This window comes from Adiantum capillus-veneris, chromosome 23 (assembly GCF_014529385.1).
Source record: "Adiantum capillus-veneris isolate H3 chromosome 23, ASM1452938v2, whole genome shotgun sequence".
NCBI lineage: Eukaryota > Viridiplantae > Streptophyta > Polypodiopsida > Polypodiales > Pteridaceae > Adiantum > Adiantum capillus-veneris.
The window spans coordinates 138,312,101-138,456,279 of record NC_140953.1 but is presented as its reverse complement, the minus strand read 5'-3'; the positions used below and the strand labels follow the sequence as shown (position 1 = coordinate 138,456,279).

At 41.5% G+C, this 144,179-nt stretch overlaps 3 protein-coding genes and 2 pseudogenes across 3 annotated transcripts; 1 reads left to right on the top strand and 4 right to left on the bottom strand.

Moving 5' to 3' along the window:
* Positions 1-23,444: 23,444 nt before the first annotated feature.
* On the bottom strand, positions 23,445-24,888 carry LOC147428687 (COP9 signalosome complex subunit 5 pseudogene; annotated as a pseudogene).
* A 4,540-nt stretch (positions 24,889-29,428) lies between these two features.
* Positions 29,429-30,107, bottom strand: LOC147428686 (COP9 signalosome complex subunit 5 pseudogene; annotated as a pseudogene).
* Positions 30,108-47,393: 17,286 nt separating this feature from the next.
* Positions 47,394-48,117, bottom strand: LOC147428685 (pentatricopeptide repeat-containing protein At1g50270-like). The gene has a single exon (XM_086496547.1). The coding sequence runs from the start codon at positions 48,115-48,117 to the stop codon at positions 47,395-47,397; it is 723 nt and encodes a 240-aa protein (XP_086352673.1). The 3' UTR covers position 47,394.
* Positions 48,118-49,181: 1,064 nt separating this feature from the next.
* LOC147428684 (pentatricopeptide repeat-containing protein At3g09040, mitochondrial-like) lies at positions 49,182-51,792 on the bottom strand. The gene has a single exon (XM_086496546.1). The coding sequence runs from the start codon at positions 51,599-51,601 to the stop codon at positions 49,184-49,186; it is 2,418 nt and encodes an 805-aa protein (XP_086352672.1). The 5' UTR covers positions 51,602-51,792; the 3' UTR covers positions 49,182-49,183.
* A 20,204-nt stretch (positions 51,793-71,996) lies between these two features.
* LOC147428683 (LYR motif protein) lies at positions 71,997-74,097 on the top strand. The gene is made up of 2 exons (XM_086497429.1): positions 71,997-73,524; positions 73,658-74,097. Exons 1-2 carry the CDS (start codon positions 72,246-72,248, stop codon positions 73,750-73,752), a joined length of 1,374 nt encoding a protein of 457 aa, XP_086353555.1. The 5' UTR covers positions 71,997-72,245; the 3' UTR covers positions 73,753-74,097.
* The last annotated feature ends 70,082 nt before the right edge of the window (positions 74,098-144,179 follow it).

Sequence of the window (144,179 nt, the reverse complement as noted above, 5' to 3'; positions counted from 1 at the left end):
CCAGATTAGATAGAACGAACACAGAAAACAGGCAGTGAAACATGCAAGCACCTGAACACAACAGGGTACCACCTAGAAGAGATGAGTATCCAACCAGTATAGATACTACTTACGCAACATGGATTTTTACAGAGAAATAAGATGAATCCCTACCCTTACGAAAAGGGGGTGGAATGCTGAAATTGATTGCTACTAAATGATCAAAAAATAGAATAATGGAATTTAGAATGAAATTCAGATCCTTAGGTAATAAAAATCAATAAACATCTTAAACAATAGATCAAAGAAAAAGCCAGGCAACTGTTTTAGATGTTTTTTCTTGGGAATATACGAATCTAAAAGATGTCAACTTAGAAGTCTATCAACCTCAAATATCACTAATATGAGATGCACGACTAGTACAACTTTTCATCATCGAAGTAGCAAGCAGTGAAAATTTATTCTCCATTCTCGTAGTTCCGCAGAAGTATGTATGTGTTGACTACATAAAAATGAATGGTCAGACAATAAAAGGCCCATTTCTTCTACCCTTTACAGACATGATGTTGGATGAGATAGCTTGCCATGAAATGCACGGTTTACTGGATAAGTACAGTGGGTATAATCAATTGAAGATAGCTCTAGAAGATCGAGCAAAAACATGTTCATTACTCAATAAGATCTATTTAGTAATTTTAGGAATTATTCAAGTCCCGTTTCTTATAACGCTATTGAAAAACTTAGTATTTTTGTGTAGTTTGAGCTATCATCTATTGAAGGTTACACTCTATGTCTCATATACCCCTTAACACATATCTATAGGGATATACATATTTAATACATATCTATATGCCGACTACAATGACATCAAAAGCATCAGGGAAACATGGCACTAAACTCAATTTGCATTATACAACATTCTTCATGAGGAAAAAGTTCTTTGAATCAGTAGCTCAAATTTGAGACATTAACGTTAAATAATTGGCTATATCAAAATTGATGAAAATAATCTACAATAATCAAAAACAAATTTTAGAATTGAAGGGACCTCAAGGCTCAATGACTATAAATACATCATTAAACATTTCATTTTCTCATGTATTGCTCCATTACGTACAAGGTTTCTCTATCACAAGTTGCTTCATTTACCAACGTATTGCAAGTATACTCTCTTTTGTCCCGTGCATAGATCCAACCAAGTAACCATGCAATGGTTGTTCTCTCAAAAAAACTTTCAAGCTCTTCTAGTGATTGATTCCACATTTTTGGAAAAATTAAGTAGGTTCCGAGCATAATCCACATTACATTGTAAAGGGCTTCGTAAAAAATTAAGGTATGATTTCCATCCAAATCATGAAAAATTCTCCATGCTACATCCAAGTTCTTGTGGTATACAAATCGATATCCAATTAGAAGATCTGCCTTTTGGCATGCTGCATGTCCTGCTATGACATTAAATTTTTGATGGTGTTTTGGAAAGCATAACTCAAGAATACGACGAGTTCTTTGCAATCTATTAGTGCTCCAAATCCACACCTCAAACCATTGCATGCAAAAATCAAGGAAAGTGAATGTGTCTTTGCAAATAAAATGCCAAACATTTGTATTCTCTTCAACGACATGCATATGTTTTTCCCAATCCGGACATACATCACCATGTTGCATTTCAATGGTCTTAAGTAAAGAACCATTGAGTTCAAGGATCAATACTCTTCAGCCTTGTAGCCTTGCATGTTGCGCGCAGATACTGTGTATGGAGGCTGGAGAACCTTGTAGCCTTGCATGATGCACGCAGATACCATACTTCCTTGCTAAGTTTCCTATTGTTAATATTGAGTTGACACGACCTCCTATTGTTAATATTGAGTTCATCTTCTGTATGCTCTACATGCTCAACACGTCCAGCCTGGCACTGCTCATTGCATGACATGTCTGCGCGTTGTTCCCAACCATGACAATGATTGACACTGAACCTTTGCTTGTCGTAGTTGACACAAACTCCTAATCATTGCATGCATCTAGGGGTTGAGACCAACCTGCTGCTCATTTATGACTCTTCATTCACCTGCCTCTAGCCATCTATGCCGACGTGGATGGCTTGAGGTAGTTTGCAAGCCAATCTCACGACTCGCCATTCACTTGCCTCTAGCCATCCACGCCGGCGTGGATGGCTTGACGTAGTACTCAGGCACTTTACAAGCGGCATGTTCCCACCACTTGCCTCTAGCCATCCACGCCGGCGTGGATGGCTTGACGTAGTACTCAGGCACTTTACAAGCGGCATGTTCCCACCACTTAAACAACTCTCACCATTAAAAAACGAGTTGTCTCTTGCGCAATCTTTTCAAAAATGTCATTGACAAAGGAATTCATGATTCCCATGGCCTTAGAGGATATACCTTTGTCCGGATGCACCTACTTGAGAACTTTGAAGATGTAAATCTTGTAGGTCTTGGTGCTCTTGGCCTTCTTCTTCTTCTTCTTGTCACTACCTTCCTTAGCTGTAGCAGGTTTCTTCCCAACCAGCTTCCTAACCGCCTCGACGCCCTTCTATGCCTTTTGCTCGGCTTCTGTAGTGGAAGTAGCACTTTCCTTTGATTTGGGCACCATTCAAACTCAGCAAAATTGAACACCAGAGACGACCCCCCCCCCCCCCCCTCTCTCTCTCTCTCTCTCAGAGTTTTTAGAGAGAGAGAGAGAGAGAGAGAAGGTTTACATGCTTCAAATTTCAATCAGCATTTAGGATTATGAGTTGAGAAAATCAATTTCATAAATATACAAAATCCCCTATACGATAGATCCAAATAGGAAATTTTTCAAAATAACCGCCATTATTTTCAATTTAACTCTATTCCTTCTTTCCCTCCAGTCAACCCAATGTTTTGATTTTTCAACCGGCTCAATTCTAAGCTGAGACACACTTTTCCCAAGCAGTGGCTTCAATGGTTGCCAATTTGTGAGTAACTTATAACCAGTTGTGCTACATTCTTGTGAGAAATACGAGCAATTGTGTAATTAATTAGATATAGGACTTAAATTTTGTGAGAGCCTGAAAAAGTACATCGCAAGTGTCACTTTTCTTGTCGTGGTCTACCATTCCCAATGCCTAGGAGCAGGAAGGGTGCAACTAGTTGCCAACTAGTTGCACCCTTTTTTTTTTCCATCACAAGTGTCACATTGATTATCGTGGTCTATCGTTTCCTACTTGCTCCACCCTTGCGCCTAGGAGCAGGGAGGGTGCAACTGGTTGCCAACTAGTTGAGCCCTTTTTTTTCAGTTTCTCATGACTTGGCCTAGAGAATTGTGAAAACTCAAAGAGCTCTCTCTAAAAAAAACTCATTGAATGAGTTCACACCGGCACCGATTCTTTCGGAGAGGCTTTTTTAGATATATATATATATATATAGATAGATATATATATATAGATAGATAGATATATATATATATATATATATATATATATATATATATATATATATATATATATATATATATATATATATATATAGAGAGAGAGAGAGAGAGAGAGAGAGAGAGAGATCTTGTGAAGTAGTTTGGTTGTTTTCATGCATTGGCGTGGTTTTCATGAGGTCTACGACTAAAGTGGGAGAATGTGCAAGTTGAACAGAAAGAGAAGAAAGAATAGGGAAGTAGACTTAGTCAGCTTTGGTCTCTTAGAGTGCAAAGAATTTCTCTTGGAGATTCTCTAGGCTCGACATTTTGTTGTAAAGACGTTTTGTATCTGCTAAAACGGATTCCTTATTGTCCCGGTGATAGTGATATTGTTTCTCTTTTTTCTTAATAGAGAGAGAGAGAGAGAGAGAGAGAGAGAGAGAGAGAGATCCTGCAAAGTAGTCTGGTTGTTTTCATATATTTACGTGGTTTTATGAGGGCTAAGACTTAAGTGGGAGAATGCACAAGCTGAGTTCACAGAAAGAGAAGAAAGAATAGGGAAAGATTGAAGTAGACCTAGTGCGCTTTGGTCTCTTAGATGGCAAAGACTTTTTTTTCGAAGATTCTCCAGGCTCAAATTTTGTTGTGAAGATGATTTGTGTTTATTAAAAACAAATTCCTTATTGTCCTGATGATAATGATATTGTCTCTCTTTTTTTAGAGAGAGAGAGATCTAAGCATCTTCTTAGCGTTCTTCCCAGTCGACAGACATGACAGCTCTTGGTTTGGCAAGTCCATATCGTCTGCAAAACAATGTGCTATCAATATGATGCAACCCTTTCCCTCATCTGGCTAGCAAGATTTCCATACCACCTTGTCTTGAGCAGATACAAGCTCAAAAGAGACTGAATTGTATCGCAAATAAATTATGGCCTTCCTGACATCTGCCTCTATATGAGTTTTGAGAAATCTCTCTCTCTCTCTCTCTCTCTCTCTCTCTCTCTCTCTCTCTCTCTCTCTCTCTCTCTCTCTCTCTCTCTCTCTCTAGAGAAGAAGTATACATATACTTGAGCAACTCACTTAATAATTTTGCTCGGTTTTGAGCTTGCTCGGATAAGTTCGCTCAATGTTTGGTAGAACTCGTTTGGTTGACACCATGTGGTGACTTAGAAGGACAACCATTTGCATGCCATTGTGCTTGTGCTTGCATAAGTTGGTCAAGAAATGGATCCTTTTTCACTGACTTTGCAACAAATAGATTCGCATCTTTAAAGATTTTGCAAGAGATCTTTGGTGGGCAATTGAGAATAATCTTTTATTGTCTATATTTAAATTGCTGACGCAATTGATGGGTAACCTTTGCAACTTTTGCACCTTGCAAATGTTTTGCAGCACTAATGGAGTGCCAGAGATGATCCAATAATCAACATTGTGAACATCCTCTTTGTCAAGTTTTTCAAGAAGATTTTTTTGGAAGGATCACAAGGCATCAAAATTGCCAATATCTCCTCTTGCATTGGTTCTTAAATGAAGTCTAAAGTCAAAATCCTGACCCAATCTAGATTCAGTCTTCTGTACAGATAGTTTGATGGAGCATAAAACACCTTGTCACGTCAATGCTAAAGACTTCATTAATCCCAAAAGGATAGAATCCCTTCTTGATTTCTAAGGAGGTCAATGCCTTGTTATCTTTGGATGGAGTTTCCATTTCCATCAACTCCTCTTCAAAAACATCTTTTTCTTCTGCACTCTTTTTCATCTTCCTCTTTGCTAGTTTTTGTCGATCTTCCTCAAGAGTAGAATCATCCTTTGCCTTTCTTTTTCTTGTGAGTCCTTGTGCATCTTCCTCTTGTGAACCTTCTTGCTTCTCTAAATTAATGGTGGCAGTGATCTTCTCTGCATGTGTTGAAGCGCTTGCACGGGCACCTCTTGATGTTGCAAGTTCACTCCTAACTATGGCTTTCCATGTCTTCTTCACAACTTTCTTAGATAGTGTCCCTATTGGTTTCTTTGTAGGTACAATCTTCTTTGGTAATCTCAAGACTCACTTTGCATGTTTCACAGTTATCACTAGGTATTCCACCAATCCACACCTGAGTCTTCTTGATTAGTGAAGCTGGAGATCTTCAATCCTAATTTTACAATAGAATTTTATTTTCCTAGTTTGCTACCATTCATGTTTGCTACATGAAAAGTGTCCAATGATAAGAAAAACTTGTTTGCCTTTGTGGTCTCTCCAGTAGGTAGCACATAACATGCAAATCATGGCATTGATGTTGCATCCACATCATCTTTGACACCCGCAATGATCCCCATGTCTCCATATTTCATATCACCTTGTGACAACTATAGATGGATGTCACCTTTGTAGTTTGCATCTGTATCGTTAGGTATCCGCAAACCACTTCACTCCTTCTTCTTTTTTTAATCCAAAGGTCTTTATTCTTGGAGCAGTAGTTTTGGCTTGAGTGGACATTCCAAGAACATCGAGTGTGAAGATTTGTGCACCCTGCTCTGGTATAGTTGGTACATTAAAAGCCTCCATTTGTGAAACAACAAAAAAGGACAATTTTAGAACCTAAACAAGGAGCACATGTTTAAGTTAAATAGTACATTTTAAAAAATACACTAGCATGTGTAGGCAAGGCTCAAACTTAATTTTGAGCCCAAAGATGTTGTTATGTGCCCTTGCTAGCCACAAGGATGTCATGAGAGTAGTCTTGCAAGTTAGTGCTACATTAAATTTGAGCCTAAAAGTGAAGCTCTATGATTTTTCTAGCTAGAAAGATGTCATGAGGCTAGGCGTGCACCCTAGTGCTACATTATCATATGGAGAGGAATCTCAAACTTAAGTTTGAGACTAAAATGTGATTTTTTATTCCCTTATGCACTTGACTCTAAAACTTAAGCTCAAGCCTAAAGGTGTCATTCTATGCCCTTGGTAGCCACAAGTATGTCATCAAGCTAGCCTTGCATGCTAGTGCTACACTTGAATATGCAAGTGAGGATCGAGCTTAGGTTTGAGCCTCTTGGCATTGGTAACCAGAAGGATGTCATGAGGCTAGCCTTAAGTTCAATCCTAAGTGTTTTTCTATTCTTACATGAATCCTAAAAGGACTTCATGAATCTAGACTTGCATGATAGTGCTATACTAACATATCTAGGTGAGCTCGAACTTAAGCTCAAGCCTCTTGCCTTTAGTAGCCACAAGGATGTCATGAGTCTAGCCTTACACCCTAGTGCTACAATAGCATATGCAAATAAGGGTAGCCACAAGGATGTCATGAGGCAAGCCGTGCATCCTAGTGCTAAAATATATGCAGTTGAGGCTTGAACTTAAGATCGAGCCTAAAGGTGTTCTTGTCTGCCCTTGGTAGCAACAAGCCCTGCATGTTGGTGCTACTCTAGTATATGCAAGTGAGTATCAAACTTAAGTTCGAGCCTCTTGGCATTGGTAGTTACACAAATTTCATGAGGCTAGCCTTACAAGATAGTGCTACAATAACATATGCAATTGAGGCTCAAACTTAAGTTCAAGCCATACTTGCTATATTAGCATATGGAGGCAAGGTTTGAACTTCTTTCCCTAAGTAGCCACAAGGTTGTCATTAATCTAGACTTGCTATAATAGCATATGTAGGAGAGGTTCAAACTTAAATCTGAACCTCTTTCCCTAAGTAGTCACAAGGATGTCATTAAGCTAGACTTGTTATACTAGCATATGTAGGCAAGGTTCGAACTTAAGTTCGAGCCCTTTCCTTGAGTAGCCACAAGGATGTCCCTTAGCTAGACTTGCACACTACTGCTACAATATCATATGCAATTGAGGTTTGAACTTAAGTTTGAACCTAAAGGTGTTGTTCTATTCCCTTGGTATCCACAAGTATGTCACGAAGCTAGACTTTCATGCTACTGCTATACTATCATATGTAGGCAAGGCTCAAACTTAAGGTTGAGCCTCTTGCCCTTAGTAGACACAAGGATGTCATGAGGCAAGCCTTGCATCCTAGTGCTACACTAACATATACGAATGAGGCTTGAACTTAGGCTCAAGACTAAGGGGCTATTCTATACCCATGGTAGCCACAAGGATGTCATCAGGCTAGCCTTGCATTCTAGTGCTACACTAGCCTATGCAAGTGAGGATCGAACTTAAGTTCGAGCCTCTTGGAATTAGTATCTCTAAAGGATGAGGTTAGTCTTACTCCCTAGTGATACAATAGCTTATACAGCTGAGACTTGAACTTAAGTTTGATGTTCTTCTTTTCCTTTGGTATCCACAAGGATGTCATGAAGCTAGACTTGCATGGTAGTGCTATACTGACATATGTAGGCAAGGTCTCTACTTAAGTTCAAGCCTCTTCCCATTGTTTACCACAAGGATGTTATTATAGGCCCTTGGTAACTACAAGGATGTCATGAGGCTAACCTTGCACCCTAGTGCTACAGTACCAAATACTCAAACTTCAGTTTGAGCCTAACAATATTTATCCATGTCCTTGATAGCCACAAGGATGTCATGAGGTTGTGCCCTTGCATAGTAGGGCTACACTAGCATATGCAAGCAAGGCTCTTTCCATTGGTAGCTACAAGGATATTAGGAGGATAGGCAAGTATAGTAGTGCTTTTCTATACTAGCATAGAAAGTTAAGGCTCAAGCTTAAGTTCGAGCCTAAATGTGTTATTCTATGCCCTTGGTAGTAGCCTCAACACTGTCATACGGGTAGAATTGCACAATATCACTACACTAGCTTAGACGTGAAAGGCTCAAACTTATGAACGGCTCAAACTTAAGTTTGAGCCTCTTGCCATTGGTAGCCAAGGATCTGATGAGGCTAGCTTTGAACCCTTGTTCTACACTGGCACATGTAGTTGAGGCTCAAACTTAAGTTCGATCCTAGAGCTATTATTTGCTGGCCTTGGTTAAGTCTCAAGCACTTGCATGAGGCAATGCTATCATGCTAAAATATCCACAATAAGCTCATGAGACCAGACTAGAGCGGCATATGCTAGTGCTTTGATAGCATTAGAAGGTGAGGTTTAAGCTACATCAGTTCATTGTTCTAGTTTCTCAACAAGGAAACAAGGCACCAAAAACGAGCTACATATCAAAAGCAAAGAATCTACGTCAAGTGGCAATGGCACACTCAATACCCAACCAAGTAAATGTTGTTATCTATCTTTTCCTTCAAGTGGGTATTGATTAAGTACTTAATTAGAGATATAAAAAAGGTTAATTAGAGTACTTATTGATTAAGTACTCTAATTAGAGAATAGTCACTTACCTCCAATTTATAGAGCGTGATTTTAGACGTAGTTGTAGTTTGATTAACTTAGTGAAAGAGTTTAGAAGGTGTGTCAAGGAGATGGTAGCAAATAATTATGAGTGTATGTAGTCATTAATGGAGAGGATTAAATAGAGACTAGAAACTAATAGAATGAGATTGAAGAGTGAATTTTGAGATGCAATTAGAATTCAAAAAGTACAATAAATTAGAGGAGAGGAAAAGGTTAGTATTTGAGAACAATATCCCAAAGATTATTCTAGAGGAGAGTAGAAGTTTAGGACTTGGGAATGTAATCTTAGAAGACAAGCTACAATGGTTAGTAGAATGAATTTTTTATTAGTGCAAGTTTAGGAGAGATTAAGAGGAAGGGAAGGAGTGATTAAGAGCAGGCAAGGGAGATTACACAGAGAGATTATAAGAGATTAGGGAGTGATTAAGAGGAGCTGAGGGTAATTACACAAAAAAATTAGAAGAAGATATCTCACACACACACGCAAGAGAGAGAGAGAGAGAGCGAGAGGTGCACCTGGATAAGCCTTTCAAATTTGAAATACAAAATTGAAATCTAGAAACCACTGCTATAATTGATCTTCACCTGCAATCAAAAAGAGAAAGACACAGACAGAGGGAGAGAGAGAGAGAGAGAGAGAGAGAGAGAGAGAGAGAGAGAGTTAATCTAGACGTTAAGAAAGAGATTTTTGGGACTACCAATAGATACATAGAGGAGAGGGAGATGCGGGAGTAAATAACCTTACCTATCACATCATCGTCGGTTTTGTCACAGTTTGCAGGAAAATCCAAACCCTATTTTCATGTAGAAGAGAGAGAGAGAGAGAGAGAGAGAGAGAGAATAAATCTAGATGTGTGAGAAAGAGCCTTGCGGGCCACGAGCAGATGCACAAAAGGTGGGGAGACACAAGAGTAAAGAACCTCACATGTCGCACTGTCATCGAATTCATCACCGTTTGTAGAAAAATCCAAACCTATTATAATATAGAAGGTTTCAAAAGCATTAAAAGGGCTTTAATAGATTTTCTCACCAACCCTATGAAGGTTAGATTAGCAATCTCACATGTGTGGACCAAAACTAATGGGTTTTCATAATGGTTTTAAAAAGTGGAAAAAAAACTTTTTACAAAAATCAACATAACTTTCACATACGGAGTCTGATTGCAAAACTTTTTTTATGATCCTGTAGCTTGAGAGTGGCTCTATGCTTTTGTTAACAAACCCTATTTAGAAAACTATAGTTGCACAAGAGATTTAATGAACAGTTTTCAAAAAAACGACGTTTAAGGGGTCAAAAAATTCGACAAAGTTAGGGGTGTCTAGAACTAGTTTTTTTAGAGTTTTTGGGAAAAAATACTCACAAGTTGGACATAGTTTTGACTTCCCTTGGCTAAAACCTCTTAGGATCAATGAGTGAGGGACCCACCTCCACCAACCCTCTTGCTTAACTGATTTATTGGCACCTTTATGCATGTAAAAATGTCTTGCTACAACACGTAAACGAGGACTATAATCACCAAGACTTGATTTACACATAAACAACTAAGACAAAAACCTCATTATATTTGAATGTCCATCGAGGCTCAATTTTCATAGCATACTCTCCACATCCACCTATACTCAAACTAATGTTCTATCCTCAAAAAAAACTATATGACTAACTAGGCTCGAACTTAAGTTTGAGCCACTCATGCAACTACTTTGATTAAGTTCGAGCCACTCATGCAACTACTTTGAAGCCTCACCTTCTTGTAAGCTCCGACTCTTTATATAGGTCATTCAAGAAAACTTAGGTTTGATGTAAAGCTCATCATTACTTTGGCCCCACCTTACAACTCTTTAGATGTGTAATGTAGCTCAAACTTCAATTTGAGTATCCTTCCAAATTCAAGGCTACTCCAGCATAGCTTGGGTTTTTTCTCACACCTCTTGCTGGTTGTAGATTTCTAACACTTGAATGTAAATCTATGCTCAAACTTGAGTTTGAGCCTTATACCAAATTCCATGGGTGCCTCCATGTAACTTGGGGTCCATCTTGCAGCCCTTGTGACAAGTATAGATTTCTAACTCTTGGATGTACATTTAGGCTCAAACTTGAGTTTGAGCCTCCTACCAAATTCCATGGTTGCCTCTATGTAACTTTGGCTTCATCATGAAACTCTTGTTAGCTAAGTATTTCTAGCACTTAGATGTACATCTAAGTGCTAGAAATTCTCTAAGCTCAAATTTGATTTTGAGCCTCCTACCATTCTCCAAGGGTTGATTCAATGTAACGTGGACTCCATCTTGCAACTCTTGCTAGCTATAGATTTCTAGCACATAGATGTGCATCTAAGCTCCAACATCAATTCAACCATTCCACCATAATCCATGGGTGAGTCGATGTAACTAGGGATCCATCTTGCAGCTCTTGTCATCTTCAAATTTCTGGCACTTAGATCTACATCTAGACTCAAATTTGAGTTAGAGCCTCCTACCATCCTCCATGGGTTGATTCAATGTAACTTGGGATCCATCTTGCAACTCTTGTCACCTTTATATTTCTAGCACTTAGATGTACATCTAGGTTCCAACATCAGTTAAACCTCTCCTACCAAACTACATGGGTGCCTCAATGTAATTTAGGCTCCATCTTGCAACTCTTGTCAGCTTTAGATTTCTAGCACTTATATGTATATATAAGCTCAAACTTGAGCTTGAGCCTCCTACCATCCTCCCTAGGTTAACTCAATATAACTTGAGATCCATCTTGTAACTATTTTAAGCTATAGATTTCTAGCACTTAGACCTACATCTAGGCTCCATCCTCCTACCAAACTCCATGGGTGCCTCTGCAATGTAATTTAGGCTCCATCTTGGACCTATTTTCAGTTTTAGATTTCTAGCACTTAGTTATACATCTAGGCTCAAACTTGAGCTTGATCCTCCTACCATCCCACATGGGTTGATTCAATATAACTTGAGATCCATCTTGCAAATCTTGTGAGCTATATATATCTACCTCTTAGATATACATCTAGGCTCCATCCTCCTACCAAACTCCATGGGTGTCTCTGCAATGTAACATAGTCCCTATCTTGCAAATCTTGTCAGCTTTAGATTTCTAGCACTTAGATGTACATAAAGGCTCAAACTTGAGCTCGAGCCTCCTACCATCCTCCATGGGTTGACTCAGTGTAGATTTTCTTAATTGAATGGGATGCAACTTGGGAATGTACTAAATTTTGAGTTCTATGTTCAAACATATAATTTTATTGACATCTGTTGATTTTCTCAAAAAATGCAAGGTCCAAAACAAGGTGATTCAATGTTTCTTGTTGATGGTTCCACAAGGAAGGCTCACGGGGTTATTCATTCCACTGATGCATCTCAACGTTGTAGTTTTGAATTGATTGGTACAACATGTGTGGCGATACATGTACTAGAAAGTATTCTTGACACCTTCTTAATTCCATTCATCACAATGGATGCAAGAACCATGTCTCAAGCAGTTGGAAGCATCATCAAATGGCCATTGCATAATATTGTTATGGACAGAGAAAAAACTAACATAAAAGATGAGGATTTTCTTCTTGGTCAAGAAGATGGCTTGATAGATAGAGCGAGTTGGAAAGAGAAAAGAGTCATCCTTTGGGCTGACAATAGAACACAAAACTTGGTAATGGAGTGGTATTGCTTGTCCACCCATATGAGGCTGTAAATTGTATTGAACTAGATGAGAGTAGCTTGGGTGTCATTGTGGAAGGGTCGATGCATCCACATCAAAGTGATATTTCAAGTTTGAATTTGGTAAGTTGGCCTATTAGGCATCTCACATTTGAGAATGGTAAGCCCTTGATAAAAGACACAGGATCTTTTTCTTCCATTGAGGGTATTCAAGATCCCCTCATGGAAGAAATGGGAGATTCCCTTGACATCTTATATGCTTCCACTGATGAGTATGAAGATGATGGCATAGATAAAAACACTCAAACTAGTTTTAAGGAAATGTCACCAATACAGAACTAGGTTTTCTTCTTCACAGTAGAATGATAGAGAGCAGGATTCCATGGCCGATGACTATGATATCAGAGATGGGACAAGTAAGAAAAGGAGTTATGTACATAGAGTTAGGCCTAGAAAAAAAGCAGGTGATGCTCATGCATTCAACAAACAATGTGATGCTGCAAACATTTACAAAGTTGCAACAATTGATTTTTGTGAGATGCAATGTTTTCATATTGGAAACACATCCAAAATCATGCAAGCGAGGGCAAACTTTTGGGGAAAAAGCTACACTAGCCAGTGCACATTTGTATTGGATTGTATGAGCATGGCTTATAGAAAAGATCAAGAAGAGGAATGCTTTGATTTTACTTTTGGTGGAAAGAAGGTATGTAATAAAGCATGGTATGTAATGCATGGAATAGGAAAGTCAACAATTTTACAAGCTGCACAAGGAATTCTTGGATGGAGCATGCAATGGCAATCATGGAAACACTAGAATAATAAGGAAGAGCCTCACACATGTTGAGATGGCAAAAGCACTCATACAAGGCTTCTTAGATAATAATGCAGATCAAATGCCACATAAGTCAAAGACAACCATGCATGGCACTCGCAAAACTCAACGTGTTCTACCAACGATGTACAAACAAGTGGACATTTTGCAGGAAGTAAATGAGACACTTGTCACAATGGAATACAAAACGTTGTCACGCAGCCAACATTTTCAAGGTTGCGGAACACGGTCTTCAAGACAGTCACTTTATCAAAATCAAGCACATTCTCTAAATGCGACATTTGCACATCAATAAAGGTCAAGCTAGAGTCTACCAAAAATCAGGTGGAGCGTGTTAGATACATGCAATAGAGGAGAGCACACATGTTGCAACAAATGAGTTGTAGAAATATGTACTATGTTTGGAGGAGCTCTTCAGAAATGAATCCAGCCAAGTTCTTGTGCATTATACATGACAAGATGGACCAGAGTAAGATTGCTATACCACATGACATGGACAAATAGCTTATGGTCACTTTGCATTGGGATTATTATGGGCGAGTTATCCCCACTTCACAAGTGCATCTCTCTCAAAATGTCTAAGAAACTTAGAAAGAAGAGATAAACACACGTTTGGTGACTTGAGCTTAGAAAACTCAAGTGTAGAATCACGAACAAATATTTTTAATTATGCTTTGTCTACCACTTCTCTCTATCACCATATGAAATTGCTTAAGGAGAAAAACCAGTACTGCAAGGAACAGAGTCCTTAGAATGAAGAGGCAGACTGATCTAATCACAAATGTGGACACTGAGAATTTTGCTTCTACTCAGGGAAATGATTGTCCAAGGATGTCAATCTTTGCTACTAATGCACATGTACAGGAGGATGGAAATGTATCTGGGTTCAAGAGATTGCCAAGAACATTGTTGTTGCAACTTGACAATTGTGGTTCAGAAAATAAGAATTGATATGTGTTTGCATACCTATCACTGTTTGTTGCACTAGGAGTATTTGACATAGTGCAGCTTGGATTTCTTATGGTTGGTCACACTCATGAAGACATTGATGTATTGTTTAGTCACTTTTTTGAGAAGCTTAGAAAACAAGCCATTTTTGCACTTTCACATTTGAACTTCAATGAGTGTGTTAACATGCATTCAACACCTTTTCTCCTACAAAAGGTGGCAGACTTTAAAGGATTTGTAAAGGGGTTCTTACATGATGGAGTTGATAGCTTAGTGGGTCATTAAAATCCATTGCAATTTAAGTTCTATATGAGTAATGGAATACCTTTGATGCAATACAAAGTACAGCCTAAAAATGTGGATTCGTTACCCAAAAATGGTATAGAGTTTTCTAAGAGAAATGACCAAGGAAGAGCCAAGCTTCCTGAGGTGTTGCAAAAGTACTACCACCCTTTGAGTATGTTAAAGATAGTGACAAAGTTATGGAAGGATTAAAGAAGTATGTTAGTTGGTGGAAAGAGCACTTACAAGAGAAAGGAGATGAAAGTGAGTATGCTAGGTGTATCAACCCAATTCTCATGTACTGGGAGAATCTCATGCAAGCTATACTAAACCCTGGAGAAAGTGAAAAAAAATTATTGATGACTTCTGGCCAAGGAGTATATGTGAACAAGATCATCCTCTTAAGTTCCATTGGAAGATAGTTTAGATGAATTACTTGATGTAATCGAGGGCCACTATTGTGGTCCAATGCGCAACAAACATGTTGAAGAGTCTTGGGATGAAAATTACCTAGTTTGGTTAGGAGTGACAACGACAGATATTGATCAGAACAATGAATCAGCAACCTACCTTCAAGTCAAGGTACAATACTTGGCACCAATTTCAAAGAAGAAGAATGCAAGTGATGTGGAGGTTTACAAGGATTTTTGGAACAAGTATTGGAGAGAGAATATCAATGATCTTTAATTCTGGGAAGACACTAGTTGCATCATTTGGGCATGGAAGCCCAAGGATGAACGAATTCCTGAAAAAAATAGGATTCCAAAGGCAATAATCCTCAAGGCCAAAGAGAGTCAGTTGAAACTTGAGGAACATGAGGCACCATCAAATGGCAACGCAAATGAGGAGGAATGATTGCATATCATTGGCCTTTCACCTGTGTAATCTTCTAGCAATGGTTCAAATTAGTCCACCCATAGCTAGAGTCATTATCAACATTGATATTGGCATCCCACCTTTGTAATCTTCAAGAAATCTCATTCCATATGAATCGTGTTTTTTTCAATTTAGTTACCAATTTTGGCTTGCAACTTACATTTTAAGTTTTTAATCAATGAATCATGTGTGGGAAGAAAAATTTCTTTTGGGTGTGTGTGTGTGTGTGTGTGTGTGTGTGTGTGTGTGTGTGTGTGTGTGTGTTTGTTTGTAAACTATCATGTGCAAACACTCTAGTGTATAGTATTGTTGTTGAAAATGCACCATATTGGATCTTGCACATTCATAAGCATCCAGTAAACATTGTATCACGGTTTTCATATGTGCAACAACCGAGCACAATACACCCTTACCTCAAGTCCATGAGACACAAAGAATCGTCCCAAATTTGTGAATTTTTCCCTATTTTCCTAAATATGTGCTCAATAGGGAGCTTTAATGTATCTAGTTACGTCATTTAGTCTATATAATGCTCAACAATCTTTCAACAATGTATGATGGATATTTTCAATAAGATCTTGCACAAGTTTCTAGAAATTTTTGTGGAAGACTTCACAATCTTCTTGTTTGAAGACATGCATCTCGAGATGGTATTTGAAAGATGCATGTCTTCTCGTCTGAAGACATGCAATGTCTAGAGATGGTATTTGACAAATGCAAAGAGAAGAGGAACTGTTTGAATCCCTTTAAATTAATATTCATGGTCTGGAAGGGACAGCTACCGGAATATGTGTCCAAAAATGGTGTTGAGATGGCTAAAGATAAGATCCAAAGTATCCAATAGGCCAGAGTACCAACCAATATGTCTAAAATTAGTTTGTTTTTGGGATACATCAATTTCTATCACAGATTTATTCATATGTATATAAAGGTACACCTCTTCATCTTTTTAAATTCCAACCTCCTACGCATAGTAAAATAGGGCATGGGATTCATGATAACCTCATCCCTGATGCTCTCCCTCCCAATACCAAGATCCGATCATGCTTTGGAGCGATCGAGTCTCCATAACTATTTTCTCTCTTGAACTCATGAAGGTGGGACTGGTCTTCTCACATTGATGGCCCCACTCACAGCCTTCCAATGTCCTCCACTCTCCTCGCACCCTCGATCCCCTTCCTGGCCATAGCAAGATGCGCATGTTGACTTCCTGCCTCCACACACAACTGGGTGAGAGATAAAACATGAACCCATATCAACACAAGAAATCGTACTGAGAGCCCACAGCATGCTCATATGAATAAAGTGGCCTCCCTTGCAAACAGAAAGTGTAGCCCTTGATCATTTGCTACCACTTCAATATTAAAGAGAGCGAACTGAGAACGTGATCGGGTTTGTTGAATGCAGCCTTTCCACTTGGTGCATTTAAAAACATTGGGTGCATGAGAAAGCGGTAGTTGGATGTGAGCAAAGATGACTTAGAGTAGGAGGGGCGGCTTTTGAAGTGCATGCCCTCCTGCAGTTCAAACTGCACCAGCATCTACTTGCCTTTCTTTACCTTCAAAATTTTGAGCCTTCAAGCACACAAGAGAGGATGAAGGGTCTCTTAAATAATAATGTTCCTTAAATAATAAGATGAAGGGTCTCTTAAATAATAGATGAAGGTTCTAAACCATGAATTTACATTATTGCCAGTAAGGCTCTGGAACCTACATAGCACTTTTAGTTGTGCTATTTCACCAGGATCAGTATGTTTGAGCTAGAGCTTAATACACTTCACTCAAAAACCCAACTCAAGGTCTCTCTTTCTCTCTCTCTCTCTCTCTCTCTCTCTCTCTCTCTCTCTCTCTCTCTCTCTCTCTCTCTCTCTCTCTCTCTCTCTCTCACACACACACACACACACACACACACACGTGTTATGGTTCTCAAATCAATGTAAATGTTTTTGTATGGTATATCACATATTGAAAGACTTCCATGGGTGATGAGCATTTCATGTGGGCGAGCTTGAATCATCTAGCACACAGACAAATGTAGGGGGCAAGGAGCTGCTTGCAAACAACGCATGCAACAATCACCATAGCTCTTTGTGCTCATCAATTTGCACCTTGATCCATCGGCTTTGTAGGTTGCTGAACAACAATCCATTTGGTGATTGGAATCTCTCTCTCTCTCTCTCTCTCTCTCTCTCTCTCTCTCTCTCTCTCTCTCTCTCACACACACACACACACACACACACAAATTGTTGTGAATCTTGGCTCGAAACTCCATGATGCCATGTTGACTCTCCTGTTCTCTCTCTTCTATTGACAGCACCTTGTCTAGGAATTTTGGTAAAAAGGGCAAGAAGAAGATCCATTTTCTAATTTGTGCTCTCTCTTTCTCTCACATTGACACTATCCAAGCACCATAACCAAAGAAGAAATTGGCAAAAACAAATTAATGTAGTTTATTGCGATAGCAATATTTGTAGCTACTTATATCGACATGAGGTCCCTGTTGAAAAGTTTCGATTGATTTCAGCAAGGCTACAGACCGTCTTCCAAGCAAGAAGTTGGCGGTAGGTGTCAAGCATCCATTGGTAGGGCTTTATGGTGTTGTTTCCAATAGTGCATAACAAGCATGGCAACAACATAGATAAGATGTGGTAGATGAAAGTAGGATATGTTCCTTTGTAAGATGAGGACTTATCAAAGTATGCAAGAAGAGTAATGATGCGAAGCTAATACCATGACTCTATAGCTAGAGCATGGAGTTTGAAACATTTTTTGATATCATTATATTCTTTGTATTTGCAAGCCTTTGTTTTCTCTTTCCAAGTATAGCCCAAGAAGACTACCACTAACCTATTTTGTTTTGATTGCATATGAGAAAAATGTTCCATAAGAAATTCAGTAAATCAACATATTATTATCAAGTTTTAACCTCATATCTACAAACTTTATGTCAAGAATGTCGTATCTTGGAGTGGATTGATTGCAAGGTATAGCCAAAAATGGGAGGAGGCATGAAACAATGGGCCTTTCTTGGAAAATACCAAGGGTTTCCCTCAAAATGCAATCACCTTTTCTTAATCACCTATTATGCAAGAAACTACAAATCTATGTGAGCGTTAGGTCCAAAATGCCATCTCTTAGAGTGCATAGATTGAAGGATATGCACAAGACGGGAGGCATAGAGAAGACGTGGTCAATTTTAATGAATGCAAAGCAAGAAATGTTTTTTGGAGGCAGTCACCTATACTGCAACTTTGAAGACAAACGGCATGATGTAAGAAGTTGATAGGGGCCTAAACAAATCATCAAAATCTCTTCATCATTGCATAGTGTGTTGATAGAGTATGAAAAAATTCAAAGAAGCACCAAAAAAAAACCTAGATCTTTTTGCCCTGATAACTTTAAAATGCAAGCATAGATGGTCGAAAGTGGAATAACCCTTGCTTCACACCTCATCCAATGTAAATAGTCCAAGGGTTATTGGTCTGTGTGGTCCCCTTGTGAGCATGTATTTCAATGCTCTTATCAGCGGGTAGCAGGATTATTTGCTCCTATCTGGAATAAAAACCATGTTGTTATCCACTCCCACCCCCCTTCTCTCTCTCTCTCTCTCTCTCTCTCTCTCTCTCTCTCTCTCTCTCTCTCTCTCTCTCTCTCTCTCTCTCTCTCTCTCTCATTCATTCATTCATTCATTTTGCGTCATTGATTCTAGCAACAATAAGATTTACTTGAACCTATCGGGTATCACACTTACAATGCATCCCAAGGATATCACAAGAGACCACTTTCCATAGAGGAATTTCAACAAAAACTCACTTTGCATCAAACCAAGACAACATCGAGCTTCCTTGCTCTCCTTGAATGTTCACAAAACCCTACAAAACTGCAATTCTAGAGAAAACATCCCAAAGAAATTATTATCTAGAGAAAAATTGTTATGTTGCATTTGCTTAAATAGCTTGTTGCTTGGTGGCCATACCCCAATTGGACATATCCTAGAACCAATTCATTGCAAGAAACCAGTTTCTACACATGAAGCACAAATTGCCTATGCAAATGTTGGAAGGCATGTCTTGAAAAATGTCACACATGCCTTAAAGGTGCAACAGTAGGTGATTGTATCAAAGAGAGGCCCTTTCTTTGTATCAAATGGAAACAATTTAGAGCTTCTTTGCCATGCACGTATTGGATGCATCTTGCTAAAAGAGAAGTCATTATGATAATACGGAAGGTCCAAAGCTTTGCATCATGTATCAAATGTGATATGAAGTGAGGGCTTATCTCCAAATGCGATGACTTATGCCTGAAGGATTATTTAAGAGTATCAGGGTACACAACAAAAGGAAAGATCAATTGCACACAACCTGGAAGAGTGGCCACAATGTCTATAGCCAAGAGGGTTCCTAAAGAGTTTGGGTGCGTGCTTGATAAAGATATTGGTTACGCAGATAGGTTTGGGAATTGTACGAGGCCTAAAGGTTGAGATAGTCATCATGTTACATTAGATGGAATGATTTTGAGAGAAGTGCTCATGGATAGCCAACTCTTAGTGTCTTTTGTTATCATGCTTGATGAAGCACATGAAAGAACAAAACATAGTGTAGTCCTCCTTGGGCTACTGAACAAGTAGGAAATGGTCACTAGAGAGTCATTCCTAGCCATCAAAAGTCGGGAAAAGGGGGTGCCAATCATGGAGTGCCACCAGGGTTGCTAACAGCTCTACATGAGTAGTTTTCACCAAGTTCGGTACGCCATCCAATTCCTCGCACTGATGTATGTGTTTCCATTGGAGCTTGGGTTGCCATGAATTCCGGTGAGGAAAGGCTAGCATATGGACAACACATGGAGACTGCCCCCCAACTCCTGACCTTGAAGATACGATCAATGCATGGCCATTCACAATGTCACAGTTGGGGAGCCAGCTATTGACTAGCATTGAGCGTTAAATCGATGCAGTGTACGAGTTTTCAGAGGCTTAGTTGGATGACATAGTGGATTCTTGATGAGAGATAATGGGATGTGCACCGGTTGGTTGTGTTGCAGAGAAATTCCATGAGATTATGTGATAGGAATACATCCATTGCATCGTGTACAATGCCACGCGAATGGGTGGTCGTAATTTTGTTGGGAGATCGAAAAAATGGATGCTAAAATTCTTCAAACTTCCCTCACACACACACACCCATGAAGCTTTCACCATCTCTCCCTTAGTCAAGTACAAATACAAATAGTCAAGGACACTATACACACATACATACAAGAAAATAAATATGATGGTGATAGCATGTAACAGAAGAAGTTGTTGAGACAATTACTAAACACATCTTAGCATAAGAGAAGAGATGATACTTATCACTTACTGCATGACCCTTCATAGAGTAGGTTCTCACTGAATTTGTACAACGGAGCCATATAAGCTTATTGAAAAATAACTAGAATACTATACAAAAATAAATGGCCGAGAAACATTATTGGTTTTACTGTCGGTGCCTTTTCTTTAGTTCTCAGAGTTTCAATCTATACAGCATCAACTCACTATTAGTTAAAAATAAAAACAACACAGTAATTAACCATTATACGCTAGCTATCCCAATTGTAATGCTAACCATATACAACAGGAGGATGTCCAATACCATAACATCCCTTCCACCATGGATAGCAATTGTCCTCAATTGCTCAAGAGAGAATCAAGTAGGACGTGAGTGATGAAAATGTAAAGAAGATCTAAAAAGTTTTGAAAAAAAAAATCAGGCATTCATTTAGCATCTTCTCTAGGATGGCCTTTAAAAGTAAAAAAAATAGCAGTTATAAACCATGCTAGTGCATGCGGTAGTGGTCTTATGTCAACTATTTGTGCAGGAATGAGTTGCTCTTTATCTACAAGAGAAGGTGTCTTCATAAATGCGATGTGTAGGTAGGGATCCTTGGAAGGGTTGTAAAAGACTAATATGGAAGACATTGTGAATGTGCCAGTGTTAAGGTAAATTTAAACAAAATGAAACATCATTAATAACAACAAAAATCTTGAAAGGACTATAAAAACGGAGAGCAAGCTTTACAAAAACATTGGTGTCAACACTTTTAATCCTTCACAATGTTGAAGGGGGGCCTTGTGCTTATTCTCCAGTATTGGAGGGACTTTCTTATTGAAAAAATACTACAGCTGTACAAGAAAGAACTCATTACCGATGTTTTATGAAGACATGTATTGTTCCAAGTTGCCATGCCGTGGTGTATTGTCTATCTATTCCTTTGTTGGGCTTCACAAAAATACTTCGACCCTTATCACCTTCATCTACAATCTTTTCCATAAAAATGATGTGAATTCATTACTTAAATGTGTACATGATAAAATTTAAGTACTTTTGAGATCACATAGAAAAATTAAAATACAGAAGAAGTGTATCTTTGGTATTGGTCATCTGCATCAAAGCACAATCTTGGATGGATCGGCTCCTAAACCTTTCTAATGTTGTTCTACCACTATCCTAATTATTAGCATGTATCATGTTGCCTTGGCACAAATCCTTGTACTTAGGAAAGTCTTTAAGTGAGCTCACAAAAGAAAGACTCATTCTCTTCCTGTCTATGTTTGCTTATGTAGCCAATATTGCCCTGCCTTGTGAAAACAAAACCAGTGCTGCATAGAAATAAAATGAATCAGATGTGTCTGTACGCACGCGCACACGTGCAAAAAAAAGAGGTTTTTACCTTCACCAAGGTAGTGGTACATGGTTCCATCGCCCCCCTCTTCTTGCTCCAAAGTATTCGAAGTCCTCACTTTCCCTCCGTGCACCCACCCCATTACCCTTTGATGGAGCCACATACATTGCGAGCATCTAAGCACCTACACTATCGTGCTATGCAACCCTTGTGTCTTCAATTATATGACACTATCCTACTATGCAACACTTGTGTCTTCAAATATATGACGGCTTCTATAGCATCCACCACCAAACCTACAACCAGCGGACCCGAATGAGTTTCCTAGGCAAGGCTACCACCACCAAGAGCACCATGACTCGAGCAGTATATATGCTCTCTCGACAAAGAGTGCTTTATCAAGTACACCACATTTGGCATACATGTCAACCAAGGGAATGCCAAGTACAACGTTTTTTTTCAACAGCCCCCAACTAACATTATCATCGTGAATTCTTTTGCCCATATCAACATCTTGCATAATGACACATGCCTTCAAGATACAAGCGTATGTGATTGTATTTGGAGAGCTTCCCTCTCTTTGCATCTGCTGAAAACAGCCCAGAGCTTGCTTCCTGGCCCTGCCTCTGTTGGGCATATCTCACAATCCAAGACAGGAAGTTCCTCAAGCACTTTTTGTGCTTTATGAAGTACACCACATTTGGCATACATGTCGACCAAGGCAATGCCAAGCACGGTGTTTTCTGTCAAAAGTCCCTGACTAACAATATCATTGTGAACTCCTTTGCCCATACCAATAGCTTGCATGAAGCCACATGTCTTCAAGTTGCACATGTAGGTGATTGCATTTGGAGAGATGAACTCTCTTTGCATCTATTGAAAACATGCCAGAGCTTCCTGGCCCTACCTTTGTTGGGCATATCCCACAATCAATGCACTCCAAGAGACAACATTCCACATAGGACGCTTGTCATCGCGCTCGAACAAGTGCACCACACTTGTCATACGTATTGACTAACGTGTTGGCTAAGTCTGTGTTATTTTCAAGTAATCCACAAGTAGCTCCATTGCATGCTAGTGTCGTGCCTAAGTCAGCTGCCACGTCTCTCTCTCTCTCTCTCTCTCTCTCTCTCAATATTCATATGACATGCCACCCAAAATCCATCAACGAAACGCTGCCTACCTACCTACATTAGCAAAATTACATGCTCAAAGAAAGAAACTGCATGTGCCCACTGCTGTGTGTTCATAAGAAGTGGCATCCAATGGATGCACCAAGTGCATTAACTTCCTACAAAAACATGCTCTAGCCAGTGAACCTTCGCATTGAAATTCGAAACCAAGTCGTGAGCTCGACCATCTTCTGGAATACTTCACACATGTTGTCAGTTCCTGACTCAAGGAAGTGAAAGCTTTGAATGTAACTGTACACCTATAATCATAAGAGAGCAGTTGGCTACATGCACAAGAAGATTTAGAAATTTTCTCATGTAGGAAAAGGGAGCTTTTTTCAGTGTTTTTCATACAATGCATAACATCATGAGCTTCTGTTCGGGAGGCACCGCATACCTAGCTAGGTATGCCGTGCCTCCCTCACAGAAGCTCATGATGTTGAGGTAAGTCATAATGTGGGAATTATTGTGAGAATCTGTCCAAAACTTCTTGTGATGCTTGGTCATTTTGCAGCACCTGCCGTATACCATGTACAAGCAAGAAAGAGGTGATTCACAGAGTTGCAAAGGCAGTAATTGTGTATTCAATAACTCCAGAACTCTTCAAGTTTGTTTCAACTTGGAAAATTCTTCCGCTTGGCGATGGCCCCATGGTTTACTCCACGAAAAGGCGCTGCTGTGGCAGATGTTCAAAAGACTAAGCCTCACCATAGGCTCTGGTCCAAGTCCATCAAGCATAGTTAATGTGGAAGCTGTGGAAAGAGAAACTGAATTAAACAGGGTGTCTTTGATAACCTGGGGCATAAGCCCATGAACTTGCTCTACTGTGATTTTGCTACTATCCTGTTAACCTCAGATAGCTGGGACTCCTCTTTCTTCTCGTGCGGAGGAAAAAATGTTCCAACGCGGCCCGAATGTGCTAGGAGAGGATGAAAGTGTGTTCACCCAGTACTTATTCCAAAGAATATCCAGAAGTGAATCTAAGGACGACGCGAAGTACGTGATGTCTAGCGGATAATACTGCTTGCAATGGACACCAAAATATTTGATCTTGTTGAGAGGGATGGTCTGATACTCAGAGGGTTGTTCATCTGGAGGTTTATAACCCTGGATAAGTGGGAAATGCTCCAATTTCAACTTTCCCAGCAGACACTGTTCGTGTAGGATCAATGACAACTGCCAAGAAAGGTTCCTGGTATTCCTGATTTTGCAGTTGTGTATTTTACATAAAGACAGCAGCTATAACCAGGGTGAGAATGGTACCAGCTCACAACGTTCTCAAGCCGCCCTACCTTCTTGTTAGTCTGAGAGTATTCCACCATATATTCATAAGTATCAGCCTGAGCCTCAACACGAGCTTCGGTACCTTCAACAGGAAGAACTAAGGCATCCACGACAATGATAGTGTCACCTTCAGTCTTGCCCTGCATGATACCCATCACCTCGATCGCACCACCTGCGCGTGCATGCATGACCATCTTGAGGAGGGCAAGGGCTGAAATTCTCACATTCTTGAAGTAGTGGGGCTCTTGCAACCATGGTTTCTGTTGAATCAGTGCTTGCCCTGCCTCATCATAAATATACATGGAGTCTGACTCTGCACCTCCTTCCAGAGACACTATGTTGTTCTCGATCTCCCAAGTCTGGTGTGCTACTGCCGCAGATGTGAAAGCGGCAGCCATCTCGAGCTTCTCTCACACACAGACGCGAGCTATGCTCCTCGTAAAATACTCTCTCTCTCTCTCTCTCTCTCTCTCTCTCTCTCTCTCCGGAGGGGGGCAGCGTCATTTAGATGCTTTGTACACAATTGCCCAAGGTTATGGTGTTAAACACCACACCACATTGGGTCATGAGGTCAGCACTCACATTTATGTATGCCTGGAGACGGTGGAGTATACAGATAGATGTATACAGACACACCTTTCTCGGGGTAGTCTTCAGTGACCGGTGTTTTCATTGAGGAGAGATGCAGAGACTAGATTGACGAGAGGTTATGCTGCCTTGGGAGGATTGGAGAAGATGTGTATGCAGGTTCAGTTTCAAGAAACTCAAACAAAGCTATGGTTTTTTGACACTCTAGTGGCTTCAACTATGCTTTACGGGGTTCAGATTTGGATAATACTGTTTGCAATGGACACCAAAATATTCAATCTTGTTGAGAGGGATGGTCTTGTAAAACTAACTTATTATTTTATTGAGTGTGGACTTCTTTCCACCTATCTCTATTCCCAAACTCCTTACACCTAATTCCCACATGGACCCCTTCCACCTATGTAAGTCTCAACATGTGTCTATTCCCACCAACCTATAATTCACATGTGATGGATAATCCTCACTCCCTCAACTTGTATATAAATCCCATTAGCTGCCCTCATTTGTAGCAGGGTGTTCTTTCTCCATTCAAGTGCAATCTATTGTCATTGCTTTATTTCTATCTTGCACTCTCTTATGTCTTGACATTAGCATATTAATTAACAGTGATATTAATCACATTTAAGTTAATCTCTACGTTCTCACATGGTATCAGAGCGATAGGACTTAAGATTAGTTTTTCTAATTAGCGCTAAGAGTATTCCATCTCTCTAGCCCACACTCGAAGCCTCACCCTCCATTCTTTTCAAGGAATCCGGAACCTCGAAAGATGGCCGAGTTAGCTTCTTCATCTTCCACATCCACCTACAAGCCCCGCTACATTATCGACAAGCTTAATGGCACTAGCTACCCAAGTGTGGAAGATTCAGATGGAACTCTACCTCAAGCAGCTGCAACTTTGGGACGTCACATCAGGAGTCGAAGAGCAACCTTACACCCGGAAGACCCCGAAGACAAAGATTCAACATACTTCATCGACACCTATAATACTTGGCATAGTAGAAACAATAGTGCCAAGATGGAGCTCATTCTCCATTGCCAAGATCGGCAGGTCCAAATGGTGAAAAAGCTAGCTACTGCTAGCGTCATTTGGAAGTTCTTCGAGAAGAATTATGAGCACACTGACCTAGTTTCCCTGATCAAGAAATTGGTAAACAGTACCATGCAAAAGGGTCAATCATCCTCCAAGTTTTTGGAGATATGGCAAATACTTATAGATGAAGTACTTATCTCAAGGCTTGCCATCCCTGAAGAGCTTCAAAGTATGCTCTTATTGGCTTCTTTACTTGCATCATGGAGAGCCTTTATCACTACACAAGCCACCATAGCTAACTTGCAACTATAAAATCTTGTAGCCAAGATCCATCAGGAGGAAACGCTTCACGAACACACTAGCAACTCGCAGAAGTCCACAGCACTTGTCATTATGACAAGAAACTCACGCCCTTACAACGGCAAGAAGCCTCAACATTCGGGCCCTCCTCGACAACACAATAATTCTGGAAGAAAGTCGCAATTTCAAAGCCACCACAATCACCAAAATTCAAAGCAATGCGCCAACTGTCATCACTTTGGACACCTCGCAAAGGACTGTCGGTAACCACGCACTCAAGGTAATCATCCTATCTCTCACCCTAATCTATATCCTTCTTACCCTCAAGGGGGGGAACGCCATGGCCAGCCATCTCCTTTTATTTATGGTCAAGCTCATTATGCTGACATATCTACTTACGATAGCCCATCTTATCCTTTGCAACTATATGCCACCAATATAGCTACTTCATATCCCAATATCTGGCTACTTGATACGGGCGCCACCCATCATATGACATATCACCTACACTGGCTATCCAACATCACTTATCTAGAACACCCTCTAGAAGTATGCCTCGATGATAACAGCATCCAGCTCGCCAAAGCCTATAGAGATGCTTTCATTAACCTACCTAATGGCCTACACACCACTATTTCTCACGTATATTATGTCCCTGGTCTCAAGAAAAATCTCATCTCTGTCAGTGAGCTAACCGACAACGGTGTCATCATCAAATTCATGCGAGAAGGCTGCCACATTTTGGCACTAAACAAAGATGGTCAGTATGTCACACTTTTGGTCCCCAAAACTGGGCGTCTTTATCCATTGGGTGACTCATCGCCTGCACATGCATTTGCATCATCCATAAAAAGACAAGAAAACACACTCAAATGGCATTATAGACTAGGACATATTTCTCAATATGTTTTACACCTACTCACTCATCGCCAACTTGCACTAGGTCTTCCCAAGCACCTCACTCACATCTACCTCATCCACTCTGATGTTTGTGGCCCATTGCCCGTCAACTCACTCACTGGCAATAAGTATATGCTTACTTTTATAGATGATTTCTCAAAATACACAACTACTTACTACATGGCCGAGAAATCCTCAACCTTCTCTAATTTTTTCACATTCAAGGCATTAGTTGAGACTAAACATGGCTGCCACATTAAAACTCTCCGCACATATCATGGTGGGGAATACACTTCTCATGCATTCAAAGATCTATGTCTTTCTGCTAGCATTCGACATGAATTCTCCATCATCGACCACCCACAACAAAACGGTCATGCCGAGCACAAGAATCGCACACTATTCGAAGTTGCTCGTACCATGCTTCTTCAAGCTAGCCTCCCAGACAACTATTGGGAAGAAGCTACCGCCACTACGTGCTACCTTCAAAATCGCATTCCATCCACCCGCAATCCTACACCCTACACCCTCTAGCACGGTCACCCACCTCATCTTGGCCACCTTCGCATCTTTGGAAGCATTGCATACCCACTTGTGACGCAACCTCTATCAAAACTATCACCACGTGCTCAACGCACGACTTTTGTCGGCTATGGTGATCGCTTTGGCATCAAGGCATACCGCCTCTATATCCCAGATCATCACAAGTTTATCTTTGCCCGCACCATCGTCTTTGATGAAGAATTCATCATCTCAGGTAAATCTTTTCCACCATTGCACCCTACATTCTCATCACCAGTCCACTCTTCTCATCAATCTTTGTTGACGGCCTCACCCACACACACACCCATGCAAATTTTCCACCCATCTGGGCACAATCTTGAGCCTCCCTTCACCATCCAAAGGCCTTTCCTCATCGCCCATCCACCTCCTCGTACCCCACATTCTCATGCATAGCCAATCAGCAACACTCCTGCACCACCTCTTGCACCCATCTCCTCGCAGTTGACACCATCACCAACACCGTAAGAGAAGTCAATTTTGATAGATGAGAGGTCTCCATCATCTTAAGGTTTTGGGGTCTAGATGGCTAGATCCCGGCTGTCGCTACTTCCATCACACTGCAGACACTCGGTGCTCCACCTCGTGAGCTCCCATCACCTTCGCTACCGGTCTCACCTTCACAATTGCCATCTTTTTTCCGCAACTCCTACGAAGCCTTGCCAGGTACTACCATCCCAGTAGATGTCGAGGAAGTCAAGCCCCATAGCTCTACTTCTGCCACCTTGCCATCCCAACATACTTCGGCTATACACTTGGACCAAGCCGCCTCTAGCTCGCATGGCCGCACCTACTCTCTTTGCGAGATCTATGAAGCCATCAATTTCTCTGTTGTCCTCAGTGATGAAATGATTCTTGAACATCCACCAGAGCCTCTTGAAGATGCCCTTCCCCTCTTTGTTCTTGATGCCCTCGCTTCTAGAGAGAGCAAGGAGTGGCATGCCGCTAACACTTGGGAGCTTGTGCCACCTCCTAAGACTCATAACATTGTCTCTTGCAAATGGCTATTAAAGAAGAAATACCACCCCAATGGATCAGTTGATCACTACAAGGCACGCCTTGTCGCTCGCAGCTTCACTCAACAACAAGACTACAATATCTACATGTGGCAAATATCTAAAGGCATGGCTATCTTAGGCACATCGGATGACATTCCTCTTCTTGGCACATCGGAGTACATGCTTCTGCAAGCAATTGACTGCATCTCTCACGCCTCATCTCGTAATTTGAGTTTGATCCCCATTGGATGAACTTCTCATTGAGGGGGGATAGCATGTATCTACGACATGGCTACTTCACAAAGCTTTTTGTTCATCAATATCAATGCGTTACAACGAGAAGTCCACCCTTAAGGGGGGATGTAAAAGTAACTTATTATTTTATTAAGTGTGGACTTCTTTCCACCTACCTCTATTCCCAAACTCCTTACACCTAATTCCCACATGGACCCCTTCCACCTATGTAAGTCTCAACATGTGTCTATTCCCACCAACCTATAATTCACATGTGATGGATAATCCTCACTCCCTCAACTTGTATATAAATCCCATTAACTGCTCTAATTTGTAATAGGGTGTTCTTTCTCCATTCAAGTGCAATCTATTGTCATTGCTCTATTTCTATCTTGCACTCTTTTATGTCTTGACATTAGCATATTAATTAACAGTGATATTAATCACATTTAAGTTAATCTCTAAGTTCTCACAGGTCTGATACTCAGAGGGTTGTTCATCTGGAGGTTTATAACCTCTGTAAAAGTGCGAAATGCTCCAATTTCAACTTTCCCAGCAGATATCATTCGTGTAGGATCAATGACAACTGCTAGGAAAGGTTCCTGGTATTTCTGATTTTGCAGTTGTGTATTTACTTAATGCCAGAAAGCCAGCAGCTATAACCATGGTGACAATGGTACGAGCTCACGACGTTCTCAAGCCGCCCTACCTTCTTGTTAGTCTGAGGGTATTCCACCATATATTCAAAAGTATCAGCCTGAGCATTAACACGAGTTTTGGTACCTTCAATAGGAAGAACTAAGGCATCCATGACGATGATAGTGTCACCTTCAGTCTTGCCCTGCATGATATCCATTGCCTCGATCGTACCACCTGCATGTGCATGCATGAACATCTTGAGGAGGGCAAGGGCTGAAATTCTCACATTCTTGAATTCGTGGGGCGCTTGCAACCATGGCTTCTGTTGTTGAATCAATGCTTGCCCTGCCTCATCATAAATATACACGGAGTCTGACTTTGCACCTCCTTCCAAAGACACTATGTTGTTCTCGATCTCCCAAGTCTGGCGTGCTACTGCCGCAGATGGGAAAGCGACAACCATCTCAAGCTTCTCTCACACGCACAAACACAAGCTATGTTCCTCGTATAATATTCTCTCTCTCTCTCTCTCTCTCTCTCTCTCTCTCTCTCTCTCTCTCTCCCACTCCCGGAGGGGAGGCAGCGTCATTTAGATGTTTTGTACACATTTGCCCAAGGTTATGGTGTTTAACACCACACGACAGTGGGTCGGGAGGTCATCACCCACATTTACTTATGGCCACGAGACGGTGGAGTATACAGATGGGTGTATATAGATACACCTATCTTGGGGTAGTCTTCAGTGGACCGGTGTTTTCATTGAGGAGAGAGGCAGAGACTAGATTGACAAGAGCTTATGCTACCTTGGGAGGATTGGAGAAGATATGTTCGCAGGTTCAGTTTCAAGAAACTCAAACAAAGCTATGGCTTTTTGACACTCTAGTGGCTTCAACTATGCTTTACGGGGTTCAGATTTGGAGACCCTCATTGGACCACCATGGTAAATTTGGTAGCACTGATGGATAGAGATGTATGGAGAGGCCTCTAGTCTCTATGATCTCTTGGATGATTTGGGCTAAGCCCTCAGTGCCACATGAGATTATTTGGGCCGAGCTAGTTGCCCCCCTCTCGTAGTCGAGGCCCTTACTAGATCATTATCTTTCATGCATAAGCCCTCAGTGCCACATGAGATTATTTGGGCCGAGCTAGTTGCCCCCCTCTCGTAGTCGAGGCCCTTACTAGATCATTATCTTTCATGCATAATTTATGGGACTTCCCCAGAGACAGATATGCTCGGCTAGCCATCAAGTCATCCTGAGAGCTAGCACTACAGGGGAACACAGCATGCTAATATGGGCAAATGAAATCATGGTTTCAGTCACATGGCTTTAGCATGGATAGACTACCTCCATTCCATTACTCCTTGGATGCACCCTCCCTGTCTCTCACGCGGACAGAGATCACTAAACTCATACATTAGGATTTGATTCAGCTAGATACGAGGAGCACATGGATACAGCCGATACATGAGTTGGGCACGAAGATGGCTTTCTATAGAGAGCATCTTCTCCAAATAACAGAGGATGGATATGTATCAAACCGCCTATATAGACATTCATTTATCCTATGGGATACGATGTGCTATTTTGGTCAGATGCACACATTGTCGCATCAGCTAGAGATTGAGACTGGCAGATTTAGGAGAGTACCAGCAAAGGCCAAGATATGCCACTTGTGTCATATAGAGCCAGAGACAGAGTTACATCACATTTGTCAATGTCCGGTATACTATGAGATACGAGGCCTATTCACAGAGGGCTTTAAGTCGTTGGTTAGAGTCATAACATATCAGGATTAGAGATGCCTTGGGTTGTTTTTACTAGAGTTGCACAGACACAGAGAGAGTTGCTTGAGGAGATCAAGCGGTGGGAGACATTCAAAGAGGGAGATCACTGACTTCTTTATAGCAGGGACTCAGCAACTAGATGAGCATGCTTCACAGAAGACTTTAGAGCCTACTTATACCAGAGGAATATTAGCTGACAGACCCATTGATCTTGGAAGAGCTAGACGTCCACGTCTACGAGGGCGACCACGACATCAACGGAGGCTGCATCAGAGGATCAGGACTATTCTAGCACGACATGGGAAACGCCCAGTATGACTATTTACAGAGACAAACATTGACGAAGCTCTTCAGCGACCGATGCAATACTTTATCGGACAATGGCCAATGCCACGCATCCTCGGCATTAATGATGCTGATGATGATGATGATTTTAGTCTTTCAACTTACTTCATTCTTATTTTTGTACCCAGACTTTGGATTAGATCCACCAAAATGCCAAATGTGATGCTCCTGTGCGGGGTGTCGTCTTTTGGAACGCACTGATTGCAGAATATGCCCGACAAGAGCCATGCTAGGAAGCTCTGGGCTGTTTTTAGCAAGTATGAAGCGAGGGCCTTTCTCCAGACGCCATCACCTATGCTTTCTACAGACGCTATCACCTACTCCTACATCTTGCTCTTGAAAAGAGATATCGTGCTTGGCACTACCTTGGTTGATATGAATGCCAGATGTGATGCACTTCAGAAAGCACAAAAAGTGCTTGAGGAGCTTACTATTTGGAACGGCGTTAACTGATTGCGGGAACAACAGGAGCAGGGACAAAAAGCTCTAGGCTGTTTTCAGCAGATGGAAAGTGAGGGCCTCTGTCCAGATGCAATTACCTATGCGTGCATCTTGAAGGCATGTGGCTCTACATAAGATGTTGATATGGGCCTAAAAAATTCACTCTAGTATTGTTATCCAAGGGCTGTTGCAAAAATTATCGTGCTTGGCAATGCCTTGGTCGATATGTATACTAAATGTGGTGCACTTCAGAAAGCACAAAACGTGCCTGAGGAGCTTCCTGTTCCGAATGCCGTCTCTTGGAGTGCATTGATTGCGGGATACGCGCAATAGTAGTAGTGCCAAAAATCTCTCAGCTGTTTTCAGCGGATGCAAAGCGAGGGCCTCTCTCCAGATGCAATCACATATGCGTGCATCTTGAAGGCATGTGGCTCTACGCAAGATGCTCTTGAAAAGAGATGCCGTTCTTGGCAATGCCTTGGTCGATATGTATGCCAAATGTGGTGCTCCTTTGCAGGATGTCGTCATTTGGAACGCATTGATTGCAAGATATGCCCAACAAGGGCCGGCCAAGAAGCTCTGGGCTTTTTTCAGCAGGTGTGAAGCGAGGGCCTTTCTCTAGACGCTATCACCTATGCGTGCATCTTGGAGGCATGTGGCTCTATGCAAGATGCTCTTGAAAAGAGATGTCGTGCGTGGCACTGCCTTGGTCGATATTATGTATGCCAAAGGTGGTGCACTTCACCAAGCACAAAAAGTGCTTGAGGAGCTTACCGTTCAGAACGACGTCGACTGATTGTCGGATACGCACAACAGCAGCAGGGACAAGCTGTTTTTAGTGGATGCAAAGTGAGGGCCTCTCTCCAGATGCAATCACCTACACGTGCATCTTGAAGGCATGTGACGCTACACAAGATGCTAATATGAGCTTAAAAATTCAGTCTGATATTGTTAGTCAAGGGATGTTGCAAAAAATTGTTGTGCTTGGCAATGCCTTGGTCGATATATATGTCAAATGTGGTGCACTTCAGAAAGCACAAAAAGTGCTTGATGAGCTTCCTGTCCCAAATGTCGTCTCGAGGAGTGCATTTGATTGCAGGATACACGCACCAGAAGAAGGGCCAGAAATCTCTCGGCTGTTTTCAGCGAATGCAAAGCGAGGGCCTCTCTCCAGATACAATCACATATGCATGCATCTTGAAGGCATGCGGCTCTACGCAAGATACTGATATGGGCATAACAATTCATGCTGATATTGTTAGTCAAGGGCTGTTGAAAAAAGATGTCGTGCTTGGCAATGCCTTGGTTGACATGTTTGCTAAATGTGGTGCACTTCATAGAGCACAAAAAGTGCTTGAGGAGCTTCTTGTTCGGAGCGTGGACTCCTGGAATGTAGTGATTGCAAGATTTGCCCCACAGGGGCAGGGTGTCACAAAGTGATGACGTGGCTACGGACAGCAAAAACCCTAATTTCTGCTAACCCTAAAATTCTTGCAAACCCTAATTTTTGCCAAAAACCCTAATTTCTGGAAATCGCGGAGGCTGGAAAAAAAAAATGGAAATTTTGAGCGACGCAAATCTCAGCTTTTTGCTATGATTTGGGAGAAAGAGAGAGAAAAAGAGAACTTTCTTTTTACTGACTCTCATTGAGAGAGAGAGAGAGAATCTGCTTTTGCTTTCAAGCTTTTGGGGCTCTGCTTTTGGGCATCCCTTGTAATCTTTAAATTAGTGGTGAGGGCCTCACTTCTCAGAGCATCTGGACGCAGAGTCTGAGAGTGAAACCCTAACCGCTCTCTTGTACTTTGATGATTGATTAATACAAAAAGAAATACCAAAAGGGGCGCCAGTCTTTGGGGCCAATATCTCTAGGCACGGAACTCCGCCGGGCCAATGCAAATCTATTGTGATCTGTGAATTGTTTGAAGTGGTTATTTGGTGCTGTCGTGATTGATTCTTGACTTGGAGTGTCCAAGTCTATTACAGTGGTATCAGAGCACGGCCGATTTCTCTTCTACGGGAATCCGATCCCCAATTTTTTTTCCGCGGCACCTATGGCTTCACGCAAGGGTCAGTCGACTCCCTCTGCATCTGGAGATGCGGGCTGGGATCTCAACAAAGATTCAGAAAAATAGTATGGCCCGCCTCAGCCTACTCAGGCGGAGCAAAGAGAGATGAAGCGTCATCAATTGATCGGCGATGCAACAAAGATGATGCTCAGTTTTGCGAAGGATCCGAAATTGGCAAAATATATGAGCGAGACTTCTTTTCAGGAAGTGCATGCACAGTGGTGGCAGAAAACCACTACACCACCCCCAAAATCTGCTTTCAAGAAACCTTTTGATCCCAAACAATATTCAAGGAAGGAACTAGAAGAGGTGGTTGATGCACGGATTGCTCAGCTTTTTGACGCATAGAAGAAAGCCAAAAAGCATGGCAAAAAGCAAAAGAAAATCACTGACTTTCCAGGTTATTTGGGTCGTCAGTCGACTTTTGACAAGGCAAAGAAACAGAAGAAGCGTGTTCAATTTGAAGGAGTACCAAGTTCTTCTTCTTCTTCTTCTTCTAACAGTTCTTCTAGCTCCTCGGATTCGAGCGAAGAAGACAGAAAAGGTAAAAAGCAAAGCAAGAAGCAACGCTTCAGAAAGGGCAAGAGAAAGGCAAAGAAGGCTAAATCTCGCCCAGAGACTGACAGTTCTACTGAGGACTCATCTACAAATAGCTCAGATTCCGATGACGGAAACTTTTATGCAAACAAGAAGAATTTTTACAAAGCCAACCAGTATGACTTTCTCGAAGATAAAAGCAAGAAAGTCAGAGAGTTTAAGGAAGGTGGCCACTCAATCAAGTTTGATACTGTCTCAGGATACTTTGATGCTTCGAAGGCTTTGTCTTTTATACAGCAGTTTGACATCGCTTTTGCGGGAGGACGCTATTCAGAGCACTCCAAGATTCGGAGAGCTACCTCTTACTTTAAGGGGAATGCTCGTACTTGGTGGTCCACTCTTCTTTTAAACAAGACTGCGCCAGTTAAATGGCTGAAATTTAAGAAGCTTTTTATTTCTTCTTGGTTGACGCAAGAATATGAACGAGATGTATGAGCTGCTTGGAACCATCTTCGGATGACCAAGAAAGATACAATCAATGCTTATTGTGAAAGATTCTAGAGCTCTTTTCTACCCGCCTCTTCATTCAAGAAGATCTCGTTCAAAGAACAGATTGAGCGGTTTACCTTGGGTCTACCTACAGAGATCTGAGATCACTGCTTGGAACAGAAGTAAGCTTCTATTAGGAGTTGATGAGTCATGCGAAGCAGGGCTTTGCCATTCACTCTGGCAGTCTGACCTACCCAACAGATGAGGCCATGACACAACGAGCCGAACAGACTTCTGGGAATGAAAGTAGAAGGAAAAAGAGCAACCCAGAGAAGAAGGATGCACGACCCAAGCTTCCTCAGGAGAAAGTTCGCTTCATTAGAGAGGGGAAGTGCTTTGGATGCGGGGAACATGGACATATCTCCGCGAAGTGCCCTAAAAAGGCACAAAAAGAACAGAATGATAAGAACGACGACAAGCCTAAGAGTTCGAGAGCAGCTGAGGAATATGGCAGAAAAGGTAGATAGAAAAGCAGAACTGGTACCACATGGCATGGGACTTGCACTGAATCAAATGAATGAAAGTACAAACTTTGCCGCTTTTTGGGGCAAAGTGAAGGATCAGGAAGCTCTTTTGAAGGAGCCAAGGCCAACTTCTTTTCACTTGGAATTGGCGGCTCGATTGGAATTACGCCCGACAGACTGACGCCACAGGCGGAGGTAGTTCGACTGGCACCCGGATGGGATGTTGCCATTACACCTAGCATTCAGGGCACGCGAGTGACGTTCTACTCGGAATCCCTTGGTACCACCAGAACTACGCCGTGGTTGACTATCGGGCCGAGAAAGCGCCTTTGACAAATGAAGGGCTCAGAGATTGTACTTGATGAACTTCCGTTTCTTTACTAATTCTTTTGGGAGAGAACTGAACGATGGATAAAGGTTGACTATGTTTTGACCTGAACAAAAGAACGCCAAGATTTTTCTCCACACTCATGCCGATTTCTTTTTTAGAGGGCCTGAAGATCAGACCATTGACCTGATACCTGGAAGCACGTCACCGAACTGGCCACCTTATCGTGTGAGCCGAGTACAGATCGAAAAGATTATGAACCAAGTGAAAGACCTCTTAGAAAAGGGTCTTGTCCAGCCTGGTACTTCACCGTACTGCTCTCCACTGTTGTTGGATTTGAAGAAAGACGGATCTTGGAGAATGTGCATTGATTATAGAGCTCTCAACAAAATCACCATCAAGAACAGATTTCCGATTCCTAGGATCGATGATATACTTGACAGGTTACAGGGATCCTCGTGCTTTAGCAGGATTGACTTGAAGAGTGGATATCATCAGATCCGAATTGCGTCGGAAGACGTCTACAAGACAGCTTTTCGGACGACTTTTGGGTTATTTGAGTTTTTTTGGTGATGCCTTTTGGTTTAACCAATGCTCCTGCGACATTTAACCGGATGTCGGACAGGATTTTTCAAGAGCACAGGCTATTTTTTGGCACTTTCTTTGATGATATCATTGTTTTCTCCAAGAATGAGGTAGAACACAGAGATCATTTGCTTCAGAGATACACTTTTTGGGACACTTTGTCTCAACAGCAGGAGTGCAAGTGGATTCGGCCAAGATTGAGACTATACGTGATTTGGGCCCGATTTGAAGAATGTCCATGAAGTTGAAAGCTTCTTGGGACTGTGTTCGTACTACAGACGGTTCATTCGAAAGTTTGCAGAGGTTGCTTCCCCTTTGCATATCTTGATACAGAAAGGAGTCCCTTTCTCGTGGGGATCCATAGAGGTGACTACCTTTCAGCCATTGAAAGAGAAATTGACTGCAGAACTTGCAAAAGTCATTTGAAGTATATTGTGATGCTTGTGGTCGTAGTCTGGGTGCGGTCTTGATGCAAGAAGGCCATGTCATTGCTTACGAGAGCCGATTGTTCTCTAGGCCGGAGATGACAGCATAGATTTATGAGAAAGAGCTTTTGGTGGTTATCCATGCTCTTACTCAGTGGCGGCATTACCTACTCGGAGCGGATTTTACTAACTTTACAGACCATCAGAGTTTGCGCTACTTCTTGCCACAGAAGCAGCTTTTGGAAAAGCAGATGCGGTGGACAAACGTCTTGTCACAGTTTCACTTCCAGATTGTCCATGTGCAAGGACAGAAGAATGTGGTGACAGATGCTTTGTCTCAGAAGCCGTTGGTTCTGGCTATTTCCGCGATACATCATAGGAGCTTCGAGGATATGGTCAATCAGTATGCCACAGATATAGATTTTGCAGATAATTTCACACGGATATGGGATGGAGAGACAGTAGCTGGATACTCCCTTCGAGAAGGCTACTTGATGAGAAAGACTATGTTGTGCGTTACACAGCCGTTGCGGGAAAAGGTTATGACTGAATGCCACTGTCCACCTTTTACAGGTCACCGCGGCATTGCTACCACCATGAAGGTGTAGAGAGATACTTCTTTGGGCCGAGACTCAAAAAGGATGTGAAAGAGTTTGTGCGCAGTTGCTCAGTATGCCAAAAGGTCAATTTTGACAGGCATAAGGCAAGGGATTGTTAAAGCCTTTACCCATACCCACCCGCCCCTGGAAAAGTATTGAAATGGATTTCATTTTTGATCTCCCGAGAACACAGAAAGATCACGATGATTTTCCGATTACATGGCACGTCTGGGACGATTGTCTCCAACAGAGACCCCAGATTTATGAGTTTGTTTTGGAAGGCAATTTGGGAGAACATTGGCACGCGGTTGCAATTCTCGTCATCGTTCCGCAGACTGATGGGCAATCTAAGATTGCCAATTCAGTGGTTTTAGATTTATTGAAGTCTTGTATCTCGGATCAGAAGACTCAATGGGAAAAGAACTTACCTTTGGTGAAATTTGCCTACAATAACAAGATACACTGATCGACGGGGAAGACGCCATTTGAGATTGTTGAAAGTGCTGCGAAGGTTCCATTCTTCCTGAGCACGAAAGATTAGATATTTGAAGCGGATGAATATTCGCGAGATTTGGATACGGCTTTTGCCAAGGTTCGCGAGACTTTGCAGGAGTCTCAAGAATGACAGAAAAAGGCAGCAGATCGCCATCGTCGCGACTTGAAATTGAAGGAGGATGATTGGGTGCTCTTACGTTTTGAGAAGGCACGCCTACGAAAGAAAAAGGGAAAGGAGAGGCTTTTTCCAAAGCTTAGTATGCGATACTACGGACCTTTCCAGATCACTGACAAGATAAATGATGTCTCCTTCCGATTGAAACTGCCAGATACTTGGAGGATTCACAATGCATTGCATGTGAGTCTCTTGAAACCTCTTAAGGGTGATGTGCCTGATGATGTGGAGCCTGATCAGCAACCCGAAGTGGAAGAAAACGAGGAGATCCTTGTTCCTGAACATATTTTGGCACATAACGATACGAAGAAAGGTAAAGTCCGAAGGCGGTTCTTGGTTTAGTTCAAGAACTTTCCTACATTTGATGCGAAGTGGATGGAGGAGGAGGACCTAGCAGATACTCCTCGGATTGTGGAACTTTACCTCGATGTTTTGGTTTAGCATAGTCTACTCCAAACGGAACCCAGAAATTCAACTTGGCCGAAGATCTGGTGCAGTGGGATGCACAAGAGGGGAGTTACTCCGCTCCTTTGTCAACAGATGTCTCGATTTTGATACTAAAGTCACTAATGTCTCTTTGAGCTTCAGGGATACTGATAGCTGACAGTAATCTGATGGATGACTTTATGAAATAGAATTCCTGATAATGATACTGATTTGTTCTTGACTTCTTTTGAGTGCAGGAACTGATAGACGAAATGACTGCAGCATTTTGGTCTAATTGATCTCGAATAGACATGGTTGCAATAGGGGTTAGTCAATCGGACATCGATGAGGTCCCAACTGGACCTAGATGTGATTGCTAGCTACCTTGCCGATAAATCATGGTCTAAGATCCGAATGAATGTTGAATGTCATGTGATGTCCTGTGATGTCTAGTGATGTCCTGTGATGTCGTGTGATGTGACTGTCGATTTTGTACATGCGCTAGAAGTGTGTTCCTAGTACGTAGGTACTAGCAGTCAGTGTCTGCTAAGACAATATATGGCTTTTGTCGGTTTTGCAGGCGTAATCGCGGTCGATTACAATGCTTTCAAGAGGGGGGTATGTCACAAAGTGATGACGTGGCTACGGACAGTAGAAACCCTAATTTTTGCCAAAACCCTAATTTTTGCCAAAAACCCTAATTTTTGAAAATCGCGGAGGCTGAAAAAAAAATTTAGAAATTTTGAGCAACGCAAATCTTAGCTTTTTGCTATGATTTGGGAGAAAGAGAGAGAAAAAGAGAACTTGCTTTTTACTGACTCTCATTGAGAGAGAGAGAGAGAGAGAATCTGCTTTTGCTTTCAAGTTTTTGGGGCTCTGCTTTTGGGCATCCCTTGTAATCTTTAAATTAGTGGTAAGGGCCTCACTTCTTAGAGCATCTGGACGCAGAGTCTGAGAGTGAAACCCTAACCGCTCTCTTGTACTTAGATGATTGATTAATACAAAAAGAAATACTGAAAGAGGCGCCAATCTTTGGGGCCAATATCTCTAGGCACGGAACTCCGCCGGGCTAGTGCAAATCTATTGTGATCTGTGAATTGTTTGAAGTGGTTATTTGGTGCTGCCGTGATTGATTCTTGACTTGGAGTGTCCAAGTCTGTTACACAGGGCCAGACAGTTTTTAGCAAATGCGAAGCAAGGGTGTCACGTGACACATCCAACCCTATGTGTCCGTGGACAAGCTACAGCGTGATCAGGGTTCAGTCAGTCTACTCAGTCCATATTAGAAGTGATCTGACACTTTTGTGAGTCTATTCGTAGACCATGCATACCCAATCACTTAGTGTAGATGCCTATCCTCTGGTTGCACACAGCATGATCATAAGCATTCCCATCAGAATCCTTCAGGGGAATTTTCCAGTGCATTTAGCCTATTTTACCTATTTTTGACATTTTTCACTTATTATTTTTAAGTGACTTTTGTTGGAAAGTAGGTAGGGCAAATTGTATATAAGCAAACATAAATCTAGCACTAAATGGCGGAAGAGGCAACAAGAGCCAAGCTCAATAGGCAACTTCTCAAGCAAGAACCTTGGTGGTTTTCCCTCCAAGCAAGATCCTATCCCTAGCGTTTTGCATCAGGTGGTCATCACCCTCGTCAGCTTCAGCCTAGCGTTTTCAGCAGGAGGTCATCACCATCCAGTCCTTGCCCTAGCCTTTTGCATCAGCAACCCATCGGCAACAACAGATTCCCAGGCCTAGCATTTTTGCTACAACAGCGTTTTCGGACAGATTTCAGCCTTGGCGATTTTCAGCAATGAAGACGAGCAGATTCAGCCCTAAAAGACCTGCAGTTTCAGCCCTAAAGAACATCAGTTTTCAGCCCTAAGACCTGCAGAATTTCAGCGACAAAGATCAACAGAATCAACCCCAAAACCAGCGTTTTTGGATTTGTAGCAAATTTCGGCCCATAGCGTTTTTGGACAGCAGATAAAAGATTGCAGATTTCAACCCTTAGGTCGGTCTCGCCATCATTGTCGTCATCACCGACATAGCCTAGACTTGCATCAGTCACATGCATTCAGTTTGTACGAGTTTGTGCAATCAATAGTAGACTACTCTCGCCGACGAGAGTGGGGCCTTCGGAGGAGGGTTTTACAACGTCTCTGGTGTCGTATTCTCTTCTCTCTCTATCTCTCAGTCTCATACACTTGCACGCACAATGTCCTTTCACTTTGTTTATGATCATTGCACTCACTCATTAAGAACAGAAGGCTCTCCCTTCCATAAGAACAAAAGGAACCTTGAGCACAGTTCGGAGCACTCATCTTGAGCAAAGTTCAAACATTCATTCTGTTGCACCTAACATTGGTATCAGAGCTTTGGCAATGTTCTGTATCACTCAAGGAAAGAACCACAAGGATCACAAGAATTTTTTTTGCTTGTTGCGGTCGCACGAACCCAAGTTCGCTTGGGCATGTCGATTCCTAATCGTGTTTTTGAAGAGTGACAGGAATCCAAGGAAAGAAGGGCTTGTTCAGCCTCCCCTTGTGTCTCTTTTCACTCATTGAGAGCGGACCGTGCACTTAGCGACCGGCCAAACGACGTGAGGTGGGAAAAAGAAACCTTGGTGTGAGCGCAAGGCCGCCAAGGGGTGCGCCCGCGGAAAAGAGTAGAACTCGGATGAAGAGAAGATCCTTCTCAAACACAGATTGCAAGCGAAAGAAAACCTCAAGAACCTCAAGACCCTCAAGAACCAAGAACCCAAGACCCTCAAGAGCCCAAGTTCTTCGTGGACTTAAGCACCAAAGGTCATAGTGCATGGTCATCACCCGAAGCGGAATGGATACTTCGCATACAGGTGATGAGTATGAGAGAGGCGACAAAGAATTTTCCCCATCAAGAGATTTTTCCGACCCTCCCCCTTCGCCATCTACGCCACGAGTTGTACCAACTTCCATGGAGGCGATGGTCAAGTCGATGTTGGACATGATGGCCCAACAACAAGAAGCGAATCACGTGCGCGAAGAAAGAAATGGAATTGCCATACAATAAGAAGCGAATCCCATTGCTTTGGAACGCGAGCGCGATGAACGAGAAGAAAGAAAAGGACAAAGACAACAGGAAGATGAAGCAAGACGAGCGGCCTTGGAGGCCGATCGGGAGGCTCAAAGAGAACTACGCACTCAAGAATTGGTTCGATAAGTACTTGCCTCGAAGTCCGAACCAGCCAAAGATCGTGGGAGTTCCTCAAGTGGCGCAAGCCACGAGGCGGATTCTAACAATCTAGTCACAGAGAAGTACTTTCAGTAAGTATGATGGTAAGATGGATGCTACGGTTATTCATTCTTGGTTGCATCAATTTAATGCCTATTTTGCGACAACTAAGAAGACAGGGAATAGCAAGGTTTTGACAGCAGCTATGTACCTTGCCGGTGATGCTATCAATTGGTACCACGCATAGCAAGAGGTACAGTTAGCCGCGCATCTAGAGGAAGCCGACGAATTCACGTCTCTTTCCTTCAATTGGGCTGATTTCCAAGACAAGCTCAAGGCGCGGTTTATGCCACCTCAGTACCTCGCACGATTGAAGGAAGATTGGCGCACTCTCAAGAAAAATGGTATGCCGGTTATGTCTTTTTCTAATCGTGTTTTGTAGCTAGGTACCCAATTACGCAAGTCGGATGATGAACGCAAAGAGGCATTCCTTTATGGATTGGACGAGTTTATCAAGTACGATGTCAAGGTGCTCGATCCAATCGATCTCAACAAGGCGGTAGCGATTGCTCTCGCACAGGAGATGAAGCACAACAAGGGAAAGCCTAAGGAGAACAAGACTTCCACAAGTACCTCTCAGACTTCTCAGAACGGTAAGAATGGTAAGACTGGTAAGAACGGTAACTCTTCTAACCAATCTTCCATCAGTCTCTCAGAAAAGAATTCTTCCAATGAACCTAAGGGTAAGGCTAACACAATTGCTAAACCTAAGCTTACTCCATATAAAAAGGTAGCACAAGGAATTGTAGAAGGATACATCACGTCGGAAGACCAAAGCACTTATTCTAAAGAAGGTCATTGTTTCATTGTCACATTAAGGGTCACATAAAAAGAACATGTCCTAAGCTTGAAACGAATGAATCTAAAGAATCCACAGAACCCACTTCCTCTGTCAATGCAATTACTAATAACACGAGTGTGCCCCAAGTTTTTCTTGACTCTCCCACTGATGATTCTCTAATTAAATGTTAAGGTCATATGTCGGGACAACGTTTTGTAATATTGTTTGACCCAGGTAGTATGCATGATGTGATTAGTCTCTCTCTTGTTGAGAGAGCCTGCGTAGAGGTTAGTCAGTATTCTCCGCTCAAGGTCTCTGGCTTTGTTCCCGGTATGGACTCTCTCATCACGCAAGAGTGTCTTGGTGTGTTGTTTTCAATTCAACAAGCTACTTTCCGTAGAAGATTTTTTGTCTTTCCTCTCTCAAGATACGATATGATTTTGGGCATTGGATGGTTTCGTGATCTTAACCCTCTCATTGATTGGGAGGCTAACACTTTCACTCTCAATGCCAAAAGTGAGACTCCCATTGTCATTCATGGAGAGGAAGTTGTTCATTCTCTCTCTCTCATTGCTAATGTGCAGGACAAGATTGAACGGATTCAGGAGAAGGAGACTCTCTCAGTCTCTTCTTCTCCAAAGCATGACACACAGGATTTGTATGATTATGAGAGGCATGATGAATTGAATGATAATGATAAGCATGATGATTTGGATGATAAGGATGACCATGATGATTTGTATGATCAAGATGTGATTTCTCACAAGCATAATGATTTGCATGAAGATGACGTGATTGTTCACAAGGATGATGAGTTAGTTGATGCTTTTTCTAGCGAAGTTAACCTCGTTGCAGATTAGATCAATCACAAAGAATCGATCTTGGCTCTCGAGCCTAGGTCCAAAGAACCCCCTCAGGAAGAACCAATCTTGGCTCTCGAGCCTAGGTTCAAAGAACCCCCCCAGGAAGTATTATGTGTTCGCATGATTGATACGTACGTATTGTTCGAGTGTTTCATTCGTGATCGTTTCCTATATTTTAGTCAGCGTCTTTATGTGATCCCTTTTCCTAGGCATGACATATTGTACGTTGAGCACGTTTCACTCATGAATAAGCACAAATGTATGCAGATTGTTCATGAAAAGCTGAAAAGTATGCATTCAAGGACGTCACATTCCATGTCTCTTCCTTGGCATGACACAGTGGTAGAAAGAGCACATGAAAGTATGAGCATCAAGCATAGGCAATTCCATTGTGTTTTGCCACAGTTGCTTGATCTAGATCAAAAGAAAAAGATTCGATCTCATTGTTTGTGTGTGTGTGTGGTAAACGGTTTGGCACTCCGTCTCTTTGTTCATCTACATTGCATGCACAGTCTATTCAGACAACAAGATTTTTTCCACTCACTTTACATGGAATGGGTATGTTCATGTTTTTGTGTTGGAAGTGGTTTCAGGAATTTTCAGCTATGGAGATTCTTGAAGAAGAAAGAAGCTTGACTCTCAACGAAGTTGAAGCATCGAAGGAGCCTCAGAAGACTTTGTCGCTTTCGACGCGGCCCAAAGAAGCAAGCGTTGCAGACCTTTATGAAGTTCAAGTACCACACGACCCACACATCAGAGTGGGCCGACGAAGAGTCCCTTCCAAGATTCCGGATGCTATTGGCGATCTCCCTCGACGCCATACAATTCGGTACCAGTACCTCACTTTGAAAAGGAGGGGATATCACGCGACGCATCCAACCCTATGTGCCCGTGGACAAGCTACAGCGTGATCAGGGTTCAATCAGTCCAGTAAGTCTAGATTAGAAGTGATCTGACACTTTTGTGAATCTATTCGTAGACCATTTATGCCCAATCACTTAGTGTAGATGCATATCCTCTAGTTGCACACAGCATGATCATAAACATTCCCATCAGAATCCATCAAAATCCTTCAGGGGAATTTTCCAGTGCATTTAGCCTATTTTACCTATTTTTGACATTTTTCGCTTATTATTTTAAGTGACTTTTGTTGGAAAGTAGGTAGGGCAAATTGAGTAAGTTTGTATATAAGCAAACCTAAACTAGCACTAAATGGCAGAAGAGGCAACAGGAACCAAGCTCAACAGGCAACTTCTCAAGCAAGAACCTTGGTGGTTTTCCCTCCAAGCAAGATCCCATCCCTAGCGTTTTGCGTCAGGTGGTCATCGCCCTCATCAGCTTCAGCCTAGCGTTTTCAGCAGGAGGTCATCGCCATCCAGTCCCTGCCCTAGCGTTTTGCATCAGCAACCCATCGGCAACAGCAGATTCCCGGGCCTAGCATTTTTGCTACAGCAGCGTTTTTGGACAGATTTCAGCCTTCGCGATTTTCAGCAATGAAGACCAGCAGATTCAGCCCTAAAAGACCTGCAGTTTCAGCCCTAAAGAACATCAATTTTCAGCCCTAAGACCTGCAGAATTTTAGCGACAAAGATCAGCAGAATCAGCCCCAAAACCAACGTTTTTGGATTTGTAGCAGTTTTCAATCCATAGCGTTTTTGGACAGCAGATGAAAGATTGCAGATTTCAGCCCTTACGTCGGTCTCGCCATCATCGTCATCATCACTGACATAGCCTAAACTTGCATCAATCACATGCATTCAGTTTGTACTAGTTTGTGCAATCAATAGTAGACCACTCTCGCCGACGAGAGTGGGACCTTCGGAGGAGGGTTTTACAACGTCTCTGGTGTCATATTCTCTTCTCTCAGTCTCATACACTTGCACGCACAATGTCCTTTCACTTTGTTTATGATCATTGCACTCACTCATTAAGAACGGAAGGCTCTCCCTTCCATAAGAACAAAAGGAACCTTGAGCACAGTTCGGAGCACTCATCTTGAGCAAAGTTCAAACATTCATTCCGCTGCACCTAACAAAGGGCCTCCCTCCAGATGCAATCACCTATGCATGCATCTTGAAGGCATGTGGCTCTACGCAAGATGCTGATATAGTCACAAAAATTCACAATTATATTATTAGTCAGAGGCTGTTGAAAAAAGATTGGCACTACCTTAGTCGATATGTAATGCACTTCAGAAAGCACAGAGCTGTGAGAGAGTGAGATCATCGCCGAGGAAAATACCTATCTTCTTGAGAGTAGACCTCTTTCTCAAGAATTCCTTCTTCTCTTCCAAGGAGGGGAAGCGTAGTATGAGAGCTCTCCCTTTTGAAGATTCTCACGGGCCATCACTCTTCTTGCCCTCTCCATGCCTTTGTGTGTGAAGGCTTGTCCATCCCCATCATAAATGTGAAGCTTGTGACCTCTTTTTCCACATTTTTTATGTCCTTGAGGCCGGTTACCCTCACATGTAGAGCCACATCCTCCTTGGTGATTGCATTTGGAGAGATGCCCTCTCTTTGCATCCGTTGCAAACAGCCCACAGCTTCCTGGCCCTGGCCCTGCTGTGCATATCCCAAAATCAATGCACTCCAAGAGACAACATTCCAGACATGAAGCTCGTCAAGGACTTGTTGCGCTCGGACAAGTACCCACACTTAACATACATACTGTTATTTTCAATTAACCCACTATCGCAAATATCAGCACGTATCCTGCTGCCTTGGTACAAACCTCTCTCTCAAACAGCCCAGAGCTTCCTGGCCCTGGCCCTACCTCTGTTGGGCATATGCCGCAATCAGTGCATTCCAAGAGACAACTTTCCTGACAAGAAGCACCTCAAGCGCTTTTTGTGCTTTATGAAGTACACCACATTTGGCATACATGTCAACCAAGGCAGTGCCAAGCAGGAGGTTTTCTGTCAACAGCCTCTGGCTAACAATATCATTGTGAATTCTTTTGCCCATATCAGCATCTTGCATAATGCCACACTCCTTCAAGATGCACATGTAGGTGATTGCAGTTGGAGAGATGCCCTCTCTTTGCATCTGCTGAAAACAGCCCAGAGCTTCCTGGCCCTGCCTTTGTTGGGCATATCCCACGATCTGTGCATTCCAAGAGAGGGCATACCGGACAGGAAGCTCCTCAAGCACTTTTTGTTCTTTATGAAGTACACCACATTTGGCATACATGTCAACCAAGCAGTGCCGAGCACGACGTTTTCTGTCAATAGTTCCTGGCTAACAATATCATCATGAACTCTTCTGCCCATACCAACATCTTGCATGATGCCAAAAGGCTTCAAGAAGCACGTGTAGGTGATTGCATTTGGAGAGATGCCCTCTCTTTGCATCTGTTGAAAACAGCCCAGAGCTTCCTGGCCCTGCCCCTGCTAGAGCATATCCCAAAATAAATACACTCCAAGAGACAACATTCTGGACACGAAGCTTGTCAAGGACTTGTTGCGCTCGGACAAGTACACCACACTAAACATACACACTGTTATTTTCAATTAACCCATTATCGTGAATATCAGCATGTATCCTGTTTGGTACAAATCTCTCTCTCAAACAGAGCTTCCTGGCCCTGCCCCTACTGCAGCATATCCCAAAATCAATGCACTCCAAGAGACAACATTCCACTCGTCAAGGACTTGTTGTGCTCAGATAAGTACACCACACTTGACATACATACTGTTAGTGCTTTATGAAGTACATCACATTTGGCATACATATCGACCAAGGTAGTGCCAAGCACGAGGTTTTCTGTCAACAGCCCCTGGCTAACAATATCATCGTGAATTCTTTTGCCCATATCAGCATCTTGCGTAATGCCACATGCCTTCAAGATGCACGTGTAGGTGAATACATTTGGAGAGATGCCCTCTCTTTGCATCTGCTGAAAACAGCCCAGAGCTTCCTGGCCCTGCCTCTGTTGGGCATATCCGGTGATCAGTACATTCCAAGAGACGACATTCCAGACAAGAAGCTCCTCAAGCACTTTTTGTGCTTTATGAAATACACCACATTTGCAATACATGACTACTAAGGCAGTGCCAAGCACGACGTTTTCTGTCAATAGTCCCTGGCTAACAATATCATCATGAACTCTTTTGCCCATATTAACATCTTGCATGATGCCAGATTGCACGTGTAGGTGATTGGATTTGGAGAGATGCCCTCTCTTTGCATCTGCTGAAAACAGCCCAGAGCTTCCTGACCTTCCCCTGCTGGAGCATATCCCAAAATCGATGCACTCCAAGAGACAACATCTGGACGTGAAGCTCGTCAAGGGGACTTGCTGCGCTTGGACAAGTGCACCACACTTGACATACATACTGTTATTTTCAATTAACCCACTATCGCAAATATCAGCATGTATCCTGCTGCGTTGGTACAAATCTCTCTCTCAAACAGCCAAGAGCTTCCTGGCCCTGCTTCTGTAGGGCATATCCCGCAATAAGTGCATTCCAAGAGACGACATTCGGGACAGGAAGCTCCTCAAAGAGATGCCCTCTCTTTGCATCTGCTGAAAACAGCCCAAAGCATCCTGGCCCTGCCCCTGTTGGGCATAACCCGCAATGATAGTAAGTACGTGTTATTTTCAAATAACCCACTACAGCAGGACCAGGAAGCTCTAGAGAGGTCATGTCAAAGTCATCCTAGAGAGGTCATGTCAAAGTCAATTACAGGGTGTTGTGCATAGCCCTTGAGCTACCAACAGAGCTTTGTACTTGTCAAGGGTACCATCCGCCTTGTACTTCATCTGGTAGATCTAGCAGTACCAATCACCTTCCTCTTCAATCTTTTTAGGTCTAGGAACCAACATCCAGCTGTCCTCAAAGCCAGCTACATCAAGATTCTCCTACCAATGGACCAAAACAATGAGCCCATCACTGAAAGAGAGGGGAGGCTCCATAGACGAAGAAGTGTGGTCTCCTGATGCAAACACAACGATGACTATACCACGCTCCAATAGGTAATCTCATCAATCTTCCCAAACAGCACTTTCCTCGCTCATGGAGAAAGAGATCTGGCACATATGTTGTGCAAGGTGCTTCTCTCTCCATTTTCATTTTCTGACAAGCTACCCATGCCTTCAAGATGCAAGCATAGCCTTCAAAATGTAAGCGTAGGTGATTCTATCTGGAGAGACGCCCTCACTTCGCATACGCTGAAAGCAGCCCAGAGCTTCCTGGTCCGGCCCCTGTTCGGTATATCCTGTAATCAGGGCATTCCAAGAGAAGACATTCCGGACAGGAAGCTCATCAAGCACGTTTTGTGCTTTTATTTCATCAATCTTCCCAAACAGCACTTTCCTCGCTCATGGAGAAAGAGATCTGGCACATGTGTTGTGCAAGGTGCTTCTCCATTTTCATTTTCTGCACAAGCTACCCATTTCTTCAAGATGCAAGCATAGCCTTCAAGATGTAAGCGTAGGTGATTCTATCTGGAGAGACACCCTCACTTCGCATACGCTGAAAGCAGCCCAGAGCTTCCTGGTCCTGCCCCTGTTCGGCATATCCTGTAATCAGGGCATTCCAAGAGACGACATTCCGGACAGGAAGCTCATCAAGCACGTTTTGTGCTTTCTGAAATAAACCACATTTGGCATACATGTCAACCAAAGCATTGCCAACCACCTCCTCTTTTTTCAAAAGCCCCTGACTAGCAATATCATCGTGAATTTTTTTGCCCATATCAGCGTCGTGTGTAATGCCACATGCCTTCAAGATGCAAGCATAGGTGACTGCATCTGGACAGATGCCCTCGTTTCGCATCTGCTGAAAACAGCCCAGAGCTTCCTGGGCCTGCCCCTGTTGGAAATACATGTCGACTAAAGCAGTGCCAAGCACGACGTCTTTTTTCAACAGCCCCTGACTTAGAATATCATTGTGAATTATTCTGCCCACATCAGCATCTTTCGTAATCCCACATGCCTTCAAGAGGCAAGCATACGTGATTTCATTTGGAGCGATGTGCTCGCTTCGCATCCGTTGAAAACAGCCCAGAGCTTCCTGGCCCTGCCCCTGCTCGACATATCCTACAATCAATGCACTCCAAGAGACGACATTCCGGACAGGAAGCTCATCAAGCACTTTTTGTGCTTTCTGAAGTACACCACATTTGGCATACATGTCAACCAAGGCAGTACCGAGCACGACATTTCTTTTCAACAGCCCCTGACTAACAATATCATTGTGTATTCTTTCGCCCATATCAGCATCTTCTGTGAGGCCACATGCCTTCAAGATGCAAATGTAAGTGATTGCATCTGAAGGGACGCCCTTGCTTCGCATCCTCTGAAAACAATTCAGAGCTTCCTGGCCCTGCCCGTTTCGGGCATATTCCGCAATGAGTGCGTTCCAAGAGACGACATCCCGGACAGGAAGCTCCTCAAGCACTTTTTGTGCTTTCTGAAGTACACCACATTTGGCATACATGTTGACCAAGGCAGTGCCAAGCATGATATCTTTTTTCAACCACCCCTGACTAATAATATCATCGTGAATTCTTTCGCCCATATCAGCGTCTTGCGTAGTGCCACATGCCTTCAAAGCACAAGTGTAGCTGATTGCATCTGGAGAGATGCGCTCACTTCGCATCCGCTGAAAACAGCTCAGAGCTTCCTGGCCCTGCCCATGTCGCGCATATCCCACAATCAGTGTGTTCCAAGAGACGACATCCCGGACAGGAAGCTCCTCAAGCATTTTTTGTGCTTTATAAAGCAGACCACATTTGGCATACATGTCAACCAAGGCAGTGCCGAGCACGACATTTTTCTTCAACAGCCCCTGGCTAACAATATTATCGTGAATGTTTTTGCCCATATCAGCGTCTTGAGTAATGCCACATGCCTTCAAGATGCAAGCATAGGTGATTGCATCTGGAGAGATGCCCTCACTTCGCATTCGCTGAAACCAGGCCAAAGCTTCTTGGCCCTCCCCCTGTTCGACAAACCCTGCAATTAATGCACTCCAAGAGAAGACATCCCGCACAGGAAGCTCCTCAAGCACTTGTTGCGATTTCTGAAGTACACCACATTTGGCATACATGTCGACCAAGGCATTGCCAAGCACCATATTTTCTTTCAACAGCCCCTGACTAACAATCTCATTGTGAATTCTTTTTCCCATATTGGCGTCTTGCGTAATGCCACATGCCTTCAAGATGCAAGCATACGTGATTGCATTTGGAGAGATGCCCTCACTTTGCATCCGCTGAAAACAACCCAAAGCTTCCTGGCCCTGCTCCTGTAGTACAAATCCCGCAATCAATGCACTCCAAGAGACAACATCCCGCACAGGAAGTTCCCCAAGAACTTTTTGTGCTTTCTGAAGTAAACCACATTTGGCATACATGTCAACCAAGGCAGTCCCAAGCACGATGTCTTTTTTCAACAACCCCTGACTAACAATATCATCGTGAATTCTTTTGCCCATATCAACATCTTGCATAGTGCCACATGCCTTCAAGATGCAAGCGTATGTGATTCCATTTGGAGAGATGCCCTCGCTTCTCATCCGCTCAAAACAGCTCATAGCTTCCTGGCCCTGCCCGTGTTGGGCATATCCCGCAATCAGTGCGTTCCAAGAGATGACATCCCGGACAGGAAGCTCGTCAACGACTTGTTGAGCTCTGAGAAGTGCACCGCACTTGACATACATACTGACTAACGTGTTTCCTAAGTATGTGTTATTTTCAAGTAACCCACTATCGCGAATATCAGCATGTATCCGAGTGCCTTGGTACAAATCCTTCTTCTTAGCACAGTCTTTAAGTGAGCTCACAAAACAAAGACAAATTCTCTTCCTCTCCATGTTTGTTTGTGTAGCTTATATTCCTGCTTAATTGGCGGTCCTCTGAGAACTCGAAAGGTGCTTGGAGACATAACGAATCGAGGTTATTAAACCGTGGCACTGGTGACTGATCGATTCGTACGTGACATGATGTCAATCGGGACTTCGACCAATAAGGCACTCAAAATTGTTAGAACAAAGTATTCTCTAATGTTTTGAGAAACATTGCCGATGAACACATCGTGAGTGAACATGTAGTATACCTCAAGCTAATGATCTTAAGGGCTACCTAATGTCTAGTAGTGTGTGACCCGCATGTTGCTACATTGAAAGAAGCATGGACTCAATTATTGTATCACGATCCTTCCCTCCGAGGTGAAAGCCTTGCCTTATTAAGATTTGATCGATTGTTGTTCTAATTTACTTGCTTACGTCTCCTTTCTTGTAAGCTCTCTTCTAAGCAAGATATAGTAGGAGTGTGTGCAAGGTACTCCTAATTGATAATTAAGATAGGTTGATAATGCTACCAAGATCATTAGTACAAATTGGGCTTGTTAGTGAGGTGTCTAAAGATGAGGGTCCATAAACATCATTGTACTCAGCAACATGTTTGAGGTGACGGCTTGGGTTGATAATGCTACTAAGCACAGTGGTACAAACCGAGCTATAATGCCAATCTATCATGCAACACATGAAAATTAAAATTCAGAATCTCGTGTATTGGTCTTGATTATGAAAGTGTGTTCTTCTTGAAGCGAGAAGACCGTACTCACCCATACATTCTCAAGCCCACCACCATCTACACCATAGGAGTGTTCCAACGTAGTTCCGACTTCCTTCCATGGGAGATGCGGCATTGGAGTAGTGCAAAGAATCCTTTTGTGTCATACACACTATGGCCCTCCCTCCCTCTCTCTCCCTCTCCCTCTATATATATAGAGAGGGAGAGGGAGAGAGAGGGAGGGAGTATATATATATATATATATATATATATATATATATATATATATATATATATATATATATATATATATATATATATATATATATGTATGAGCTCTTTAGGGAATGTTCCGTTAAAGATTCTCTTCTCTTCTTCTCAAGACTGGTCGCATTGATCTTTGAGGTCTCGTGGATTGTTCATATGATGTTAAAATATTCTCTTCTTCTTCTTCTCTCATCATTCCTTGTGTTCAAGATCCATCGAATGGTTTGAGAATTATCCTTCTTGGGTGCTTACATCTAAGCTTACTTCACTCACATTTTCAGCCCAAACCACTTATTGCATACCTTTCTCTCCCAACCACTTTGTGGACTCCTTATTGTCACCCTCATATGTAAAGACTTAAAGCATCAACAGCCCTTGATCAACTCAACATAGAGCAGGCAAGATGTTTCATTTGGTCCTATAACTTATCTTTGACCTTTGAAAATGATACTACTCTCTTTCTCTCTCTCTCTCTCTCTCTCTCTCTCTCTCTCTCTCTCTCTCTCTCTCTCTCACACACACACACACACACACACACACACACACACACACACACACATTAAGAATTGAGTTCTAGACTCGTATAATAGACCTTTAATGTGTCTTGGGATTAAGGTTGAATGTTTTTCTTATATGACTCTCTCTCTCTCTCTCTCTCTCTCTCTCTCTCTCTCTCTCTCTCTCTCTCTCTCTCTCTCTCTCTCTCTCTCTCTCTCTCTCTCCATGTCTCTTGGGAATGTTTCTATGACATTAAAAATTGTTTTCTTTGCTACTTAAGACTCATCCCATAGAATTTGGAGGTCTTGTGGGATTGTTCTTATGGCGTTCAAGCTCTTCTTCTTCTTCCTCTCTCTTTCTCTCTCTCTCTCTCTCTCTCTCTCTCTCTCTCTCTCATTCTCATCATGTCTTTCATTCAAGATTCATTGGATATATCCATTGGAATTTCTCATAGAACCTCACATTCTCTCTTTCTCTCTCTCTCTCTCTCTCTCTCTCTCTCTCTCTCTCTCTCTCTCTCTCTCTCTCTCTCTCTCTCTCTCTCTCTCTCTCCATAATCTATAGTGAGCTAGATCTATTGCTCCATAGTGGTCTCTTACATATGCTTTGTATGTTTCATGTTGGTACTCAAACCATTGTTATGGAACACTTTCATGATTGGATAGACAACAAATAAAAGAGAGAGAGAGAGAGAGAGAGAGAGAGAGAGAATTTCCAGCCATAAAACATATTCCAAAGTTTGAAGGTGCGCAAGCTACAAAAGCCTCATTTGCCTTTTACCAATCAATGCCCAAGCCTCTTGATAAGAAAAGCCCCTCTATATAATTAATCAGAGGATCCACAACAATAATGTATTTTGCATGAGTTCTTATGTCGAGATTTCATCCTCATTCAGCTTGTTTATTAGCTCTGATCTTGCTGGAAGAGAATCAGTCACTACAACTTTAGATAAACTAAGGTAGGGAGCAAAGGCTTTTGCATATGCGTGCGAGGCACAATCTCTCAATGATTCCTCATTCAAGTTCAAGATGCCTTGAAAGAATACTCTCATTCTCTCACCATGACCGATCCATGTTTCACTCTCAAAAGATTGTGCAAATGACTACCAAGACATTTTATAATCTCTTTCAAGATCAAATTCGAGTATTGATTGCAATTATCACTTGCCACTTTTGTTGATCGTCATAGTCTCTCTTTGCAAACTTGAATGCATTATGTAGGCAACCGAAATGAACAGAGACATGTGAAGATGCGCCAGCAAAGGAGGCAACCAATACATTGTCCTCTTGCTCATCCGGCTATTTCAAGTGTTGCTAGCTTTTAACATGAATGGCTCTCTCTCTCTCTCTCTCTCTCTCTCTCTCTCTCTCTCTCTCTCTCTCTCTCTCTCCCCCCCCCCCCCCCCCGCATGCACACCATACACACGAGTAGCAAAACATTGCTCTCTTAGCGGCTTGTATCCTCTTTGTTCGCGATGCATGTCCAGCTAGGCTTGAGGGTAGGGGAGTTCAACTCGCGGATAGAGTTAGCATGCATGAATTTTTTGCCAAAAGTTCCAAAGAAACTGTGGCCAATGGCTGCCAACGCCTCCTCCGTTACTGAGATAGCGATCCTCTCTCTCTCTCTCTCTCTCTCTCTCTCTCTCTCTCTCTCTCTCTCTCTCTCTCTCTCTCTCTCTCTCTCTCTGTGTGTGTGTGTGTGTGTGTGTGTGTGTGTGTGTGTGTGTGTGTGTGTGAAGGAACACTACAGATTGCGCATCTTGTTGGAACTTGGAAGGTGACTCCATGGAGGTGGTCGAGCATGGGAAGGTATGGTTTGAACCGAGATCGATCACCTTGTTGTTGTTGAGGGTGCTCTTTTAAATAATTTGTGAACGAACACTACAACTATTTGTGCATTTTATTACTGTAGGGTTTGGGGCTCTGGGCTGGACTCTGAAGGGAGGACTACATTTCTAGTTCTCTCTCTCTCTCTCTCTCTCTCTCTCTCTCTCTCTCTCTCTCTCTCTCTCTCTCTCTCTCTCTCTCTCTCTCTCTCTCTCTGTGTGTGTGTGTGTGTGTGTGGTGATGAGAAGGTGAACGCGTGCAGTGTCGAGAGCAGGTGTCGGGAAGCTTGTGGCACTAACGCCCATTGATTAAGGCTTTGCTCACGTTTGAAGGGGGCAATTGACGACACATGGCACACCTCTCCGCTCAAATTTTTCTCAAGCTCCATAAAGAAATAAAATAGATGGTAATAATTCCAACCCTTCCAAACCTCTTGTTGGGGAGGAAACAGAAAGCTAGACACAAGAACCCTTGCTGATGAAGATGCTATGGATGGTAAAGTCATCATTGATGACTCAAAGCTAGCATTGTGGCATAAACATCTTTAGGATAGGATCATAATTTGTCTATGTCATGGACCTAGGATTCCCATGGACACACTTAAGCAATGGGTGAATAAGCACTAGGGATGTTAAGAACATTTTTGCTTATCAATTTCAAAACCTACCTAACAATTTGTACTTATTCTTCTTTGAAGACTCCAACAATGTTTTTTAGGGGCTCAGCTAGGACCAATGGATCATCAAAATACCTATTGCCCTTTTCAAATGGGGACAACCCTCTAAAATGCAAATGTGGATTGCTCACTTCCTTAGTTATCCTTTGGAGTTCTATCTCTAGGGCAAGGCAATAGGAAGCCATCTTGGAACAAGAGTCGATTTCAGGGCATTAACTGAAAATGGGATACACAGTTTCTTGTTGAATTGGATATCAATTCTGATTTGAGGGAAGCATTGGCTTTAAAGACTCGCAGGGTTGTCCTTTCATTCATACACATTCAGGGGAGGCACTAGTTGTTAGGTACCTCTGGGTGTAGTCCTGGCTTATGGCTTCAACTCCATGATAGGCCGAGCGTGAGAATTCTCTCCCCTATGATTTAGCTTGTGATAATTATATATTTCTCGCATAGAGCCCTGGGGAGGGGATTTCTCAATGGCTCAAAAAATATGGTCTATTTGAATAAAAATTTCCATTTGAAGTCTTGAGTGTAGCTCAAAAAAATATGGTGTATTTGAATAAGACGCCATCGTGGCTCAAAATTGTATAAATAATTGGGTGCATTTGAACAAGGCTTCATCATGGTCAAAAGGGTACGAATAAATTAAAAGGAGGAATAGAAAGGGATCGAAAAAATATCTACTAATAATCCCACTAACCAAGACACGCAAGTGTCCCATGCACAGTATGAAGCTCGTCCTTTACAAGTGGTCACAAATATAATAGGGAAAATGATAAATTGAGCAATCTAAATAAGGCATTGGTGTCTTTTGCTAAACCCACCAAAACCATAAAGAAATGATTTTGTCTCACAAACTAACCATCTACTCTTTTATTTGCAAGGAGCCTACACATCCAATCATAGCCATGGCAATTCATAGGTGGAGCAAGGACTTGCAGCATATCACTCATGTCTTGTGCCTACCCTAGGGGGGTCACCAATAGATATGTTAATATAGTATGTGAGTTCAACATAAGGGGTTTTTTATTAGGCAAAATGAACAAAATTACATTTACATAAAGGGGCTTTTATTTCCTTTGGGGAAAAAAATCCGTAAGAGTTTTAAGAAAAAGGGGTTGATTAGCGCATGTAAGTATAGGGCTTCTTTTAATACCCTTTGAACCAATGTGATATAGGTGGTTTCTTGTAAGTGAACCCTAGAGGTTCCTACAAACATTCAAAATAACATTAGAACCTCTTAGGGTTATTTGAAAGGGATAAGCTCAAAGTACATCTGATATACCACAGATTATGGAGAAGGGCAAAGGTGGCATTGTTACCGGAGTGGTAACTTTACTGGCTAGCATGATTTCTACAATAAGCGGGAGCATGGAAGACCTCCAATAATCGCACAAAAATCGTGGAGAGAGAGAGAGAGAGAGAGAGAGAGATATAGTCATATGTGTGTGTGTGTGTGTGTGTGTGTGTGTGTGTGTGTGTGTGTGTGTGTGTGTGAATGTGTGTGAGATTTTTCATGCGCACCTCCTGGATTAGAGGGCTATGCATGATCACTCACGAGAGACCAAACCATTTTGTTGCATAGGTTGGCAAAAGCACGTTCATGTGCACCTCCTAGATTGCAGTGCCATGCATGATCACTCATACGAGAGACCTAGCCATGCATGTGCATAGATTGGCAAGAGCGCGATCATGTACACTTCCTAAGCTGGAGCGATACACATGGTCACATGTGGAGAGACAACGACACAAGCACTAGGACCAAGTGCTACGCCAGTGCCTCAATGCTCCCATGTGAGCCCTATTTATATTTCCCAAGCATTACAAATCTAGAGACGTCGTGATCTCATAAGAATAGGAGAACCCTATCCGTGTGCACTTCGTATCATCTGTTGATTATGCTGCACGCATGAGATCAATCCCTTCTTGTAGTACATAAATAACCATGAAATGTTAGTAAATACCTAAATATCATAACATATTTCCTCATTAACCAAGCAAACATCCTAAGTTGCTATTTAAAGACAGATAAAATTTGCAATCAAAAGATTTTAAGCACAAGTGTCAGTGTTACATAAAAGATATATTAGAATCTTTTTTTTGCATATAAACACATGAATTACACCCTTAACAGAAGATGAATTATGCACCCAATAAACCAGAGTAATTAAACCTTCAAAAACACATGAGTTATTGCTTGCAATCAACCACATACTACCTACTCTAGTGTCCCGTGCCACTAGAACAAGTATTATCTTCATGGAAGATATCATTCAATTAATTACATCATAACTCCATATCAAACACATGAAAAGAATCCATATAGTAGTACATAACATCATATTTTTGTATCCATAGTATCATCACTCCAGAGTTGTTAGGGTAAATGGGGGCATAATTAGAGTAGCATTTATGATGAATGGAGAGAGATAGAAATTACACAATGCACAAAGTGTAAAACCAATAGAAATAACTTGATTATGAAATAAACTAGCAACACTCTAGTAGAATGTGTGCAAGATGTGGCTACTTATATAGAAGTAGCATGGCTAGTGCAAGTAGTAATACAATGGGCTAGGTGCACCTCTCAAGAATGTGTGCAAGATGTGGCTACTTATATAGAAGTAGCATGGCTAGTGCAAGTAGTAATACAATGGGCTAGGTGCACCTCTCAAGGGCCAAAAGCAAGGGCAAAGGGAAACCTCTCGATGTAGCCTCCAAAGGGCACATCTTTGGCTCCTTCTAAGAAATCACCTAAGCCAAAGACTGGAGATGGTACACACCAATGTGTTGCGTCATGGGTCAAAGGCCACATATCCAACCAATGTGTTGTGCAACTCACGTAAGCCCACATGTTGTCACATGGTCATTTTTTTACTAGATGCTAACTAAATTGGAGATGGTACACACCAATGTGTTGTGGCATAGGCCAAAGGCCACATATCCAACAACCCTCCCCTTGGACTTGAGGATGCTGAGAATTGCATAGAGACTCATTGCCACATAGGCTCTAGCACACAGGCTGTCACACAAATTGGTAGTCGCACATATTAATGCCACACAAGCTATAATATGCGGTCTCATCAAGATATGTTCTCACACAAACTGATGTATCCACCCCTCAAACAAAGACACCCCTCAAAAAAAGAATCACATATAGACTCAATGAGTAGGGTAAAGACCATCCATATCCTCTATAGCATTTCATTGTAATCACTGTAAGGGTCACATGCAGTACAAACATGGAGACCACTCTCCTCTTCCTTGTCTTCATCTTTGTCATCATCCTCTGCGATGTTGAATTTACCTTTATCTTTGCTACGACTATGACACTTTGATGGTGGATGACCTTTGATGTCACAATTGCTACAATACTTGTTCTTGTAGCAGTTCTTGGAAAAGTGTTTAGGCTTGCCACACTCGTGACATTTCTTCTTATTATTTGACATGGATGTTGTTGATGATGCAAGATATGCTCCTCCATTTGATGTAGATTCTTTGTTTTCTTCTTTTCTTCTTCATGGATTGCACTTATACTTGTTGCACGATCCTTTTGCTCTAAAATTGTGACTATGTTGTCAGGAAGATCACTCAAAAGCATAGCTACTTTGTGACTATGTTGTCAAAGGTTTCGGGTAGAGCACTCAAAAGCACAACTACTTTGTCTTCTTGTGGGATCTGGCACTCAACGTTAATAAATCGTGTGATTATGCTCATTAACCTATTTAATAGGCTAGAAATGTCCTCCCTATAGATTTTTCTTTGAAATGATTTTACTTTGCTTTTGCTTAGCGTCAAATTGTCCGTGCTTGAAGTGTTGTGGTGCAATCATATGTGAAGTGCACATAATCATCATGCAAAGAAGTGATAATTATTCTTAGTGCTTGTTCATTTTTTGCATGTGCTTGTGGAGTTTGAGCTCTAGTGAGGGTGCCTTCAGAAGTGGATGGCTCATTTGCCCTAGGTTTGAAAACAACCCATAGCTGCTTCTTTAGGAGGTATCCCTATAGCTTTGTCTACCACATGTGGAATCCCTCCCTGTTGAATTTATTAACCCCTTTGTCCTTGATAGTGCAAATAGAGGGGTATTAACTATTGGAGGTGTGGCAATGGGAGTGCCTACCTCTTTAGAAGAGCACTAGAATATCATTGTCCCCATAAATGAGAATTATGACGTACATTACAAATGTTTTGATTTGGGATGCAAAAGTTTATCAGAGAGAGAGAGAGAGAGAGAGAGAGAGAGAGAGAGAGAGAGAGTAATTTCCCTTTGATTAAAGTTCTCAAGGAAGCCTTTGTAAATCAAAGTCTCAAAGCCTTTCCTTAGCTCCCTTTTGAAGCTAGAAGCCTTGCTCTTGGAAACAACGCTTAGCTTGGGGGAAAAGAGGGTTTAAGCCTTTTGAGGCTTTGCTATTGTGGGAATAGGGGCTTGGGTAGAGAGCTCCCCCCTTTCTTTTGCTATTGGAGGGAAATATCTCTTGGTTTTGTGGCCTTGGGGCTTGAGGGAAATGGTCCCAAAGGGCTTGGAAATACATAGAATTTGGGCTACCCTTAGGCAATCTGACCCCGTGACTTCATTGAGAGTGAGTGCCCCAAACGTGGTGGCCTAGCCAAGTGGCCCTCTTCTTCCGTTTGATCTATTGTGACCTTTTTCTTTTCTAGAATGAAGTGGGTATGTTTATTGAACTGATCAACAATAGGATGAATATCCTCATTCCTTGCAATACTTTGAGGAAGCTCCAAAAGAAAATATATGGATATACTCTCCAAATGTCTTGTTGGGATCAAAAGGGGTTAAAGTAGATTAGGAGTAATATGTTCATCATACTCTACTTTTTGACAAACCATGCAACTTCTAACAAATTCACAAACATCTTTGTGCAAATTAGTCCAATTAAAACAAGTCTCCACATTTTTGTAGTGGAGTCAAAGCCCCTATGTCCTATACACACAATGGGGCATGGCTCTTTGTGAGCACCCTCTTGCTTACAAAGAAAGTGTGACACAAATCTTTTTCCTTGTCGTGCATAAAAAATACTTCCTTTAAAGAAGTAGTGTTTTTAGTGTTCTCTTGGTTGTACAAAATCATACTGGCATAGTCAGTTGCATATTGTTCTCTTATCTCATCCAAAATACAAGGGACACAACCACTACATGAGGTTTCCTTGAAAAAGCATATGCTACCACATTCTTTTTGCCTATCACATGTAAACCCTGAAAGTGAAACATTGATGAGAAAGTGGCCCATGACATATGGTTTATCAAAAGCTTTGAGTGAGTGAAAAACTATCCAAGGGACAGGTACTCCATCTTAACTATAAAATCTCCTCCAAGAAGATAATGCTTTTATATCTCTAAAATATCAATCACTACAAGCCTCTCATTCTCATAGATTTTCATATGCCTCTCATGTCATCTACGTATTCAGACTCTATAAGAAACCACATGTCCTTCTTGCATAATAGCTAATCCAATAATGCTCCATAATCATCACATTGCACTTGGAAAGGCTTTGAGGAGTCTAGAAACTCAAGGGTTGCACCTTAAATCACTTTTTCAAGAGAGTGCAAAGCTTTCCTTGTAAACGACCCTTTTCTTGGTCCATTAAGTAAGAGTGGATGCAATCCCTATCTAAGAATCTTGCAAGCCATCGATAACAAGAAAACACCCCAAAACACTACAAACTTCATGTAGTTTTGAGGTTCTTGTCGATCCTTGATTGCTTTTTTAAAAAATAAATCTAGATCCATTCGTACACTATCTTTGGAAACTATGTTTCCCAAGAAGTGAATCTCCATAAAAAATTCAATCTTCTTTCCATTAGTTACCAGATCAAATTTCTTCAAGGCCTCAAACACAGTTTTAAAGTATTCTCTATACTTCAATTCTATTTTTGAAACACAATCATGCATTAATGAATTTATCCACAAACTAGAAGTGTTTTTGAAAGATATTATCAATCATCTGATGAGCACCTCCGATGAGCATCCAATGAGCATTCAATCATCTGATGGGCACCTCCGATGAGCATCCAATGAGCATCCCGGATTAAAAGTAGCTACAACATTAGTCAATGCAAAAGGCATGCCAAAAACTCATAGAGAATGAAATAAGTCCCAAAGACTGGCTTGGATATATTTGTTGCAAGTACATGTATTTGATGGTATCCACTTTTAAATCAATTCTATTAAAGCAAGCCATACCCATTGGATGTAAGGGCCAATGTTCCTGGTGTTTGGATGGTCGCCCAACATTAACCAACTAGCTAGCACTTGACTCATTATTTTCTATAGAGATATGTGAATAAGGAAAGTGCAAGGGATATTTGTCCAAGAGTTCTAGCCACTCTGTGTGATCTCTCTCTCTCTCTCTCTCTCTCTCTCTCTCTCTCTCCCCCCCCCCCCCCCCCCCCCCCCCCCCCCCCCTCCTTTCAACACTTGCTCTTGTGCACTCTTCAACTAGTATCAAAGTAAGTTGAGAGACTGGAGAAGACACACAAAGTGTGGTGGCACTCTTGTGCAGATAACCCACTATCTCTCCTTATTCACATTTTTGTAAGGAAAATAATAAGTCAAGTGCTAGTAAGGTTAGTGTTGGGTGTCCAATTGAACATTGGGTACGTTGGCTCTTACACCCAACAGCCTCCCAGTTAAAGGTTAATGTGCGTTTAAGTGAAACTATGGACATATGTACATTGTTCCAAGAGAGATGTCCTTTACCCAATGCCCATAAGCCCTCAACAATGTGTAAACTGCTCACAGTAGAGACCCTTCATAAAAGAGATCTACATATTTGTCATAAGTGTGAAGCTTGATAAGCAAGATGCACGTATCATCAACCACTTCATGAATGAAGTGAAACCTTGCATCAATGTGTTTGGCCTTTGCATGAAACACCAAATTATGTACCAATAGATTCTATATCTTTGTGGTGAATTGAGTAACACAATCTTGCAATCAAGACCTCCATAATATTGTGCCACTAGAAAATTAGCCCAAAGTAGACGATTTATTGTCCACATCCCCTGCATAATTTGTATCCATGTAATCAATTTCACTAATATCATATTTTCCTCTTAAGAAATGCACATATCCTAAGTATCTCATAACGATGTAGCAATCATGGCATACATCATGCTATTAGCTACACATGAATAAGGAAACTTTACCACCATAGCATTTTCCTTATTTGTTTTGGGATAATCATCTTGCCAAAATTTCACTTAGGCAATGGAAAACTAATTGCCTTCCCCCTCTCCATATTGAAACACTTGAGTACTCTATCAATAAACTCACCTTGTGTGATGGATACAATAATTTCTTACTCATGTCCTCGTAATAAGTATGCCAAGAATATGACTAGCTTCAAAAAATATACATTATGATGATTTTTCCTAGCAATAAGCATGTCATTCACATAAAGGATCAAGATCCAAAGACTTCCACCTATGCCTTTTTTATTGTCGAGATAGTGATCCTCATCACACATTGTACAACCTTGAGACTTTATGAATGAATCAAACATATGATACCATTCCCTTGGTGCCCACCACAGCTCCTAAAGGCTCTTCTTAGACTTACACACCAAATTTTCTTTGCCCTTCTCTAGAAATCCCTCTAACTACTACATATATATCTTTTCATGAAGATTGCCATGTATGAACGCAATCTTAACACTAGTTTGGTACCACAACCGGACATTACAGTGTCCTTTTTAATCATGCCATTCGCTCGTGTGTAGCAGTAGACAAGTCTGCTTGAATCTCATCCATTGGCCATTGAATTTGTCCATTGGCCAAAGACTTCTGACTACTGGCTGTGGGCTTACCTAATGCAACCTATTTTGGTTGTATGAAACGATCCTGCAAAGCAAGGATATATGTACACCTTCTATGGATATAGGGTCCATTTGTGATGGTGTAGTTTCTAGTAAATCAATCATCAAAAGTTGTTTTTCCCACAATTGGGCAAGCACTTTAAGATGGTGAAGATGTGCATGCTGGAAAGTGCTAGATTACTCCTCACATTCACTCAACAAAAATCGTTAAAACATACCTGGGATATTCTAGTTGGTCTATATGCATGTATTAATGAAGCAAGAACTACAAAAGTGTATAAACAGTTATATGGTATGTTTATCACCAAGAATAAATAATTTGAGCTATTGATTATTGTTGTTAGGGTGATTCTTGACCATACACTTGTGAAATAGTTCTTGATGCATTATCACATCATACCAAAATTGCTTCCACTTGGAGGCTTATAGCTGATGGAAAGCTTGAAAGTGTAAAATTTGATGCCTTAGTCTCTATGTTGTTATGAGAGCAGGAGGGCTGATAATGCCACTTCTAATGTTCCTTAGTAGGTTGCACTTTTTCCTTCTTTTTGTAGCAATGAGTCTGTGAAGTCAGGTGTCAGGTGAAATGCAATTATTGTAAGGGGACCTTTTGTTTGTTAGAGAATCCTACCCCTAGTAGGGCCCCTAGGTGGTGAAACATCGTTCCTTTATAGACAATTTTCCCACAACCAATCAATCAAGGTGAATGTATCATTCTCTGGAAGGGAGATGAGTTTTGACTTCTCAATGTAACATTTAGAGCTTGATACAATGGGAAAATTTTGAACTATCTCTAGTGCCTTTCTAAGTACTTGCACGGTGGCGTTCAAGAATAGCAAGGAGCCATCGGCAAAGAGTTTGGCAAAGAATTGTTTGTCATAATTGGGGAGAGAGAGGCCTTGAATGTCACCTTTTTTAGTGCTTTTCTTGATCACAATCGCGCTAGGGGATAAAAGCCAATAGCAAAGAATACAGGATCAACGGGTAGCCTTGTTTGACTAACCTTCTTCCTTCAAAAGCTCTCCCACAACACAGTTGTTGAAGAGAAGTTCTGAAGAGGTGTTTCTCCTAAGGTGTGTACTATGTGGCACATATGGGGACCAAAGCCTAGAGCCTTTACTTCTTCTATGTATGACTAGGTGGCCTGATCATAAGCTCTTTCAAGGTCCAGCTAGAGGACGATACATTCTTGTTTGGTGAAATTTACATATTCTATGTTGAACATTGTTGCAAGAATGTTGTCATATATTGATCTTTCTTTAATAAACCCATGATGGTGGGGAGTGATCGCCTTTTCCAAGATTAAAGATAGCCTTAGAGTAATACCTTTCACAATAATTTTGTATTCCACAATCATCATTGTGATTGGCCACCAATGCTTCAACTAAGAGCAACATATTTGTTTTGGAATAGGCTTGATAAGGTTTATTTTTAGACTAGTACCAAGCGTTTCCTCTAAAAGGGCTTTGTTTGCGAATCTAGTGTTGGAGGTTTTAGGTCATCCCAGAACTCCCTGAAGAACTCTGTTGACATTCCATCGCATCTTGGAAACTTCTCCTTGCCCAAGGATTGTAGGGCAAACAAGCAATCATATTTGATGATTGTTCATTCAAGGCGGTCCGCTTCAGCAGGTGCTATACTCTTGTTGACACTCATGAGCAATGAAGCTCTCGCTTCTTTGACCTCCTTAGGATGGTCATCTGGCTGCCCTATGATATTTCTTAAGTGATCTAGCATCAATTTTGCCATTATGTTGGGGTCGTGCCCTTCATTTTCTCTACCGATAGTGATTGTTGTGATGGTACCCCGTATCTTTTTGGTTTTCAGAGTTCTAAAAAAATGCAATTGATTGGAAGCTTCAAGTTTTGAGGTGAATCTCCCTAGACAATGATCGTACCTCATATCTATGAGCTACTAATCAACAAGAATTGCTTTCACTTCAATACATCTCTTGTGCTCTAACTCCATGGCCACCCTTCTTGTATATTGCCTTTTGCAATATAGTGCTTCCGTTCCTTCTTGTTGCCTTTGATGCTTGTCCTTTCAAGATTTCTTCATCCCTAGCCGTGTCGTTTTAATCACCGTTTGATTACTCCAAGAAAGAGTTAATTCCTCCACTATTGCAAGAGTGGCACAAAGTCCTCCACCTCTTCCTCTAAATTCTCTTCTTGGTTGTCAGCCTCCATGGCATCAACTTCACCCTCCTTAGGGTCCTTGGTTGTGACCTTAGTTTGGGGAGTAGCCATCTTATTCACCCTAGGGTCCTTGGCATTTGCATCCTAGAGCATTTCAAATAGATTCTCGTACTATATTGGAGCCTTTATTTTGTTTGATGTATTCTCTTTGTATTGACTGGTTTCTCGAGCTTGTGATTTAAACTGCTTACATGAAATGCTTGAGGTTTTTTGCCACCCCTCATCATCCCTTCCAAAGGTGGGTGAGTGGACAATCTTTTACATTATCAAAGCTTGTGGTTTCTTTGTGAAGAGAACTGGTGAATCAAAAGCTAGGGGTGGCCTTTTCTCTAATATCTAAGGCTTTGACTAGTTGTTCTTGTCGTTTCATGTTAAGTTTTGCAATCTTCTTATCGCTAGATTGTCCACACCCTGAAGGCCGACTGGTCATGGTCCTATGAGAGAGGATCTCCACTTCCATGTGAATAAGCTAATCTCAACCCCAACAAGAAAAAAGTTGGAGGCAAACATAAACCATTTAGAGTCGGCAAGCCAATAAAAATTGTATTTGTAAGGAACGTTAGAGATACTCGTACTTTTCCTAATGCATAGGAATGCTATTCCCTTTTATGTTAAGAGAGAGAGAAAGAGAGAACATGAGCTTTTGCAAGCGTACACAAATACATAGAGATGGAGGCAAAACCTATTCTTCTTATTCTTCACTAACTCAAGAAAAGAGGTCTACATAACATAATGGAAAGATAACAACATAAAGTGAAAACTAGTACTATGGTTTAGTGTGAATTACTAGTGCGTGAGGTGAATGGATAAGTGTGCCATCACTCCAATAGGTAGACCAACTCGGTGTAGTACAACTATAGCATCACTGAAAAATATATTGTATCCATCGAGGCATGCCAATGATGATGATTGTTGATGATATTCATCCAAGAGTCATACATGTTAAGCTTGACATCTCAACACTCCGCCTTAAGCTCAATGCCATCTCCCGTATGCCTAGCATCACTTGAAATCATCGTAGCTTCTCTGCTCCAAGGGCCAATATCTATAACCTGTTCATCCGTTGCCACGTACTCAAGGTTGATGTTGTGTAGTAAGACCCTCTCTCTCCGATGAAGTGGTAATGCACCTCAATGTGCTTTATTTTGGCATGAAACACTGGGTTTTGTGCAAACTGTATGCTATTGAGGTTGTCACAATAGATGACAACCAACTTCTATACCTGTACTCCAAAGTCCTAAATTAGCAATCCCAACCATGATAGCTCACATGCCACCATTACAACACCCATGTACTCTACCTCTGTACTCAAAAGAGCAATTGTAGGTTGCTTATTACTTCTCCATGTGATAGCAACACTCCTAAGTGAAAACATGAATCCACTAGACATGCGATTGTATGTGCTGCCAGTCCAATCCGCATCTATTTAACCATAGAGCTACAACTCCACATCAACCCTATAAAAGAGTGCATAATATGAAGTAGCACTCACATAGTGCAACATGCATCTCACTGCATACAAGTGTGGTTTCCTGGGAAACCACATACACTGACTTACCAATCCAGTCTAGACATGGAATAGTCAAGTAGATCAAGCTACCCACAATCTTCCTGTACATGGTAGCATTCTGAATTACTTGACGTACATTATTCCCCAAATTCAAATTTTGATATGAGGACATTTCATTTCAATATGTCCAAAGCATATTGTCTTTGTGACAACCATACACCCTCTTCTGTGCGAACCATTTCAATGCCTAAGAAATAATGCAAGTCTCTCAAGCATTTCATCTCAAACTCCTGCATAAGTAGAGCATGTACACCCTCTACTTCAACGACATCATCACCTCCAACAATGAAGTCATCCACGTAGATGCATATAACCACAATTCCTACCTCATTCTTTCGCACATACAATGAATGATCTGCATTAGACATCTCAAAGTCCAGTGAAATGAGGAATGCCACAATCGTCTCATACCAGGATTTAGGTGCTTGCTTCAGCCCATACAATGCTTCCTTTTAGCTGCATACAAGGTCACGTAGTCTCATATTTGCATAATCTTGTGGCCGTTCCACATACACAACTTCCTCTAAACATTCGAAAAGACATTTTTTGCATCATTTGTTTCAACACCCATCCTAAAGCTGCAGCCACTGCAATAAACACACAAACGATAGCTAGCTTGGCTATGAGGCTGAATGTATCCTCATAATCAATCCCATAATTCTATGCATAACCTTTGGCTACAAGCCTGGCCTTGTACCTGCTCACACTACCAACAACATTATGATTTGTTTTGTGAACCCACTTACATCCAATTGCCTTCTTTCCCTTTGGTAAGGGCACCAACTCCCATGTTCCATTTGCATCACGAGAATCCATCTCTTCATCCATAGCTTGATCCATTTTTCATCTTTAACAACATCCTCAAAACACGTGGATTCTGTCTATTGTGTAATCTTCGTCGTATATGCACAATGATGAGCCACATAACTATCATAAGTCAGTCTCTACACATGATTTCTTACTCTTTCATACCTGCGCAGTCTAGGATCACTTCCAAGCAACTTGTTCCCTGCTTGCATCTTCCTTGCACCCCCAGAGTCTTCACAGAGGGTATGCCAAACTCCTCATCTAAACTTTTCTCAGAACCACTGCTATCGCCATCATCATAACCAACACTCAAATTTGGTAGCTTAGGGGCATCATAAACCTTTTCGTTCCCTTTTCTTGATACATTTGAAGAATTAGCAGGACTCACTCTTTCATGCAACTTGCCTCTCCATGGCTTCTCACCATGACCTGCACTAGGTAACCCTTACGGCCCACTCAAAACCTGGGACTATGAACCTTTTTTTTACAGTCACATTGTCTCTTACATCAGCCCCTAGATTATCTTTCACATCAGCATACCAACTTGCCATTTCTTAAAAAACAACATCTTTGATCGCCCTCACTTTAGTTGTGACATGATTATAACAATTGGACACTTTTTGCTCAAGAGAATAGCCAATGAACACCACAAAACTTCTCTTCTGGTGTCATATCATGTACTTCCACCCATAGATGTAGTCTTTGTCAGACCCCATACATCTATATGCCCTAAATCCAATGCATTCCTGCTTACATGTGCTTATCATGAGAAAAGGATGCTTTTGTCTGCTTTCCAAACTGATAAGCTTCACAAACTTTTTACATTTCAGCAACTTTAAATGTTGGAAAATTTGTAACCATCTCTTTAATTTGCATTGTCTTTAGTCTCTTTAGTTTGCATCGTCTTTAGTCTCGACAAATTTACATGGCCGAATCTCAATATCTGCAACAACTCTTACACCTTTTGCAAACATAGCAGCATCACCTCAGGCATATTTACATCCAAAGTAAACATCCTGTCCACTTTCATTCCTTGCACAACCAACCTTCCATTCTTCCTATGCTCTTCACCAAAGAGACCATCAGAGTTGAATTTGACCTGCAAGCCTGCTCAACCATCTGCCCAACATAAACCAAATTCTTTGTATTATAGGGTACATGCAATACATCAGCTAGATACTTTACTTTATCATCAGTCATCATAAACAATGGTACATTTCCTGTATGCATAATGGGATGTGCAATATCATCCACAATCTCTACATAGCTAGGACTTTGCAAAGATCACATTTCCTTAAACCACTCATCATGGTTGGTCATGTGATTTGATTGACCAAAATCCACAAAGCAGACATTATCACAAGATTTTGCCACATTTGTAGACATAGTATTTAGCATGTGCTACATCACAAATAGCCTCTCAGGCTCATCTACGCTCTTGCTAGTGGTTGCATAGTTATTTTTCTACCACTTGTCTTGACAGTCAAGTTTAAAGTGACCATGTCTTCCTCAACCCCATCATACTACATTTTCGTGTTGACCTGCATTGTTACGCTGCACATTTCCATGACCTCTTGGACTCCTCTTGCCTCGAAAGTTTCCTCAACGACTTGAATTCTATCTCTGATTGCTATTTTGTTGTTGTGCTTGTTGGTTACCTCTTCTTCTACCTCCTCCATGACATGTACCACATCCTCTTTCTCTTCCTTTGTTTTGAAAAAGACCCGTTCAAAATTATTTCTACCCCATGTAGAGGAGTCTTCTTCAAGTTCCTTCTCTTTCACAATCAATAAGGACACCAAATCTATAAATGAGGGAACGTTCTCTCAAAGATGGATACCAATTTTTAAATGTTTGTATTTTGGACCCAAACCTCACAGACATACATCCACTTCATCACTTGAGCTTTATCATCATCATCGATTGTAACACCAATCGATGCAAGTGAGTCACATGTGTTGTTTATCTTCAATGAATAGGCATTGATAGACATGTTTTTCTTCTGCACTTTATTCAACTTAGTCTTCAACTGTAGCTTCTTTGCCTCTGTGTTGGTCACACCCACCGACAATACGGTATCGCAAGCCTCCTTAGGGGTGTGTATGTGATCAATCATAGTGTCTTTTGCACACTCACAAAAAGCCAATACATGACCTTTCGAGCTCCTTGGTTCCAATCTTTGAACATCTTTATCTGTGCAACACTTGCATCTTCCTCTGGTAATGGTGGCGCTGTCTCATGCTCTCCATCAATATACTCCAAATAACCTTCACCCATAAGGAAATTGATCATTCTAAACTTCCAAGCATGGAAGTTTTTCTTGTCCAGCTTCTCACTTACAACATGGTTAAGTCCATCTTTGTTGGACGACATGTTTCCAAACCTTCATCAAGTCTCTTAGCAGCCTGCTAAAAATAGTCAGTTAGCACCTGTAACCACAATATGCGTACATACACCTGTTTCACAATACCAAACAATATCTATGAACACACAGCCGAATCGAAGCCTTTTGCATCACTGATATGTAGATTTACATAATCTCAAAGTTTAGCATTTCTGTATGCAAACGTGCTCTAACTCCAAAAACGGGGGTCAAAACGTGGCGAAATGGAAATCTGGCTGCACAATTGCAATCCAAAGGACTGAATAGAATATTGAGACACACAATCTCTAAAAAGAAGCACTTCAATTGGAGATTGTTTGACAATGGCTCCTACGAATCCTGATGCCACTTTCTCTGCTGCTCTTGCTTGTTGCTCCAAGCTCCTCACACACAACCAAGCTCTTATACCATGTTAAGAGAGAGAGAGAGGGAGAGAGGGAGAGAGCTTGAGCTCTTGCAAGCACACACAATTACACAGAGATGGAGGCAAAACCCGTTCTACTTCTTCTTCACTAACTCAAGATAAGAGGTCTACATAACATAAGGAAAAAATAAAAACATAAAGGGAAAACTAGTACAACGGTCTAGTGTGAATCTCTAGTGAGTGAGCTGAATGGATAAGTGTGCCATCACTCCTTTAGGTAGACCAATTCTGTGTAGTACAACTACACTATCACTCGCAAAGATATACGTATCCACCAAGGTGTGCCAATGATGATGACTGCTGGTGATAGTCATCCAAGAGTCATACATGTTGAGCTTGACATCTCAACATTTTAGTAGTAGAAATTAGCAAGTAAAAGATGAAGTTGAATAGGCAATGTGTAACTTACAAGCTCACTATCCTACCTGCCACTTGAAAGGCGTTACCTTATTTTGGATGGGTGGAGGGAGTGACTCGTGCTTTTGAGCTAATAGCCATGTTGTGGCCATTTCTCTAGCAGAATAGGTGACCCCCTGAGCTACCCAATCACTTGCTAATTTGGTCGTGTCAACTACATGTAACAACTTTTCGGTTCATAGATTAAATGGTTACCGCCCCGGTGTGACTTCCAATGGTAGCCATCAATTTTTCCATTGAGAGATGCCTAATGGCCATGTGTGACAAGAGTGTGACTTGCAATGGTAGCCATCAATTTTTCTAGTGAGAGATGCCTAGTGGCCATGTGTGACAAGAGCCTTAGATGGAATTGTTCTCTTTGGTGGGTTATTGGTCAAACTAAGGACTGAGTCGCACCCAGTGGCAATGGGGATAGTAAGGTTCATGAAGCACACAAATCGCACTGCACAAAGAGGTGATGATTGATGAGAAGATTCATTGCACAGAGGTCATTGAGTTGAACCTCCATGAAATGGGGAGCTTACTTATACCTTCTGACAGTATTGGTAGAAATCTAACAGGGTTAGTGTACTTTTTTTAATTTTCTTGAAATAAGAACCTCTTTTTCTCTCCCGCTTTTATGAGCCCAGCTCTTAGCTCTGGTGTGCTATGCTAGTTGCATGGGCCTAATTACCAAACAAAATAAAGTCCAATATGATCATGAATGTCCCACAGAGACTATTATTTGCATGGGCCTGCCGCCTTACCATGCAAAATGAAGTCCAAATCGTGAATGCCCGACATTTCGTATTCATATTTTTCTCCGATAGGCTGCAGTCGCATTTTTTTAGCAAGAAGTTTTTCGCCTTCTCTGTCTCCTCTCTCTTTGTAGCGATCGCGATACCGCTTCCTCTCTAAACCCTAACTTCGCATGGCCCTCTGTGCAAGCACTCCTATTTTGATCAACAGGGCCTCCTTCATGGCAAGATCTCGGCAACCTAATGTTATTTCCTGCTTCAGCTATGGCGAATCACTAGGAAAGCTGTGACGCATTACACCTTGGGCCATGTCTCAAGGCACTATTTCCCATTATAGCTCCCGTAACCTGGATGCATGCACCTTGCAGCTCAAAAGATGGAGACCGTTTGTTTCGCCTTCGACCCCTGAAGGTGTTGTAGATCTTCATCAGCCTGCAAGATGTGCAGAAATTGACCCTCCGATACTACCCACACCCAGACCTCTTGACATCAAAACAGGTGTGTTGAATGCTACCGGATCACCAGCTTTGCATCTTGTAAAATGCTCTTTCAAGCAGATGATGAATAAGAGCATCAGTGGAGGGGAGCGTTTCCGCTGGGCTTGCCACCCTTTCAAAGAGGCGGTTTCTGATGCTGATAATCATGGTCCAAATCTATGTGACAGTATGGAGTTCTTGTGCCATCATTCCGATTCTGTGGGCATGTCTGTGGAAGGGGGTTTACCTGCAGAGAATAATGGCATGATGTTGAACAGAGGTCAAAGCTCTATGCCCACGGAGGAGAAGGAAGACTATCAGAATGTGGATACAAATATGAGATGTTGCTTTGAAGAAATGCCGGGGCGTCACAGTTTGGATCAAGTGAAGAGCTCCAAAGATATTGATATCGTGGCTGGGTTACCACCTACCTTGGGTATTTACAGGGTAACAGGATACCTTACTGAGCAGGCAGCATTGGTCAAGCCGCATGGTGCACTAAATGCAAGAGATACTGCCAACATGTCGATGCTGGCCCCTAGTGTCAGTGGTTGGAGTAAGCGGCATAAGCAGCTTTCTCGGGCTCTTGCTAGGGGGCTATGGAGGTGGAAAGAGAATTCTCAGGCCCGAAAGAGGCGCCGCAAATGTGGGTCATCACGCTCAGGCTCAGGCAGGAGCAGTGAGTCGCGAAGGGCAAGATTTAACGGGTCAGATGCACCAACTATGGGCGCCTCTGCTGCATATGCCACTTGCTCTGATTTTCCAATGCCCGGAACCGATTCAAGTGGGGAACTCTTCTTTTATGGGGATAGTGGTGGCATTAACTGGGACTCACAGGTGTCTTTGAGTGGAGAGGGATTGGTGCAGCGGATAGATGGGGTTGATGTTCTTCATGCTTGGATTGTTAGTGAATCACAGAGTCTTGAATCAGGCTATGGCAGTGAACCTGGATATCGAGGTGATGGAGAGCTTGGTTATGGGGATGATGGCGTTCCTGATGAGCAAGATGAAGAAGAGCGAGAACAGCTAAGATTAGGTCCGTGGAGTGATAACAGTGCAAAAAAACCACCATCTGTTTGTGGCATCACTATGACAATACCAGAGGATGAAGGTGAGTCTTTTCTGCTTATGCCTCCAATTAGTCTTTACATTTTTAAGGCTAGGGATAAGCTGAAATTGTTGAGATTGTGTACTTCGAATGTCTGCTCTGTAAGATTTAGAGATGCATTCTGTTGATTTTACAGATGCAATGGCAGAATCGAAAATGCAGCATCGTCTTCGCAGACGGCGACAAGAGTCAAAACCTCCAGTGGGACACAAAAGTAGGCATTTCATATAAACATAGATTTCACTTGCGCTCTCTTCGATGCATGCCATCGTAAAGCATGCTGTATTGTAATGTGAAAAATTGTGCCGCGGGTTCCTGTATTTCTCTTTCCACTAATTAGGTCAAAACTTGAGACCTTGCATGGTTATGGCAGAAGGACCCATTCTTTATATAGCAATCAACTTGTAAATGTTTGTAAAAATGGCAGCTGTGCATGTAAATCTGCTCTATTGGGCACATTCACTCAAGTCGATTTAAGACTGTCAAAGCTGGTGTTATGATAGGGGTCGTCAAATGCCATTATTTGTATGTACATTTGGTAACAATTTTGCCTCTTGATCAGGGGCGTTTCGTATTGCTGGTGAACATGCAGTTTTTAATGAGCTCATGAACTTGCTCTTATTTAGTCTTTTGATGTTGCTTTAGAAACATTGATAGTGTTCTTTGTTGGTCCAACTTGAAATATATATTGAGACTGCGTTCTTGTTTTGAATGAATTGGGCGGGAAACCGCTGACCGTATTTGGCATAGCCTAGATTCCTCTAGTATCGATTATTTTCCAGAGATATGGCATCTTTATATTAGAAAAATTATGGGACTGTCGCCAGCCTTTTTTGGCGAATTCCATGCAGGTATCCTCCGGTGGATCATGCCCTGCTTTTGTGTATGTTTATTTATTCCCTCTTTGCCTTTCCCATGAAGGTGGTGCTGGTTTCTTGGATGATGTAGCATATGGGAACCATTTTCCAACAAAGTGCTACCACAGAGTGCTAATTCCTTGAAGAGTGTTACACCTTTGCAACAACCAAGTCTAGGGTAAAACCCCCAACTTAGAGCCACCTAAGCGACCTGACAACGCGCGACCTGCATAGTGCACCGTTTTCAGCTCTGAGTGGTGCATCACGTAGGTGAGAGCAGCATCTACCACCCATAAAAGCCGCAGCTTGAGCGGCGATGCAGAGGTGACGAACGACGCGGCGAAAACTTTGCAGTGTAACAAAATCAGGGTCGAATAAGGAGACACCCCCGAGGGGAGTAAGTAGCCGGTGCGCCAGCAGGGATGGCCCAGGATCCAAGGGTGAAGATGTAATCCCGCTTGCCGTAGCCACAACAACACTCAAGCTTCGTTGTCCCTGAATTGGGGCTTTTGTTTACTTGAATTGGGGGTTGCTGGGTCCTTCTAAAGGGACCCGGTTTTTTACTGGGGGTTTTACCCTAAGAGGCGTCTAGAGAACGGAGTGGTTTAGTGAAAGATGGCACAAAAAGTTCGTCGGGAAGAAATTCACGTTGTCTTGCCAAGCAGAATCGATAATAATGGTCCACCCCCCACGACTCTTGCATCGTATATGGGCAGATTTTGTTTGTCAAAAGAGACAAAAGGTAAGCTTCCAATGGCATTCACCAATGATGAAGCCCAAGAACTTCCAAAATGAGCTTGAAGGGCTCCAAAGCAACGACAGCTCAAGCATCGTCTGCCATGTCCACAATCAATCGCCAACCTAGAGGCTGTTCAATTGCAGGATTCATGAATAAATGACCATAAAGATAAAGAAGATATGACAAGTTCTAGCCCCTCGGTACCACCACCTTTAAAGATTGTTGTCATTCTAGAGTGGGTAGATGGAGCTACCGTCCAATGGGTAGCTCTACTTGCTCAAAAAGCTAAGTGTTCTCTCTCTCTCTCTCTCTCTCTCTCTCTCTCTCTCTCTCACACACACACACACACACACACACAACATGCAGAGAGAGCAGCACGGTAAGTGCAGGCCTCGCAAGAGGTTAGCATCCGGGAGAATTCATGAGTCGATTACTAGTCAAAGGCTGTTCGAGAGACAATTTCTGCTTGCCGGTGCTTTTTAAAAGCATAAATTGATCTTGATAATGAGCTTCCTGTTAGGGACTGCACCGGTCTTCTCACAATGAAGAGCAAGAAAGCGGGCAAGGAGTGAACAGGAGGGGGAGATGGCAAGGGGAACGTGAAGGGTTTGGGAGGATATTCGATCTCTCTCTCTCTCTCTCTCTCTCTCTCTCTCTCCCCTCAGGGCAGACACTCAGTAGGCACGAGAGGGTGTGTTGCTAGGCGAGGCATGCTTTCAAGTTTCCGCAGAGTAGTATTGATTTGATTTTAAACGACCCGGTGGAGAAGGTAAATTGGAACTCCTATAGGTAGTCTTGCTTGGTGGGCGTTGCTATAGAACCTAACAAGACATACACATATTGACATCAAGCATCTAGCACTGAAGTAAACAAAGCGCATTGGCGCTTTTTTTAAAGGAGTTGCAAATATGATGATTAATTACCTCTATAGTTGTCTCTAAAATGGTCCAATTTCATGGCATTGGCGAACTTTTAATAACTAGAGTGCTTCGTCAGCCTGTATAACCGGAAGTGGATAACAAACTGGTATACAGGTACAAGCCTTCAAACCGATTGCAATTAGAGAGAGCAAGCATTGAACAAGAGCATAGATCCGTAAAGAAGATTGTCGAAATGAAAGGTGAGAGAGAGAGAGAGAGAGAGAGAGAGAGATAGAGAGCACGTATTATTTGTTTTGCACAAATCTTCTTACGTCAAGTGAGTGTAAGTGATTGAAACGATTTGATGAAAATAGTATATCAAAAAGTTGAGGAATTATGAACGGAACATTGTATGTAGCATGCAATGATTTCTTTACAATGAAATGGACAAATCTTCTATGGAGAAGAGGAGGAGGACTATATCGGTAAGATGCTCTTCAGAGTTGCGCGTGTGGGAAACTGGTTGACAGAAAAATAGCGCGAAACCAATTGTTTAGCTGATTGAAGGTGGCTGGGGACCACGTTAGAGTAATTTAATTCTATAGTCTCGAGTAGGCCGAGCACGTCTGCAATCTGCACGAACAACATACACTGGTATTTTGTGGAGCAACTAGCCAGCATGGCGATGTCGATGGTGATTTGTCGATTGAGTGTATCCCAAGTGATGTAATGTGGATGCCATGGGGTAGGTGGTTGAACTGGCCATGGAATGAACTCGCTCCATTTATGCATGTAGTGTTTGAGCACCCGCTCTTGCAAATGTGGGTAAAGACAGTATTGGAACTTGTACATTGCAGTCTCAAATTCTGGCTGCTTCTCAATGAGATCAGTTGGAATTGGCCTACTCATTCTAAACTGAAAAGAAAAAGCATTTAAATCAAAACAGTTGATAAGTTGTCATGTCTGCCATAGTTTGAATGGAAAAAAAGACATTGTTGTAGGCAATGATCAAAGTTATGTGACAAAGATAGTGAACAAAACAATGAAATGAAGACGTTAGAAGTTCACAGCTATACCTTCGTGTTTTTTTTCAAAAAATAATATTTTCTCAATCTTGGTGGATGTCCAGAACAAACGTTATAACCTAATGCAGTTGTTGTTTTGTGTTGTTTAATATAGAAATATTCTAAGTTTCTAGCTTTATGAATATTGGTATTGGTTGCTAAAGTGGTAATTTCGAAATTGTCCTCGAAAGGAATGTGTGTCTGCATGTCCGCTCGCATTCTCTTCGAAGGATTGCGCTTGTGCTGGCCAATGCGTTTATGGATGTTATTCGTAATTCCGATTTATCTCCTATCGTTCTTCGTGCAGCGTATACTGTAGACTATGTATTCTTCCCGCGAAGCTACTTTTTCTGGGGTGGAAGGCCGATGCTTGTCTCTGGTTGATGAGTGTCTAAATCTGCAGTACATCCAGATTGGTTAGGTCAATAAAAAAATGACATTGCTATGGAGAAGTGAATAGAAGCTAGTGATACTTGTTATCCATACTTGCCTTGGTCTGTTGCAACTGGCTCGTATGGGGAGGCTGGTTGTCCATAATTTATTGCCTTGTGTTCGCTGTAGTGCCATGCTACCTTCTGGATTGTGATAGGTGGATTAGTTGCATTGTGCGTGTGGTTTGCCGAAGTCATGAACTTTGTCAAGATAGCGACACATTTTTCTTGAGTAGCTTTTGAAAGTTCAGCCAAGTCAATGTTGTAACCAAACCACAGCTGCTCCATCGCGTATAATGTAATTCCTTCAGTTTTTGTGTCGAGGAGTTGTTGTGCTTCAACATTACGCAACATACTCTCATCATCCTCGTACTGGATATCAAGTTCTTCAAGTATTTGCTTCATGAGACCTGCAGGATGTAGAAGCAAGCTTGCTAGCACGACAGATAGAAGGCATTATATTTTCCTTCTCTAATAGTACTTGTTGTCATCCTTTCTGTGTTTGGTGTGGCCATCGTTTGGTCTAGAGCTTTATATCTTGCGTCGCACTTATTCATGAAGTTGCGACGTTCTTGAAAAGTATGGAACCCCTCAATATACGCATGGGGTTTCTCGCCTGCTGAGTTTGCCAATCTCATTTGCTTAGTCGTGAGGTAAAATCTCTTAGGTTGTATCGCTAGTTGCGTTTCCTTTGCGTTGTTCGTGTATTGCTTGAAGAGCTGCACAGTAAAATGAGTGATTGATTTGCATGTGTATACACAGGCAGATGCAAGATCAAAGATGCGTGCAAAATGTACCGTGTTGTGATCCATTGTTTGATTAAGTTTCCTGCACGTAAAAATAATTATTTTGATGACCTCTTGCAGTATTTTTGAAGCATAAGATCTGACAAACGTTTAAACAAAAATGAATGAAGTGAAAAAGGGAAGAGCAGTAAATTTACAAAAGGTGGATCAGAGTGAGCAGGGGTGATAGGGAAGGTGTCTCAGCAGTGCAACATATTGAACATGAGAAGTCCACAGAAGAGAAGACAAGCAGTTAAACAAAAATTATTGCTCTATATGGAAGGCAGTTACAAGGCGATTTCATCTGTTTAATAGAAACAGGAATTGATACTGAAGAGGGCGTAGGAAACATTCCCGGCTAGAAGTTCAAAAATCTAGATGGTGTGAACATCTCTGGCGTAGGTAGCTCTAGTAAATGTAGTCGGGTTCGCTCAGTGACGCGTGATAGCATCACGTATAGAAGGCGAGGGGCGAAAACTTCTTTTACAATGAGCAAGACGTTGGAGTTGATTGTTGCGCCTTGGGACTTGTGTCCAGTCATAGCGTAGGCGAGAGCTAGTGGGAATGTGGATTTATGGTACCAGTGCCCATTGAATGTCCGTCTGCTATGCTTTGACCGTCGAAGTGTAAGTTCCTGTTTGGATGTGTTGAGTGTGACTTTGATTGCTTTGACGCCTCCTTCTTCATCTTGGAGGATTTCGTCTACGCGACATAGTGATCCATTGGCTGCTCCAATTGTTAAGTCTATGTTCTCTGTTATCAGCGCCTTTGCTCCTTCTGCTATTCTGTCAATTGCGTGGAAGTCGGGATCTTCAAGCCATGCTTGGAGCTCAGGGATGTTGTGTGCGTTTGTCTTGAGGCCGATTTGGATGATGTGACTGCCGATGGAAGCGTTCCAAGAGAAGGTTATTATAATATCGAGCGTCACTCTTGTGTGTGCAAATGATTGTCATATTCCTATCCATGTGTTGATCTATTTGATCCTGCGTTATGATGCGATCACCGAGCGCATCGTGGATCTCTTTCTTTGTGGGGAGCCTGACTCTTATTGTATTGAGGAACTCTATGAAAGAGATATCTTTTGCATGGCGCACTGAGCAAGACATAATGTACATAGTAGCAGTGGACCAATAAGTGGAGCTTGTGATGTGGCATGAGTAGCAATGATCACTTTGATGCCTGCATACCGGTGGCAACTGTGCCAAATCACCGAACAAGAAGAGCTTTTTATCTTTGAATGGGTCTAGCAGTGTGCCGTTGGTGACATTCACAATTTGTCGTACTATGAGATCAAAAGTTTGCTTTGTCAACATAGGAATCTCGTTTATGATAATCGTGTCTGCTTCTTTGATATTGACGTATCTGTCATCAGTTTCGGAGATTGACAGGGATACTGCTGTGTGCGCACTGGTATCCTGAATTGGTAATGGATAGTTGTTGTGATGCTGCTTAACCTCGTGGCCGCTGCACCAGTCGAAGCAGCGAGTGTGATAGTTTTCCTTGCATTATGAGTTGGCTTGTGATATATCTTATGAGGAAGCTTTTGCCACTGCTAAGAGTGCCTGTGATCACATGCAGACCACCCTTTGCTGCTGTGAGCTTCTTGTAGATCTCTGCTTGTTTAGATGTCAGTGACGCGTTCTGGACGTTTTGAAGCTCGTTTAGAAGGGCAGAGATACGAGAAGTCATGTCCTGTTGCTCGTAGTCTGTTTGCACATCTGGAGATTGAAATGAGGTAGCCTTTGTTGAGGATGTCTTCTGTAGTATCATGTTGTGAAATTGGTGTGTTTGATCTGTCGTATGTATATTTCGTTCTGTATACTTTGTGATGTACATCTCAAGGTCCTCATCTGTCAGTATCAAATTTCTAAGTTTGCACTCAAGATAGTACGACCTGGACGTGTTCTCCGGTGAGAGCAGCTGGGATTCGTTTCTGAAGGTGATGCTCTTTAGCAGCACGTTGTAAAAGAAAGCCTCCGGATGATGCCCTGGGTGGAAGTCTGTGAAACGGACCAGTCGGTGTTGCCGCTCCAGCGATTGGCCGTAGGTGTTCGCCTTTGAAATACTTTTTTTTCCTTTTTTTCCCTTTGTCACTGTGTAATTCTTGTGGAAGTCGTAGAACGTAAGATTCTCCAGACTTTGTGGTCGTGCGCAGTACAGATCGACAGGGTGCGGCACGACATCATTGTTGTGAGAAATGATTCGTTGTCGTAGTGCCGGGGGTGATGAGTCGACGTATTGGACGGTGTCACTCTTTGAAATGATTGGGATTTGCAAACAATTTAATGCCACTTTTGTTGCTGAGATAGGCTTCGACAGTAAAGAGGCTGAGATCAGCTTCAATTTCACAGTGTCAAGGCCACCTAGGCGTAAGCGCTCTGCATCTTCTGAGCGGATGTTGAGATGGCCCATTGGTTCAGTTTTGAGTGCATACTTCAGGAGGTAATAGGACAATGATGAATTGGTGACCCACTGTATATTCATATGTGCACCCCATAGCAGAAGCAATGTAGGGTGGTACGGTACGACATTTCTGTCTTCATGCCGGGGCCTGAAGTATTGCCATCTATGATTTTGTTCGTTGAAGATTGGGTTTGGATTTGGCTGTGCATGAAATGGAAAACCGTGTTTACATACTCCATCTCTTTGATCGTGGTAACAACTTGTACGACACTTGTGAAGTTGTTTCCTGAGCACGAGTTGCCGGAGGCGGCTCACTTCTGGCAAAACCACAGTGTTGGTTTCTGGCGGGACTAGACTCATGTTGACCCAGCCTCCTCACAGCCCATACCACGAGAGCTCCTCGAGCGAAGGTAGGGTTCAATTGAGACTTTGTTCCACCATGGAAGTGTGTAAGTCGCCATGACAGCTCCTATGAAGATAAGATGAGACCTTGCCAACGGGGAAAGATCGGACTATTTCCTTTTTTCAAGGAGTAAGGGTTGATTGTGCTGCTTTTTTTTACTTGGGGTAGCGCTGTAAGGCTGGTGCTCTGCACCATTGTATTAACTTTTTGTATTTTGTTGTTTCCATGTATGTATGTGCGGCAAGTAGTTGCTCCCGGAGGTTGCGGCACGTCTTGTAGTCACGAAGCTGAGTGTCGTTCTCTTCAAGGATTTTGACAAACATTTCCTTCGTCTAACTCTTCTGGGTTTGGTCAATGAGATGAACTCTGTTAATACTTTGTCAGAACAAGATTAGCTGAAAACAGACCAGCGCTCTGTTGCCCTACCCCTGTTGATCATATCCCACAATCAATGCGTTTCACGAGACGAGATTCCAGACACAAAGATCCTCCAACGCACCTCATCTAGAATACATGTCGATCAAGGCAATTCTAGGCACATAGCCCCTATCTAATAATATCATCGTTGCCCATATTATTGGAGTCCTGCATAGTGCCACATGCCTTCAAGATGCAAGCATAGGTGATTGCATCTGGAGAGATGCGCTCGCTTTAATCAGCCAAAAACAGTCCAGAGCTTCCCTGCCCCGCTACAATCAATGCATTCTACGACTTAACATTCCCAATAGGGTGCTTCTCAAGAAATCTTTGTGCTTTCTAAAGTACGATGTTTTGTTTCAATGACCACCACTGACTAAAATTATCATCGTGAATTATGTTTCCTATATTGATTCACTCACAATCACTAATGGCTTCAAAGAAAATATATTCACTACCTACATAGTAAAGATACTCTAAAGAGAAGAAAACATTGAAGGGAAAATAAAGGAGAAGAGGAACACAAATATACCAAAATGCACTCGACCGTGTCTTTTTATATGGACACAAAAGTCTCTTGATTTTCCACCTTCATGTGTCTTTTCATTTCCTAAACTCGCCCTCACTTATGCACTTAAGATGTTTTGAAAGGTTTTTTATTTTCCCGAGATTGGGGGGCCCTAATGGCGTTCTTCATAATAACACATGCCTTCAAGATGCAAGCATAGGTGGTTGCATCTAGAGAAGCTCGGCATTTGCTAAAAATAGCCCAGAGCTTTCTGGCCCTGCTGTCGTTGAGCATATTCCATAATCAGTGTGTTCCAAGAAACGACATTCCAGACAAAAATCTCCTGTCATAAAAACTAATATCTAATTCTCCCAAATGATTTTCTCATGTTAAACTGATCATTTAATATAGGGAAGTACTAGGGGAGTAAAAGCTAGAATATTGATAAGGCTGCCAGACCGGTCTCTGCAGGGATCCAAACGAGAAAAAATAGGGATCCAAAGGGGGAAAATCTGCAAAAGAGCAATGTGCTTCAATGGGGCTTAAAAAACCTAAGGTTCAACTCCAATAAGACTTCCATAGGCTAAGGTTCCTAATTTTAATTCAATTGTCCAAAGGACAAAGTAGGGGAAATTGGATGGTCATGGCAAGACTAAAAAGTCTTTCCACATCCCTAGGACGGAGGGGGCGAACCCTTTTAGTAGGGGATGAGAGAGAAACACACACACACACACACACACACACACACACACACACACACACACACACACACACACACACACACACACACTCTCTCTCTCTCTCTCTCTCTCCAAAGCTCCCCCTTTACACAAAGGGAGTACTGGACACATGTCAGGCTTCTAAGCCACTTGCCCCCAAGCTCCCCTCAAATCCTATTGGATGGCCATAGAGGTGGACCAATGAGGATTAGGCTAGAGTAAAGTTAGTCTAATCAATTTAAAGAATGTTTGATAAAAGAACCAATAGAAATTAAGCTCCCTAGAAGACTATTAGATAGTCTACCAAGGGGTCCAATGAGCATCCATCAACCCAATGACTTGCTTGATTCCTATTGGCCAAAAGACTAAGAGGTCCAATGAGAGTTCAATTGAATTATTTAATTACCTAAAGCTCTCACAAAAGAGGAAAGGGGGACACTTGTCAAAAGGCTATCAATTATGCTTCTAATTTGTGATTGGCTAAGCTTTACAGGAGCCAATGGGAGGCCAGCATGAGCAAATAGCAAGAGGGGTCGACCAAGAAGAGAGAGAGGGCTGCATTTTACTGTAACACATTGCCACACACACACACAACTCATGTGTGCAAGAAGAACTCCACCTCCTTCTCCAAGCATTGAGAAGTAGAGGCCTACACCAACAACTCTTGCCTATGGAATGCAAATCCAACCAAGAGCCAAGGCATGCTCATCTCCTCTACCATTCTAATTACTAAGCTAAGCTATGCTATTAGAGTGATTATGTGAGGAGAATACTTCTTTCTCGTAAGATACATCTTCTTCCTCTCAATCTATCCTCATTCCCTGCTAGCTCTCACCATTTTTGAAGGTGTATGAGGTCTTGGGACTGAGGCTAGGGACACTAATTTTGTTTTTCAAGCATAATTTGGTGCATGAAGCTTCCATCTTCATTGTACCAACTAGTTTTGTCAAGGAACACAAAGATTGTATTGTACAAAAGTCTCCTTTGATGGGAGAAGCTATAATACAAAGCCTTTATGGAGGGGGGACTGGCTCCATGTAAATCTGGTCCTCAACTGTTGTCAGTTGTTCTATTTCTCTCTCTTTTCAAGTATTTTCAATGCCAAATTAGCTAGGTGTAAATTGCTATGTTGCTTTCTCAAATTAAGTACTCTCTCTATGCTCATTAGGAACTTGTTCTTTATGAAATGCTCACTATGTTATTAATTTTTGCTACACACAAGTTACTAGTGCATTAAATGTTACATTGGTATTAGAGCTATTGGTTTCTCTTTTCTTGCTTAAGAAGAGAGGTCCTCAAGCTTGCTACAAATGCTTGGTGTTATCAATTGCAAAAGAGTAAGTAGAATAGGGAATTTTCATCCTTGAAGCACGCCTGCTTTATGCAGCTAACAGGGATACTGTCGAGAGCTATGGTCTTAATAATGGAGTCCTATGGGGCTTGCCTATGGCTTAACCATTATTGAGCTATTAGAAGCTTGACAGGTACCGGTGTTGTCTTGGTTCTGTTTAACCATCTCCTCTATTCCTTGCAATTAATAATATTTGAGCCACGGGTATAGATGCTTGAGTGCTTATCTTTGAAGGTAAAGAGGAGTAGCAAACTAGGGCTTGAAGTGCCAAAGTACAAGTAAAAATTTACACCTATAAATTTGCCAGTATGACTGATAAGGGAAAAGAGATTGAAATGAATTTTGATAGTTTTGATTTTGCTAATGAAAGAGCAACTAATGATGCCCCTATGCTTGTAAACTATCTTGTTTCTAGGCTTCAACAAGCCCTAGGAAGACTGTCCCTCCAAGGTGAAGTGCTACATCAATTGCGCACCCATGGTATTCTCCAAACTCCCCACCAAGAAGGGAGAGTACTCAGGAAAGCTCCTGGTGAGACTTGCAAAAGAGGTCTCTCTCTGATAAGGGAAGAAGAGGAGGATCCGTATGAAGAGCTCAAAAACTTGCTACTCGATGACGCATCTCCCTCTCAAAGGAGAACCCAAGTTTCAATGGTAGAGCCCCCACCGAAAGAACGAGAAATAAGTGGGTCTCCTGCCACCTCGACAGAGATGGCTCCACGAAGATGGCGGGCAAAACGCTCTCCAACACCCCTTAAATGGAGAAGACCATCGCATACTTCTCTACACCATAATTCAAAGAGGGAAGAGAGAAAAGAATCCTCTTCCTCTTCTGAAGAAAGTGATGGTGCGGACAAGGAGGAACAAGGGAAGAAAAAGGCAAGAAAGAGGTCACCCTCTTCTCCATCCTCCTCATACTCTTCCTCTTCTGAAGAAAGAGATGGTGTAGCTCTTGAACCACCTAAAAGAAGAGGCCATAGGAAATCCTATGCTGGCTGGAAGAGGTCGTGCAAGCTCAAAAAGTTCAAAGAGGGAGGAAAGAACATCTCTTTCCTTACTACGATAACACTTTTGGTGCTATGGACAAAGTCTTGGCCTTTATCCAACAATTTGATGCGACGTTTGGAGATGAGGGCTTCACGGAGTCCTCTACGCTACATCATGTAGCTATGCATTTTCAAAAGTCCTCCAGGGAATGGTGGTCTAGCCTACGAGCAAACGGTGAAGCTCCACAAACATGAAAAGCTTTAAGAGCTTCCATCATGAAGCAGTTTTTGGCTACCAATGCCAAAGACAAAGTACTCACTGAATGGCGAAGCTTGAAGCTTTCTCCCTATGAATCTATTCATAAATATGTAGACAAGTTTTGGGATTTACACCTCAAAGCCACTGCCTTCAAAAAGATGGATTTTGGAGAGCAAAAACAACAATTTTTTGAGGGTTTAACTGAGGATATGGCGGAGTATGTTAACTCCCAAAGACCAAGCACCATATCTGCGGTCATACACCATACCATGGTGGCTTCAAGAATCAATTTTCAACAAGGGGCTAAGAGAAATCTTAAGCCCACGGAAAACAAGGACCGTAACGAGCCTAAGGGGAAGGACAACGTCCAAAAGTCTCCCAAAGGCAACGCCAACAACAACAAAGCTAAGGAGAAGGGAGTTTATAAAGGCAAAAATAAACTCTCTCTTGAAGAGCTAGAGCATTATCGAAAAGATAACCGTTGTTTCAAGTGCGGGGAGCAAGGGCATGCCTATAGTGCTTGTTCCCACAAGATACACTTAATGAGCCTCCTAGAGCTACCTTGGTCGAAATTCAAGAAGAGGATGCTCATCACAAAGGATCTCCTCTATGCCATGCTTGGGTAAAGGTAAGAAAACATGATACTTTTATTCTCTTTGACCCTGGTTCTACTCACAATTTCATATCCATAGAGTTGGCCACCAAGTTAGGCATCCAAGCCTATGAGATGGGAGATGTCCTACCTGTAGATGGTGCTTTCAAGGGGCAAGAAGCCTCAGTCACTCTCTTAATTGGGAAATTGAGGCTCCATGTCCAAAGCTATGTGGACAAGGAGGATTTCTTCACCTTTCCTCTCAAGCATGAGGATGTAATCCTAGGGGCACCACGGTTTCATCGCATGGCTGCCAATGTTAAATTCCCTGAAAGGAAAATCTACGTTAGGTTCAGGGAAAAAGATATGTACATAGATGCTAAGGAGTTGGGTAGTACCATACCCCTTGTACATAAGAAAGCTTTCAATAAGTCAATAAAGAGCTCTATTTTTGTGTACATGATTTTTGTTAAAGATTCTCAAAATGAACCTAATGCTTTAGCAAAAGAAAATATAAACAATCAAAAGGAATTAGAGTTAAGAAATTTTCTCAAGGGGTGCCAAGATGTTTTTAATGACGATATCCCTTGTGAACTACCCCTTGTGACGCAATTGAACTTCTTCGAGGAAGCTCACCGCCTAATAAACCTCCTTATCGAGTTTCTCAAGCTCAATGAGAGGAGATTATGCGGCAAGTGCATGAGTTGGTTGAGAAAGGCATGGTTAGGCCTAGCTCATCTCCATTTTGTTCACCAATGTTGTTAGTGCAAAAGAAAGATGGCACATATCGTATGTGTGTCGACTATAGAGCACTAAATAGGACCACTATCAAAAATAGGTTTCCCGTTCCATGGGTAGAAATCCTATTTGATAAGCTACAAGGGTTGACCTAAAAAGTGACTACCATCAAATAAGGATAGTTGATCAAGACATTGTAAAGACCGCATTTTGCACTACGTTTGGTCTCTACGAGTACATTGTCATGCCTTTTGGCTTGACCAATGTACCAGCCACATTTGACCGCTTGATGGAGAAGCTATTCAGGCCTCACCGAACATTTACTAGAGTGTTCTTTGATGATATAATCATCTACTCTAATTCAATAGACGAACACAAGCAACACCTCCAAGTAATATTTGAAGTTTTACGAGAGAATAAGCTTTATATAAATTGAAAGAAAAGTGAATTTTTCTTCCAAGAGATTCAGTATTTAGGTCACATTATCTCTCAAGATGGCATCGAAATGGATCCATCAAAGTTAAGAGGTAATAAAAGGATGGCCTAATCCAAGGAATCTGCATGAACAAAGAAGCTTTATAGGTATGTGTGCATACTATAGACGCTTCATAGAAAAGTTCTCACAAATCGCAGGACCATTACATGATCTAACCAAGAAAAACGTTAGGTATATATGGTCCACCAAGGAGAATAATGCTTTCAAAAATCTTAAAGAGAAGCTTATCTCTCAACCTGTGCTTACACTGCCGGATCTCTCAAAGCCATTTGAGGTCCAATGTGATGCTTGTGGTGATTGCCTTGGAGCTGTTTTTCTCCAAGAAGGGCACGCTATAGCCTATGAAAGTCGATGGCTCGACCCTGTTGAGCAAGATCTAGGCATATATGAGAAGGAACTCTTAGCAGTTCTACATACTCTAGACTTGTGGAAGCACTATTTATTGGGGACTCCTTTCATTCTACGAACGGATCACCAAAGCCTTAAGTACTTCATGACGCAGACCAAGCTCTTCGACAAACAAATGAGGTGGGCAAATTTCCTTTCGCAATTTCACTTTCATCTTGCTCACAATGCTCGCAAGCATAATCAAGTAGCCGATGCACTCTCAAGACGACCGAGAGTGAATGCGGTATCCCTAGCAACTCACAATGATCTATCTTCTATGATAAATGAGTACGCTATCGATCCCGATTTTAGACATGTAACATTTAATGGCCTAGTAACTTGTGTGTAGTGGAAAATAGCATGAACATAGTGAGCATTTCATTAGAATAGATTCTTAATGAGATTAGCGAGAGTGCTTGGGTGGAGAAAGCAACAAAAAGCATAACACCTAGTTAGATAGCATGAACAATACTTCAAAAGAGAGAGAAATTAAGCAATTGACAACAATTGAGGACCGGATTTGCATGGAGCCGGTCCCCCCTCCAAAAGGCTTTGTATTATGGTTTCTCCCAGAGAGACATTTTACAATACAATTTCTTGTGTTCCTTCAATACTAGCTAGTGCAATGAAGATGGAAACTTCATGCACTAAGCAAAACACTTATCAAACACAACATCAATTCCCTCACAGTTTCAGACCCAAGACCTCACACACCTTCAAAGATGGTGAGAGCCAGCGGGGTATGAGAGTAGATTGAGAGGAAGGAGTATTCTTACGAGAAAAATGTACATCTCCTCACATAATCACTCATATTAGCATAGCTTAGCTTAGTATTTAGCATGGTAGAGGAGATGAGAGTAGATTGAGAGGAAGAAGGAGTATTCTTACAAGAAAGATGTACATCTCCTCACAAAATCACTCATATTAGCATAGCTTAGCTTAGTAATTAGCATGGTAGAGGAGATGAGCATGCAATGAAGCTTGGCTCTTGGTTGGATTTGCATAGGCCTTCCTTCTCACAAGCTTGGAGTAGGTGATAAGCTTTCCATTAAAGCTTGAGAAAGAGAGAGAGTCTTCTTTACTTCACAACTGAGCTAGTGTGAGTGTGTAGGTGATAATGCCTTTGAAAAAATCAGCCCCTTCTCTCTCTTGGTCGACCCCTCTTGCTATTTGCTCTTGCTAGCATCCTATTGGACCTCCCCAAGCTTAGCCAATGGTAATTAAGAAGCATAAGTGATAGCCTTCTGACATTTGTCCCCCTTTTCCCTTTTGTGAGAGCTTTAGGTAATTATTTAATTCAACTAAACTCTCATTGGACCCCTTTGCCTCCTGGCCAATAGGAATCAGGCAAGCCATTGGGCTGCTGAATGCTCATTGGTCCCCTTGGGAGACTGTCCAATAGTCTTCTAGAGAGCTTAATTCTTATTGGTTATTTTATTAAGTGTTTTTAAATTCATTAAACTAGATTGACTCTAGCCTAATTCTCATTGGTCCACCTCTAAGGCCATCCAATAGGAATTGGGTACACCTTGTGGGCATGTGGGCTAGGGAGCTGACATGTGTCCCTCATTCCCTTTGTGTAAAGGGAGCTTGTGTGTGTGTGTGTGTGTGAGTTTCTCTCTCATCCCCTACTTGCAAGGCTTGATTGCTAAAGACTTTTGGGACACACACAAAGCATCCAATTCCCCCAATGTTTGAGCTTTGGACACAACCTTTGAATTTTGCAACCTTAGCATTTTGGAAGTCTTAATGGGCTGAACCTCAGGGTCTTTTAAGCCCATTGTTGCACATGGCTCTTTTACAAATGGCCCCCCCTTTGGATCCCTATTCTCCCTCCTTTGGATCCCTACTGTGGCTGGTCTGTTAGCTTAACCAATATTCTAGCTTTTTCTCCTCTGGCACTTCCCCATATTAAATGATCAATTTAACATGAGAAAATAATTTAGGAGAATTAGATATTGATTATTATGACAAGACATGTGATTTTGGCCTTTCACTAGGGAAGAAGGAAGAACCTACCCTACAAGATGGTTATCTTCTCTATGGCAATAGACTATGCATTACTAACTCACTACGTGAGAATAACGTATGAATCTCATGCTCCTCCTTCTTATGCCGGGCATAGAGGGATTTAGTCTACCCTAAAAGGTATAAAAACATATTTCTATTGGCCTGCCATGAAAGCAAACATACAAGAATATGTTTCAAAATGTGTGGTATGCCAAAAGACAAAGTTTGATAGAGAAAAGCAACCTGGATTGCTTCAACCTTTGCCAATCCCTAATTCACCATGAGAGAGCATATCCATGGATTTTATCTTTGGATTGCCCAAGTCTATCCATGGGAATACAGGAATATGGACAATAGTAGACAGGTTTAGCAAACAAGCACATTTCATACCTGTCAAAAAGACTATCAAAGCCATCAAATGGAAACCCTCTTTATATCACAAATCTTCAAGTACCACAGCTTGCCAATGTCCATAATGTTGGACAGAGATCCTAGAATGACTAGTAAGTTTTGGAAGGGTCTCTTTGAGAATTTAGGTAAAAGGCTAAACTTCTCCTTGGCCTATCATTCCCAAATGGATGGCCAAAGTGAAATAGCTAACCTAACAATTCTTGATCTATTAAAATCTTATGTCATAGAAGTAGATCAAAAGTCCCAATGGGAGAAGTACCTACCCTTAGTGGAGTATGCTTACAATAACACTGTACATACTTCCACGGGAAAAGCACCTTTTCAGGTGATAGAGGGAAGATAAAAAAATCCCCTAGTACTCAAGGTATATGGGAAGATATCCGCTGCAAATGAATATAGCAGAGACCTGCAAGATTCTTTCAAAAGATTAAGGATGCTATATCCATCTTTGAGCAAAGGCAAAAGGATTATGTTGATAAGCACAAAAGAGCCCTAACCTTTAAACAAAATGATTGGGTCTTGCTCAAGTTTTCCAAGGCTCAATCAAGGCACACAACGGGCAAGAATCCTATAGGACACGAAAAGTACTATGCTAAATTAGCAAAAAGGTACTACGGTCCCTTTCAGATTCTTAGGCCAATTAATGAGACGACCTATCAACTTAAGTTGCCCAACCATTGGCTCATACACAATGCTTTTCATGTGAGCCTTGTTATTGTGCTTGATACATCAATATCAAAATATTTAATTTTGTTTGTAACTAAGGATGGGACCTTTGAACCTTAAGGGTGTTTTCACACCAATGGTCGATGCTTTAAGTGGGTTAGTTTTAGGCGACTAGTTGTGTGCTTGATGCTGTCTAGTAGTTGGGGGCAGTTAGTCTTTTCTTTTAGGGAGTCGTACTGTGCTGGATGCTGTTTGTAAGCACTTATGTGTTGATGAACATTGAGTAATACAATACCTTCTTTTCTCTATTCATAGTGTTCTTCAGTATTCTCTCATGCAGTAGTTTGGTGTAATATGCAGTTTTATTGTGTATCTGTACTGAATTACTGCTAGGGTGGTTAGTCCCTAACACTTTGGCGATCTTGCAATTGGTTCAAATTCAGCCTGAACCATATGGTAGTTAGGAATAAAGCAGGGAACTGATATGAAAGTGGACATAGATCACCTGAGGGAATTGTTGAATTGGGTAACCCCACAAGAAGAGTTTGAGGAATATGCAAACAAATTCTTGGAGGAATTCTTCTCAAATTGTCCAGGGGAAATCAAAACTACGATTGCTAACAAGGTAATTACTTCATTTTTACCTTTTGGGGCATGCAATTTACCTTCATGTTATAGTCTGTATGAAAGGAAGGTGTTGGTATAGTATTTAAGACAGAAAAGAAGAAATCATGTATGAGTGGGTCAGGACAAGGGTCCAATTTACCACAACACTTATATGGAACAAGGTTTCCGTCTGAGGAGAGAGTTTGCTGTAAGGAGAAGACATGAAGAAGAGTCGAGTAGTGATGACCAAGAAGAACCTATAAGGGGTCTTGCTGTAGGAGAAGAAACTGTTGAGATGGGGATTGAACTGCAAGAACTTGAACACAGGCTACAGGAGACCCCACCTGCAAACCAAGGAGGCCAACAAAAAACTCCTCCCACAACAGACCCACTTTCAGGACAATTGATTAATGTACTGCTCACTCAGACAATCTTAAGGGCAAGAAGACAATTACAGTTTGTACCATCAGGAAGAACAACTGCTTTACCTTTCAATCCACTCCCGATAAGAGTACTCAAAACACTTCTGATACCTCCAATGACTGCACCAAATCCCAAAGTGTGCGCGGAAAAGTTCAATGGGAAAAAGTCCCAAGATGCTAACAGCCACGTTGGTTAGTTTCAAACAAGGTGGTCTACAAGTGGGTATGAGGCGTTACATCCGGATGTAGTGAAGAAAGAGCATTTTGCAGCAACACTGCAGGGTAAGGCCATGGATTGGTTCTTACAGTATGGCATGGCATCTTTTACTGATTATAATGATTTGAGAGCCAGAGATTTTTATTAAGGTTCAGGGAGGATAAAACACCTAAAGACATTTTGAAGAAGTTGAGAAAATTGAAGCAAAAAGATTTGTTGGTTGAAGATTATGCATAGAAGTTCAAAAGCTTGAATAATAGGTTGGAAGCAGCACAACAACCTTCTATGGAGCAATTGGGAGACTATTTTTGTAAGGGACTCAAAAAGAAGTTCAGAAGTGCAGTGGCAAGGAGACCCCCATTAGCAAATGCACAGGATTTTACTGATTTGGTGGAAGCAGTTGCAAGAGCTGAAAAAAGATATGGAGGTAAGGCAAAACTAAAAGAGAAGAAGGAGAAGATGACTGAGGGTTCAAACTCAGAGTCAGAAACTGATGATTCAGATCAGGATATTGAATTTCACTGATAGTGATGAGGAGGAAAATTGGTCAGAAAAGAAGAAGAAAAAGATAAGAAGTAGAAGAAAGATAAGGGTAAGCACAAGAATGAAAGAAGCAGGGAAAGGAAGCAGTAATTGCAGATGCATTCAACAAAATCATTGAAGAGAAATTACAGACAATCAAAATGAATTAGTTTGGAATGTCAAGAAAACCATATTGTTAGGTTTGTCAAAGATTTGGTCATGAATATGATAACTGCTATTATAATCTAGATTTCAGGGGAAGAAGACCTGAGTATATTACTAAAAAAATGAGGGAGGCAACTGCAAATGTGGTAGCTCCTCAGGGTGTTAATAGGAGATACCACGGACGTGTACCTCAGAGAAGGTTCCGGAATCCCGATATCAAAATAGGAATCAGAACAATATGCAACAGTCACCATGCAATTATTGTGGGTCATGGGACACATGCAAGGATCTGATTGTGAACTTTGGTGTAGACATTGGAATGATAGGTGAATTCCTATTATCAAGTACAACAATAACAATAGTAATAATAATAATCGACCTCTAGAACAAAATCAACCACTTCCACACAACAACAGCAAAGACCTCCATGTCAGGCTAATTTAGTGATTTTGGAAGAATGGACTGAGGAAGAATGGATTGAGAAAAAGGCTGAGTTTCCCAAAGAGAAACAACAAATTGATCAGCAGGTGCAGGAGAGCGACCTGACTCAAGAAACACCTAGGCATTATAATTGTGACTGCTTGGCTTGTATCATGATTGAGAATGTTCCAGAACCAAGTGGATGTACTGATGCCATGGTGGTCACTAGGGCAAAGGCCAAGGTTGGAAAATCCACCTCGAAAGAAGTGGAAAACCCGGACAATTTGAACTGGAAAGATCAAAAAGTAGTGAGGACAGGGCAACTCAAGGAAGGGTAAGATTCTCAGAGAGGGGGTGTACTACTTGAGGATTGGAATTTTGTTATAAGGTCATTGGATGACCAGGGAAGAAGAACTTCAAACCATAGTCCAACTGTACTGCAAGAATAAGTTGGTGGTGATGAATTTTATGAAGCTTTTTTATCAGCTCCATTAACCATACAGTAAAGCAAATGTTGAGGTTGGTACTTGCATTTTCACAACAACTGTTGAAGAGACTTACTAAGGAAGTAGCAGGAAAGAATCAAGAAACAGGAATGTATACTGAGGAAACTGTTTGTGGGGAAGTTTATGAAGTGCAACCTTTGGATGTTGACTACAAGGTACCAGTAGTTGGGGCTTCTATTGGAAAGGTGTTTTCCCCTGGTGTACTCTTGGATGGGGTTAAGAAGTTAATATCCTCCCGGAGTCAACCTGCAAACATTTGAATCTCTTGAAGTGGGATCCAACTCCTTTCTAGGTGAAAATGGTAGACCAGAGGCGAGTTCAACCTTTGGGAATTTTGAGAAATTTGAAGATCTCAGTTGGGGGACTACAGTTTGTAGCCAACTTTGTAGTACTCAAGTTGGAAGAATCTGCTCGTTCTTATCCAATAATGTTGGGAAGACCATGGTTAAGAGTAGCAAGAGTAAAGCAGCTATGGAAAGAAGACTCCATTGTGATCAAAAGAGGAAAGAAGAAAGTCAGAATGCAAATGGATGCCAGAAAGGTAATACCACCAGGTTTCAAGGCACTACATGCAGAAGGCCTGAATATGGTAGAAGAAATTGGAGAGGATGTAGAAGAAGAATTTTTGAGAACTAATTCATCAGTGGTACCTATTTTTGAAGTGGATGTGAAAAAGATAGGAACTAAGTATGTTTTGCAGCATCAGGCTAATGGGTTGAAATCTTTGACTCAGGAAGCACTGATTGCTCAGGGTAAGCAATCAACTACCAAATTGGGTAGTGAGTTGTTGAAAAATTTGCAGATTGGAAACAAAGAAAAATTGGAAGCTCTTGAAACAATAAAGCAGGTAGAAAGAGCTTTTGAACATTAGATGAAAAGAACTGCTGGGTTCACTCAGGATGAACTGCAGGAATTGAACCTGAACACTTAGGAGGAACCACAAATAGTGAAGGTGTCAGCAGAACTGGATGAGGAGTTTATGGAGAAATTGAAGGAATTGTTGCTAAAATTCAAAGATGTTTTTGCATGGAAATATACAGATATGAAGGGAGTAGATGCTAGATTTTGTCAACACAAAATTAACTTAAAAGAATATGTAGTTCCAGTTGTACAACAAAGGTACATGATGAATCCTAAATATGCCAAACAGGTTAAAGAGGAGATTGATAAACTGTTGGCTGTAGGTTTCATTTACCCATTGGATGAGGTCACTTGGTTATCACCAATTGTTTTTGTTCCCAAGAAGAATGGAAAGATCAAGGTGTGTGTAGATTACAAGAAATTGAATGCTGCTACAATAACTGATCCATTTCCATTACCTTTTTGTGATACACTATTGGATGCAATAGATGGACATGAGCTTTATGGTTTCCTGGATGGTTTTAGTGGATATCTTAATGGCACTTGAAGACAAGGAGAAAACAACTTTTGTCACTCAGTGGGGAGTTTATGCTAGTAATGCGATGACATTTGGCTAAAAGAATGCTCCACCGACATTTCAAAAGGTGGTACAACGTGTGTTTGCTGAATTCCTTACAACATTTATGAGGGTTTTTGGGATGATATTAGTGTTTTTGGAAAGAAGCAGGAGCATCTTGAGGACTTGAGGTTGTGTTTTCAAAAATGCAGGGAATTTAGATTGTCACTGAACTTAGCCAAGTGTGCATTTGCAGTTAAGAGAGGAGTTCTCTAGGGACATGTAATTTCTAAAGAAGGAGTATCTATAGATCCAAGGAAGGTGGCAGCAATCAGTAAAGCACCATAACCAAGGACAATTAAGAAATTGGGTGGATTTTCCAGTCAAGCAAAGTGGCATAATCAATTTTTGAGATATTTACCACATGTCTGTACACCACTGACAAAGCTTACAAAGAAAGATACAATATTTGAATGGGGAGAAGAGCAGGGTAGAGCATTTAAGATTCTGAAGAAGATGTTGACTGTAGCACCAATTTTAATTGTTCTTGATTGAAAATTACCATTCCATATTTTTGTGGATGCATCTCATGTGGCAGTGGGTGCAACATTGATGCAAGAAACCAGAAGAGGTTGGTTTAGACCAATTTACTATGCAAGCAGGGTACTGACACCTGTAGAGAAGAATTATACAGTGACTGAGAGAAAATTCTTGGGAATGATATATGCATTGCAGAAATTTAGACATTACCTTTTAGCCAATAGGGTAATCTTCCATGTAGATCATTAGGCTCTTATCTATTTGGTGAACAAACCACATCTGTCAGGAAGGTTGGCCCGATGGATACTACTTTTGCAGGAATTTGAATATGTGGTAATACATACTCCTAAAAGACTTCATGTCTTGGCTGACTTAGTAGATTGAAAACAGGTGAGGTTGATTCTTTAGGAGTACCCGATCAATTTCTTGATGCAGATTGTTTTTAGTTCAAGTGACTGACCAGTCAAGGGATTGGTATGATGACATGTTTCAGTTTTTGACTAAAGGGGTGTTACTTAAAACAATGACCAAAGATCACATGAAGAGAATGGCATCGAGGAGTAAACCATTTACAATTATAGAAAGACTCTTGTATAAGAGAGAAATTGATCAGGTGATAAGGATATGTGTCCGTCAGTTTGAGCAGAAAGCAGTACTGGCAGAGGCTCATGAGGGTAATGCAAGAGGACATTTTTCAAGAGAGGTAACTGCAAGGAAAGTATTCCAAGCAGGACTTTGGTGGCCAAAAATAATTAAAGATGCTCAGGAGTTCAGTAAGAACTATTTTTTGTGCCAAAGAGATGGCAATCCACTGAATGTGGATAAAATGCCATTGCAACGTGTTTTACCTTTGGAACCATTCCAAAAGTGGGGATTGGATTTTGTCAATCCAATCAAACCACCTGCAAGATTTACAAAAAACAGGTATATATTGGTTGCAAATGACTACTGTACAAAGTGGGTAGAAGCAGTGGCTTTAAGAGATAATAAAGCAAAAAGTGTAGCCAAATTTTTGTACAAAAACATTATGACTAGGTTTGGCTGTCTCATCGAGCTAGTTTCTGATCAGGGAGGACATTTTATCAACAAGGTGATCAGTAAACTGACTGAACTGCATATGATATGGCGTAAGAAGTCAACAGTGTACTATCCCTAGGCCAATGGACAAGCAAAAAGTAAAATTAAGATTTTGGTCAGGATCATCAGGAAGCTGGTCAATCAAACTAGGGCAGACTGGGATGAGAAATTGGAGTCAGCACTTTGGGCTTTTAGAACAACATATAAAGTGACTACTGGCATGACACCATTTAAGCTGGTGTATGGATTAGAAGAAGCAGTGGTGCCCATGGAATTAATAGTGCCAAGCCTCAAGGTTGCAGTTCAAGAAAAAGTATCCCTTGAAGAGTCAGCCAGTTACATGAAGGAGGCTTCACTGAGGTTGGGAGAGGGACAGAATCCATAGCCAGTATGTTGCAGATATTATTCAATAGAGAAGACAAGCTTGGATTAGCAAAAATATCAAGTTCAAAATTTTTTCTTCAAGTGATTAGGTGTTGGTCTATAACAGGAAATTGGGATTGAGGCCATGCAAACTTAAACTCAAGTATGTGGGACCATTTCAAATAGTCAGGCCAATGGGACCACATACTTTCATACTGTCTGATCAGAAGGTAAAATAATTGAGAAACCCACTAATGGATTCAGACTCAAACCATTTTTTGGACAAATCGTCAGGAATCAAGGGGGACATCCTAATGATGAATTTGGGATAGTGACTAGTTATGCATGTGAAGGGGCAATGCATAATCACCACCCTGTGTACAACGGGGGTGAGCATGTGGATAGTCCATAATTCATCTACATTTTACAATGGAGGTGAGCATGTCGATAGTCCGTAATTCATCTATGAATGCTAGTCTGGATACAAGAGAAGAGAAAGAGGTTACACCTACACTAATGCATTTTGCAAGGAGGACTCATTATCAAGGTCCAATGGTGCAGACTTGAGTACCGATGATGAGCCAGAAATGGTTACTCCTACCTGCATGGTACAGCCTGCAAGGGAGGAGCTATTTTTTGATTACACTTTTCTCGACTTCAGGTATGATTTAGAGCATATTGAAGCAAATAATGCATGGCTTAACAGGATTGGCTTACTTGATTTTTCAAGATTTCCTTGGGTAAGTTGGATAAATAATTAGATGGCTACAGTATGCCTGAAGCACCTGTAGACAAATGATGGACATGTTTTCAAACAAGAGTATTTGATTGAAGAGTTAGTTGCCAAGGTATTTGATCTTTCTACTACAGATGACAATGAAGTCAGTAAGGCAACCGAGAAGGATATGACCAAGGCCTTTGGTCAATCTCAGGAGGAAAGGCATTATTATCAATTTTAAGGCATGAAGAATTTATTCAAATTATAGCAGGTGAGGTAGTTTATAGAAAGAGTCTTTTTACTGGTGAAGTCATAATACATTAGTAGGGGAAATTATGGCATTTTGTTGGCGTGGTAGACAAATGGGATGGGCCAATATTTTATTTGACAGAATCAAGTTTGAGATTTATACAAAGCAAAGAAGGAAGGACAGGACTACTAAAGTTGGGCCTTATCTAGCTGCTATCTTTTAGTATGTCAATAACAAAAGTATTCTGCAGAGGAGGCAGTCTCAAATTCCAGCACAGATGACTGAAGATGCAAGATTTACAATGAGAAGGGAGAAAAAACAAAAACTGCAATTTGATCATAAGTCTTTGCAAATGACTGCATATGTTCAAGATCTTTTATCTACAGATTATTCAAAACAGGAGACTTTAAATGCACTGAAGGATAAAATGGACAAAGAGTTTGGAGACTTGTTTACTGACATTGCAGTGCATTTGACTGACAGACCTGTTAAGTCTACAACTGCTAAAACATGTTTCAAGATCATAAAATTAAAAGGACAAATTGGTAGGGGAGGAACCTGTAATAGTGTTTGGGGATCCAATTATGGAGAGGCCTACAATTTCTAAGGCTTAGTTTTCTACTGTGTCATTGGATGAAGTGCAAATTGCACTAAAGTTGGTTAAGGAATATGTTGAGCAGCAGTCTCTAGACCTTACATTCTTGAGCAGAGAGAACGATGGTCTGCATACTGAACTAAAACAGATTAAAGAAGGAGCTTTAAAGGACTAAAAGGCACAGACTAAAATAAAACTTTTGGACAAGAAGGTTCAAGAATTGACTAGGAGTCAAGAACTCATGCAACGGGAGTTGGACTCTTATAAATAGGTGGTATCATTCCGGGAAAAGACATCAGTCAAAATTTTTCAGTGGAAGGAGGAGTGGTTTCAGGTATTACAATCACAATTAGCTGAAATGTCTACTGTCAATGCTACCTTGGAAAGTAGCAATAGGATGTTGTTAAGCAGGGTTGCAGCTTGCAAGAAAGTTGAAAAAAAGGTTAGAGACATGTCTGATGAAGAGCTAGATGTAGACGATTGGTATGTCAGCTCAGGGGATATAGACAAATGAAAAATGAAGTGATGGAATATATGAAAGCGGTGTGGGAACAGATCAAGATCAAAATGTATGATGTTGTGAGTAAAACTTATCAAGCTTTTGTAGAGGAGGAGACAAAGGAGGAAATTTTGATCTTGCAGAGACAGTATGGTGAGTTCAAGCAGAATGCACAGTTTCAACAACAGGTACATATGGATGTGCAAATGGATACTGCAACAGGTGATGCAGTTCAGACTACAGTTGAAGTTGAAATTCAAGATACAGTTTAGGATGAAATTCAAGGAGCAGTTTTAGTCGGACTTGCAGACACTGATGACACAAGTGCAAATTCAAGACCCATTTATGAAACTTGCTGAAGTAATGTCAGAAGATACACTTACTGAGGTTACATTGGTGGAAGCTGGAGATGATGTGGATGCACAGTCAAGAGGAATAACTCAAACTGAAGATACAGGTGTTCAGGAGCAGTAATTTCAAGCAAGACTTTATTTTGGTTTTCAAAGTTTATTTTTGTCAAGGGTTTTGTGGGTTCTTACAATGTTTTGCAAACATTGCCCACCGGGTGTACCAAGTGTTACTGCCCTAATACATTAGTATCAGACTATTTACGTTTGTTTGTAACTAAGGATGGGACCTTTGGACCTTAAGGGTGTTCTCACACCAATGGTTGATGCTTTAAGTGGGTTAGTTTTAGGCGAGTAGTTGTGTGCTTGATGCTGCCTGGCAATTGGGGGTTATGCAGTCATACTGTGCTCAGTGCTGTTTGAAAGTGCTTATGTGTTGATGAACATTGAGTAATACAATACCTTCTTTTCTCTATTCATAGTGTTCTTCAGTATTCTTGTACGCAGTAGTGTGGTGTAATATGCAGTTTTACTGTGTACCTGTACTCAATTACTGCTAGGGTGGTTAGCCCCTACGAAGCCTACTAAAGCCTTACAAAGGAGAGCCACCTCAAGAAGAAATCATTGAAGACCCATCGGAGATCAAGGACCAAGAAGAGCTGTTGCATCCCGAGTCCATTCTGCAACACAAAGACAGTTTTTACGAGGTGGTAAGACTATTTGACGATATCTTATAAAGTTTAATAATTATCCTTTTGAAGATGCTAGATGAATGAAAGGCATACAATTAAAGGATAACCAAAACCTTGTCAATGCTTACAATGATTCCCTAGAGTAATCAAACATAAATATGTATAGATGAACAAAGTTTTTGTCTTATAATACTCTCTTTTTCTTTATTGTGCGCACATGTTAAAAAGTATGCATGCTTAGCATCATGTTTGTGGGGTCGACGTCTCCTGAACATCAAGTAGAGTTTGTCACTCTACTATGGAAGATTGATATGGACTAAAGTGTAGACATGCTTGTGGCAGTTAAGGCTCTCAAGCACCAAATGGACTAGTCATCCATTTTGGAATGGTGTCATACGATAATATAGGGATCCTCTACCTGCTAGCAAACGGACTAATAACTAGGGTTTATCTTCTCTACCTCATTGTTTAGGATGACTATGATTTCAAGAGAGAGCTAATGTCATAAAAACTAATATCTAATTCTCCCAAATGACTTTCTCGTGTTAAACTAATCATTTAATAAGGGGAAGTACAAGGGGAGTAAAAGCTAGAATATTGGTAAGGCTGCCAGACCGGTCTCTGTAGGGATCCAAAGGAGGAAAAATAGGGATCCAAAGGGGGACAATTTGCAAAAGAGCAATGTGCTTCAATGGGGCTTAAAAGACCTAAGGTTCAACTCCATTAAGACTTCCATATGCTAAGGTTCCTTATTTTAATTCAATTGTTCAAAGGCCAAAGTAGGGAAAATTGGATGGTCATGGAAAGACTAAAAAGTCTTCCCACGTCCCTAGGAAGGAGGGGGCGAGCCCTTTTAGTAGGGGATGGGAGAGAAACACACACACACACACACACACACACACACACACACACACACACACACACACACACACACACACACTCCAAAGCTCCCCCTCCTTTACACAACGGGAATACTGGACACATGTCAGGCTACTAGGCCAGTTGCCCCCAAGCTCCCCTCAAATCCTATTGGATGGCCATAGAGGTGGACCAATGAGAATTAGGCTAGAGTAAAGTTAGTCTAATCAATTTTAAAAATGCTTGATAAAAGAACCAATATAAATTAAGCTCGCTAGAAGACTATTGAATAGTCTACCAAGGTGTCCAATGAGCATCTAGCAGCCCAATGACTTGCCTGATTCCAATTGGCCAGAAGAGTAAGAGGTCCAATGAGAGTTTTGTTGAATTATTTAATTACCTAAAGCTCTCACAAAAGGGGAAAGGGGGACACTTGTCAAAAGGCTATCAATTATGCTTCTAATTTGTGATTGGCTAAGCTTTACAGGAGCCAATGAGAGGCCAGCATGAGCAAATAGCAAGAGGGGCCGACCAAGAAGAGAGAGAGGGCTGCATTTTACTGTAACACATTGCCACACACACACACAACTCATGTGTGCAAGAGAACTCCACCTCCTTCTCCAAGCATTGAGAAGTAGAGGCCTACACCAACAACTCTTGCCTATGGAATGCAAATCCAACCAAGAGCCAAGGCATGCTCATCTCCTCTACCATGCTAATTACTAAGCTAAGCTATGCTATTAGAGTGATTATGTGAGGAGAATACCTATTTCTCATAAGATACATATTCTTCCTTTCAATCTATCCTCATTCCCTGCTAGCTCTCACCATTTTTGAAGGTGTATGAGGTCTTGGGACTGAGGCTAGGGACACTAATTTTGTTTTTCAAGCATAATTTGGTGCATGAAGCTTCCATCTTCATTGTACCAACTAGTTTTGTCAAGGAACACAAAGATTGTATTGTACAAAAGTCTCCTTTGATGGGAGAAGCTATAATACAAAGCCTTTATGGAGGGGGGACTGGCTCCATGTAAATCCGGTCCTCAACTGTTGTCAGTTGTTCTATTTCTCTCTCTTTTCAAGTATTGTCAATGCCAAATTAGCTAGGTGTAAATTGCTATGTTGCTTTCTCAAATTAAGTACTCTCTCTATGCTCATTAGGAACACATCGCTTGTCTAAAAATATAAGCGTTGCTTGTATTGGGTTCCTATGTAAGATTAGAAGTGCCCTCAGTTTGCATCAATTGAAAATAGACCAGAACAATCAATGCATTCAAAGAAGCTATAAATTGGATAGTCCTTGACTAACAATATCATCATGAGTTCTTATGCTCATCTCATTGTTTGATTGCCACATGCCTTCAAGATGCAAGCATAGGTGATTGCATTTGGAGAGATGTATCCTCACTTCACATCAGCTGAAAACATACCAGAGCTCTATTGTCGTGCCCTTGTTGCACATATCCCACAATCAATGCGTTCCAAGAAACGAGATTGTTGACACAAAGCTCCTCCAACACACCACATTTGGACTACATGTTGATCAAGGCAATGCCAAGCACACAACCCTTGTCTAATAATATCACCATTGCCCATATTGAAGTTCTGCATAGGGCCACATGCCTTTGAGATGCAATAATAGGTCATTGCATCTGGAGAAATGCCCTCATTTTGTATTTGATCGCTTTGTATCTGATGGAGACATGCCAAAGCTTCTTGGACCTTCCCTTGTTGGGACTGTCCTGCAATCAATTCATTGAAAGAAACGACATTCTGGGTAGGAAGATCGTCAAGCACTTTTTTGAGCTTTTTGAAGCATTTGGCATAGATGTCAACCAATGCATTTCGAATCACGGTGTTTTTTTTGAACAACCCTTGACTAAAAATATCATCGTGAATTATTTTGCCCATATTAGTGTCTAGCATAACAGGTGATTACATTTGGAGAGATGCCATCTCTTGGCATCTGTTGAAAACAACCTAAAGCTTCATGGCCCTATCCTTGTTGGACATATCCTTAATCAATGCACTCCGCAAATGGCGTACATAAAAGGGGATGATGCCCTACACAAAAGACTAGTAAGCGGCCTCCAAGAACCTCTAAAAACAACAACACGCTATGGCTCCATGGAGTCCAGCGGCTTCACCCACAATAGCTCGATGAGGGCACCAACACAAACATCTACGAGGGTGCCGACTTGTTCAAAATTCTAATGCATAATAGTTCTCTACAAAATAAGATCAGATTCACTCTTGGTGAGAGGGATTGATACCACAACAACAAAATGACATCATAAATCCTCTTGCCCATGTGAAGGTCTTGCATAAGGTCACATTGTGGTGGAAAATAGACGATTCCATTTGGTGAAAGGGAAACCCTTTGCATTTGGTTAAACTCAAAGTCTCCACAGCCATATTGGGAATCTCACGCAATCGACATGCTCAAAGAGACAACATTTCGAGCAACAAGCTCATCAAGCCCTGTACTTGCTTTTGTAAGGGCACCACATGTGACATACATAACGACCAAAGCATAGCCAAGCATAGCATCTTTCTTTTTGTTTTATTTTCAATAAAATCTATTGAAAGTAAGAGAGGGTAGCGGTAGCTTCTCTGAGGGTTTAACTCTTGCAACATGGTGATGGTGGTGATGCTCGCTGCCTCATAGGTTCTGTTCTTTATCTCTTACTTGGATGATGACTATAACAACTATTGTAATAATTTAATGTTAAAAGTTAAAGTGGAGTTCTAAATCCAGTGATTGCCATGTTGGACTACCGTGTTAGAGGAATCTTGGGACTATTGCTTTGTTTGATGGTGGTATCTTTGCTTGGCAAAAAAGTTTTGGAATACCTAATTTTCAACCTTTATTGTGTGGTGTGGTTCATTTTTGCTGTTCTGTTTGGGCTTTCTAGCTACTACCATTGTTTAAAGGGAATCTGCAAACGAATTTAAATGCAATGCATCTGCTAAAATCTTGGTTGCTAAAAATGATTGAAAGTTGATTTTTTCAAACTATCTGAGTATCTTGATTAATGCTTTATTTGGTGGTGGTATCTTCTGCATGGCAAAGAATTCATGAAACACCTGCCATAATGGAATGTATTGCTGTGTTTGATGCCATACCATAAGTTTGGGATGGTGTGACCTGCAATACATGATAGATTTCTATTGAAAAGTTTCTAGTGCTCTCACACTTACAAATCTAGTAGAAACAATGACGTGGTGTGGTTTTGTCGGGCTTGAATTGATTCTTGAACCATTTATACTTGCATTGTTGAGCAATATGTAGAACTTGAGCTAACTACTAGTTCAAAACCATTGTACCTGATCACTCATTAATCGCTTGGGTTCATCATGTTGATGGGCTTAACAAGTTGGATATAATGAATAAAATTTGATAAATGGTCTTAAAGTAACAGCTTAACTAGGGTACTTCACGTGGATTTTTTTTTCAACAAGCCACTTGCAGGAAAAGGGGTGCAGACCTTTTGATGCCTTTGTGGATTAAAAAAAAAGGGCTACTTATACTTGGTAAAGATCTCTTTTGGATAATATGTTTGATTTGGATACTTCATACTCCAAATCACTTCTGAGATTGAAATGTGGTAACAAAGAACATTAAATAAAATTCATTTGACACTTGAATCAAAAGGGGAGATGGAATTTTGATCATGTAAAAGAAAGTCTTTAGGATCTAACCACTTCCTTCAGAAGGGGTAATGGCCCTCTGACGGTTTGCACTATTTGATACTCTGAATTTATTTATGGATAGTAGGTTTAAGTTAATGTTTTTTTAAAGTAGGATAAGGATAACAACTGATAGGTTCTTTGACACCTATAATACGTATTCAAAGCTGACAAATCTGTTGTCTTGTTTATATAGATGCAAGTGAGAATTCTATCTTTACTTAAGAGTTTTTTTGGCTTTGCCACTAATGACTTTACGGAACCTTGCCGATTCAATCTAGATAATGTCTACAACTCTATAGTTTCTTGTATAGGATCATTGTAATGATGCCTCATTCTTACTATATTATACATAAATGAATTCAAGACTGAGTCATTTTTGTACAAATCTCTGTCCAATTATCTAAAGCCAAGTGTTTTTTGAACGTTATGTTTTTTTGTATATGTATTAAGTTTAAAACAACACATATACACACACACACACCCATATACGTATACATATACACACACACACACACCCATATACGTATACATATACACATATATGTGTATATGTATATGTATATGTATATGGGTGTGTGTGTGTGTGAGTGTGTATACACGTGTGTGTGTATCTGAGTATACACTCTTTTTGCATTCCACATAGGCACTCACCTTGTAGAACAACTCAGCGGCTACGATTTTGCATTCCACCCATGCATTAACCTTGTCAAAAAACTCAATAAAGTCAATGCCTCCAATTTTAGCTACCAACAAAGCTATACATCTTATCCATCTTAGAAACCCAACCACTGAAGGCTCCAATTCCATGAAAATCTCATTTTTGGATTTTATACATGAATGGAGGGCTATTCACAATGATCTCTTGAATTTTCAGAACATAGTGTAGTTAATTCTCTTTACAAGCCACATCCTTCTAATAAAAAAGCTTAATTCAACTACAGTAAATGCATCCAGTTGCTTATAATGTTTGTCTACTAGAGTCAAGTACATAGAGTGTGTTTTTTTAGCGAGCTTCTGAATTTGAGCTTTTGCAATCAAAACAATTTTTTTTGATCTTTTTGACATTTAATCAAGATCCTTTTTTAAAGGCACAGGATATTAAAGCAAAAAGCACACATTTTACATACGATAGACATAAAAAAACATACATAAGTTTCACAAAGTATCAACTTTAAGCTTGAACCTTTGGCAATGTATAAACCTCAAAGCATACATCTAACAAGAGGGGAATTCAAAGTTCAATGTCCATACAATATTCTCTTAAACTAAGTGCCATATGTGCATGGAAATTTTCCACAAGAAATGGTGGAGAAAAACTATACATGGAGGATGTTTTTAATCTATATACACATGCAACAGTGATCCTCCTCTATGCTTGCTTGTCCCAATACATCATCTGTCCCTCTTATCTTGCAGCCCTTGTTCCTCACACAACTACATGTGAATTTTTCTTAGTTTGGCAATCACAAACACATATTTAACCTCCCCACTATAACCATGCCATATGTTAGCGAGGAAGCAATACTTCCTCTGCCACCTAGTTTAGAGGATGTCTTTCTTACATGGCTATCATTGCGTTTTGGTGAGAGTGATGCCATCTTTCTAATGGATGTGGAGTAACCTCCTCAATCTTTTTGGTAAGTTGGAAAGATGGAATCAATCTCCTCAAAACGTAGTGATAGCACTACTGTAAGAAATCCATCCTCTAAAGTAGGTGGTAAAGGAAGTAATGCTTCCTCGCTAGCATATGGCATGGTTACAATGGGGAGGTTAAATATGTGCTTGTGGTTGCCAAACTTAAGAAGAAACTCACTCACACCTTGCCAAAATTCACATGTAGTTGCATGATGAAGAAGGATTTTCAAGATTAGAGGTGCCAATAATCTAAGATTATCATCTGGCCAGGCATGTGCCATTTCCTCTTCTAAAAGTTGCCTTTGGTAGGGTCCGTGTTCTAGAACAATCACCTGGAATCTAATATGCCGTTGGGTTGTGACTCCCATAATTTGCTACATCATCTCCATACCATATGAGAGAGAGAGAGAGAGAGAGAGAGAGAGAGAGAGAGAGAGAGAGAGAGCATTGCAATGGGGAGGTAGTTGAGCATGATGGTAGGGGTGGCTCCTTCTTTGTGGCACATGATCCTTCACAACGGAAAGCATTGAGCGGTGAGTGACACACAATTGCCCCTTTGAGCTTGCTAGGATAGCCTAGTTGTGTACTTGCAGCCATTCATGGCTTGCACATAGTGTTTGGTAAGTTCCCAACCTTTGACACGTGCGGTAAAGCGCACATTTTTGGTGCAGCTGCCGGGGATTGCCTTGCACTAAGCTTGAGGAGCACTCACTGCTACCTCATGAAGCTATTCACTTCTGTCATTTTTTGTTTTTTGAGTTGTGTTAGATATGTTAGTGGCTGCAATGTATAAGTTTTAGCACGATTTGTTAGCTCTATTAAGTGCTGCAATGTACATGTTTTATTAGATTTGCTAAGTTCTGTAATGTGCAACATGTTTGTTAGTTAGTGTAGTTCTGTAATGTGCAGCAGTAGACAATGAGCATGTTGAAGATTCTGTGAGTGTGCAGTTTGTTGTGTTAGGTAGTGTGTATGCAGTGCTAAATAGTGTTAATTAGTATTGTTAGTTGTAGGCAGGTTAGACAGAGTTTCTAGGGGCAGCTGTGTGCGCATGAGCTCAAGGCCCACGTGCAACATTACCCACAAAAAAGTTTTTTTTCAGAAAGTAAAAAAAAAACTTATGATATAGTATAGACACTTCTATATTTATAAAGACTACCACCTTAAGTGAGGAGAGGGCATGCGGGACAAGTCCTTCAAGTCCTCCACCATTCCATTCACACTTAGCCCTTGAACTTACTAATTTTAGCCTTCTTTTCGACTAGGAAAAGACTGTTTTTAGGATTTCGAGCGCTTTAAGCAACCAAATCGAGAGTTGTAAAGCACGACACATCTCTCCAATCAAGACACTTGTTTTGAGCTATCACATGCCATATTTCGTGGGTTGGTTAGAAAAAAGGACCATAAAAACAAAAAAATTGAGAGTAAAGTTGGTGGGTTGCAGACACCCAAAAAACTAGGTGAGTGGCCTTCACGGGCACTCACCAACACTTCTAGAGTGTTGAGGTCACATGCACCTACGCTCTGGTCATGTTCTAGAGGATGATTATATAGAGAGGGTGTCCGTTTACGCGGGCACCCATTATTCCTCCACCTTAGGCTCTTGGCCCTTAGCAAAAACCCAAGGTAGTACCACTCAGGACCCACATATTGCATTAAGTGACTCTTCCTCTAGCTACAATGTCATGGAAGGTTACCTGATGTCCAATCCCAATAGTTCAAGCCATGATATGCATGCCATGGGTCCACGATCCGGGCCGAGCATGTTTAGCCGCTTGAAAGAGACTTTGAGTAGAGACACTCGCTCCGAACATGGAGCTAGCGATGTAAATGAAGGGGATGGGGAAGTAAATTCACCATTCATGACCAATGTAGATACCATGCTCCTGGACAGTGTGCATGTGAATACTCCATTCACTGCACCCCTTGACTCTTTAGAGCTATTCCCCTCCGAGGTTATATTACCTGTTGATAGAAGCCTTGTCGAAGTGCAAGAGGTTGAGTAATATATCATTGTAGCTAGTGAAAAGAAAATTGAGAGCCTACACAAGGTAGAGAAATAGAGAGATCTAAAGGCAAATGCCCCTATGTCAATATCCATGCTAGCCGAGCAATCAAGTGCTCCTGACTTAGCAACCACTAAGGGTCAACCCATTGAAAGCCACATTGCAATCAGTTCAAAGGACACCCCTAGCACATGAATCCTAGATGGAACGTTTCTAAATGAAAACTGGGAGTATGAACTACGAACGGAGACTTTAACCAACCTATACAAAGGTCACACCTATCATATGGGTTGGTTAGATGTCTTACAATCCACATCGGGTGCTACTATTGTAGAGGAGCAACAACAAAGAGTTTGTGATGTCATCCATAGGGTTATAGAGCTGGAGCGGTAGAACAAAGGGATCCACATGCCTTCAATGGGTCTCATGAGATTCTTGGATATAGGGAAGGCTAAGCAACTAGCTTTATCTTAAATGGAGACTCCCTAGGTAAGCCCGATGGATCCTCCATATGTTGTTTTGGCAGGGGTCTCAGTACAATCTGAGCCCACAAGTGATAGCTTTACCTTTCCAAGTTTAGTTCATCTTCCTCTTGATAATACAACGGCTACCATGCCTACCTCAGTGATGGGCATGCCAAAAAACACGCCATGGACCTCATTTATTAGTAAAGCGCTATTACATGGTGGCCCAATGCCTACAACAGTACCTACAAGTGTGTATCAGTCATACGTACCTATGGGTCCTCATGCTCATGTAGCTTCTACCCCTCCCATTGTTTCAACAAATTATGCTCCACGAACACAACATCCAAACCCCTATTTCAATGAGACCATATCAACTAGCATTAGCATGTCACATCCCACGTCTGCTATGCCTAGGGCCACACATATGAATTTTGGGCCACCACATGGCACAACATTCTACCCAACTTGGAATCCAAGGGCTTCCTATACGTCAAACCCAATGCCAACCCCCATTCCACATGCAGTCCCAAAAGAACATGTCCCCAATATGCCTGCTCACTTGGGCGACTTGGCAACATTTGCTCAAGCTATCAATTGATCTACTGCTAAGAATATGCATAACACGCATGATAGAGAGCCTAGAGGTAAGGTAGTACAAATAGCCAATCTCACACAAAAATTTAGTGGAGACGGGGATGTGAGGAAGCATATCAAAGTATTTGATATATGCGATTCCCTAGGAGAACACAATGACCTGCATAAGAGTAATGCTTTAAGCCTGACCTTGAGTGGACAGGCTGGGGATTGGTATAGAACCCTAAGGGTTGAAGAAAAAACAATTTACCCTACTCTTAGGAGATCGTTCTTGAAAGAGTACATACGAGAAAGAGTACTTTGGGGTGTAGCATCTTAGCTTCAAAAAGCCCAACGAGAGGAAGGAGAGTCCGTGAGAGACTTTATTAGTCGCTTGAAGCATTTGAATTCTTGTTATGATCCAAATGAGCACTTTAATAATAACCAAGTGTTTGATAGATTCATTAGGAGACTACTAAATGAGGATATCTACAATGGCCTAGTCATTAGAGGAATCACCACTTGGAAAGCAGTCACCACCAATGCGATCCAATTGGAGGACAACTTAATGATTCAAGGAGAAAGAGTGTCTGTTGAGCCTAAATCTACTAGCTCTCAAGCATTGGGCCATGAGCCAATGACCATAAATCCTATTGCTAAAGAACTAAAGATACCTGAGATGACTTTAGACAATCATACGTATCCAAGAAGGGAGCAACAATGGCGCTCAGTTTGCTATGGTCCACATAGTACTAGTGAATGCTCTACGTTTAGAGTAAAATTTAATACGAATTGCAATGCATGTGGGAGGTATGGTCATCAAACCAAGGATTGCATAGTATTTAAACGTGCAATGGCCAATAGAAAAACCTTAGCATGGACGAACACACCTCGAGTGTCTGCATTGATGCCAACCCCACTTCTTGAACAACCATCACAACACATGGTCCCTAGGGCCCAAAATGTTGTGCAAATAACACCATTACCACCTCCAATGCTATGATTGCAACTCCCTCATCCGAGAATCACTTCTGCAAATCAAGTGGGTTGTGAGTCATCTATTTCTTATTTGGAAGGCTGTGAAGAAGAATTAGACCCTAATATTGCCTATGGGATTGATGCACTTGAAGAAAGTCCACAATACTACATGGAGGACTATTGGGGACAAGTCAAACCTGTCTATCAAGTAGCTGCTCTTGCGAAAAAAGGCCAAAATATCAATTTCATTGCCAAGAGACCACCTCTTCCATGCTACGAGTGTGGGGGTTCACATTGTGTACGCGAGTGTCCCATTAGACTACAAAAGAATGCCACACTAATGCAAACCAATCAAGTGAGCACAATTACAATGTCAATACTCATGTGTAATCGATGTGGCATAGATCATTTGATTGCCCAATATTCAAATAATCCGAACGTGCCAAAGATCACGCCATTGAACTTAATTGAGGTTACTGAAGAGCCATCACAAAGTACGTATGTGGTACCAACAAATGTACTCACACAATGGATGCTCCAAAACCAAAATTATATTCTTGAAGAAAGAGAAACAACATCAATTGCCCAATCTCAGAAGAAGAAGAAAACACAAAGAAAGAGATCACAAAAAGCAGCAAAATCAGACCCCAGTTCAAAGACCAACATAGGGAATGGTGATGACCCTGTATATATGAATGACACTGAAGAGGATTCTGATTCAAGTGAGACCATGGAGACTAAAACGACCATTAGAAAAGAAAAAAACAAGGAATATCGTCCATGAGCCACAATGGCCAAGACCCAAGAAAAACATAAGAACTTACCCAAACCCTACAGAGGGGATCGAGCAAATCAAGCAATTAATGGATTTGGTAGAAGAGACCCAAAGGGATCTAGAGCCAGCACCTAGGCAGATCTAGATTATCGACACAGTGTTCCCTATGCAAAATCACCTCACAAAGTCCATAGACCACTAGCCACACCTAGTGTCATCCAAGAAGAAAGTGACTTCAAGTCATTTGAAAGTGGACGTACTCCCTTTTTGTTGGAGAGAATGTTTACAGAGGGATTACCTGATCCTATCAAAGAAATGGAGATCCCATCTTCCCCATGTCAAGGGAATGAAGCCCAAAAAGTGCCATTAAATATTGCCAAATTGATGGATTTCATGGCTTTAGAAGTTAGAACCACCATCATATCCAAACTATATGGAGACCCCGAACTATTCTTAGCTCTTTGAGCTTTCCTCAATGGAGAATTGAAAGTTGGACTACCACAATTTGCATAGATGGATGGAGCTAGGGAGGTGCCAATACAGAAGGAACACTTAGATCCACAACCCAAACTAGATGAGAACTCTATTATTGAAATACCTATTAATAAGTTGGGACAATACTTTGAAGGCGATGAATCTAATGCGACTGAAGAGTGCGTGCGAGAGCGTGTGTGTGTGTGTAGAAATGGAGAAGAGAGGAGACACAGGTTTGGGTGGACTCCAAAAACAATAGTGTTAGGGTTATGAGTCCTTATTATTTTGTATAGAATGAATGGTCAGTGTTAGTTCCCGGTTAGTCTCCGGCCGCCCAACACTCAGGTGCGGCACATTGGGCTTTACCACCCCAGCAACCTCCCACTTAAAGGACAATGTGCCTTTAAGCTAGGGTGATAATGTATATATATATACAATACAGGTAGACAATGACCATGATTATCTACCCAACGCCCATGAGTGCCCGACAATGTGCAAACCGCTCTGAAGGTAAGACCTTTGTAAGAAGATCAACATGATTCTCAGTGGTGTGAATTTTGGCAAGCTGCAATCACTTGTCCTCAAGCACCTCACGAATGAAGTGATACTTCACATCCACATGCTTTGTCTTTGCATGGAACATTGGATTCTTTGCCAATTGTATAGCACTTTGGCTATCACAATGTAACACATGCATCTCAACATTGATTCCCAAGTCTCCCAGCAGCCAACCAAGCCATATAGCTTCCTTGCAAGCTTCTGAAGTTGCAACATATTCAGCCTCTACAGTAGACAAGGTAACACAATCTTGCAAACGAGATCGCCATGAAACTGCACCTCCAGTGAATTCAAAAACATAGCCTGAAGTGGACCTTCTCTTGTCCAAGTCTCCTGCATAATTTGCATCCGTGTAACCAATGACACATGCTTCCTTTCTTCCAAAGAAAATGCACATGTCTTTTGTACCATTCAAATATCACATAACCCCTTTTACTGCCTCCCAATGTTTCTTGCCTGGATTTGACATATATCTGCTAACAACTCCCACTGCAAAAGCAATATCAGGACGTGTAGCAATCATAGCATACATCAAACTTCCAACTGCAGATGAATAAGGCACTTTTGCCATTTCAGCCTTTTCCTCTTCAGACTTAGGGCAATCATTTTTAGAAAGTTTCACATATGGAGGCAATGGAGTACTCAATTTCTTTCCCGTCTCCATATTGAAACGCTTGAGCACTTTAGCAATGTACTTAGATTGAGACAAATAGACCAATTTCTTACATCTGTCTCACTTAATGCGCATGCCAAGGATATGGATTGCTTCACCCATGTCTTTCATTTCAAAGTTTGCATGTAACTCTGACTTCAAAGCTGAAATCTCATCTCTGCATTTCCCGACAATTAACATATCATCCACATAAAGGACCAAAATCAGCAAACTACCATTTTTAGCTCGCTTAGTGTAGAGGCAATGGTCCATATTGCTACGTTTGTAGCCTTGAGAGAGCATGAACGAGTAGAATTTACGATACCACTCCCTTGATGACTGTTTTAGACCGCAAAGAGTCTTTTCGAATTGACACACCAAGTCTTCATTGCCCTTCTCAACAAAACCTTCTGGCTGCTGCATATAAACTTCTTCTTGAAGATCACCATGCAAGAACGCTGTCTTGACATCCATCTGGTCAAGTTCCATGTCGTCTTTAGCAACCAATGCAAGTACACACCGAGGAGTACTCATCTTGACAACCGGAGAAAAGATCTCATCAAAGTCAATACCCTGCTGCTGCTTAAATCCTTTAGCAACAAGTGATGCCTTGTACTTGGGTTTATTATCATGAGGTGTAATTTTCTGCTTGTACACCCATTTGCATGGTAATGCCTTATTACCTTTAGGCAACCGAACCAACTTCCAAGTTTGATTCTTATGCAGCGAGTCCATTTCTGATTGCATAGCTTTCTCCCACTTTGCCTTGTCATCCATTGACATGGCTTCCTTATAGCAGGAAGGCTCTCCACAATTTGTCAACATAATGTAGTCCAATAAGGGAGTAAATCTATCAGGAGGCCTTGAAACTCTTGTAGACCTTCTAATAACTGCTTGAGCCGGTTGTCCCTCAGCAACATCTTGTACTACAGGAGGATTTTGCACTTGTTGTCTGACAATAGGCACTTCAGCCCTATTGTGGACAATTCCATCTTCTTGGAAGATAACTCTCCTGACCTCCACTGTATGCACAGGCTTCTTATGCATCTTTTCTTCATTGAAGTATACATCATTGCTACGAACTATCTTTTTAGCTTCAGGATCCCATAACCGAAATCCCATCTCGCCAGGATTGCCATAGCCAAGAAATATGCATTTCTTTGACTTAGGAGCCAACTTACTTCGAAACTCCTTTGGAACATGGCAATACGCTTCAGCCAAAGACTCTAAGATGCTTGTAAGAAGGGGGCTTCCCAAACCAAAGCTCTTCAGGTACCTTCTGAGATCTATGAATAAGATGGACAGCAGTTGCTAACGCTTCCGCCCAAAATCCATTAGGTAACTCTGCATTAGACAACATGCTACGTAACTTCTCTTGTACGGTTCATCCTCTCAGCTACATCATTTTGTGGAGGGTTATATGGAGCAGTCAGCTCTCTTTTTATGCCTTTGGAATCACAAAAATTTTGAAAGGCTTTAGTGACATACTCACCACCATTGTCTGACCTCAAACACTTTACTTTCTTGCCAGGCTGATTCTCCACTAATGCCACAAAATTCTGAAATTTTGAAAGAACTTCATCCTTCTTCCTGAGAGGATATACCCACACTTTCCTTGAGAAGTCATCAATGAATGTAACAAAGTATAATGAACCTCCCATGGATACGTTAGGCATATGTCCACAGACATCACTATGCACTAACTCTAATGGCTCACTTTTCCGAGTGCTTCCCCTTTTGTGTGGTGACTGTGTTTGTTTACCATAAAGACAATGCTCACAAATTGAAAAGTTAAGGAAATTGAAGCCAGGCACGTAACGAAAACGAGATAAGATTTTCATTCCCTTTTGAGACATATGTCCTAACCGGTGATGCCACAAAGAAACACTTGGCTGCTCAGTTACACAAATTACATGGTTTTTAACATTGGATACATGTAGCATGTACAAAGTCCTAGACTTTGAACCATGTGCTACTACTAAAGAACCTTTGGTGATCTTCCACGAGCTATCACCAAATGTGCAGTAATATCCTGCGTCATCCAATTGTCCTATACTAATCAAGCTTTTGGTAAGCTTCTGCACATGTCTCACATTCTTGAGCATGAATGAAGAACCATTTTGAAATTTCAGCTGCACATTGCCGACACCAACTATGTCGCAAGCAAAATCATTGCCAAGACAAACACGACCTTTACGGACTGCATCATATGTACTGAACCACTCTCTGTGAGGAGTCACATGAAACGATGCACCTGAGTCAATAACCCAATCCTGTAAAGCATAGTCATCAGTGGCAACCAAAAATGCTGAATCCATGGCAGATGTGAGATAAATATCTCCATCAGAATCTTCAACAAAAACATTGTTGATCTCTTCAATCTTTATACTGCTTTCCTTAATCTTGCCTTCTTTCGACTTCTTGTCTTTACCTTTCTGTTGTTTTCACTTTCGACAATCTTTCTTCATATGACCCTTTTTGTGATAATGATAGCACTCAATGTCTTTTCGGCCACGTGATTTACTACGAGATTTTCCTCTCTGATTCTGCTTGCCCTTTTCTTGTGATCGACCATGAACAATGAGAGCATTGCTAGTACCACAAGAAGTATCAAGATTCTTCCTGCTAACTTCTTCAGTAAGCAAACTGCCCTCAACATCAGCACATGTTAAACCATCAGGAGGTGCTGAGTTACTTATGGCTGTGCGAAAAGTATCCCAAATTTCTGGCAACGTAACTAGCAAGAACATTGCTTTGACCGAATTGTCAAAATTGACTCCCTACGCAGAAAGCTGACTGAAAATTGTGTTGAACTCATTGAGATGGTTGCACATGGGTGTGCCCTCATCCATCTTCAAATCAACTAACTTTTTCAGCCAATAAACCTGTGATGCTGCACTTTGCTTCTCATACAAGTCACATAACTTCTTCCACAGCTCATAACTAGTCTTTGCCATGTTCACATTGAAGTACACATTCTTTGACAAAGTCAGCATGATGGTGGACTTGGCAAGCTCATCCAACTCCTCCCAGTCATACTCATCCATATCCTCAGGCTTTATCCCCTTCATCTTTATCCCCTTCATCTTTATCGGCCGGATCTGCTTCTTCTGTACTAAGACATTGTAAATTTGTTCCTTCCAAAATGGGAAGTTAGTGCCATCCAACTTCTCAATGTTGAACAAAGAGTTCTCCGATAGTGAAGTCATCACTCGACAAGGAACAAAAGTGATAGATCCGCTCCACTAAAGAATATGATAGAAAACCTGGAAAATTTTGACCGAGTATCCCCTGCAAAACTGACTTCTGAACCCAAAACAAATGTGTACAATGACTGAAATGCTGATCAAAGTGGATAAACTGGCAAGATAAAATCTCAAAGAACTATCACTGTCAATGTCTCCAACTCTATAAGAGTGTCTCTGACGAACTGAAAACTGTCAAAGGCATACGCATAAAGATGACAACAATGCCAACAATGGCGGGTCAGCAGATGCACACCAATACTGCACTAACCGCATAAACATACATCCTATGTCGATGCCGAAACTATGGGGATGTCGGGGGCTCGCTCCAAAACCTGTATCACCAAAAGGATCTCCACATTTGAGAATTCCCCAGCTCAATAAAACCTCACTACGACCCTCAACAATAGGCTTTGCATATTTCCATCACAATACATAAACCGCATAAGATCTTACATCAAGCACAGAAACCCTTTTCTGTAACCGCTGCGGCGGTTTGTCTGATATAACAGACCCTCAAGACCTTACATCAAATATGCATGTGACAGACATTGCAGAAAGAGTCTGCAATGAAAACATGTACGCAGAAGAATCGACGAGGGTAGACCACCCTGCTGTCTGAACTAAATATCTTTCAAACTGTGAAAAATTTGCAGAAATTTCCTTATGCAAAGTTGTAGACCACGCGAAAACGGTTGGGGATGGAAGGAATAGACTTGAAAGAAGCTGTTTTTACAGGTCAAAACAGATCTGTAAAAATCTGCACCTGTGTACCCTAGACGTGCAGGCAGTCTGAGTGACATATCTCAAAATTGGTGAGGATTTTGAGAAAATGTTCTTCTGCAAAGTTCAAGAGGACAAAATCCGGTCAAGAATCACGGGAATTGGTTTGAATGAAAACATTTTGGTAGGCCAAAACAGATCTGCAAAAAACATGCTGCATTTTTTGCTGCTTCTCTGCCTGCTTCCCCGCTGAGCTCCAATGGTGCTACCAATCCCTGAGCTCTGATACCAGTTGAAGAGTGCATGCAAGAGGGTGTGTGTGTGTGTGCATCAATGGAGAAGAGAGGAGACACAGGTTTGGGTGGACTCCAAAAACAATAGTGTTAGGGTTATGAGTCCTTATTCTTTTGTATAGAATGAATGGTCAGTGTTAATTCTCGGTTAGTCTTCGGCCGCCCGAGACTCAGGCGCGGCACATTGGGCTTTACCACCCCAACAACGACCATACCAATCACTACCAAGGGATTAACTATGAAGGGAATCCTTGATGGTGGTGCTGGGGCTAGCATTGTAACTAAGAATTGTTGGGAATCTATGGGAAGATCTCACCTTGGGACTACAAACATAGTGGTAAAGATGGCCAATGGGACTATAGTTAAACCTATTGGGATGCTAGAAGATCTCAAGATCAAGGTCTCTGGACAAAAAATAAGGCATACCTTCATTGTTATGGATTTTTCCAAACACATTATGTCATATGAGATGATCTTAAGACGTCCTTTCATCATGAGGGAAGCAAAAAAACCATGTCTACTTGCAGTTCCAAGATTTTTTCATTCGAGTTCATCTTGTAACCAGTCAATCACATCCTCTAAGAAATAGATTCTCCTTATATTATGTTCTACCTGGGATGACTGAGTCTGACAATGTAGATTGGGTTCACCTAGCAGCAACCATAGACACTTGGGGAAATAGGGGGACAAATTGGGTAACACCTGAGGGGGATGAGATGCCACCACTCATACCTTTAAACATGATAAGAGCAATGCATATAGCTTTTGATGACCTGCCAGATGAAGGTTTAACTGACATTGGAACCAGTAGCGTCTCAAAAGACTATAGCCCACACGATTTGGAGTCAAAATCATCAATTGAGTGAGATTGACTATGAGGATGAAGAATCCGAGTTAAATCTTGGTGCAAATGTGGGGACAAACCATTCAAGACCCAGTGGTATCCTAGACTATCTATCCGGGAAAGGAGAAGACACAAGTAGCGATTCATCTAGTGACTCTTCAGTGGAGGAAGGTCGTAAATAAAAAAAGACAAGAGGAGTAAGCAATATAAGAGGCGATGATATTGAGAAAATGTGCGTGCTAGGATAAATGAAAAGAAATACACCGTTGAATGGATTAATTATATAGGGGCATGTGATGCTCATCGAAAGTTGGTAGATAATTGGGGAGAATACATTCAAAGCATCATGTGGTGCAATCCACAACCCATTGACATTTCACAACCAGAGGATACAGAGAAGCCAAAGTTGAGCCATATTCTAAGGAGACGAAAAAATCATAAGTTAGTTCAACAACAAAAGGAAGCAGAAGAGAAATCACAGCCACACAATGACAAGACCCCAGAAATTTACATCCTCCACCTGAGAATTTCAAATCCTACACTACGGAGGAGCATGAGGTTGTGTATACAAAGGCCCAGAGAACACCTATCATTGGAAGTAATGGAGTCTATGATGGTCCAATGATAATTAAGAAAATAGAGTTAGCAGACCCAAGTGAGGAGTCCAAACGTGTTTTCATTGCCCAAGATCTAACACAGACTGAGGAATATGTACTTAAGGGGCTTCTCAAGGAATTCAAGGATATATTTTCTTGGACATGTCATGATATTAAAGGTGTTTCACCTTCCATGGTGCAACACACATTCCCCATGAAATAGCATGGCTAAACCAGTCTAGCAACGACCCTACCCAGGGAATCCTAAGTATGCAAAGATTGTTCAAGAAGAGAGTGAAAAGCTTGTTAAATGAGGATTCATATACCCTATTGAGCACTCAGAATGGGTGTCTCCAATAGTTATCGTGACAAAAAAGAGTGGGAAACTTAGAGTGTGCGTGGATCTCAAGAATGTCAATGCCGCCACTAGGAGAGACCATTATCCCTTGCCATATTCAGAACATGTGCTTGAAAGAGTCACAGGGAAGGAAGCTTATAACTTTTTAGATGGGTACTCTGGATACAATCAAATCACAATTTCACTAGAGGACCAAGCTAAAATTGCTTTTATAATCAAACTTGGATTGTTCGCATTTCGTGTTATGGCTTTTGGCTTAACCAATGTCCTTGCTACCTTCCAAAGATTAATAAACACTACTTTTAGAGAATATTTGAGGGAGTTTTACAAAGCCTTCTTAGATGACCTTTGTGTTTATTCTTCTTGGAAATAACATCTATCATGTTTATGAAAAGTGTTTTGAAAAGTGGAAATTGTATCGCATTTCCTTAAACCCTTTCAAATGCCAAGTTTGGGTTAAACATGGAGTCATTTTATGACATATAGTGTCCAAAAATGGGATTTCCACAGATGAGAGAAAATTAAAGCCATTTTCGATTTGCCACTACCTACAAACTATAAGGGGGTTCAAAGGTTCATGGGCCATGTTGGTTATTACTGGCGGTTTATTTTAAACTTTGCCAAGATAGCTCGTCCATTGTACAAGCTTCTTATTGAGTTCCACTGGACAGCGGAGTGTGACATGCTTATGAGTTATTAAAAAAGGCCTTGACAAGTGCTCCCATTCTACAAGTGGTCGATTGGAATGTAATTTTCCATGTGCATATTGATGCATCGAACTTTGCTATTGGGTGTGTTCTAGCTCAACCAGGAGAACATAAATTGGACTACCCCATTAGCTTTGCAAGTCGTCAACAATTGAATGATGCTGAGAGGAACTACACCACTACAAAGCAAGAAGGTTTATCTATGATTTATGAAGTAAAGAAATTTCACTACTACCTTCTTGCCAACAAGTTTATTTTCTATGTTGATCATCAAGCATTGTTGTATCTAGTGAATAAACCTTGTTCCACGGGAATAATTACACAATGGTTGTTAATTCTTTGTGAGTTTGATTTTACCGTTGTGGTGAGACCTGGTAAAAGACATGTCATGGCAGATCATTTGTCTTGCATACCCAATGGTGAAGCCCCTACTGGAAACGATGATGAATTGCTTGATACTTCCCTGTTCCTAGTAGAGACCATGCTTGAATGGAGTGAGAAGATTGTGAACTTTTTAGTTAATGGTTTTCCACCCAAAGATCTTTGTAAATATATAGCTCACAAATTGTTAAAGTAACGTGAACCTTATTCTCTAATTGCATGAACTCTCTACAAGCTAGGGAAGGAAAACATTCTTAGACGTTGTGCTCATGAGGATGAGTATTTATACATACTGCAAGAAGCCCACATGGGTATAGCCAGAGGACATTTTCCAGGAGAACTAATTGCTAAAAAGGTGTTGCAATTAGGCTATTGGTGGCCTACCTTATTCAAGGATGCATCACTTTTTGCAAAAGGGTGTGACAAATGCCAACGCTACAAGATCATACAACAAAAGGATAAGATGCCCTTACATCCTATTAAAGTGACTCAACCATTTGAAAAATGGGGTTTAAACTTTGTAGGCCCAATCAGTCCTGTAGCTCGTAACACTCAATCTGGATATATTATTGTTGCCACTGACTATGTGACAAAGTGAGAGGACGCCAAGGCAACATGCAAGGCTGATGCAAGGTCAACTGCTAAGTTTCTCTTTGAGAACATTGTTACAAGATTTGGCTATCCCTTTGAGATTGTGAGTGACAATGGTACTCATTTTATAAATGGAGTCATAAAGGAACTCATGATAAAATTTAATAAAACCCCACCATAAGTCTACACTTTATTATCCACAAGCAAATGGCCAAGCTGAGAGCACTAACAAGACCTTAATTTCTATCTTGACCCAAACAGTGGAAGCTCATTGCACAGATTGGGATTTGAAGCTGACATCAGCTCTATGGGCTAGTATTGTACTGCTTACAAAGTGGCTATTAATTGTCCCGAGGCAGTCACTTATCAAAAGACCCCTATATCACGTGCGTTCAAGAGGTAATTAATAATACCCCAATATACATACTATACTTACACTGTGAGCCTATTTAAAAAACCTCCACCCCCCTCTGTATGTATACATTTTTATACATTTTGGTCTTTTAATAATCCTCTCCGGTTAACTCACGTGATATCATACACATTCTAAAAAGTGACCGTCCCGGGTTAATTGTACACCATTCAAAATGATATATGGCCAAGAAGCAGTTATGCCATGGGAGTTTGTAATTCCTCGTCTGCAGGTAGCTTCACAAGAAGGTTGGGATGGTAACCCTTTATTGAGCATTTATATATCCTTGAGAGGTTAGACGAAGAAAGGCAATTGGATGTGCAAAATGCACTTGTGCAAAAAGATAGGAGAAAGAAATGGTTTGACCATCATTTAAAGAACAAGGATATCAAGGTTGGGGATATAATCCTTATGTATGGAGTGCGTAATGAGAAGAAAAAGTTAAAATATGCAAAAAAAGGACCATATAGAGTATGCAAAATCACCCCACAAAGCACCACTTGTGTGGAAACTCTCGATGGAGTTGAAACCATTGGATTTCTCAAGGGGAGTAAATTTAAAAGATACTATGATCCTTTAAGCCAAGAGGAGCTACATGCCATCCATAAAAAATAGGCAGCCAACGCACAAGTAAAATTGAAGAAGATACAAGCTCAAGCTGAGGCTAAGGAGCGACATCAACGTATTAGACGCCAACGAGCGGCCAACTTTGGAGTCACACATGCATTTCACGTTGAAACAGAGGATGATTGGTTGGACTCTGGCACACCTCTATGATACCCTATTGAGTTAAATAGCACCTATGGAAAAGTGCTATATAACGCCTTATTAGACACGAGTGCTAAATATAATTTTCTATCATATGGAGCATGGTGTCAGTTAGGAAAGCCATCTCTAGCTGAGAGTACTATCCAAGTTAAGGGTATCAACAAGAAAAAAACTACGGTTTTTGGAACCTAGCACACTTCTGTATGACAAGGGGGTCGTAGCTCAATAATTTTTGGTCATGCCTGTTGGGACTATGGAAGGAAATACAAACCTAGGACGCAAGTGGATGATAGTGACCAAATGCACTATTGATTGAAGGACTGTGAGTGTCATAACATAGAAACCAACTCTTAGCCCTGCCACTCAAGCGATAGTCCCTGAGATATCACCTCTTGAGGAAATAAAACCCAAAACATTGCATGTGCAAGTGGTTGAACCATCTGTACCTATGGCCCAGCCCTCTAGAGCTTCAACTTTTGTAGCTGAAACAAAACATGAGACACACAAGACCCATCGTAATATAACAAAGAAAACATACAAATGGGTCCCTACTCGGGGGGTTCACCTTTTAGTACCCCGTATATAACGTGCATTCGTGGGGTATTAAAAAAACCCCTCTTTTAACATGTTTGAATGAATAAAATGACCCCTTATTTTGTGTTTTTTTTTTCAAAATTGAATATAAAACCCCCTTGTTTTAATGTATCTTTGTTAATTGCCTAAAATTTTTGCATATTAAACCTCCTCCTTTTGAACTCACGTTATACATTAACATGATTACATAGTGCACCTCCCGAGGGTCCCTAAAGCTTCTTTAGTGACCATTTCTGACGCTAAAACACAGAAATGTAAGAAAACACTGCGTTGGATTCGTAAACGGCTATTGGAAGCAGAACCTCTTTATTATTTGGCAGTTTAAGGAAGTCAAACATTTTATATTAAGAAAGTAATCAAAGGACAATTTTTGAATTCAAACAGGCAAAACAACTAGTTTATTTGAATTTAAAGTTTCCCCCCAAAATGGAATTTAAAATCTAGTGGGTAAAACCATATCATGTAGCATATCTATGGAAAGAGCTCGATGCGTAGATTGTAAATCTATGATCTCCACTCAAATTGAAGATCGTATATGGGAGTTATGGAAGGCCGAAAATCATAAAATTGTGCACCTCCTTTTGGGGGGACAAAGTGCATCTTTTGACCACTCTTACACATCTCTTACACACCCATCCTTCTTGCACACATGGCTTATACCTATTTGTCAAAATATTAATCACCTCCATAAGCTCATCATAAATAAAGAGGCCCTCCTACACCCCATCCTTTTCCTAATGATCTTCTTGCTCTTCATGTAGTTCTTATACGATAACACAAGCTTTGACACAACCTCCACCTACCATTGTAAATATCCATACTAACAACAAAGAATTTGCACCTCCTGTTGTAATTTCACCACCTACAACAACGTTGCAAGTAAAATCATGAGAGAGTACCTTACCACCCTTGCAACTAGATGAAATGCCTATGGCGGTAAAAAAATATTGGTCAAAATCTTCACCCATAACAACGTGGGACAATTGGTTTCAAAAGGTGATGACATCGTTCCAAAAGGTATGATCTACCCAAGGAAGGGGGGAGTGTTTGCTAACATCCATCATTCACTTGCTCCCCTCTTAACCTTCCTCCTTGACCTCTCAATCTCCCAATCTTAGGGAATGTATATATATATAGCCCAATATTCAAGAAAAACAAAAATAAAAAAGTAAAAGAAAGAGCCACCAAACAAAAAGCTTAAAACCTACAAATTCTAGTACATGAACCAAAATCATAAAAACACATTATGCACAAGGATACGACCTTTTGACACGACCCTTATAATATTTGCACACTAACCATCATCTATCTGTGTGTACAAATATAGCTAGTATGCTAGAGTCATCCACTCCTACCTTGGGTGAGAGGTACCCTCTTTACTTTTCACAAGTGTTTCACATAGTCTACCCTGTGCTTGCCTCTGAATGGGATTTGGTAGATACACTAGCATGTGAGATAAATTTTGAGAAATTAGAATGGGTGATATGTTTCTTGTCCTTGATTGATCCCTACTTAGTCACAGAGCGTCTCTCCGATTGCACAAGCTTACCCTTTTGACCAAGATAACTATAGACACCTAGTGATATTCCTAGTGAACATATGTGTATCTAATGATGAGGAAGATTTACATGATCACACGGATGACACGTGTGGTCTCATGGATGATGACTTTATGTTTCTTGTTGATGATGACGAGGATAGGGGTTTAGAATTAGGGCTACCCATCCATCTATTCAATATCCTATTCCCTTTACCCTCCAGGGGGGTGCAGATAATTAGGGCTACCCATCCATCTATTCAATATCCTATTCCCTTTATGCTCCAGGGAGGTGCAAATAATTAGTTTAGGGTTCTTATATTATTTTGATTGTGCTCAATAAAGGTTGGTGCCTCTTCCCACTGATGTGCCTCCTAGACGTATTCCTTGTGTTTTCTAGTGTGTACAGGAATGCATTATAGTTGTTGAGATTTTGAATCTTTGTTTAGTCACACTTGGAATCAAGCATGATCATCAATCCGAACAAGTGTTTCTTGTCCATGATCATTGCCTCTTGTTTCTTTTTAGCATCCATGTTGGTCTGCTTTAACTGTGATTGGTAGCATAATATTCAACACATTTGGTTAGTGTAAAACATTAGATTCAATATAATTTCTTGTCATAATCCCTTGTCTAAGCTTAAGAATCAAGCAGTCTCACTAAGCTAGTTTGACCCAGATAGACATTAGAGATCTTCTCTTAATACCATGGGAAATGCCTTCCTAATTGTCAATGGTTACTTTAGGTTCTTAATTCAATTTAGGCAGCATTGTGTGTAATGTACTAGTGCTTTCTAGTGGGCTTAACCCCTCTTGACCTTTAGTTTAACTATTATAAAGGGAGATTACTATTGTGATGAGGCTGGGGAGGGTAACAGTGTTTTTGACCCTGCACCAGATCAATACTTGTACTTATGTTTAGTCAATCAACTCTTAGCTAGTCGCTTAGTAAGTCGGAGTCTTGATAAGTCGGATTTTGGTAAATCGGATGTAGCTGTTATAACTGCCAGAAGTTCCTATTTAAAGGTCGTGCTGGTTCACGCGAGAAGGTAATTTTGGCTGAAATGGAAGTTATCTTTGGACCAAGATGAATCAACTGTGTAGTCTCTTGCTCTATGATTAATGCTTGTTCTTCAGTCTGCTGTGTTGAAATTTGGTGAATGTTGAAATGCTGATGAGTTGAATGTGTTTGCCTTTGTTTAACTCTGTCTTTAGTGTGTGTGACATGTTGTCAACACCTAAGTTCTGTGTGTGTTGAAGAACCCCAACACTTTGGCGATCCTGCTGTTGTGAATCTGTGGAAAATCATGTATGTCACAACAAGAGAGGAGAAGAGTTTATTATATGAGGGCACGGGCGCGAGCACGAAACCTTGATATTGATCCTTTTCATTATGATGATGCCTCTGATGGAGAGGAGGAGTTGAGAGACAGTGAACATGAGTTATTGAACCAAGGGGCTGAGGGTTCTATGAGAGCATATGGGAGGCACGTGAGGCAATTTGTTGGAGCACTTGCCTTGACAGGAAGACCTGCAGGGACAAGAAGAAGGCTTCAGTTATCCACTACAGGGGGCTATCAGACAAAGACCTAGGAGACCACCCAGAAATCCTCCCATGGCCCATCCAAACCCTACAGTGAAAGCAACCAAATTTAGAGGAAAGTTGAAAGAAGATGCAGACTGTCATGCTGCCCAGTTTGAAACAAAGTGGCAGGCTAGTGGTTATCAGGCCTTGCATAATGACCAAACAAAGATGGAGCAATTTGCAGCTACATTAGAAGGCAAAGCCATGAGTTGGTTTAGCCAATATGGTATAGCCCATTTTGCTACCTATAATGCTTTGAAAGCAGCCTTTTTACAGAGATTCAGTAAGGAGAAGACTCCTACAGACATTTTGAAGAAACTCAGGGTGATCAGACAAAAGGATATGGTGGTTGAAGATTTTGCTCAAAAGTTCAGAGTTTTGGTTGAGAGACTTCAGGGCAATGAGAGGCCCATTGATGAGATGTTGGCAGGATATTTTTTGACAGGTTTGAGGAAAGATTTAAAGAATGCTATGGCAAGTGTGGATATAGGTCCAGGTTTTGCTGCACTAGTTGATACAGCAGTCAGAGTGGAGAAAAGACTTGGCAGACCCAAAATGAAGAGCAGGTCCAAAGAGGATGATGATTCTGATGATCAGTCAGACTCCACTGATGCCCATGAAACTGATGAAGATGCTAATTCAGATGATGACACTGAGTCAAGTGATGTTGAAGAAAAGTCAAAGAAGAAGAAGAAAAGCACAAAGAAGAAGTCCAAAAAGGATAAAGCAACTTAGGAAGGGGAATTGGTGAGTAAATTAAAGAGCATTGGTTATTCAGTGTTGGCACCCAAAGCTAAGTTGTATTGTGAAATATGTGACAAAGAAGGACATACCACCTCTAAGTGTTGGTTTAACCCCAGGAATAGGGAGCAGCCAAATACAGGAAAAGGTAGAGGTGAAGCTGCAGCAAATCAAGTAGCTCCATTTAGAGAAATACAACCATTTAATAGACCACCAAGACCTCCAAGACCTCCTTGGAGAGAGCAAAACAATAATCAGAGAAGAGGTGACAGAGTGATTCCTTGTGTCTATTGTGGATCACCAGACCATTGGGTTGGTCTCAATTGTGAATTATGGGTTAGACACAGGGGAGAAAGAGGGATGCCCATTGTGAGGCCTGGTCAGGCAGACCAACAGGGAGTGCAAAAACAACCACATCATAATCAAACAGCTCAGGCCAATGTTAATTTGGTGGACATTCAGGAGCAGCAGGAACCAGAGCCAGTCATAGTACATCAGGCTGAGCATAAGGAACATGAAGAAGGATGGTATTGTGATTGTTACCAATGTGCTCAAGTGGAAGAAGCTGAAGCATTGGTACTCACAAGAGCAAAAGCTAAGGGACCAATTAATTGGGGAGAGTAGAAATATGTGAGGGATAAGGTTCATGAAAAAGTGCAGAAAGAGCAGGTTCAGTATGCAGAAGAGAAGAATGAAGAGTTGGAGGTATCCAAGACGCAGCATAAGCTTGACAAGCCAAGTTTGATGCCAACAAAAGAAGACAAAGATTGGTTTGAGGTGCTTGTGAACTCTCCCTTGCAATTGTCATTGGATCAATTATTATGTATAGTTCCATCCTTTAAGGAGAAATTGTTGAAGAAGCTTCAGGGTCAGCAAGACCAAGTGTTGGCAAACCAATATCCTGAAGTAATGCTGCAGCAGATTGATCCAGCAGATGTAGATTTTGTAGTACCTATTGTGGCAGTAATGTTTCAAGGCATGCTATTCAAAGAAGTGCTTTTGGATGGAGGATCATGGGTGAATATACTTCCTGAGGAGGTTTATAGAAGACTGAAGTTAGGAGGAACATTAGCTCCAGCACCATTTCAAGTGAAGATGGCAGACCAGAGGAGAGTCCAGCCTTTAGGCATTCTCAAGCAGCAAGCAATTGAAATTGCAGGTATGGTGTTCTTTGTGAACTTTGTGGTACTTAGAATGAAGGATTCAGATTCTTCCTACAAGATGTTGTTGGGAAGACCCTGGTTTAGACAAGCTAGAGTTAAGCAGGATTGGGGAGAAAATGTTGTCATGATGAAAAAGGGGAAGCAGTCAGTAACCATATCAATGCAGGGAAGAAAACAAATCCCTCCAAAGACTAAACCATTATGTGCTCAGACCATAAACTTGGCAGATGCAGTGGAAGATGATGAAGAGGAGGAATTTTTGAGAGCTAATCCCACTATTGTGCCTCTCTTTGAGGTTGATGTATAAGGGATAATACAGAAGGATGAAGATCAGGGTGAAGATGCAATAGAAATAGTTCCAGGCTAGGAGATTGCTGGATCGGAAGTGTTGCAGATGATGGATCAAAATTTAGAGGTTCTGCAGAAAGAGCAGATTGATCAAGAGGAGAAGGAAGCAAGAGTAATGACATAAAAATCTATGATAAAAGATTTGGTACCTCCACCAGGGTAAAAGAGGATGAAGTCAAAGAGTTTAATTTGGGAACTGAAGAAGATCCCAGGATGGTCAGAATCAACATCCATGCTGAAGGTGAATTTTTGAAAGGTTTGATTCAGCTGTTGCAGGAGTATAAAGATGTATTTGCTTGGGATTACTCACAGATAAAGGGGATTGATCCTGAACTACATCAACATCACATTAATCTCAGAGAGGATGCTAAACCAATCATACAACAGAGATACAGAATGAACCCCAATTTTGCAAAGCAAGTAAAGCAGGAAATAGATAAGTTATTGGCAGTAGGATTCATCAAGCCAGTTAATGAAGTGTCATGGTTGTCACCAATTATTGTTGTGCCAAAGAAGAATGGGAAGTTGATGGTGTGTGTGGATTACAGGAAGTTAAATGCTGCAACTATGACGATTCCATTCCCTATGCCGTTTTGTGATGCTATGCTGGACATGAGATGTATAGCTTTGTTGATGGTTTTTCAGGTTACAATCAGATCAAGGTAGCTCTAGAAGACCAACACAAGACAGCCTTCATCAGTGAGTGGGGAGCATTTGCGTATATAGTGATGAGTTTTGGTTTGAAGAATGATCCACCTTCCTTCAACTTTGTGGCTCATAAGACATTTGAACCTTATCTTCAAGATTTTATGAGGGTTTTTGTAAATGACTTTTCAGTATTTGGAAAGAAGGATCAACATTTGGTTCACTTGAAGTTATGTTTGGAAAGATGCAGACTGTTTCACATGGCCTTGAATCCATATAAAAGTGTACTTGCAGTCAGGAGTGGTATTTTATTGGGACATGTAGTATCTGCTGATGGGATGGCCATTGAAAGGACATGGAAACTGAACATGCTCATCACCACCCAGCCATGCCCTATATAGACCCTTGGCCTTCTAAATATAGGGACCCCCTTGACGGCATGTCCGTCCTGGCCCTTGGCCCGGACTAGTCCTACCATTGTCCTGACATTACTTCTCCCTTGGAGAAGCGTTTTCATCCACGAAAACACAAGTGATGGTATCTTCATAAGAACACTAATGTTTTCTACCGTAACATCCCACATGGATCCAGCGGTTCATTTGAGCGGAACCCGGTTCAGTAGGAGGTTCAATGAAACCAAGAGTAACATCTTGATTTTCTACATTGTTGTCCATTTGTAACCATCTGATGGTACCGGTTCCTATCCAAACATAGTGTGTAGACTCCATTTAGAACGCTCATGAGCGTGGTAAACAAGTTTATCACAACAAAGATGTACCTCTTGTCACTTTCCATGAAAGTAACTTGCTGACATAACTCATCAGCCAATTTTAAGTCATTGACTTGGTCCCAATTTTCATCATCAGTAAACAACCCCACCCGAACGAGTGTTCAAGGTTCTGAGTTATACATGAAGAGACTACCTAGTCGCAACATGCGTAAACTCCAAAAAGAGCAATAAATGCTTATGAATTTGATTGCGTTGGTGCTAATGTACGCACTTTGCATATTCTGTAGCCCAAGATTACACTTTGTAATCTGTCAATCCCCTTGGATACTGACAGTACTGAGGTGTGTTTCCCCCACGGTTTACAGACAGTCTTCCCAGACGACTAGTAAACGAGTCACAGTAGCGTATAACATTGTTGAGGAATCAACAATGTTCGGAATAACCCTCATGGTTAACTTGAGAAATGCACAAACCCCCAAACCGAGCCATGACCTCTATTGGGGATCAATAGACCCAAGAGTAATCTCATAGAGTTACTGCACTTAGAGTGCAAAATGCTTTATAAGCAATAACTTGAGGAATATGCATGCCATTCCAAATCAGCCTTTGCTAAACACTAGGGCCCATAACACCTAGTGTGCATGCATTTTGCAAAAAACAAATCCGAACCTGTATATCCATGGTGATTCTTGCCAATACTTATGGAAAATGTGATGCGCCTAGCACACATTAAAAAGAATGTAAATAGTTCTGAAAAGAAACTAAGTACTTTCATTTGCAATCTTTTGCAAGCTTTTCTTAAACGTCTGAACCATAATAGAAGGTGAAACATTGATCAATTCTAGGTACAAACAATGAAACTTTTCATTAACAACTTATAGCCTTGCTATTTGTATAAACAACCATGTGTAATGTTGTTTAGCAATACTTGTACCTTAACAAGTCATTCTGAGTATCCGACAATTTCTGGCCACGAAATTGCTCATGATACATCGTGCTAAAAAATGGTCTAGAAAACATACGTGACCAGCACCTAGAGACTTTGTTATGACACATAATTGAAAGAAATAATGGCGCCAGTGTTAGTCCAGAGACTCATATTCTCCACATGTGGAATATGTCTCATGTAAGGATGTGTAAAAAGGAACATCCTTCAAGTACAAGATGTACTTGTGTGTGGAGGTAACTGCAAACACTCTACACCGGAGTGAGAGGGGCCCTCATTCATTGCTCCACACTGGCTAAACCAAAGTCCTTGAGTTCCTAGACCATGTTGTATCCATGTGACAACATGTGCCAAATTGAACCCTACAAGTAGGTTCGCAACAACATAAGATAGAAAGATAGATTGGATTCTTGGCCCAAAATATTTTGTGCCGACATGCCCTTGGCATGGCTCTGTAACATTCAAGCGTACTTAGGCGTCTTGAAAAACCAAGCAAAGCATACTAAAAATGGAAAAGCACCAAATCAATAGATGCGTATCTGAAGATTTGAACGGAAGGTACACTTACCTGTATTCAAATGGAGAGGAACACGTCCCCTACCTAAAAAAACAAAAAACATTGCATTGGGAACCCTGGGTGTTGCCTTTGCAATCCAAGCCCTTGAATTAGAATCTACATAGTCAAACCCCTTGGTAAGGCTCTTTGTAGAAACTGCTCAACTAGCAGATTATGGTAACCAACATAGTCAACCGTGTACAGAATGATTGGAATCAACTTGAAAAGTGTGTCCGTCCGCTATCGCGTATGGTAGATTGCAAAATTCTTTCCTTGAAAATATAACTGGGAGAGATCAACTGTGATCCTCAATGCAGATCAAACTGTGATCCGTAATGCCTATGGGGTGATGTAGCATCACCCGCCGAGTCTTACCCCAAAAGTGTATGTCCATAGACACTTTGTAGTGCTATAGAGAGAGCAAGAAATCCACACAAGTAAGATGCCTAGGTCGTGTCAATAGCCATGCTGTCTCAACCATTTGCTGCCTCTGGACTCCATGGTATAGATCAGCTGATGTAAGTGTAAGAGTATCAAAAACTCAATCGCACTAGAAACATGTAGTACAAAAATGACACCCGAATCCTTTGAAATAACAAGACTCTTGCTTGTCCATTGATGTCGATATGTTTGATGTGTACTCCACTGGGAAAATCTGTTCGATCGTAAGAGCAATCACCCAAGGAATGCCAATAGTTGGGTCCTACCCAAAATCTGACAATGGCTCTTAGCTAGCTTGTATGTGGCTCCTAGCTCTTACGGCAATTAGTGTTCAATCGATAAACTGATGAAAACTAATGTGAATGGCATCTTGGCCAATTTCTAGCTGAGAGTTAGAGCATCTTGGCTCATGTTAACTCCCAAACAAAACATGTATCAAAAGCTTCTTAGAAGATTTTTATTATTCCCGTAAAGAGAGAGAGAAAGAGAACAAGAGCATGTTGGGCATAGGAACTTTCCTTAAGGTTTTAGAGTGTGTACCCAAGCTATGTGCTCGTACGCATCTTATGCCTAAATTGCAACTTATCATATAAGCATTCCATAGTTTACTGGTATGACGCTCTCATCGAAAGAGGTAACAAAAAAACAAAAACTCCTTCCGACCCCCCTACTCTGCAGGGGTCGTGATTGTATGAGGACAACTTAGTCTTGGCAACCAACAATCATAGTAAACAATCCATTACTTAGTCTGTCCTTGAAAGAGTTGCGAGTATGATAGCGGAAGCGTAATGCATGAAGCGGTACTATTGAATTCAGCTCATTAGCATGCCTTGCATACAGAATTGCAAGCCCTTGCGGAGAGTGATGGCCTCAACCGTGAGAACCCAAACCATAAGTGCCTTGCATAGTTTAGATTGGTAGGGATTCTGTGAGCTGATATTCATATTTTGGTAGTTCCCCAAACTTGTGTGCCACTGCCCGTGATGCCAAGTCATTGGGCAGTATCTTGGCACAAGGGAGAGGTCTTGCTTCAGAAAAAAAATGCCAAAGCACTTTGCTTTGCATAATGACAGTAATTGCCAAGCGAAGTGTAAACAGGGAAAAAACAAGAAAAACTGAGAATTGTCTAACCTGGTCATTCGGATGTAACCCCTTGTCAGGTATATCATATACACCCTCAGGTATCATTTACGCTGGTCTAGCATGTAATGAAAAGTAACTTGCAGGCATATTGACAAATGTTCCTAAGTTCGTATGCGAATAGCATATTCCAAACACTGTAAATGTCAATGCCAGATGCTGGAATTGAAGCCTTGCTTCACATAAGTAGTTATGGAGTTTCTGTGCTCTTAGCTAACGGAGACTCCTGCTAACAGACAGATGTCATAGCAGTAAAGCAAAATCGACCCTGTCGAGCAATTTCAATCAAAATTGGCTAGTGCTGTGTGGCAAGCATCCTTTGCCGGCTTATAGAAGTGGTGACAATTAGTTAGCCATGCCAAGCACTTTGCACTCTTCATCAAGTCAAACAGCAATGTGCTTTTGCATCAAAGTGAAGCGCTGACGGGCCGTGCTGCAGATGAGGGCGGTAGGTCGACTGCCGGCCCTTCCCGTGTTAGTGGCCCCTCCCATGCGGGTTGCACAAATTTCTTCTCCTACTCAAGGGGCCATGCCCGCGGCAGTCGAGATCTCCCCATGCCGATGAATGGAAGTGACGGAAGTTAGTACTAGCCGTGCTTTGCTGACAATTAAGCCTTGCTTGATAAAATCCAACTTACCCCTTGGACGGCCATCATGGCATAAGTTTGCAATCACAAACCCAGCAAAAGGCAAATGATGACATAGCCAATTTGAAAGTAAAGTGCAAAGTGAAACATGCGTACCTGGAAATGTGTCAGAGTTTCCAATGTGCCTCCTCTCTACATACTATTGGATGCACCATGACGCATCACCCATATACCAAACATCCTTTGAGATGTATCGAATTCTGTCAAAAATCCTTGAATCCTTGACCTTGTCATGCAGGGTGTTCATTCAAATTTTGTGAGTATAAAAATCAGCGACTTGTCGAATATGTGTCATAATCGTGCCAAGATGCGGCACCTTGCCGTACTCGATGAAGATTTTTTTTTTAGTTTTTGTTTTTTTAAATTTTACTAAGGTTGACATGGCCTCAACATAATTACGAGATCCCACCTTTGAAGTGAATACCATCATGCGTACTGAAAGGCAATTATTTTGCCAATGCCGTTGCATGTGACGTGCAGACATGCCCTCCTTGCAGGCTATGTAGCTAAACCTGCCTTGCTTGTGCAAGCAACATGCCATGCATGTAATGCCTTGAAAATATCTGATAACCTGTGCATGCCATTTTTGGCCATGCATGCGAGGGAAGGTGCACTGTTGCCTATGGGAACCCTGCCATGCAAAATTTAGGGGGTTAAAAAAAAACAATAAAAGGGAAATTTTAACCTGTTGTAGGTGATGGTAGAGGCGGCCGCCTGCGCGCAGACCATGCAAGAGATGTAGCGCAAGAGGTTGCTCCTTTCAAGGCGCCGTTGTGACAAAAGCTGCTCCCCATGCTGGCGCGCTCCCAACGACCCCGTTCTGGCCGAATTTGGTGCAGGTCGACTGCCGGCCCTTCCCGTGTTAGTGGACCCTCCCACGCGGGTTGCACAAATTTCTTCTCCTACTCAAGGGGCCATGCTCGCGGCAGTCGAGATCTCCTCCATCTCCTGCTTAGGGTGGCTGCCCACAACAGCTTGCACCTCTCTTGTCACAGGGTTTGTCCACGACCTCAGAGAAAGAGAGAAGGAGATTCCGGGAGAGAGGGAGAGAGAGAGAGAGAAAACCATGCCTAGGTACTCTTGAGAAATCCATCTTCTCCCGCCATGACTCCATCCTCTTTCCTCCTCTCCACCTTGCTCTGATACCAGTGAAAGGACATGGGAATTGAACATGCTCATCACCACCCAGCCATGCCCAATATAGGCCCTTGGCCTTCTAAATATAGGGACCCCCTTGACTGCATGTTCGTCCTGGCCCTTGGCTTGGACTGGTCCTACCATTGTCCTGACAGCCATTGATGCCAAAAAGTTGAAGCAATTCAGGCAGTCAAATCACCTCAGAATGTGAAGGAGCTGAGAAACTTTGTGGGCCAGTGAAGTGGCACTCAAGGTATATTAGATATTTGGCTAATATATGTGTACCTTTGACTCATCTTACAAAGAAAGATGTTTCCTTCAAATGGGATGAACCATAGGAGACAACCTTTCAGATGTTAAAGAAATGTTATCAGTAGCACCAATACTGCAGCCTCCTGATTGGACATTGCCTTTTCATGTTTTTGTTGATGCATCAGATATTGCAATTGGAGTTGTGTTGATGCAGGAAAAGGTTAGGGGATGGTATAGACCATTGTATTATGCAAGTAGGATGTTGACCCCATCAGAAAATAATTATACTGTGACTGAGAGAGAGGCTTTGGGCATGGTTTATTCATGGAATAAGTTCAGGAATTACTTACTCAGTAACAGGGTTATGTTTCATGTTGATCACCAAGATTTGTTGTACTTGGTTAAGAAGACCATGCTTACAGGGAGATTAGCAAGGTGGATGTTGCTTTTGCAGGAATTTGAGTTTGTGATTATTCATACTCCTGGGAAAGAGCATGCTGTGGTAGATTATTTGAGCAGAGTGGAAACACGGAATCTCCAACATGTGTGGATGATCAGTTCCTTGATGCAGGTTTATTTTCAATTCAACAGGAAGTTCCAGATTCTTGGGATGATCAAATGTTGGTGTACCTAGCTGATGGGGTTATGCTAGGAGGGTTTTCACCCGATCAAAGGAAAAAAATTTCATTGAAAAGCAGACCATTTTTGGTGATTGTAGGAGCATTATACAAGAAGGGTATTGATCAAGTGATAAGAAGGTGTGTTCCAGAATTTGAACAGTCAGCAGTTCTACAGGAAGCTCATTATGGACAAGCTGGTGGACATTTTTCAGGAGACATTACAAGAAAGAAAATTTTCCTGGCAGGTTTGTGGTGGCCTACTTTGTTAAAAGATGCACATGAGTATGCCAAAAGATGTGTCGTGTGTCAGAAGCTTGGTCAGCCAGACAATAGGGACAGGATGTCAGATCATCCTATTCTACCCCTGGAACCTTTTCAAAATGGGGTATGGACTTTGTAGGACCAGTGAAGCCCACTAGCTCTAGGGGGAACATGTACACTTTGGTTGCTACATATTATTGTACTAAGTGGGTGGAAGCTGTGGCACTAAAGGATAATAAAGCAGCCAATGTTGCAAAGTTTTTGTATCATAACATTATGACAAGATTTGGGTGTCCAGTTGAGTTGGTGAGTGATAGGGGGACACATTTTTTGAACGAGGTCATACAGGAGCTGACTAAAACTCATATGATATTACACAAGAAGTCTACCCCATATCATCCCCAGGCCAATGGACAGGCAGAAAGTAGCAACAAAATTCTGGTTAAAATTCTGAAAAAGATTGTACACGATGATCATAAGGATTGGGACCTGAAGTTGGATTCAACTCTGTGGTCATTCAGAACTGCTTTCAAAGTCACCATAGGGATGACACCTTTCAAGTTGGTCTATGGGTTGGAGGCTGTAGTACCTATGGAATTTGTGGTACCTAGCTTGAGAGTATCTACTGAGAAAATGTTTCCTGCATCGTCAGTAAAGCACATATGTAAGTATTTGATGCAGCTAGAAGAGGATAGGCTGGTGAGTTCTTACATCACTGAGATCATCCAGAGGAGAAGACAAGCCTGGGTAGCTATGAATATCAAGTTCAAACTGTTCAAAGTGGGAGATTGGGTGATGCTGTATAATTCTAGGCTTGGTCCATTCCCAGGGAAATTGACTTTGAGGTATAAGGGTCCTTACCAGATTGTTGAAGATTAGGCCAATTCACATTTAGAGTTGCTGATGTATTTGGAACCAGACTGACCAGTTAATGGATTCAGGTTGAAGAAATTTCAAGGTAAACCACCTCATCTTGACTGGTTGACACCAAAAGTGGTAGAAGCTGCTTTGTGTGAGGCAGTTGAATTACAAAGTTTTCAGAGTCAGCAAGCAGAGCTATCAAGTGAGCATGGTATTAGAAGCAATGTTGATAAGGGTTTCAACAGAGAACAGGTGATGAAGGAAGGCAGGAGGAGTGCTTGGCAAGCACTTGAGAGGGTTTGTTTTCTGGCTAAATTTGACTGTATGTCAAAATAAAATTATGCTCCATTGGCATTTGCAGAGCAGGGAGGTTTTTTCAGTTGGGCCCATTGGGTCCATGACAAAATTCATGCAGAGGTGTTTACTCCAAATAAGAGGAAGCGTCAGTGCAGCAGTAGATTGGCTCCATTCCTAGCTGCATTATTCAAGTATGCTGGGATGGTGAAAGCAGGAGAAACAGTGGTGCCAAATATCTCTACTACTGCTGTTGAGTTGGAACTTTAGAAGAACAAAAGTAAAGAGCAGGTTGATGAACTAGACAAGCTTTTTGATGGAGAACCAGAAAAGAGAAAGCAGTTTCAAGATTTGATGGAGGCTGGTCACACAGAGGAGAAGGCTAGAGAAGCTGTGGCTAGCCCAGATTTCTTCCAAGACTTTGGTGAGTTATCTTTCTTCTCACAAAAAGTCCCTGCAGATGTTCAAACACCAGTAAGGTTGGGCAAAACATTAACTTTGTCCAAGAAGAGAAAAGTAAGTGCTGGTGAGCAGGGTGTTTCTAAAGCTTTAGATTTTGCATTTGCTACTCCAAGTACATCTTTTAAAGCTGAAGGTAGATGTGAAGATGCTGACAGTCTATAAGGATGCTTAAGTTGGTGCAAGAATTTGTGCTGGGTCAGCAGGTACAAATGGAGGAGCAACTTAAACAGGTTGTAGATTCAGCAGTAGGTAAAGTGCAAGTAAAGCAGAAGGACATGGAGTTGGAAGCTATGACTTTGCAGCTGGGTCAGATTTAGGAAGTACATCAGAAAGAGTTGGAGGATATGATGAAAAAGCATCATGGAGAAGTTTCAAGAATAAAAATGTCTTTGGGACTGTTCAGAGATTGGACAATGAAGTTAGAAGCCATATTGAATGAGGACATGGAGCATTTATCAAAAATTAATGCTGATTTGCAGGTTCAGGTTCAAATGCTACATTAGAGGTTGATTCCTTTGCAAGAATTGGAGAAGCAAGTAAAAGGTGAGGATGTGGATGTCAATGTAGTGCTTATGTCAGAGGGAGAAATTTCTGTCTTGAAAGATCAACTGTTGCAAGCAGTTCAGGAAGTTTGGAAGTCTATGAAGAACAGACTTGCTGTAGCAATAAAGCATCCATATGAGATGATGAAGCGGGGATTTGTAAGTGAGCATGAGAGTGAATTACTGCAGGAGTTAGAGGATGTAAAAAAGGACAGAGACGTGTGGTTCAAAATAGCTCAGGATTTCAAGATGAAAGAATTGCAAGGGGATATGGCTGATGTTTAGTTGGAGGAACCTATTGAGGAAGGTCAAGATTTGAAGGATGATGCAGAGATGAAGTAGCAGGTTGATCAGCAGGTTGAAGTGCTTGAAGCAGTGGATACTGTATCTGTTGGGATAGTGGCACCTGACTCAGTAGTTGAAGAGCAGGGTATGGCTGAGCCAGATGTGGAGGCTCAGAATGAAGCTGAACCAGTGTAGAGAGTAATGTTGATGGTGCAGAATATGCAGATCAAGGGATTGTGGATCCAAGTCGGATTTCAAGGAAATCCACCACCGGGCTGTGCCAGGTGTTAACCCTGCACCAGATCAGTACTTGTACTTATGTTTAGTCAATCAACTCTTAGTTAGTCGGATCTTAGTAAGTCGGAGTCTTGATAAGTCGGATTTTGGTAAATCGGATGTAACTGTTATAACTGCCAGAAGTTCCTATTCAAAGGTCGTGCTGGTTCACGCGAGAAGGTAATTTTGGCTGAAATGGAAGTTATCTTTGGACCAAGATGAATCAACTGTGTAGTCTTTTGCTCTATGATTCATGCTTGTTCTTCAGTCTGCTGTGTTGGAATTTGGTGAATGTTGAAATGCTGATGAGTTGAATGTGTTTGCCTTTGTTTAACTCTGTCTTTAGTGTGTGTGACATGTTGTCAACACCTAAGTTCTGTGTGTGTTGAAGAACCCCAACAAGTGTCTATATGACCCCATTTACAAAATTGAAAGGCAATTGAAAAAAAAGTGTCAACAATGTATATATATATATATATATGTTTTTGCAAAACTCACAATTGTGAGTGAATTATATTGATCAACCTAAAAAATTACAAGATCTTGACATGCTCGTGTTGAGCCATGACATCAAACAGGGACGAAAATCACAACGGCTATCAGGGTTCTTCTGATATCTTTTAATTATCGATGGCTAGTATTTTCCCCTGTCCTAGGCATGCCAACTGCTGACAACAAGGCACAAGTAATCCTAGACCAATCCTCAGAGTGTTGCTTGCGTCCGAGTGTCCATATTAGCTCTTTGCTCTCTTGTATAATTTCTGCGAAGCTTGCCACCTCGAAACCTCCTTCAAACACACGACAGTTCCTTGTTTGCCATACATTATGTAAGAAGAAGTATCGGATGATTTGAGTGCTGATGAGGAGGACATGACTACCTGAATTCTTCCCTCCAAGGAATAGATCAGTCTTGAAGAAACCAATTTTCCATGTTCTTTGGACCCACTTGCATATTTTCCCTGCTAGGCCTTATAGTTGGGCAATCCATAAAGAGGTGGGCTAGATCTTCACTAGCGAGCCTGCACCCCAAGCATCAATCTGACCCAATCCCTCTCTCCTGAATTTTCACCCACGTTGGTAGAGAACCCCAGATTACCTTCCATAAAAATATCTTCATGTGCTGCGGAACCTTAGGCTTCCAGATTGTCTCTATTACTTGCTCCCACCTTTCCTCCGGCCATTGTTTTTTCCATATCTTGTTAAGGGGGCTAGAGCAATTTTTCTTATGCATCATTGTATGATAAATGTCTTTAGGATGGGGTTTCCATAAGAGACTGCTTCCGGGCCATTTCCAAGAATTCCAGTCCAACTCCAAGTCACAAATCGGCATCACTATATTGTCCAGCTTTTGCATCACTTTGTGGACAAGTAAGACCTCCAAGAACAATGTATATTCTTAATTCGTTACTTCACTCACATGTATTGCCTATGGTACTAGAGTCCTAGAGATTCCCACTGTGGGTGCTTTTCCTTGAAAAGGAAAAAGCCCAAGGCATACAAAATAAGCACACACCTCAAAAATTGAATCAATGTGAAAAAAATTTGGGGGGTCAAACAAAGGGAATAATTCAGGCGATGATTTCATAAACAATTCCTTTTATCATAGCTTAACTAGAAGGTCTTCTAGGTATAGCCTCTAGTCAATCCTCGGACATGAAATACTTTGCTCTCGCGATTAAACAACTTAATTGACCAGAGAAAATTGAGAAGCTTTTCCATGGTATTAATAGTTGACCTCTCATGCCTCTCGACCTTTAAATTAACGACCCCAGACTTGTTTATTTTTTGACGTTTAAAATTGCTTATGCGCTTAATTATATTACAATTTAATGTTTACTGATGAAAAATTGTTTAATATTCTATTACTTATCAATTTGTGTGCCTACTTACTCACTGCATATGCTTTTTAATTATATATATGGGATACAATTACTGTACAATTTTTGGTTGATTTTGCAGTGTTTGAAGAAAGCTAAAGAGTACAAACTCAGATGCTCTTCCACCTTGACGAACGGGCTTTACTCGCTAGCTTTTGAGGACGGAATCTACATCAAGAAGGGGGGCATGTTAACCCTTACGGACACCCTATCACCTTTGATGGATGCCTTATCACTTATTTGAGTCATGGACTAGGCTTGTTGGTCCTATAGGTGTGTAGGTGATCACCGATGAGAGTCGCATCACTTACCTTATTTTTACAGTATTTTTGCAATGGCCGACCACTGTGGACGCCCATGTATGAATGGGTCAAAATCTTATAAAAAGTCTATTTTGACCTAAAATCCTCATTCTTTGAGGTGCATGCTAAAGAAGTGCTCTTGCTCTACCTCTATCTTCTCCTCCTTCATGTGCTCACTCATGTGTGTGTGTGTGTGCTTGAGAGAGAGAGAGAGAGAGAGAGAGAGAGAGAGAGATCCAGCATTGTGGCAGCATCGGCAACGGCGAGGCGGTAGAGCGCATCGGCGACGACAGCTCCTTCTTCTATGCAGCACAGGATCCTTCACGACAAAAATCATTGAGCGGTGAGTGACACACCATTACCCCTTTGAGCTTGCTAGGACAATCTAGTTGTGTGCTTGAAGCCATTTGTGGCTCACACACAGTGTTTGGCAAATTTCCAACTGCACTATGGAGGAGGTGACTGCAAGGGTTTAAGATTTACTTATAACATTGAGTTGGAATCGCATGCTGCAAGTTTTAAACTAATTCTGTGTGTGTGTGTGTGTGTGTGTGTGTGTGTGTGTGTGTGGAAAATAGACACACTCCATCTTCTAACCATTCATAAGCAAAAATAAGCACAATAGGTAAACTTAATGCACTCCACGATCTTCAAAGAATTTGCATAGAGCTTTCATGGTTTAAACCAAGAATTGTCCATATACATCAAGGATGCTGAAAAGCTCTACATCATTACTAGATTCTCCACAAACTATATGACATATGGGAGTCTCCATAAACTAGTATGGCAACCTCCCATCTGCTTTAAATTTACACAGAAGGTAATGCCTCGCCTTTTCCATCACCTTCAGGACGGTTGTCCAAATCAACCCTCCAGTGTAAATTAGCTTCACAATCAGCCCATGCGCCTCAAATTTGCACTCATTTCACTTCATCTGCATGCTCTTTCTCTACATAGCAACTAACTTTGTGTGGCCTTTTCTCTGATTCCACTTGAATTCATAGTTGAGGAAATCTAGACACAACCTACACAACAATGTTGCGGTTCCACCTCTAAATATAAAGCTCATGCTCTGAGCCTTGATCAAGGATCCTGCTATCACCATACATGACCTCTATGCCTACCTACATAACAGATATGTTGGGATCAAGTGAGCAAGGGTTTTGCCTTTTTGAGCTGCGTGTAAAGAGTAGGGGACCTTCAGGTGGAAAAAAGCAGTAGAGAGGCATGATAGTAGTTCGCAACTTGCAATGCATTTAGTATGGAAGTGGTGTCCTCATCATGGTGGTCTAAAACATATGATCCATGTCGGAGACGATCATGAAGCTAGGGCTGGAAGGGATCAGAGTGATGGCTCTAGGTGGAACAAATGTTGAAGATGGTGAGTGTGTAGGTAGACTATCTCTCTCTCTCTCTCTCTCTCTCTCTCTCTCTCTCTCTCTCTCTCTCTCTCTCTCTCTCTCTCTCTCTCTCTCTCTCTCTCTCTCTCTCTCGTTGTGTGTGTGTGTGTGTGTGCGTGCAGTCACCAAGGGGAAACACATGGCATGCGTAGGTGTATGCAAGCATAGGTGATTGCATTTGATGGTACACATGTTGAATGATGCAACACCAAGCACACAAACACAAGCGACACAACTGATTGCTGTCAATTCAAAACTACCCAGAGTATCTTTGCATCGCTCGATCATGATCCTGATCTAGAAAAGAAGAGGGACTGGAGCCCCACCATTGTCTGTGCATGCAAACAATGGGGGGGCTCTAGCACCCCCTTTTTTATGATCATCTATAAGAGCAAGGTCATATGGAAAGTGTGTATTTTTATGTCATATGGCAAGCATATGTGTATGCAAGCATAGGTGATTGCATTTGGCATACATGTTAAGTCAAGAAGGACCAAGTACAATGTATGCATGAGTAGGTGATTGCTCTCAATTATAAACAGCTCAAAGCTTTGTTGCTTCATGCGTTGATGATACTTGATGTGAAAAAAGTTTGAAACAAAAGTGGGGTTGGAACTCCCTCATCATCTGCGCGCGTGGACAATGGGGGAGCCCCAACCCCCCTTTTTTTTCCAGATCAAGTATCATCATCATTTATAAGAGTGGGGTCCCATTGTCCACCACATTTGGCGTACAAATTGTCCAAGGAATGGCATCTTGAATTCTTATGCTCATATCCAAATCTTGCCTAATGCCATATGCTGTCAAGATGCAAGCATAGGTATCTCTAAATGCAATCAAATTTCATTTAACCTCAAACGGATTTTTTTCCCATGCTATAACTTATACTAGAAAGAAAAAAGGGGGGCCAAGAGGCTCACCCTCATTCGTGTGCACATGTTTGAGAATCCCAAATGGAAACTATCCCCATGCTAGAGATCATGACTAGAAAGAAAATGGGGGCCAAGAGCCCCATGATCATCTGCGTGCAGCGCAGATGATCATGGGGCTCTTGGCCCCCATTTTCTTTCTAGTCATGATCTCTAGCATGGGAAGAGCCTACACTCTTAGCTCATCTCATAAAGATGATGTAAGTAAAGTCTTGTTGTTTGGCAGCATCAAATAAAACTGTAGGTCATGAATTACTAAAAAACATAAGCTCTTGGTTCACAATAAAAAGAGGGACATGAGATCCCTGATCATCTGCGTGTAGGTGGATGACCAAGGAGCTTTTGCCCCTCTTTTTTCTTCTCAATTTGAACCCCCACGAGACTTCATGTGGCACAAAACCTTCTCTCTGCACTTGTTGGTAGGTGGCTCTTAAGATGAGGAACAAATTCAATGCAAGTGTGGAAAAAATAAAAGAAGGCAAGAGCCCCCTGCTTGTCCACGTGCACAGATGGATAGGAGGCTCATGGCCCTGCTTTTTTGCAAATTTATTTGGATCATTCTCAATTCTCTATGAACTAATAGGCCCTACAGGCCATGTTCAAAGTTGCACTTTGATGAGATTGTAGAGGCAAATCTTGAGGGGGGTTAATGAAGCATCACCTTGACAAGGGACAACAGACCATGAAAGAAAAAACTGTTTGTGTATCTGCATCTCTCACCAATGTGAAGGTCTTGCATAAGGCCTCAAGGTGCTTACATCATAGTGACAATGCATTCTTTGTCACGTCCATATTGATAATGATGTACTCTCTCTCTCTCTCTCTCTCTCTCTCTCTCTCTCTCTCTCTCTCTCTCTCTCTCTCTCTCTCTCTCTCTCTCTCTCTCTCTCTCGGCAACCACTAGCTCTCTCTCGGCAACCCTAGTGGAAACCGCCTTCTCCTCCTACTTCATCCAACCTCCCCCTGGGCAAGGGGCTGCCTTGCGGGGGGGGTCCAGGTCTAGCGAGCACCACCCTAGCAAGCATCAAGCCACAACGCTGTCCCAGCCAACCGGTTTCCTGTTCGCCCTCGTCATTGACTCTTGAGCTCGCCCTTGTCATGCCATCCGGTTTCCTGCTCGCCCTCGTCACAGACTCCTGAGCTTGCCCTCGTCATGGCTAGCCTACCTTGACCTCGCCAGTGCTATTTCTCTATTCCACAGTGTTACTTCTACACAGAGTATAGCTTAAGCCTTTCACTCCAATTATTTAAATCAAATAAGCCTTCAATCTCACCACACTCTCATTTCGAGAGGAATCCCAAGCTCCGAGCGAACTTTTCCAAGTGATAATAAAATCGAGCGAGTTATTAAGAGACACTTTATCGAAACACACATAGCCAAGAGTTCTTGTAAGTCACTCATTTATGTAAGTCACTAATTTCTTCACTTGAGAGACTAAATAAATTGGCCCTATACCTTCCTAAAGATGGAGGTTAAATATAAGAATGGATATGCTAAGCAGGAGTTAGGTGCTAGCAAGCCTAGCATTGGATAACTCTTTAGCTTGTTCTTTATTTTATTGTTTGCTAGCAAGTAAAAGAAACCTCGTAGCTTTTCCATTACCCAAAGGAATTTTCTAAATTTGTGAAAATCATTTTTTCTGAACAGTGGTCTAGCATTACTGACATGCTATCAGCAAGCCTTCCTGTGCATCAATATTCTACACCCCCCCCCCCCCCCCCCCCCCCCCCCCCCCCCAAAACCCCCTTCCCTTTACTTTTGCACTATATTTGAGTATCCTTCAACTATTTGCTTAATAACAAGACTTTAGTATTTTTCAACTCTTTGCTCATGGGGCAACCTTATTAGCCAAATATCGTGTATATTTTAGGGTGTTGCAAATTGATAATATCACCTATTTGTTGTTACCAGTATTAGTATCCTTGTTGAGTTTATCTATCAAGATCCCAGAAGACAAAATTGAAGGTGAACTGTTGTAGGCAAGAAGTTTGTGTTGTTGCATCGACTACGGTATGCTTGTCTCCCTGCCTTTCTTGAAAGGGAGAATCTTTAAAAAATCCATT

Bases quoted from the DNA above. Each gene is read 5' to 3' on its own strand.
- LOC147428685 (XM_086496547.1), bottom strand. From the start codon at position 48,117: ATGTATGTCAAGTGTGGTGCACTTGTCCAAGCGCAGCAAGTCCCCTTG.
- LOC147428684 (XM_086496546.1), bottom strand. From the start codon at position 51,601: ATGGAGAGGAAGAGAATTTGTCTTTGTTTTGTGAGCTCACTTAAAGAC.
- LOC147428683 (XM_086497429.1), top strand. From the start codon at position 72,246: ATGTCTCAAGGCACTATTTCCCATTATAGCTCCCGTAACCTGGATGCA. The intron at 73,525-73,657 runs GTGAGTCTTTTC...TTGATTTTACAG, and splicing joins GACAATACCAGAGGATGAAG to ATGCAATGGCAGAATCGAAA.